At 37.3% G+C, this 144,179-nt stretch overlaps 1 protein-coding gene and 1 long non-coding RNA gene across 5 annotated transcripts; one reads left to right on the top strand and one right to left on the bottom strand.

Annotated features, from left to right (window-relative positions):
- Positions 1-26,011: 26,011 nt before the first annotated feature.
- Positions 26,012-138,863, top strand: CEP162 (centrosomal protein 162). Of its 4 annotated transcripts, XM_058734620.1 has the most exons (28): positions 26,012-26,273; positions 27,320-27,435; positions 39,217-39,331; positions 42,310-42,456; positions 42,787-42,970; positions 45,423-45,490; positions 52,235-52,350; positions 54,578-54,608; positions 61,124-61,237; positions 65,965-66,156; positions 66,750-66,831; positions 71,483-71,765; positions 72,645-72,906; positions 80,631-80,764; positions 81,022-81,249; positions 81,802-81,942; positions 83,707-83,819; positions 85,447-85,552; positions 90,250-90,376; positions 91,579-91,742; positions 92,731-92,835; positions 100,519-100,731; positions 104,298-104,748; positions 104,833-104,950; positions 108,805-108,946; positions 111,204-111,302; positions 120,087-120,221; positions 137,280-138,863. In XM_058734620.1, exons 2-28 carry the CDS (start codon positions 27,379-27,381, stop codon positions 137,487-137,489), a joined length of 4,137 nt encoding a protein of 1,378 aa, XP_058590603.1. In that variant the 5' UTR covers positions 26,012-26,273; positions 27,320-27,378; the 3' UTR covers positions 137,490-138,863. The 4 variants fall into 4 exon arrangements, with proteins under 4 accessions (XP_058590603.1, XP_058590602.1, XP_058590604.1 ...); XM_058734619.1 differs by having other exon boundaries at positions 104,298-104,950; XM_058734621.1 differs by lacking the exon at positions 92,731-92,835 and having other exon boundaries at positions 104,298-104,950.
- On the bottom strand, positions 94,010-120,087 carry LOC131514508 (uncharacterized). The gene is made up of 3 exons (XR_009263100.1): positions 119,789-120,087; positions 107,579-107,636; positions 94,010-94,095 (listed from the first exon to the last, which is right to left on the bottom strand). It is a non-coding gene; the product is annotated as an uncharacterized LOC131514508 (long non-coding RNA).
- Positions 138,864-144,179: the final 5,316 nt, after the last annotated feature.

The raw sequence follows: 144,179 nt of genomic DNA, 5'->3' as shown, positions 1-144,179 counted from the left end.
TTCCAGCTAAGAAATAGCTGAAGGGTTCTATGCCAGTGATAGACTTACTTTATGTATTATTTGCAGAATTTTTATGTTATGTTTTTCACATGAAAAAGAAGTAGACATCCCCATATTGACACACAAAACCTTCTGCATACAAAAAGAATGATAACATTATCTGTGAGGAAACATTTATTTATTTATTTATTTATTTATTTATTTATATTTGAGAGACAGAGAGAGAGCAGGGGAAAGGGGCAGAGGGAGAAAGAAAGGGAATACCAAGCAGGCTTCGCACACAGCGTGGCACCCAATGCAGGGCTGGATCTCACAACCAGGTTCAGAATCTGACACAAAATCAAGAGTCGGACAGTCAACCTACTGTGCTACCTGGGCAGCCAGAGGAAACATTTTTTAAAAAGAAATTATTTATATGTGTTTCTTATTGTTATGTTGTTGCTTTCGTCACCTTGGAATCTGACTGACAGAAAGAAAGGAATGTTAGCGGGATTTTCATGTATCTGTCTCCCACTTTGTGGGCTCTACGCCTTGTGCAGACTCTGGTGAATGCTACGGCCCTTTCTCCCACAATTAACAGACACAAAATTTTGCTTTCAGTTTCATCAGCTTATGGACCTACACACCCAGGGTCAAGAACTCTGGGTCAATCTATAAGATTTCTGGTCATGGTGGGCTCATGATCTCAACTGCAAGGGAGCCAGAGTCACATGACTTAGCTTATTTGCATTTGCCAGATTTAACTTGTAGATAACTACATTAATCTCCACCTTGTAAAAGAGGGAAAACTAGGCACTCAATCCATGAGCTGATTCCTCCTAAGAAAGACAGTTGGGAGCACAAACCTTAATGGTGCTCACAAATTTGGAAAATTATGTAAACTAGCAAGAGCCATATCAACTGTGTGCACATTTGTATTCACAAAAGAATATAAAGAATACCGCTAATGTATGTTTTATTATATTTTGTCATTTTAATCCTCCAAATTGATAGAAAGCCCCGTAATATAAAAATAATACTCCTACATGGGCAATTATTGAAATTGTATGTCTATATGACTTGAACATGAAGAGCCTGGGGTATGCAGGTTTTTCTCTTCAACCCACTGCCATAGGAACAGTGTGATGTTTTCCACGCTGGTCTCTGCTTATAGTCTCTTATCTTACAAGCAGCTGAGTCTAAAGAGATAGAGTCAGAACTAGAAAGAAGAATATTTCTGAGAGTATGGATTTTTACTTCCTGCCAAGCATTCTATTCTCATACACCCTTGTGACCCTATGGAAATGGGAACCATAAAAATATTTTCTGGCTTGGAGGTTAATCTATAGTTCACTTTCTCCAATGTGCTCCACCAAAGACCAGATGGGATACTAAAATGAGCTAGGTTCTGACTACAAAGCACCCTTGTAGCCTGAGGCAGGGGAAGGCATTACAAATATGTATGTTATGTGGAAGTCCCAGCGGGATTTCCACAAAGAGCCTGTCTGAAGGCGCATGTCCACTCTGGGAAGCAAACCACTCTGAAATTCCCAATTCATTCTGAGCACTGACCCTGCAGCATGGGTACGGAGGCCAATTGGAACCATGTGTATGGGCTACCGCTCTGGACAGACCGCAGTGCTCTTGCCACACTGACTTCAGAGTGTGGCCCCAGAGCCTTCCCAGTCACACAATCGTAGGCAAGCTCTCTAAAGGTGTTGACTTAGGCTTCCAGAAAAAGCGTAGCTCTTGTGACGGAGAAGCACAAGCTTTGGCATTGTTCAGTCCTGGGCTGAATTCTGGCTCTACCAGCTATAGAGTGTTATATTCTGGGGGAAGCAACTCAGTTGCTGAACTTCCTCTGTCCTCATGTGTATGCAAAAAGAATAATTATGCCCATCTTGCAGGATATTATAGATACTGAGTAAGAGAATAGAGTAGTATAGGCAAGCAAGCTAGAAACTGCTTAAGAGCTCTAAATTCTGTCTGCTTCAGTTTCTTCCTCTGCAAAGTGAAATAACAAAATACTTACCTAATCAGATTCTTGGTAAGGATTCAGGGAGTTAATATACTTAAAGGGCTTTAGCTAGAGTTTGACACATATTAAATGCCCAATAAATGCTCACTTTATTGGATAATGTACATAGAATACTTAGAAGTATGCTATGGTTAGGTGGGAGATCAAAAATGGCAATATTATTATCTTTTTATTTTTCTCCCTAAACATAGTATGAAGGGAAACTAATGTTTATTTCTCTTGTCCTACAGACAAATTCAGTATGTTAAGTGTCCTCAAAACCACCTCTTTTAAAATGCCTAAAACTTTGTATACCATATCCAGATTGTCTCTACCAAACTCAGTCTGTGTCAACTCCCCAAATTTTCTGAGAACATTAAGCATAGGCTAAATTAAATGTATTTGGTGAAAGCTAAAGAAAAATGCACAAGGAGAGAAGGTTGGCCCTGGATTAAAGATGTGTGACAGAAGAATTTGGTAACCTCTACCAAAAATACTATGGTACTTCTTGTAAATCTCAGGAAAAAAAAATTTTTTTCCAAAAAAAAAAAAATCCTTTTTCAAGTGGCCAAATGAAAGATTTGTATAGTACTTACTCAAAACAGCAATTTTCATTCTGCAGCCAGGATACTTTAAAGAGGAGAAAGACCAATTGTATGTACTGCCATGAAAATGATTCCAGGTGCAACGAGCCCTCAAGATTTATATAACTCAGCTCTTAATTTATTTCCTTTAATCCACACAATATTTCCCAGCTTCTCAATTGTCAGCCACATGTTTCTCAATAAAGACCATGGTGGCACCAAACTTCCAAGTTAGATGCTATGATTGTGTTTCCTGAGTGCCCAATATAAAATGTAGTTAGTGTTTTTAATAATCATTTCTCTTGCAGTATTTCCAGCAAAAGTCTGTGTGTAATGCCAAACCTTGGTTTTCTGCATGGAACCGGTCAGTCTGCGTGTAGTTTACTAGAAAGCCGGGTTTTCAAACTCTGGTGTTAATTTCAGTCAACATGTTTTAGACCGCAGTAAGGAGCAGGGCTAGAATTGATAAACAGCTATCTCATGGGTATGATGCATGAGGAGAAAGTAGCTAATTAGAATAGAAATCCATTGTAATCTCAAAATAGAGGCTTGCTTTGAAAAAAAATTGCAATATAGGCATATTATCCAATAAGCAATGAGCTCCTATTGTCTATCTAAGAAGGAAAAGCAATATAAATCTGTGTAGATAACACAAAAGGTCTATAATATAATAAGTTTCAGTGAACAGAAATTCAAACTCATTTAGCAAAAATTAATTTTTGAGAGAAATAAACTTTTACCTATCAGAAGTTCTATTTTTACATTTGCCCTGTTTGTCCTTGTTTACATGCAAGAACAATTTCTTGCAGCCAATTAAGTAGAGATGATTATGCAAACAGATAGAAAAATTACTGTTACATTTGTTTTACATTAGATTCATACAAAATAAACTATGTGAAATTGAAAGTTCAACCTTTCCTCTAAGGGGTCTAAATAAGAATTCATTAGATTGGGAAGGTAATTTTTGAAAGTTTTATGTGAACAACAACGACATAAATTCTTTCTTTTAATATTCAACATGAATTTGTAACATCCTTCCTTCCACTAACAAAACCTATTGTACACCATCAGTTACCATTGAAAATTCCATAAGAAGCCTTTGTTACCTTCTTTGTGGTATTTTAGAGCCTCTGGAAAGATAAGCAGTAGTCATTTCTCATCCTGTGACTTGTGATAATTGATGGAACGTTCAAATGAACAACTTTTCATACGCAATGTATACAGTGTTCATGTCAACATCAGGCAGGACAAACATGGCTTATGAACAGAGGTTAAATGACAGATAAATCATTTCATGAGTAACATACATAAAACTCTGGACTCTTCATGTCTATTAGTGCTTTGGTGCTGTCTTTATCTTCACTACAGCCAGCATCCTTCTTTTTCTTTTTAATATGATTTCCAGCGTTTTGATGTCATATGTTTTGTCTTATTCAACCATTTGGAGTACAGGTGTGCCACTGTGTTTTTGATGGAGTGTTGCTATTCCAGAAAGCCCCATCCAAAACACAACCCCACACATGTAATCCAAACCCGAAGATGAGTCAGCCATTGAGACTTTGCTCCAGTTCTTTTGAGAGAACTCCTCACATAGTTGGACAGAATGTAGAATTAGTAACACACACAATAGTTAGGGAATAATCCTGAGCTTTAAAAGACCTCAATATTCCTCTATGAATTTTCAAGGAAAAAAAAAATTTGTTTTTCAGTTCTGTGTCCATGCTACTAGAATTACAGTCAATGTTTTTAGACTGTAGAAGTCTTTCCTTAGCGAGAAAAACCCCATATGCATGCATTCCTTATACCACCTCAAAAATTCCTTATACCACCACAATACTGATTAAATGATTTTCCGAATCAGAATGAGGAACTTGAGCTCCACTTGCTGTACAAATATTTCCTAAAGTGCTGGCCATCAGTCTATTGATCCTGACCAAATTCTGATTTCTTTGAAAATGTTTCAGCTTCTTATCACATTAAGGAAATGAACATTTTCAAAAAGCTTGCAACAACAAAGAGAACAGCCTGGTCTTTAGGCTTAATCTGGGTATTATTTTCAAGACACATTTTGGAGAGAGTCTTTGAGTGTTCTGCCGGAGGCTGGTCTCTGCCAGTGTTTATTTCTTGTACTGATGCAGTTCAGAGGTGATTAGTGAAAAAGATGCTGAAAGAAAGGGAATAAACGAGAGGACAGGTGTCATATTCTTTGTGTTCTCTTTCAGAGCTTGCACAGACGATTCCATGGTGGCAAATTTGGCACTATGTGGGTGGCTGCATGACTTCAAATGCTCAGCTGCTCTGGCTCCCAGGGCACTGACAGACTGTCTCCTCCACTTTGGAACCCCCAGATGATGAGTCTCTGACCCTTTAAACAAAAAGCCAGAGCACCATATGGTGATTTTTTTAAAGTGCTATCTAAAGATACAAGGACTTTATGAACAGCGTTTGGACATCACTCCACTGCATGGTGTCGGTTCATTCTACTGTTTCTGTTGTTAGAAACCACCTTCCAGTCTTTATCCTATAATAGAAGTATTGCCAGAGACTAATAGAAGTTTAAAGTTGGAACTTATAAACCATCTAGCCTAAGCTTCTAGAGGATTAAAGAAAGAACATGTGGAAAACACTTTGCAAACTGAAAAATTCCCCCTAAATGTATTTTGTTTTGAAGATGGGAAAACAAAGGACTAGAAAGTTATGACTTACCTATTATTCCTAAGGCTGAGAGGTAACTGGATAATCAATTTTAACACTGTCATGCAAACTTTTAATACGAAGTTCATATAAAGTTTAAAATTAGGCCATGGGTCCCATGACTTCTTTTTTGAATGTATATTTTAAATGAGGAATTCAGGATTTTTTAGTGCAAATCTTATAAGCAATACACAAAACTTCAAACAAAGTAGTTGTCAACTGCAGCCAGAACTCTTCTGTATAGGTGAGCATACAATTTGGCCTAAGGAAAGTGCAAATCAGGGACCAATGTTATATGTTTCACAGGACAGACAGACACGCTTGGTCAAAGTGTTTTCTTTGGGTAAAAATAAGAGTATGATATAAAGAGTTGTATCATATTTTAATACCAGAAGTCTCCCAATGCCTTAGTGTAGGAGTACCTGCAATCCAAAAAGCAGAAAGGTATAGGCGGCCATCTAGAGGGGTCATCAGATCTCCGAGTCTGATGCCAAGGACGCCTAAACTAACAGAGCCACAGTGGGACTGAGAAGCAAGTTCGTACATGGCATCACATAGCGGGGGCACAAGAAAGAGACAGAACTGAGCTCAGACCAAACAGTTGATCTCAGGCCTGGTTCTGGATGCCATGGTGACAGGGAAACCAGGAGGATCTTTACCCATGTGCTTAGGGGCCATCAGTGGGGCTCTCAGGTTTGAAAGAATGGAGTTGAAGTAACGGTTTGTTTACTTCAGGATCCCCCATAGCATCCATTCTGAGGTCATACACAAAAGACCTGCGTGTCCACAGAGAACAGCTTCACAGAGACTTGGCTAAGAGGCAGAATCTGGTGGAATGATGGTCCCTGCTGGGATCTTGGCTGAGCCTACCGTCCTGTTTCCTCATCCTCTCATATAACCCGAATGCCTCCCAGCTCTCTGCACAGACTGTAGGATTCCCTGGCCCAAGCATGCTCCAGTTCCTCCACTAAAACCCCCTCCCACATTTGCCACGCTTCCTCGCAGCTGCCCACACGGTGGCAAAGAAGACTCAGGGTATTGCTGAAGAGAGAGGTTGAGACATTCAAAGAGGAAAAGGAAGGAAATGTAGCAGGGTTAACTTTACTCATGGCTAAGATTCAAATTAAATGCTTTGTTATAATCTGACCTTCCTTTAGCTTCTTCAGTTTTAACAGGGACGTCAGCAATAGGAGGAAATGGGCAAGAACTGGAGTGATTTTCAAGTTATCAAATGAATGTGACATGCAAGACAATCCCTCCATCTTAAACAGTGAGATTGAAGTACAGGGCACGTTCGTGATTTCCCAAGCCTGAAAGATGCCAGATGTCCACTATCTTGTATTTCAGTACTCAGCCCCTTTTATTTGTTTTCTTTCATGAAGTGGTGACGCTGGGGACGGGGACGCCTAACGTTGCTTATTCAGTAGCCCTGTCAAAGCTACTGATGACAACTGTCAGCACATCGACCCCCCATCCCACCCCTCTCTGGTCAGACTCTGCCTCCTGTTCTCCAGGCTAAAATCTGGCAGACCCAGGAATCCAGTGGTAGAACTGCGATAGACTTTATTTCTCAACTCCCCCTAAGGGAAGAACCTCTACCCACACTTACTCCCGGCATCCGCTTCCATTTTAGTAACTGAGCGAAAGGACCGCATTAAATTACTCCAATATCAAATTAGAAAACTTGAAACAAATATCCACTTTTATAACTAAAATATTGCCCGATTTACCTTCTAAGCTCATAAGAGGGATGAAAAATGGTTAACATAGAGCACAAACACTACCAGAGAGCGAATATCTCTCTCAGTGTGGTGCTTAGGATAAACATACATTCACATACTGTTTATTATACTTCAAAAATTAAAAAAAAAGTTTAGTGTGGGGAAAATTTTTCTAGCTGTATTTAGAGAGTGACCTGAGATGTGGGAAAGTTGTCTAGTGCTTATGTTATTTTTTTCACCCACTTTTGAATTCTTTGAGGCTACATTTCCCCTGAGTTGAGCAGAGATTGCCACCCACCTTGGCTCTTCCTGCCTCTGCCCTGACAGAACCTCTTTGTTGTTTTATCTAATCAGATTCAGAGGCCCTGCTATGGTTGGCTCGCTTGGATTTTTCAAGGAGGTTATATTTCTCATTTCCCAGGCTTCAGAAGAACTAAAAATAACTGGGTGAAAATCTGAAAGGCAAAACTGCTCTGTCTGCCAGCATTGTAAGGAGATAGGATCAGCCAGCCTTCACCAAAAGAGAGCATCTCTGTCCTGTGATGATTAAAGCAAACTTCTGTCTCATACCAGTTTGGTAGCTAGAGCCTCCGCTTGGTTTGATGTCTCTATTTAATAAATGTATTTTTCCTTATTTGCCACCTAAAAATATCCATCTGAACACCTATGCTTCCGTGACCATCTTAAAAGTAAAATTGCTTGGCCTTCACGTTGGTGCATGTAATATTTAAAAACAGAACACAACAAAACAAAACAACTAGGTGAGTAAATTTAAGGTGGCACCAGTAGAAGATGTTTTACCCGAATGGCCGCTCCCACCATTGGTATACTTGCAGCTACTTTCTGAAATTTAGTCTCATGCTAGTTTTTTTGCCGCTCAATGTAGAATTTCCTCCAGCAGCCCGAATAGTATAGGGCCCTAAGATTCATTATGAAGGATTTACTAATCAAGACAACTAGTCCTCTCTTTTCAAGAGGCTTTGCTGGCAGCAATATCCATCTCCATGTTTTCAAAAGCCGGATTATGCCCATGAAACATGGGTGAGGGAACATCTGTCATACATGAAAGATAAAATATATCTGGCGTTGCCTTTTCATGTTTTATTTTTTAGAGCCATAAAAAATTAAGAGACTAAGTCAGGGAAAAAGTTCAAAAAAAGGAGTTTGTACCATTAACTCTGCTAGGGCGTCAGAGGAGATATAGGATTTCAGTTCTGAACTTACAAATATGTGAAACTAGAGATTATGAAAATAAATATTTAGCCATATTCCTAGTTGTCTTTTTGTAGAGGTTAACAGTTTCATACTGAATTAAAAGCAAACAAACAGTGGTGAATTAAGAACTTTGTTCAAACTCCTCTCTTTGTCATGTTCGCAGTGATAACTCCTCCTTATAAAGCTAAGCAATAAAAAAAGATAAAGACTTTCTAAGATAACACTAAAAAATGACATTATTATTGGAAAGCATTTCCATGCGACACTGAAATTTTAATAAGTAATTCATCTTAGATATAACACATGAATATATATCACACATAAATGTAAATAACTGAGTTCAATCATCAGGTTTACCAGACAAATTGTTTCATATATCTGAGCCAAGTCCCAGTTAAGAAGTTCAAATAATAAAATTGATTTAAGTGTCAGACCGTCAGCCTATGGGAACAGGAAGGGTATCATTCCCAATGTCTTTTGTGTTTTTCCTACTGAATACAAAAATGGTGGGCAGAGATTCTGGGTTCTCTATGTGGTTTTTGCAAAAATTTTTTAAAATTCTGACCACTGTTAAGCCCTGCCAGGGCAAGGATCATCTCTACCTTATTCACAGCTCTTCTGCAGAGCCTATCAGTCACTGGTGCTCACAAAATATTTGTTGAATAAATGAACAAAAGAATGAATGTATGAACTACCTGGATGGAAATGGTCTCATTTCCAGTGATAGATTTTACATGAGAAATATAGGAAACATGCAAAACTTTTTGGAAGCGTAGATGATAACATTTTACTGTCCCTCTCTAAAACATTTTTCCAATCTAAAGCTTTGCAAACAAGGAAATAGAAATTTTAAGCCATTATCTGAAAAACTGAAGCCTTCTGTTACTAAATAGTTATTCCATGCAAGGCTTTGTTTAAGAGAAAGAAAGGATGAATGGATTAGCAAGGAGCAGGAAATCTCTTTGAGGAACTTTCTGTGTCTGATATAAAATGAGACGAAGAGAAGAACATATGGTGCAAAAAGGTCACAAACAAACTGACAAAATACTGTTTTACAAAATGAAAATGGTCAACATCTGCATGATTTTGCCTGTCCAATAGCCCTTGTGCTTATTTTCATTCCGAAATCTTGTTTTGCTGAAAATGCCTTTTTAAAGCATAAAAGTTCATTCCAAACCATGTTGTTCCAACAACCATGCCTGTTCCAAAAATTTGTTCAGAGTCAAAAGCCACAAATGCTTTGGTACAATATGTCTATAGGTCCACCCTTGCTCACAGATTGTTATTTGGGAATATCTTGAAAATATTTATGCAGTTCAAGTCAATTTGAAGTGGGATCTTGTACACACAAAGTTTAAAAAAAACCACTTGATCTCCATAATAAAGAGAAGATATAGTTCCTCATCCATATTAAATGATTTCACATAGTTGACATCTCTCTCACCTGTAAGTGCATAGCTCTCCTATAATACACATGTGCACACATGCAGGAAAGGTCAGTTTTGAATGAAAAGGACAAAACAGAACACAGTGGAAGCCCACTTCGAAAGGCATATACTAAGTACACCCATTTTAATTTTCTAGGTAAATAGATCAGACCCATTTTCATAATTATTTGCTAAGCACCTACCAGTGCCAAGTACATTACCAACACCATCTTGTGTCTTAACAACCCAGAGAGATAGGTATGGTGACAAAACCATCGTTCTTTCCAAAACTGTCCAATGATTTTTTAAGCTGTGTTCCATGTGTAGCAGGTCATTTTTGACTGGATATCAACGCATGTAGATACCCTCCACCTTTTCCCCGAACACATATGCATGCATATGCATATACACGCACAAGCACACCTTTACAAATATATCTGTTTGACTTCATTTATTCGCCTTTTTTTTTTTTAATCAGGGTGAGGTTCGGTAAAAGAAGGTATAGACGGAAGGGATGGTATGGTGTCTGTTCCCCTCTGGACTAGTAGACAGGATTTATTCAAAAGGCAATGAGTATAGGCAGATGGAAATGTTCAAATGTGCTTTGGACCATGGAAAAAGGCATATCAGAGTGTGGGAGAAAGGGCCCTTATATTCACCTGTGTGGGCACCCAACATTGTTCTGGCATCCAGGTTAGGGGGCTTTGAGAGTACCTGAGACTACGCTGGTGTGTTCATCAGGTCTTCATGGAGGCAGTGGCAGTGTGTACCTCCTCCACACGGTATTGCAAGCAGCTACCAGGGCAGCAGAAGAGAAACAAGGCAAATCCACCTTAAGCACAGGTGAGGACTGGCGGACACTTTGGAGGGAGGCTGTGAGTCTTCTGTTATAGCTCCACACATGCATACATACAGATGTATGTTACACCTGGAGCCTTTGGATTCTGAGGAGGTGTCCCAACGCCGTCTTGGGACTTCTGGCCTCTGTGCCTGTTTTGACCAGAGCCTCTTTATCTTCAAATGTTTTATAGATCGGGGTTCCATGGCATATGTCCTTTGAAAAAGTATTCTGCTGCTTTTAAAATGTAAACTACAAAATTAAACCATAATGTACCTCTAACTAAAACTAAGGTTGAACATCTTTCATAAGTTATGCAACAAAAAAGCTTGTCATGGATGAAAGAAGTTGTAAAGTAGCTTTGAGAGTAGTTGCCTTTGATAGTCTGAAGATATTTTCATTAGCCAGCTATTTAGCTATCTGTAACTCTCAAAGGTCCTTTAACTACTCTGAGCACGCAAAAGGTCATTCATACCTTTCCATCCCTCACTTTTCTGCTCCAGTTAAGTTCTGTATGTGCACCTGCCTACTGGGTAACTCCAAATATACCTTAAATTCAGTAATTCGACATAACCAAAATCTCTTTGTTTTACTTAGTCAATGGCCCTATCACCCTTCTATCCATCCATTCTCCCAAGCTAAAAGCCTTAAAGCCTCATCAACTTCTCCCTCTACCCCAAAGTATAAGTCACCCGAACACATACATTTAGCTTCTGGAAAATCTTGCAAATCCTCTTTCCCTCTCTTTTTATCATTGCACTTTTCTTTTAAAGCCTTCATTATCTCTTGCCTGACCATCACAATAGTTTTCTATCGGAACTCCTATCTCCATTCTTTTCTTTACCAATCACAACATCAACAACAGAATTATTTTTTAAATGCAAACATGATCATCTCATTCCCTTATTTTAAGCCTTTAATATGAAAAATATATTTAGCACAGCAGGAGATCCTTCACACTCTACCCTAACTTTCTCAACTCAAACATGAACACCATTGGCCTGAATAGGGTCATTAGTCGCAAGAATTATGGCTGATAAAAAAAATTATGACAGGATATATTGAGTAGCTCATAGAAACCTTGGGAAGATTAAAGAACCAGACTAGAAAAGGCAGGAAGAAAGAGAGACAAAGCAGAAAAACCACAGCCAAAAGCAGACTACAAAACCGAGGCAGCGGAGACTGTTACTACAGCCACCACAGGACAATGGTCCTGTGCTTTGTACCACTCTCTCTGGACACTGTCTCTGGACAGTGTGTGCGGCACTAGCCCCACAACCACGGCCCCTGGAAATGTCAACCCCGATGATGCTATTAACACCAGAAGGATTGTCCACTCGATGTGTTTTTCTGCTTCCCTTCCTTGCTCCATCTGAGTGGCAGAGCCTAAGTTAGATAGCCATTCCTTGCCAAGAAAGGGGGAAGTGGTAAGGACTGCAAAAACAAGAGTCCGAGTTTTGAGCTTCATAGGGAGAGCCCGGCCGTAAAAAGTGAAATTAGATGTTGGACAACAAAAATCAACAGAGGTACAATCTCTGCTTCAGCTACTCAGGATATGCAACATTTTCCAAAAGACACAGTGCTGTTCTCAATGTTTGAAAGATGGTTCCCTGTTTCTAATAAAGCAGCACGTATCTCCTTTATTAGAAAGGAGTTGGTGCTTCTGTAATTTGAGGTCACTATGCTTTATTGTAGCACTTCCCACAAGGTATTGTAATTATTTTACCACTTCACAAGTCAATGTCCCATGCCAACAGGGAGTTCCTCTTGGCAGGGACTATGTCTCCTATCTCTGTGCCTAGGCATTATGCTCAGGACAAATTATGTCCTCGGTAAAATTTGTTGAATAATTTTTGTGGCTTCCCTAGGAAGAATGTTTGGGGCCTACAGGTGACCCCTGAAAGACCCTGGTCTCCACTGTCAGTAGCAGAGGCACCATCTTCCTCTTGCCCAGTGACAGGAACTTAAAGTTTCTAGAACTTTCTTTACAAGACAATTGCAAGCTGGGAGGCACTCCTGACATGAACAATGGCCATCAGTCTCATAATCAACACCTCTCAACTCTGCTCTCGGTCCTAACGTTTATTATGGTGTAGACTTTGGTATACTGCTAAGGTGTTACATTTGTACTCAAGCTTATTGCAATTGTTTTATTGCCGTTTTAGTTATAAGCTGGATAATATAGCAATCGTGTGAAAAGTCTTCTATTATTTCATAGATGAAAGTTAAAGCAATTTCAAAAGTATTGAAATCCTGTTGGGTAGTACTCATTCACACTAAAATATATGTTGTCTTCTCTGTGCTATGAAGATAGTAAAAAGCCCATTGTCTCTACCTAGATTTCAGATTGCAAATGAGACAAAATTCTTCAAGCTCTTTAATGTCACGCAATATGTCAGCATAACAACATAAACTGATAATTTTCAGCATATCTTTATACGCTTATATTTATTTTTTAAATATATATTTTAAATGTATTTATTTTTTAATGTTTATTTATTTTGAGAGAGAGAGCGAGAGAGAGAGCGAGAAAGAGTGGGGGAGGGGCAGAGAGATACAGGGAATCCCAAGCAGGCTCAGAGCTGTCAGCCCATTGCAGGGCTCAAACCCACAAACCATGAGATCATGACCTGAGCCAAAATCAAGAGTTGGACACTTAACTGACTGAGCCACCCAGGCACCCTTATAGTTATTAAATTTCTAAAGACAATAAATGTCATGCTAAGCATTCAATTTTTTGATCCATAACATAATGGAAGATAGCGTTCTTCATACTGTTAGTATTAACTGTGAGGTAAAGTATTTGTGAACAATGTTCATTTGTTTCACAGATGAGATTTTTTACTTGGTATCCACTTAGAGGTTGGCACAAAAGCAACATGATTCTTCAATAAGCACCACTGTTAGTTATCAGCTGGCTACCTGTTGGAGGTACAGAGAACTATTGTCCCCCAGGTATTTAAGAGATAGTGGTCAAAAGACACGGTAATTATTCCTCCAACATGCACCACACTTGCTCAAAGGAAATCAAACTGAAATAGCTAATTGGAAAGAGAAATGATAGAATAGTTAAAATAAAAAATTTGTGTGAGGAATAAATATACATAAATTCCGGGAGAAATGTAATTATTCTTTTGTAAGAGTCATGATATATTGTTTGTAATATATCTAAACATATTTTTTTATTGTACAACTTAAAGCTTTCATCAGTGTGCCTGGGAAGGTTGGGCAGTCCAGCCGTCCTTTATTTTAATAAAATCTTTCAACTTGGCTTTTTAAAAGAACCTTTCTATTCCATTCAGTCTTGCTTGTATTCTGTCATATGTTCTGCCAGTTAAGGTGTGAGCAGTATTTTTATTAAAGTGTATCTTTGTCCTTGCCTTACTTCTGTCTCTAAATTGCCTTCTCATCTTCACCTTGGGCCCCTGCATTTTGTCCAGTACTCTAAGAAATCAAAGAATATGTGAGTTTCCAGCCTTACGAAGAAAATATCTAGATTCACTGTGACCTACATAAACGCACAACGATGGAAGGAAGAAGTTTTGTTACAAGTCTCAACCCGCATATCTACCATTTCTGTTTTAATATTCATTTATTTTATTATTAAGGCATTATTACTTTGGACCCCTTCCACATGAAATCTTAATTATACATGTACAACTTCCTTTATCTTCATGTAAGCTATAAATGACCTTAAACGTTTGATTATTCAGCATTATGTGGATTTTTTAAAATAGAAAACTCTCACATTAGGAACTGCCCGTGGAATGGGGATAAACATGGGAAGTGGAGGCCTGTCAACAATCGTTTTTCAGAAAATTACAGTATTTCCTTTTCTGATTATAAATGTACTTTTAAATAGATATTAAACAGAGAACTTTAGTTTTATCTCTGATAATTTATTTCTATTCCAAAAAATCCCAATCAGAAAGTTAAAAAATATAAATAAAAGTAGTGAATACTTGCATGTTTCATTTATTACTTTGAATTTTCCCTTTTTCAAACTTCAAAAAAAATTGCACTCCCCATGCCTATAATTAGAAAAATATAATAAGAGGGGCGCCTGGGTGGCGCAGTCGGTTAAGCGTCCGACTTCGGCTCAGGTCACGATCTCGCGGTCCGTGGGTTCGAGCCCCGCGTCGGGCTCTGGGCTGATGGCTTGGAGCCTGGAGCTTGTTTCCGATTCTGTGTCTCCCTCTCTCTCTGCCCCTCCCCCGTTCATGCTCTGTCTCTCTCTGTCCCAAAAATAAATAAAAAACGTTGAAAAAAAAATTAAAAAGAAGAAAAAAGAAAAATATAATAAGATATAAAGAAAATTAGTCAAATATGTGCCCCAGCCCAGATAACCTTCATGTATAGCTTATGCATTTTTTCTATTATATATATATATATATATATATATATATATATACACATATACACAAACACATTTAACAAAATTCAAATTACAAATTCTAAGTTTAATATTTAAAATTCTATCATATACTAAGGTTTCCATCTTTAAACCCAGAGAAGTTTTCAAAAATTAGAAAGAAATAGAAAAGAAAATAGCTTTTTGTTTATGAAGAGTTGTCAGAACTGCAAATGTAAAACAAACTCAGATTAGCAGTATATTCTGGATGTGTTATCCAGACCTTAAAAGACTATTGATCTGAGCCAAAATTACATGATTCTCTTCTAATGTTCAGATGTTACTTTCTAGGTAGCCTGTCCCTAACTAGTTTCCATTCCTGTTCCTGCCTACCCTGCCAGCACCCCTTCTCCACCAGTGTGATTCACAGGGCTGTGGGTCTGCTGCAGAGGGCTGGGAGTTCTTAGGCTTTCCAACTTAATCTCCGTGATGGTAGACATCTCTGGTCATTGGTCTGCCATGTTCCTAGATGTTTTGCTTCAGAGTATATTTGTGATGGTGACACTTCTAAGCTCTATAAAGTGTCTGCCTCTCATAGCGGAGACTGTCATGAGAGGCCTTCCCCTGAATCAGCCTATGGCTTTTTCTTAGATTTACACATAAAACTTATGTTTAAAAACCCATGGTTAATGTTAATAATGTTAATATGTGAATATGTGACTACATCTTTATTTCTTACAGTGTGTGTTACACATTTTAAAATAAAAAATTCAATTTCAGTTAAAATTAAATAAAATTTATCTCCTTTTAAAGAGTATCAAGAACTCAGAAACAACCTTGACATATGGAGGTCATAATGTCATGGATTCTATTCTACTTTTTAAGAAAAACAAAACATTAACACCTTTCTTCCTGGGGAGGAGGGACAGAACGGGGAGTACAGATCCTGCATCTTTACCTAGGTATTACAAGTAGCTTTCAGAGTAGGTGAACAGCTTAAATGTGTTTATTGTTGTAAGAGGAAGGAAATGAAACTGCTGGAGAAAGTTACTTTAAGTTACATTAACTTATGAGGAAAATGTGGCACAAATAGTAGAGCTTCCTGTGGCTTCTCAAGGACATTAGGGCAGGTAACTTATCCAGAAGGTCAGCACCAGTGGTCATAGCTGTTCTAACTCTGAGGGACTCTATTCTTGAGCACTAAGCAATTAATCAAGATCTTTCATTTGTTCTGAGCGCTTCAGAATTAAGACACAAAATGAAAGAATTTCCCAATTGATGCATTATTCGTTCAGATTAAAAGAAGCAATTTAGTCATCCATTCACTAGACCCTGGGAGGGTAGAGCACATACAGATTGGTGCTGAGCAGCTACTGAGCTGATAGAGGGGATTCTACAATTCCCACATCTCATTGTACTAACCCTAGACATGCGGCTACCATTGCTCTCATTGGGATTATAGAGAGTAATAACAGATCACCACATTTATATTGGAATTGTAATTACTCCTGCCTAGAAGTACTATATTTGCCTACACACAGGCCAAGGACAATCTCTCTACCTAATACTCAAGGATGGGCTAGAAGGTGGGGGGTGGGAGGGCACGGGTAGACCATTAGCCCCATCCATGTGACAGCCATAGAAAAGCTTTAAGCGATAACTTAAACCAGCAGATAATAAAATGGGACCAAGAAATAAAGCCAATAGTTTCGATGACTAGCTATGGAATCTATCTGTGCAAAATATTTGTATAATACAAAAATTAATAATGCAACACCCAACCTCAAGGAGTTTATGATATGCTAAGAGAAAGGAAAAAGAGGAAGAGTAGAAATTCAATAAATCAATTAAAATATAAAAACATAAGAAAAATATTTTCTATTTATGATACAAGCAAAAAAAGAACTCGATTCCAACTTGAAGTATCAGAATGTCACTGAAAGCTTGGCTGTAGGCATGAAATAAATCTTAATTGGATGTCCTTTTGCTCCTTATGCAATTTTCCCAAAGTCAAGTAGATCATTTAATAAGGCATTAGTGTTATAGAGCTATTTCTATTCTCATTGTCCTTGATTATTAAATGTGGAATAATGCAGGTGGTGGATTATTCCGAATTTTTCTTCCTTTGGCTTTTACCATGAGAACCAGTTCATTGCTCATTAAAACCTGCTGCAGAGGCCAAACAAGGGAAGGGATGGAGATGAAATTCATTTTGGAACTTGTTAGAAGCATTGGTGAAAGATTTGGTGGAATTGTAGAAACAGTTTCTTCATATTTTCTTTCTCTTTCAAAGAAACCTTGTTTTCCATCCATGAGATTTATATGGTGACTAGAAAACGGCACGTGCATTTTGACTTTCTGAATAAGGGAGTTCTTCAAAAAAGAACTTCAAGAAAAAAATCTCTCCCATTTCATATCAACTATTAATTTATATTTTTCCTTTTAACATTGATTACATAACCAAAAACAAACAAAAATAGAATACGATATTTCTCAACTAACAGAACACACCAGTATTTACACAAGTAGCAGAATGTATTTTCATGTTAAAATTGATGGACCTTAAATTTACTAATGAATCAAGCAAGTGTGAACAACAAAAAGTCTAAAAGTAATATTTGGAAAACCCAAAGAATGACTTTAGAATAGTTATTATTATCAAGAAAGGAGCATGGACTAAAATAATAAAATCTGTGAAGATTGCTGAAGCTGCAGCTTCTAATCAACCTCTCCCAACCACCACACATCATGGTCATTGTATGTAGAGAGTGATTTCACGTAGGAGTAGGCTGCACATGTAACAGTATGGAGGCTTCCAGAACTTGAAAGCCACTGGAAGATTAAAGAGTAAATCCAATAAGACACAACTGACTCTAAAAGGAGAACAGGGCACCTGGGTGTCTCAGTCAGTTAAGCATCTGACTCTTGATTTTGGCTCAGGTCATGATCTCTGGGTTCGGGAGATCAAGCCCCACGTCAAGCCCTGTGTCAGTCTCCACGCTCAGCATGGGATTCTCTCTCTCCCTCCCTCCCTGCCCCTCCCGTGCCCTCTCTTTCCTTCTCTCTTTCTAAATAAATAAATAAATAAATAAATAAATAAACATTAAAAAAAAGAGGAGAGAAGTGAGGGGAGGGACAACTGTACGGACATTAGTAAAGACTAAGGAGGTTTAGCTATTGACAAAAATAGCCCATGAAAAAGGATTCCTGTATTAGTCACAGAAATGTGTTCTTACTATTTAGAAAGACTTTTTGCTAGATGTCATGTGCCTGACATTCCAGGAGATGAACAAAAGATATCTTTTTATATGCTATATTGGAAAAACAGAACAATAATAATGGCTATGATAATAGGTAACAAATCATTGTTTACCATATATACACTATGACACCTCACAAATAATACAATAGCTAACATGTATTGAGCGTTATGATACATCAGTCACCATTCAAAATGTTTACATGTTGTAACTCATTTATTCCTCAAAACACTATGATGTAGATCATATTGTTGTACCTGGAATTTTGAAGGACGGTGTCACATTCAAATCTAAGTTTCTTGTACAAGTCAAATACAATATCTCTCAACCAGGTCCCCACACTGCAGGAGTTCCTTTTGCCCACTGGCATCTCCTTTGGCTGCCCAGACTCAGCTGTTGAGAGGCAGCACAGGTGACTGCAGGTGCTGGTGACATGGGACTCCCAATTTCAGTGGAAAGAATTTTGATTGTCCAATGTCAACTCATGTGCCACAGTATTTTTTATCCCCATTTTTTTTAATTGTGGTAAAATATACATAACATAAAATTTTAACACCTTAAATATTTTAAGTGTATAGTTTAGTAGTGTTAAGTTCATTCACACTGTTCATTCATCTCCAGAACTCTTTAAATCTTGCAACACCGAAACTCCATCCCCATTAAATAACCCAAGACCCACCATTTTACTTTCTTTCCCTATGAAAATGGCTACTCTAGATACTTCCTAAGGGGAAATCACACAATATTTGTCTTTTTATGACTCACTTATTTCATGTGCCACAGAATTTTTTGAAACATTTAACACTTTGCTAATGCAAAAATATTAATAATTATCGTATAAGGAGGTTTTATTATTATTATTACCAAAAAAGGGCAATGGCAACAGATGACTTGTGTGTTTTCATGACCCGAAAGCAAATTTTGAATTTCTAATTACTTACCCAGAGCAAGAAAAGTTTAGAACCAACACATACTACTAATGATTAAAAAAAGACATATCAACAGTAGATATTTAAAATAAATTTATTGTCAATAAGATATTTGAGATATTCTGCATTGCCAGTTTCTCAAAGTTTCTAACACTTCACTAAGTCATGTTATGAAGTATATGCCATGTTCATAAAAAATGTATTCCTAGACCTTTCTAAGTTTTAATGTTATTTATTAAATGTTATTTATGTGTTCTTTATATTATATATGTATTAATTATATAATATATAATATATAATATATAATATATTATATAACAATTATATTGTTAATTATTAAACAATGTTAATTATTAAATAAAATGTTATTTATTTTCTCTTTTTAATAAATTGAACACTTTTGTCAATTATAGGCCCCCCAAATCCAGTTGAAATTAAATATTACATATTTCCAAGACAAATAGTCATCAATACTTTCCACTTAAATTTTTATTCTTAAACTAAAAATTGAAAGGACCGAAGTCAAATAATAGCCTGATGTTCTTGTAACCCATCAGATAATTTTATTCTTCAAAATTATTTTTCTTCCTTTATAAACTACATTGGAATTAAAACAAAAACTTAATAAAACCATAGTATGAGATCATAATTAAATTTAAAAAACATGATCAGACTGCAATTTTTTCTTTTCTAAAACCCTTAAAGGAATGTTAGTTCAAATTTCAAACTAGTTTATTTTCAACAAAGTTCTAATTTTCTGTTCAACGTTGTCCTTTCATGACCTCTGATGGTGAAAGCATAAACTGACATTACAAATACCAACAGAAATAATGTCACAAAATCCATTTACCTTATTATTGAAGATCCTTTTCCTTTTCATATTTATTTACCTTGAGAATGTAATGGTATCAATTATTCGACAATATAGAAAGTGTTGGAGGGGCGCCTGGGTGGCGCAGTCGGTTAAGCGTCCGACTTCAGCCAGGTCACGATCTCGCGGTCCGTGAGTTCGAGCCCCGCGTCAGGCTCTGGGCTGATGGCTCGGAGCCTGGAGCCTGTTTCCGATTCTGTGTCTCCCTCTCTCTCTGCCCCTCCCCCGTTCATGCTCTGTCTCTCTCTGTCCCAAAAATAAATTAAAAATGTTGAAAAAAAAATTAAAAAAAAAAAAAAAAGAAAGTGTTGGACAATTTCATGCTACTTCAAAGCATAAAAAACCCTTCTTACAGTCTGTAAATGTCTGTGTGTGCACTTTATATAGCAGAATGAATATTTCAATGATACAGCAACTTATTACTGTGACTACTAGCTCTCAAATACAAATTGAATAAAGTTTGATAAGTTGAACTAATTAGGTTAATTTACAAAAACATCACTCTTCCTAAATCTCTGTACATATGAATAATGAAGCATAATTGTATATTAAGACCTGAATTATCTGGATGAATTTATTTCAACTTATTTAATAAGATTAATGTCTTAGCCTGAGTTCCTCCTAAAAAGGCTTTCCCACAGGTAATTTATCTGGGAATATGACTCCAGGGAGCAGGAATAACGAACAGGGGAGTAAAAACAAGGAAGAAGGAAAAGCTGGATTAGAGATGCATTATCAAAATGACTATGGCTATGGCCAATCTGTGCTGGACTCCATAGACTTTCTTAGAAACTTTAATGAAATCTATGAACTAAAACAAGAAAGATTTTTCTATGGGCTTCCATCCCCCATGGGTGGAGGTGGCCCCTTGAATTTTGACTACCTACTGCATAACCACTTATAGGTTGCTAATGTATGGCATTTCAATGGACATTCCACACTTCTATGTTAGTAAAGTTCCAGGGAAGGAAGCGAGAGGCTCATACCTTGGGCAGAGGTGAGGCTTTCTCAAGTTGCACCTGTAGGAAGCTGGTCAAAACCTATGAGAACTGGTTGTAGCAACAATGACTTCAGTAAAATGTAGGGCTGAGAGGATTTTAAGTGATGCACAAAGTGGCAACTGATGCAGTAAAACCTTTGCACTACTCAGATTCACCCTTTCTCACCATTAACTCCAACCTGTCACCAAGTCTCTTTCAACGTGCTAGCCAGCTACAATTTCTGCAAGTGGCTCTAGGGAATTAGCTACAGTCCCTACTGCCACAGCTGGTTCCAAAGCCTTGTTGATAATCATCATCTCTCTCCTCCACTGCTGATTTTAAATTTCTCTCACCTTTGGCCAGAAGCTTACTGATCTAGAGTTTCTTGCCCAGTAGAGTGACCCAGACCTTCTTATTTTAGGTTCGGTTTACTGTGCCCTTATCAGTACATAGCTGCTGTAACTGTCCATTCACCATTATCACCTATCACAAAAACATCAGGAGGTGCATCAGTCAAGTCCTTGGATATTTCCCCCTGCCTCCATTATATAACAGTGACACAGGCTATTTATGTTAATCAGGGCAAATTAATCCTGTAAATATATTGACATATTAATTCCCTTTTGCTTGATGACCCAGGAATGAGGAGCCCAACCATTGGAATGAGGAGTCCCAAATGACCAGGTAATAGTCAAGTTCTGTGGAACTGTTTTACTTTGTCCTCTGGTGAAAGTGTTCTCCTTTCTGGAAGCCAGAATCTCTAATTCAGAAGGGCCTAAGGTTTCAGGTACAGAAGAAGTAAACTTGAAAATGGGTCACTAGGAGTAATGGGGACAGGGACCAATTTTACTTCCATCCCTTGCTTCCTGAAGGGACATAGCACCACATGTTAGCTGTTGATACAGCACATATATCTCATCCTTTCTCCAGCCTGGAACTTTAGCTGAGCCTTCAACAGGTCATTCCACCATTGCATTAGTTCATCTGCTTCTAAGTGATGAGATATATGGTAATCCCAGGGGCTCCTGTGGTCATGCACCCATTGTTTCACCACCTTTGCCAAAAATTAATCCCTTGAACAAAAGCAACACTGCAGGGAATGCCATACCATTGAGTAAGGCATTCTGTAAGCCCTGAGTTGGGGCACTGATGAAGGCTTTTCTGGCAGAGAATGCAAATTCATGACCATAGTAGGTTTAAATTCCAGTAGGGGTGAATTGTTGCCATCTCTAGGGTGGAAGGGATCTAATGACGTTAATCTGATATTAAATGGCTGGCTGGTCATCCTTGAGGGATGAAATCATGGACTCAGTTTCAGTCTCTATTGCTGACAAGTTGGGCATTCAGAAAAACGGTAGTAGCTAGATCAGTATTGGTAGTGGGAGCCCATTCTGTCGTGCCCCTAAACAGCCTTCTTTCCAGACACGGTGTAATGTTTATTCATGGACCAGTTGTCCAAACAGTGAAGTCTCTAAAGATTAAGGGGGAGTGTAGCTCATATCCACAGGGCAAACTAACCTATTTGGCTTTTGCCTTCTATGTAGAGAATGCTCTCTGGTGGGCAGTAACATGAGACACAATGATCTGCATGTTATGTGCCCACTCCTCTCATAAATCTATCTGCAAGCTTCTTTACCTAGATTTCCTTGTCTCTGTTTTATTGATCTTGTTTTATCAAGGCCTCTGACCAAATGCCCAAGCCATTTGTCACTATCCAGTAGTCTATGTATACCCATACCTCAGGCCACTTCCACCTCCAAATAAAGTAACTGATGAAGTGTTCTGCTTGGGCTCTTCCTACTGGGAAGATTTCCCTTCACCATATTCTTTTAGGGATACCTATGAGTGTGGCAGTAGTGTGACAACAGTCTATTTATGGCTACCATCAATATGCCACCCTAACCTATATGTGAACAAGGCCAGAGTATTTTTCTCTGTCATCCATGGACACAGGTATTTCTAGCCATGATCAGATCCGCTGGGCCCAAGCTTCCAACAAGCTTGTAAAACTGCTTGCACATACAACAGAGCCTATTGTTCTGGGTAACATTCAAGTCCAATAAATGGATTGGTGCAATATTCTCCAGTACAATACATGCTGTCTCTAAAATCTAAATAAGCCTACCTAGCACTTCTGATATGTACCGATTTATTCTTTACCTTTATCTTTTTGGTACCAGCATGTCCCAAACAATAGATCAGCTAAAACTTCACCAAAAGGGCAGAACCATAAAGTTTTGTGAGGTTTATCTTCTACTCTCTGGTTTGAATGTGCCTAGGTAGGATAACTTAGAATAATTTCCACTTCCTGCTCACCAACTACAGTCAGTATTATGCCATCAATATAGTAAACCATAATGATATTCTGCAAAATGTCAAGACATATTTCCTACACATTACATTCTGATAGAGCACATAAGAATTAGTTTAGCCAATGGGGAAAACAGTGAATTGAACTGTTGGTCTCCTCAGGTGCATGCCAACTGCTTTCATGCTTTTTCTGAAGGGAATTTAAAAGACCATTTTTTCCAGATAGGTAGTGGCATACCAAGTGCCATGAATTCTCTTGATCTCTTCCAATTAAGCAACTATATCTGACATGGCCACTGTAATTGGTGCTCATACTTGATAAAGTTTACCGTAGTCCATTGTTATCCAAGATCCATCTGTTTTTCTGCAGAAGTTAAATAGATTGAAGAGCTTTATGCAGGGTTTACTACCCCTGTGTCCTTTAAATCTTTAAGTGGTAGTGCTAATCCCTGCCATTCTTCCTAGGAAGTAGTATTGTTTTGGACTTGTTCATGTGGATGGGGGTGGGGCATTTTCCGGGCTTCCATTTGGTTCTTCCTACCATAATGGCTTCACAGATCAGGGAACCAACACAAGGGTTCTTCCAGTTATAAAGTATACTTGGAGATTTTCTATATCCTAATTACTCATTTGGAGCCTGGGGATACAATCACAGGGAAGGCCACAGACCCATTGTACCCCTGTGAAACATACTTGGTCTAGAACTATAATTTTTATCTGGCCTCCCTATGCCCCTACTCTAACCGGAAGACCATAATGGCATTTTAGGCTCCCTGGCACCAGTGTCAGCTCACACCCCTTACCCAACAGTCCTTGAAACCAATTTTACAATAAATTTCATATTAAAAAAAAAAAACTAAAAAAAAAAAAAAGAAACCAATTTGACAATAAATTATATATTAAAAAAAGGGAAAAAAGAAAAGAAAAGCTTAAGAATCCTTCTTTCAAAATTTGTGTAAAAAGTGGATCATGCTGGGGCGCCTGGGTGGCTCAGTCGGTTAAGCGTCTGACTTTGGCTCAGGTCATTACCTCACAGTCCGTGAGTTAGAGCACTGTGTTGGGCTCTGTGCTGACAACTCAGAGCCTGGAGCCTGCTTTGGATTCTGTGTCTCCCTCTCTCTCTGCCCCTCCCCTGCTCACACTCTGTCTGTCTGTCTCTCTCTCACAAATAAACATTAACAAAAAAAAAATTTTTTTTAATGCATCATGACCTCTATCCATTCCAACCCTCTCCAAATACAGAGACAACTATGAATTAGTTAAGAGATTTCAGTTTTAAACTATGCTGGCTAGTTTTAATATCTAGAAATTACTATAAAGTTATGGAATCTAAAATTTGTCTAAGGCAGTAAGAAAAGGGATAGGGATAGAGGTATTCAACACAGCACTGTTTTAAAAAAGTGAACATTAAAAATAAAATAACTTCAGGTTTATACTTCAAAAAGTTGAGATGTCTCGGAGAACTGGATATAGTCAAACCTGTTGGGTGATTTTCTTGAGCTATATTCAATGGCTCCAGAGCAGGTGTTTCTTTGGATAGGCATGCTCTAAGGGCTCTGAGGCAAAGCAGTTGAAAGTATTTGCAAAAGGCCTTTGGAAAGATGATAGAATGGAAGCTGTGAAAACAAGTCTTGAATTCTGGTTAGGCATTATTACTTTGAGTAGGTCTTTTAACCTGTCTGCTTCAATTTTCTCCTCTATAAAATGAGGACAATAACTTCATAGTGACCTTGTGCATGTTTTTAAATGGATTCCTTCAGACTGAATACTGCCTCTTTTCACCAACCCTTGCTACCTTCTACTTACCCTCTGATGGTCTAGGTTTCATTTTAAACTTCATTTCTTCTAGAAAGCCTTGTCTAACCTCCCAGGGGGTGAGGAGACCTTTAACATCTTCTAACTGCACCCTATGTCTATCATTGCTGTTGTCATACAGAATTGCAATTGTCTGATCACTTGTCTATCAGCTCCATTAGACCAAAGACTCTATTAGGGCAGGGACTATGATCATTTGTTCATTTAGTACATATTAGAAATAAAAATATAAGCTATATTGAATTGACTTGGAGAGTATAACGTTTAAGTGAAGTAATGCTCGTGCATCTCCTATCAACCTACATGTTCAATAAATAGTAGCTTTAAAAAATCTCTATTATTATTCAAATCTTTATCTGAGGGCACAGCTCCTAGCATGTATACATTTGTATCACAATAAACACTTGCTGAATGAAAAGTTTAGACTGGTGATAATGACATCCTTAGCCTATGTCTGCCAGTGGCAATCCTCTCAACTGTTGTTGATTTTACTTTCATGATCCCAAACGGTCCTCTGAAATTCCAACTTGTGCGTGTACGTGTGTGTGTGTTTTAGAGCAAGAACTTGGGGGGGGGGGAGGTTAAAATCCAAGAAAGTAATTGTAAGATGCCACTATAGAGTGGGAATAAGGGAGGGGCAGAGGGACACCACAGAGAGGCTCGGAGACCAGTAGCAGGTTGGGGCGTGTATGTGTATTTTCAATTTCTTGCCCACTAGATGGTGGAACAGAGCCCCTAACCTGATAACAGTATGCTTTCTCACAGATCTGAGTTTCTCTTACAATGCCCACTCAGCGGTTTGCACATGGAAGAATCCAATAAATTGTTATTATGTTTTTCAAAACTTCCGCTTGGAAAACAGAGCCGAAACCACAAAGGCGGGAAGGTTAGAAAGAGTCGAGACTTGCGGAAATACAGGACTAGGGGAGCTAAACTACATTTCCCAGGAAGCCACGGGCTGGGCCTACAACACCCAGCATGCCAGTGTTCCGGCTCTCGTGACCTGCTCGTGCAGTCCACTTTCCCAAGGAGCGCAGCAAATCTGTGCATTCTCTGTTGGTGCGGCAACGACGGCTCTTACCTCCGGATTATCCTGAGCCGCAGCAATTCCTACTTTCGCTCGTAGAGCAAAAAAGACACTGACCACTATTCCGTGGAGCCCACAAGCCACGTGACCAGCTCCGGTCATGTGACTCCAGAGCCAGGCGGCAGAAGTGTGTTACCCTGGTAACTGTTGAGTCCCCGCAGACCTTCCGGGAAAGCGCGGAATTCAGAGACCGAGGTAGGTGAGGCGTAGACACTTGTTTCCCACTCGGTTGACTCTGACCGAGACTGTCTTCAGACCCCCTCCCCAGGGCTTTAGTTTCCCAGGTCACTCCCCTCCTCCGCCCACACTCTACTTCAAGTGCGTCTTTGTCTTCTCGCCACTCTGGAACCCGCGCTTCCTGGAGCAGGGCCCCACCGAACGGAGCCCGTTTGAGAGGATCCGCCTCCGACCGAGATCTTGGGGCTAAGACCTTAACCGCACACATCCTCAACTGATCAGAAATGCTACTGAGTCAGGGAGGTGTTATTCTGCAGATTGGGCAAAATATTGTCCAGGGTGTTCACACACAGAGCCCCCCTCCACCGCTTCTGGAAAATAATGAAGCTGCGGTTTGAGCAGCCTCAAGGAGGCCCCGAAACTGGGACAGATTTGAAAGTTGGTTGGGTTCATTAGAGGGACAGAGAGAGCTTTGCTCCACGAGTCACTATTGCATAGTTTTGTTGGCTTTCCCACGCTCCAAAAGAAACGTAATTTGTTCTAATTTGGATACTTCATTAACTTTATCTTAGGTAGATTTGAACCGTAATGAATTGCATTTTGTCTGTATCTGGAAACAGTCTGTCTTGCAAAACTATTACTAGGGGCTGATAACTACTGAATGACAAGGCAGCACGTACTGTCCTGTGCTTTGCAAAAAAGAAACGGTCTTTTGAATTTGCTCATTTATACTAAATTTTTGAAAGATTCCTTTAGAGGACCTGCTTTGTTTCAGGAATGTTATGTAACACACACACCATAGAGTTAGGAAATATTGTGGTCACCCTTTAACACTTGGATGTTAACAATGAAAATGTAATCTTGGACCCTGAATACAAAGCAAACTGTGAAAGCTGCTTTTCCAAAGCAGTTTTATTCATGAATTTGGAATCTTTTGTCCAGGTTATTGGTCAATAACTGTGCATATATGCTAAATCATAAAAGAAATGTCTGAGGTTTAAGTTTGGTTGTTCTTATGATGTGTTGTGAATTTCCTCAAAGAATATTTATCTCTTGTTATTTAGTGTTTCCAGTGTTGTAAATACTTTGGAATGTTTACTTTGGGAAGTGAAAATTATTGATTATGGCTCACTATTCCAAAGAAGAGCTGGATGAAGAGTTTGAAAAGTTCATGAAAGAGGTAAATTTATCATTTTAAAAGCTGTATTGTAAATTTGTGTCACAAGAAACTCATCCTTCAATTCTTTCTCCTCTACTATGCAGTTTGACCACCTTGAAAATAAAACAGCCAAGTTATTTTACCAGCAAAATGGGTTTATTTTTTAATGGCAGAGGAACTGCATTTCAGACCTTGCAGGCTATGGCAAAACTATAGGCAAGTCCTGAGATCAAAGGAGAAGAACTATTACCTTTATAGAGAAAACGAGGAGAAAGGGGAGGGGATGCTTTGAATGAAAGTCCATTGGAGGAAGAAAGTAGTCACTGTATTTTCTTGTTGGCTGATCTAATTGCTAGGCCTGGAGAAATTCATTATTCCCCCTGTTGGAAAATGCAAGGTACATTTCTTACTTTTGGGGTCTGAAATTGATGAGTCGATAGGGCATGAGAGCTCCCCCTTCTGGCCTCCTGACTTTTTAAAATGTAGTTTCCTTTATTTAGTTTCATATTTTTCCCTTTGGATCCAGATCTTTCCTCAAAAGCATCACTGGCCAAGAAATACATCACCTGTGCCTCTCCGTGCCAGGAAGGACCTTTTCTGGGTGTCATGTCCCACCAGAGAGAAAGTGTATGGCAGTTAGAACCCATTTAAGACCATATCTGAATAACAAGCTTAGGAAGGAAAACTCGCAGGCATTTCCCATCCAAAGTCTATATCTATATCTGTATCTTGTTGAGGTCATACATGTTGGAGATCATCTTGAAGTGTTGAGCTAGCATCACGTTATTGGGTACCTGGTTTCTACAAAAGTTTGACGACCAACACCTGCAAAACTTAAAAATTATTACATAAAATGTAACTAAAAGAAACATGACAATTCCAAATTGTGTACTGGTTCTGAACCATGACCCTAGGCCTGAAGGTAGCCAGCTAAATAAAAGATCTTTGAGAATCATGTGAAATTTGTTGTAGTTAATGTGCTTATTCCCTAATTTTGTGCAATTGAGTTTCTACTTTTCCAGAGTAGATTATCCATGTGCAGTAGGTGGTGTCTGTCACACAGACGCATCCTTACTCAGCAGGTAGGTAATGCGAACTCTGTGATTGTCTAAAACTACTTTAGCCAGTGAGTTGAATGATCATTGTTGGGCTGCTTCTGCTTTGGCTATAGAACTGACCAGATCTCCTATTTTAAGGAGAGATTTCTAATTGTGTCTTTTAGTACTTGCTCTACTGAAGGGAGAAAGGCTCTCTCTATGGAGGCAAACCTGGAGTTGTGTATGCCTCTTGGAAGTTCTCATTCAAGGTTGCCATGAAGGTTTAGTGAGGTGGACCAGTGGGAAGCTGCTAGTTATGAGCAAAAGCAGAACAGTGAGTATAGCAAGAGCACATTGTCCTTTTATCCTTCAGCTGTCAAGGCGATGAATTGCTCAAGCATCAGGGCCATTACCAAAACCTCCATGTATAGAAGAGTAGCCAGGAGCTGCACATGGGGCTCCCTCAGAAGAATTAGCATTTGTGGACCCATTTGTGGGTATAAAGGCATTAGCATTATTCAACCAAGACTCAATGTTATCACATACTAAAAGTCTTCCTAAATATATAGGTATGACAGCCAGCTTACAAATGGTCCTACTTTGGCTCTTTTACAATGTGTTTTATATATGTATTCAAGGGATTTCATTTCTCCTACTCAGGGTTGGGTTAAATTGAGGCAGGGAACAAGTATGTGTGGATTTAGTATTCTAACCTATAAAAGGGACCTGGGCAACACTTTAGGCATGAGTGGCAATTGGGATTCCAGTGAAATTGCTTTTAGGGTGAACTAAGGTATCCCTGTTCCTATGGACTCGATCGAGGTTTCTGGTGACAAATCCAACAACCAGTTATTGGAAAATGTGAGTAAGAGCAATATCTGTCCATGGAAGAGGGAAAAATAGAGTAAGAAGTAACAGCGAGAAAAGGTACAGCAAGCCTGCTTCAGTCATGTCGGGAAGGTCGTCTTTATCAGATGTCTGCTTTAATTCTTGGAAACTTTACTTGCAGGTCACCAATTGGTATGCAGGCCCAGCCTGGATTTAGTACTGTCTTTAGATGTGACATGTGAATCAGGAGTCTATTTCTTGAAAGTTGGTGGCACAAGAGTTGGTTAACGGTACCTGATAGGCCCCTCCAGTGAGGTTGAAGAGAGAACTTTTTGATGTGTCTTGCAGTAGACAAAATCTCTGGGTTGCGAGTCGTGGTGCTTAAGGCTTTGTCTCCCGGGAGTAAGCCATGAGGACAGTTTTACTAAAGCATGATTATTCTCAACAGAAGGAATCAGGCCTTTACAGTATTGGAGTATATCTCCTTTTATCAGCTGTGGATCAGATGAGGCAGGAGCCAGGTGCATCAGGTGCTCTATGACTGTCTTAAAGGGTCAGAGTTAATGAGTTACAAAGGGGATGGATCGCAGATTTAGAAAGACCCAATCACAGTGCTTTTGGCCAAGTTAGTTGAAGGGTTTCCACAAATTTTGCTAGTTGAGTCTTAATGGTGCTGTTAGTGCATTGCACTAGCCCAGAGGATTGAAGGTTGTGAGCATAGATAGTGCTCTAGAACCGGCCAAACAGCGCAGACCTATTGACAAACTTGACCAGTGAAGTAAATGCCTTGATAACTTTGAAGCTTGAGAAGGCCTCCTTAGGTAGGAATACTCTTTTCTAATAGGATTTTAGCTACAGAAGGGGCCATACCCTCTCTGCAAGGGAAAGCTTCAGTTCAGTGAGAAAACAAACCATGACCAGAACATTTATATTCATGGGAAAGGAGCTGAACTTCGAATGGCCTATTGGGCAACTTAAAATGCCAGTGGGTGGTGTGGATGGGTTTCCCAGAGTTGTGTTTTGGACAGGTAGAACAAGCAAAGTAGGCACTTTTGTGGGCTTGTTAATATTTCTGTACCAGAATTGATTCATAAAGCCTATCATCTTATCGGGAGAGCAATAATTAATGCTTGTACAATGGTTAGTAAAGAGATTTTAGAGTGTCTGGCAGGACTGGGTTATTATTTGGCTCAAGATAGAGTTCTCTCTTTTTATCAAACCAACAATTACTAGATTTCCAATACAGTTTTTCCCTCTCTGGGGCTAATTTTTGGATATATCTTGTCAGTTTTTCTAGATTATCATTTGAGGCAACATCTCTTAGGACCATGACAGAGGATTGCTTATTGGTTCCTTTAAGAGCAGCGTCTTTAATGGAAACATCAGCAAGGTAGTTTCCTTTGGCTTCCAGGGAGTCAAGTCTGGAATGCACAGGAGCCTTAATAGTAGCCAGGGCAGTTGGCAAAAATTTGACATCTAGTAAATTTAGGACATAAGAGCCATTTTTAATTTTATTCCCATTAGAAGTAAGGAAAGTTGGCTGTTTCTATAATATCCCAAAGTCATGGGCTGCCTGAAGGACATATGGTCAATTTAAATATTTTCAGTTTTACCCGTGGCTAAAGTACAAGTCTGAGTAAGAGCATATAATTCAGCCTGTTGGGTTGAAGTAGCCAAAGGTAAAGGTGCTGCCTTGATGATTTCAAAAGGTGTTGCAATTGCATACCCAGGGCAATACCATTTTCATTCTTTAAATAAGACCCATCAGTAAACCATGAAAAATCTGCATTGGTTAGGGTTATCTATTAATTGTCATGGATAGTCAAAAGGTAATCTGTCCACATCAAGTGGTGGTGAGAGGTTTTATCAGAAGGATAAAGAGAGTAGAATAGCAGGGTCAAGGTTATTACAGTGAGGAGGAGTTACTGAGGAGCAGCGAGGAGGATTTCATAGGAGGTGAGATAGCTGGCCAAAAGGTGTTGAGTGTGGTAAGGATTCAGAGGGGCTTTTGCATGGGGCACAAGGGTGGTTAAAGGGGTTCCCATGATTATTTCTTCAGTGGCCTTATCCAAAAGGGCAGGCTCTGAGGCAAGGGGGTTATCCCCGTGCCACAGTGTCCGGTTGTTGGCTATAATATCCCATGGGTTGATGACAGCTTCCGTATTTTGGGGTGAGTACTTCAAAGGTATTCCCTTCTCATATGCAAAAAGGAAAAGAGGAGCTGGTAATTAGGATGTCCAAGGGCAGAAGGCTTTATTAAGATTTTCTTTAAGGCCCCAAAGGCTATGTAATTCTGATCTTACCAAATAATAGATTCATATTTGTTGTTTTTAAGTAAGATATACAGGGGTTGGATCATAGGAGAAGTTTGGAGCCCAGTTTTTGACAGTAGTCACCTAGCTGGAGAAAACCACATAATTGGCTCTTAGTTTTAAGTTTCAGGATACCACAAAGCCTATCTCGATCTAAATGAACCCCTATTCCAAGATCAGGTGTCTTAAATATCAAACCTGAGTTTGAGCAAACTGCAGTTTTTCCTTGGAAACTTTATGTCCCTTTAAGGCTAAAAGTTTTAACAGCTACATTCTGTCCTCCTGTGAAGAGGCTTGGGAAAGGGAGCAGAGAGGCAACTCCTCTACATTTTGTAACAAGGTAGGTTCTCCAGAAAATTTTATATCATTTAGTCAGCTTTTAAGGTTTGCAAGAAGTAAGACTTTCTATAAAACCCCAGGGCATTACTATCTAAATGTATAGTCTTCCTTCCCAAGTTAAGGCAGAAAGATATTAATTTATCAACTGGAATACTAAAGAATGCACACAGAGATCAATTACAGCAAAAAATTTGCTTTCAGTAGGACTAGATGCTAGTAGCATATTGGGTTAGGAACAGCAAGGTGCTAAGGGATAATATTTATTGCTGGGACGTCCTGGACAAACCTCCACCCTCAGCCACTGGGTTTTCTTACAGGTAAAATAGGGGTGTTACAAGGACTAGTGCAGGTGATAATGAGTCCCGGGGCCTTATAATCTTCTATTTTGGGCTTGATGCCTTGAAGGGCTTCTTTCTTTATAGGGTATTGATTAATTTGGGGGAGATCTTTTGTGGGGTCTATTTGAGTCTTAGTACGAGGTGCTTTGAGGATTTTACCCATAAGAAGGGTGGTAACTGATCCAATTGGGACAATGGTTAGTGCCCTTAGAATTAGTTCCAATGCTGTCAGAAGTGAAGCAAGTAAAAGATGTTGAAATGTCACTTGATTCACCAACTTGGCAATCTTGGTTGCTTCTATCAAATTCTAGAATTGCTTACCCCTTTTTGGAAAAAGGAATTCCAGCAAGATACTTTTCTAAGAAATCTCAGCCCAGTAAGTGAATTGGATGGGAGAATTAAGGAAAAAAGGGTGGGTACCTCTTAAAGGACCTAAACCAGAGGGAATAGATTTATTAGAGGTAGGAACCTCACCTTTTGAACGGTTTTGTTCCTCTGAGGCACGGGCTGCTTTATAGTGGTGGGTTGAGCACCGGGAGTGTAGCTCCAGTGGCAGTGAGTACAGATAGAAATTCATTCCCAGTCTGGAGGGTTGTTTCTTTGAGCCAGTTGAGACAGAGAATTGGGACAAGCCCCTTTTGTTCCTCAGAGCCCAGTGTTTGGGGATTAGGAGAACATTGGAAAGATTGGTTAGAGGGCTGACAGCATCTGGAGCACTTGAGTTTGTAGCAGCCTTTTCTCCAGTGTCCTGGTTTTTTAAAATAATGGCAGGCATCAGGAGGGTTTTGTTTTTGTTTAGGGGCCTACATTTGTTGGAGATGAAAATTAAGGATTTTAGTGGTCTTTTAGTCGAATCATCTAGAATGCGGGTGAACTGCTAAATTAACCAAATCTAGGGCAGATGTAGTTTCCCATTCCATTCTGGTCATTTTAACTGGAAGGGAAAGATCCGATTTAGCCGGTTAATGAACATAGAATTAAAGGCTACCTGAGGGGACTCAACATCTACAGGAAGACCGAAGTTTTCATTAAAAATAACCTGAAGTCATTTGTAATAACAGGTTTATCGAATTTTTGTGCACAAGCCTGAATGATGTTCCAATTAACAAGTTTAGGAAAAGCTTTTGCAATTTTTCTGTGAAGACCTCTAGTGAGTGTCCTGCCAAAAGTCAGAGATCTGTTTTTCTAAATCTCTTTCAGGATTTTTCTATCAGGCCAGTTTCATCCAATGTTAGGCCTGGCCCTCACCAACAAGCGTGTGAACTAATTGATATAAATCTGAGAAACTAAGTTGATAAGTTTGAATATGTATGTTAAATTACTCAGCAAATCTCTGAGGATCCTCAGTAACTTTGGCAAAGTCTTCGACTCTAGCTTGTAGTTCAGCTTTAGTCCAGAGAACATAAGAAACTAGGAGTTTAGCAGTTGGATCCTCAGGGGGCTTAACTTTAAAGGAGGAGGTTCTGCTAGGTTCAGAGGAAGAGAGCAGGGAGAGATAAGGAGGAAAAGGGAAATCCAGAGAGAAGAGTAGAATGAGGAAGGGAAAGGGTATGGAGGGGCTGGGATGCTGCTGCAGGGAAGTAGGAAGATGGCCCCAGAGGAGTGGCCAGAGCACAGGATGACTGCTGTGTGTCTGGAGATGAAGAATCCAGGGAAGGGAAAGAGCACTCAAAAGCCCTTTTGAATTCTCTCAATTGTTTCGTAGCCTCAGTTAATTTAGAAATGGAATTTTGCAAAGGGGTAATTTTAGAGTCAATATGTATGGAAGTCTTTGGGTACTAATTAAAACAGGCATTCCATGCAGTTTGTTTAATTTTAGAGCTATGGTCTTCTAATTTGGTTTTGAGAAAATTAAGTTGGAGGAGATCAAAAGTTCCCCCATGACAGTCATTGAAGTTCTAAATTTAGTTAAGTTGGTCTATTTTGTTAGCATTGTGCATGCAGGAGGATCATAGTTTTTAAATATAAAGCCAGCCAGGATCCCAGGAGGAGGAGGGCTGTCCTGAGAGAGTTTAGAGGATTATGATCCCATTAGTCAATAACAGAAGTTCAGAAAAACATGAGTACTCACCAGATAGGACAAAGCCTTCATAAAAAAGAAAGAATAAAGCTTTTAAATAGATCCTAAATAAAGTCAGAGAACTCAAAATGCAAAGTGAGCAGAGCTTGGAACCAGGAGACACATACTCTCAGACTCCAGGGTCGGGGAGAAAAGAATGAGCTCATTTGGCTCAGTGGGTACAGGCACCTGTTTGCTCATCAGCCTCGTAGTTGTTGAGAGTCTTCTCTGGATCCCACTTCTGATCACCAAGTAATGTTGACCTCAAGGTTAAAACAGCCCGTTATTTTATCATTTATTTGGGAATGGCAAAGGAACTGCAATTTGGGACATGCAAATGATGGCAAACCTATAAGCAAGACCTGAGATCAAAGGAGAGGGACGTTATTTTCTAGAGAAAAGGAGGAAGTTGGGAGGGGCTGCTTTGAACGAAAGTCCACTGGCGGAAAACAGGAGTTGAGGATGGTGATGGCTTCTCATTGGCAGGGCTGTTGCTGGGCATGAAGAAAAACCTTCCTTCCTCCCACTGGGGTAGTAGAGTAGGCTTTGTTCTGTTAGAAAATGCAAGATACACTTCTTTGTTGGAGTCTGCAGTTGATGACAAATTGATGGAGTGTGAGAGCTCCCCCTGCTGACTTCCCCATTGTGTTCTAAATGAGGTGTCCTGCATTCAGCTTCACAAGTCTGTCACCGCACTCTGTCAACTCTTCCTCCAGAATATATCTGTCATCTTCCTCGTTCTCTCTCCTTTCATCTGCCATCATCCCAATCCATGGTGACATCTTCTCACCTGAGGTACTACAACAGTTCCTACGTACTGTCCCAGCATTCCTTCACCACATTGCAGCCAGTGCCGTCTTTTACATAAATCAGACTGTTCCTCCTCTTTGTAAAACACTTTATTGGCTTCCCATCACAAATGGAATAAAATCCAAACTCCTTCCCATGGTTTACAGAGCCCTGGATGATTTTGCTCATGTCCTCCTCACTCGCTTTATACCCCTCTTCTCCCTTATTCACTTATGCTACAGTGAATACAGAGCTTGTGCTCTGTCTCGCCCTGTCTCAAAAATAAATAAACGTTAAATTGTTTTTTATATAGAATTAAAAAAGAATTAACGTTTATTTATTGTTGAGAGAGAGAGAGCAAGAGACAGAGTGAGCAGAGAGGGGCAGAGAGAGACAGGGAGACACAGATTCTGAAGCAGGCTCCAGGCTCTGAGCTGTCAGCACAGAGCCTCATGTTGGGATTGAACTCATGAGCCATGACATCATCACAAGAGCTGAAGTTGGACGCTCAACCAACTGAGCCACCCAGGTGCCCCCAGGAGAGTTACATTTTAAATGATTATACTAACATTTTTGTTCATAAAGGGAGTTTGATATACGATGTAGTAGAAAACCTCAGTTTAACAGGAAAAATAATGCCTACCTTGTAGGATTGTTGTAAGGTTTAAAAACCGCATTTAAGAATTATCTGAATGTAATAGATACTCAGGGTAAGAATCTCACTTCTCATTTGGAAACTGATTTTTTATTTTCAAATATGGGCACATTTTGAAAATTAAGCTTATAGAAAGTGTTTTCACTGTAAAAGATAAAAGCAGTGTAGACCAGTTTTTTTTCCTTTTGCCCTTTATTTGCCATCCCTTCAACACTCTCCCTCCATATCTTCTCTCATATTCAATCTCAACCCATAAAAGCTTTTATCTCATGTTAGAGATTTGGGTCATTTTTTAATGTCTCATTTTTTAATAATAAAAACCATGATTTTAGAGTCATGGTAACTTCTTTAGTCATTTTGCTAAATTGTTGAGTAGATTGTTCAACGATATGGCTTACGTATCTTTATAAGGAGATTGGTAGGACCAGCTTTTTTTTTTTTCTTTTTACAGATTTATTGAGTTGTCATATACCATACAATTCACCCATTTAAAGTGTACAATTCAGTGGTTTTAGCCTATTCGCAGCTATGCAGCCATCACCACAATCACTTTTAGAACATTTTTATCCTCAAAAGAAACCCTGTACCTGTTAGCAATTACCCCTTCTCCAGCCTTGCGCACCACTATCTACTTTCTGTCTCTGAATATATGCTTATGTTAGACGTTTCGCAGAAATGGAATCATACAGTATGTGGTCTTTTGTGACTGGCTTTTTCCACTCAACATAATGTTTTAAAGGTTCATTCATGTTGTACATCTTTCAGTACTTCATTCGTTTTTATAGCTCAATGGCATTTCCATTTTTTGGGTTTATCCACATATCAGTTGATGAACATTTGAGTTCTTTCCACTTTTTGGCATTTATAAATAATATTGCTATGAACAATCATGTACAAGTTTTTGTGTGGGTGTGTGTTTTCATTACTGTTGTGTGTATACCTAATAGTGGAAATGGTGGGTCATATGGTAACTCTGTGTTGAACCTTTTGAGGAATGGCCAGACTATTTTCTAAACTAGCTGTGCCACTTTATGTTCCCACCAGCCATGTTTTAGTATATTAGGTTTCCAACTTCATATGCTCACCAGCACAGTTACTCTCTGGGGACTTGCTTTTGTGTATTGTTTTGTTTTTAATGGTAGTAACCTGAAAAGCATTGTGGAAGATTATCAAAAGTGAGAATACCTAGTATATATTAGACAGTAGGGTGAGCACTCTCCATTTCGTTTTCTGAGCTTTGTCACAAGCCTGCAAGTTCAGTGGTTTTCAACACATGAATAAACTGAAAAGAGAGGATAATTTTTTCTAAGCAACAGCTAGTATATTTTGAAGTTAAAATTTGAACTCAGATCTGTCTGGCTCCCAAAACCTCTACTCCTTCCATACTCTTAGGTGGCTATGGGGCTTAAGAGGAATAGACCAAGTCTGTGGCAGATTGTCAGAATTTGGTAAACAGCGAGATATGGGGAAGAGAGAGAATGGAACATTTCTAGGTGATGACCAAGTTTAGAGACCGAGTAGAAAGTGATAAAACTAAAATTCAGATAGACTCCTTTTCCTTCCCTTTTCCCACTTCCTGCCTGATTGTCAGGTTGTCAGGGAAGACCGTGAGTTCTTTTGGAACACTTTAAAGTTGACACTATTATAAGTCATTGAGATAGAATTGTTTGGCTGGCAGGTGGAAATTTGTGTGTTGTCATCTTGGAAGTAACCTGGCACTTACTAGAGTGAAAGGGCACTCTGGTGCCAGTTGGGGGATTACATAGTGTAATGGAAAGTGGACAGGTGTTATCAGACCTCCGTTTAAGTCCCAGGTGTGTAACACTTACTAACAGTAACAACTGGAGCAAGTTGCTTAATCTCTCTGAGCTTGTTTCCCCTTCTGTAAATCTTGATTGGATTGCTTAAACATTGAGATAACCTGGGGATAGGTCCTGATATAGAGCAGGTATGGAATAAATGTTGGTTTCTTCTCCAGGAAAGTTGTGTAGGATGAAGATAAAGGACCAAGAACAGAGTCCTGGGGAAGTCTTGTAAAGAAATGGGCAAAAGAGCCAAGACCTATTAAAATAGACAGGTGGGAGAGGTCACAGAGCTGAAGTATAACTTGGAGGAAGTGATGCTGTGAAATCAAAGGTAGAGACATTCGAGAGGAGTTGGTCACCGGTATCAAGTTCCATGATGTGATCAAGAAAGATGACTAGCAGTGGTCCTTTATTTGTGACATTTAGGAGGCCTTTGGAACTTGGAGGAGAGCTGTTTTGGATGGGAACCAGATTCTAAAGGGTTGAGCAGTGAACTCACGATGCTAGTATGTAAAGGAAAAGTGGTAAAGAGGAGGTAGGAATAAGGATCTTAATCTTGTTTGTTTTGTTTTGCTTTGCCTTTTTAAGAAAAGTGGAGTAGACTTGAATGTTCATTCTTTCATTCCACAGTTGTGCGAGGTGCTGTGCTAGGCCCTGGCAAGGCAGAGATGGGCAGGTTTATAACCAGAGGGAAGGAGGGAGTGGAGAGAGAGGAGGGGATGCAGAGACAGAGATAACATGAGATGACCAAGGAAGTAAGGACCTAGAAAGGCAGGAAGTGACCCCTCTGCAGGTTCTCCCAGGAGTAGAGGAAAGAATTTCTTTTCTGAAAGAGGAAAGCAGTGTCTAACAGGTGAGTGTGATGGTGGAGTGAGGGAAAGGAGGGTGGTTTTTGAGTGAAGGTCTTTATTTTCTCTGTGAAGAGAGAGGGCAGGTTACAGACCAGGTGGTGGAGGTGGTGGGTCGATTAGGGTTAGAGTAGGGGATTTAGGATTGTAGTAAAATTTGGACTTGAAGAGTAGAAAAGGACAATGAAAGTTGACTAAAGTTTATTAATCATTGTGACAAAATGTTGATTTCTCTGGTAAACACCTGAAACTCAGTTCTTCTGGTCTTAGAATTCTGTGTTCTTCTAGAGTGATGCCAGGTAATTTTGCTCAATCATTATTTATTCTTAGACCCTAGAGGATGTCTAGAAGGGGATTGTATCCTTCTCTTTTTCTTTCTGATCAAGTTTCTTGATAAGTTTTATTTATTTGTTGTTATCATTGATTTTTTCTGGTTAGTTTACTTGTTTAACTCTGGATATGAAATTGATGTTCAGAGTTGTATATTTATTTTTAAGTTATTTTAGCCACATATCTGAAAATAAGAATGTATACATTATTGCTGAGAAAATTGTTTATGTACAATGAAGAGAAACATTTTTAAGTAGTTTTTTTTTTTAAATTTTTTTTAATGTTTATTTTTGAGACAGAGAGAGACAGAGCATGAATGGGGGAGGGGCAGAGAGAGAGGGGGACACAGAATCGGAAGCAGGCTCCAGGCTCTGAGCCATCAGCCCAGAGCCTGATGGAAGAGAAACATTTTTAATGATGAATCTGGGATTCTTTAAAATCAGTGGCTTATATCCGATTTAGCTTTCAGATGATTCTTTTGAGAATTCAAACAAAACACCTAGACAACCTGAAAGAGAAGTGAAGAAGAAAGATGCATTGCCATGGTGGATAACTGAAGATGATTTTGAAGATGGTGGTAAATATTGCTGGGTTTTTTATTTCAAATTATTTGACCACAAGGGGTCAGTCAAGACTTTTAATTCTGGGATTTTGTTGTTGTACTATAGGTATTTAAAGAAAATAATACTAGTATTGTGACTTTTTAAAGTTTGAATTACATATGACTTCATTTTATTATGTATTACGCAGTTGAGAATCTATGATGATTCTGCATTATCAGGTTATATTGTTATATTGGGATAATTTATATTCACTCAAATTAAGATGATAAATAACACAGGCATATTTCTGTATTGTCATGTTTCATGGCAGATTGATTTGAGGTGATTTAATAAAATGTTCTGACAGTGTATTAATGTCTTTGCACTGGGTAGATTTTAAGAAATCTGTAGATTTTGGTACCACAGTCTGTTAATAACAATAGCAAGAAAGTAATTTATTGCCTTGGTAAAGAACTCATTGTTGATCCTGTCTGACATACATGTATAGCTTTCCCAGAACTAGTCCTAGTCACATCTTTACAAATGGAAAACTACTCTCTGGCACCTGTGCTTTGGTATACATGCTATATAGGAAACTACCATTATCCATAAGGAACCCCAGACCATGTCTATTAACCTATGTTCAAACTATTTGTGGATCTTTAAGCACCATTTTGCAAACTTACAGGATTTCTGTATCCCTGCAGGAAAATTTGCCCTGTAGCTTTTGTTTTTTCCCCCTGCAGTTAAGCCCAGATTCCTTAATGTGACAGCTAAGGCTCGGTATCATCTGACTAGGACCCTCCTTTCTAGCTTTCTGTGCTCCAGTTATACTTACTCCCTATCTCCTGGAAACATCATTGACTATGCTCTGTGCATTAGCTCATGCTTGCTCACCACAAGGCTGCCTTTGCTCTCATCCTTCTTGTCCGGTAAAGCTTGACATTACCTCCTTCCAATCCTTTCCTAACTCTTCTAGATCCCTTTTCAACATAATTATTTTCTCCTTCGTTTTGATTTCAAAACATAGCAACAGCACTTACACATTGTGTTGGTAGTTATAACCCATAGGGCTACTCCTGAGGTTGTGACCTTTGTGAAGGCAGGAAACACTTCTTTTTGTTTGTATCCCCTGACCCTCAACAGTAAGTAATAAATGTGTTTGATAAATGAATGTTAGAGTGAATTTGATAGTCATTTCTCTGTTCTTAAAATTGTAAATAAGGAATTGCCTTACTGAAAAATACAGTGCATTTTTTCAGAAGTCCCCCAACCATGTAACAATGCTAAAGTTTGCATGCAAAGAATTCTTTTTTAGAATTTTCCCCCCATTGGTGCTTGGAAAGGATATTTATTATATGATGAAGTACTATTGGAATTGTTTACGAAGATTTGAGACTTAATTAGCATTAAAGTCTCTTTTCTAGAAAGTAATGAATTAGAGATAGAATGTGCATACTCATCCTAAAGGAAAAGAATAGGTCCTGGACCAACACTGGAATGTAACCTGGCAAAGTTATTAATTTTTAAAAAAGAATTTATCAGTCAGAAGTGGATTTGATTAGTAAAAGATGCAAATAAGGATACTTAAGCAGACTTTGACAATATCCGTTTGAACACAGAGGAGAGGGTTTTTCTACCCAAGGACATAACCTGGTCCCTGGTTCAATCACAAACATTTATTGAGTTCATGGTATATCATGCATACCAGACACTAGTATACAGACAGGGTATGAGTCCTGCCATCAAGAGTGTAGAAGCATCACAGCGGGGAGGTAAACAGCCTCAGGAGGAGAGGAATGCATTACCAAATTTGGATAGGCATCCGTAAACATCAACATTGAGCTACTTCAACCTTAGAATTTTTCTTTCAACTGCCATAAAGATAAATGTTCTGCCTAGAGGATGAAACAGTCTAATCCTTCTACAGGTTATACTCTTCACTGTGAATGATCGAATGGATCTTGGTTTTGGTTATTAGTTTCTTGTAAGCTCAGTTAGTCTGGTCATATCCCTGAGTCCAGCTTCAGAGCCAGGGTGAGACTCCGCAGACACCACAACAGCACCCCAACCCGTGGCATGCGCTTTTTCATTGGAAGTGTCTATAGATATGTCTTTTGATACTCTGCAACTGTAGAAGTTATTATTTGATGTATAAAACCATTATTTACACAGAGCCATGAGAAATAGATGCTGAATCCTTTCCAAGAGGACGCTAATTAAGATACTGAAGGCAGAATTTGTGACTTATTAAGACTTCCTTCTAAGCAAAAGTGGTATTCTAATCTTAATATTTATACCACACAATGTAATTATTTAACTTTTCCATATTTCAGGGTTTTTTTTACAAATGTATGCTATTATGATAAATGTTGATATTGCATAACTTTTTCAGTGTTTTCTAATGTTTTTGGAATAAAGAGCAAAACCCTACTTTGGGCTATGAGTACCAGCCTGGTCTGTCTGACCCATCGATCCTGCTCTGGGCTTATTTCCACCTGGACTCACCTTCACAATCTAGATCCAACCTTACTGACCTTTTTGTGTCTTCCAGTGTGGCCTGCCCCTCCTGTTGCTGACCCTTTCTTTGTACCTTTCCTTCTTCCTACTCAGAATGGTCTCCCCTTTCTCGTTCACCTAGTTGTTTCTTACTCTTCCTTCACATAAGGCAGAAGATATCCTTACAGTGGCATGGTATACTGTATTAAATAGTTGTGCTTTCAAGTAATTTTTAAAGTTTTGTTTCATTATGTATAAACTTTTGAAATTATTTCATAAGATACACTGCAAATAAATAGTACTGTAATTTTTCTTTGAATTTTATGTTTGATGGATTTTTATTAAATGGTGTTGGATTTTTATCAAATGGACCAGATTTATTTTGTAGCTACTATCCACAATATTAGTATAACAGAAAAAAAAGTTAGTGTAACAATATCACTGGGTAATACATTGTGGTCAGAACAGTTTTGTGAACACAAATATCCAACTGTATCTTAAATCCCACCCCTAGGACAGCTTGGAACAAATGTAAGCTTTGTGAAAGCTAAGAAGACTTCTCAGCCTATTATGGAAATAGAAGAGGAGTGTCCTGAAAGGATTCAGTTTCTTCAGAGCAGTGGAACCTCTATCTTAAGTATTGACAGCTTAGAAACAAATGGTAAGAAATATGAGGGATACAAATTGACAGGTTAATTACTATGCTTATAGTTAAAATTTTTATAAAAATTAAATTGTATCTTCTAGCCTTCTTTACTGAAGTGTGTAGACATACTTAATACCTTCCTGGAAGGTTTAGAATTATATCTCGAGAGAAACCTTACAATGTTACATATTGATTATGAATATAAATCTGTATTTGGTGGGTAAGAGATAAAGTATTTTTTAAATTTTTAAAGTTTTATTAAGGACATCAATAAATGCACCATTAAAATTAATTTTGTCAAAATTCTGCATGTTAATAAAAATATATTCATTCTTTTCCATTTAGAGATCATAGTTTCTGAACTCAATCATAGTGTTCTTGGATTGGGATTGGACACACTAGAGGAACAAGAGGAAAAGGAGCAATTTTTTGCCAGGCTTGAGGAAGGCTTAACATCTTCCATTGATTATTCAAGATTAAATAAGGAATTGGATTCTAATGACTCCACACAATTTAAAGCTTTACATAGGTAATATATATACAATATCAACTATGATTAAATGATTTTTATGTTTTTCCATATTTTTGGAAGGCTGGTATATGCATGGACTTAAATGGATAAACATTATAACAGGTACATGTTAAATCTTATTTTATCTCTTTTTTCTCTGTTCATTTTTTTTGGTCATGGTTTCTCTTATATATGAATGGAATATGTTAATTTGTGTTTGAGAGCCCACTCAGCATCCAGCTATGTGAAATGTCATGCCTGAGATGCTACTGAGACTAATGGCACACTGCAAAAAGACCTTACTAGGAAAGTAATTTATTATTATTTTTTTAAGTTTATTTATTTTGAGAGAGAGAGAAAGAGAGCGCATGCACATAAGCAGGAGAGGGGCAGAGAGAGAGGGAGAGAGCGGATCCCAAGCAGGCTCCACAGTGTCAGTGTGGAGCCTGATACGGGACTTGAACTCACGAACTGTGGAATCATGACCTGAGCTGAGATCAAGAGTCGGATGCTTAACAGACTGAGTCACCCAGATGCCCCACAAAAGTAATTTATTAAGCAATTTTCCACAGATAAGGTAAATAAGAAAGTTCAGGTAGCTGTTATAAACTCAGAGAAAATAGGGACAGAAAAGAAAGGAGGAACCAGGGAGTAAAAGATAGGTTTTGTTTCTGTCCTACCTTTGTGTGTGGTTGGCCCTGATGATTATCAGGAAACTTCATTTATCCTGGAAATCCTGCTAGCTGACTGAGCTGGTCATCTGTAAATAGAGCCGACCTTTGACTTTTTAAAATTATAAATGAAAGTCATATCACATCTTCAAGGTTTTAAGAACACCAACTATAATTAAGACTGAGGAAAATCATAACCTTTGGTTATTGGAGTACCTGGTCTTATGATGCTTAGTTTCTCACAGACCAGGGGTAAAGCAGTATAGTGACTGTCACGAACTGTATAGAGTTTGAGATTTTTACCCTACTTATAAACTAACAAATTAGCTGGTCAGTTTTATGGATGCTGAGTATAGACATGGTTTCCTGGGTCAGAAGCAAAGGACTTTATTTCTCACAACAAAAGTCCAGTCTACATCTCACATTTATTTGCCTCAGTTCCCCCATGCTCCACATGGCCTGCAGAGGCAACATGGAGAGTCCATAATGGCTCTCTGCACGGATGGTGGGTTGCTTTACAGGAAAAGATCACTGAGACTGGGGAATCTATTGCTTTTATAGTAAGAGGAAACAAGCCTGCTCCTTTTCTGGGAGGAGATACTGCCTCATCTCTCAAGGTTGCTTGATGTACACACAATCCTGGGAAATGACCTACGAATGAGGGGTTTGTGCCTTCCTTTCTTGGTGTACCCCACAAGAACATGCAAGGACACTCAGGGCCCGTGCTGATTGCCTCTCCCAACAGTGACAACACAGATTAAGCATACACAGGATCATTGGCCACAGGTTTTTGCACCTTTGCAATATTTCTTTAGCTTGTTTTATTTCTTAACATTATTCCTAACTACTGATATTTCTGTTCTAGAATAGGCCAGTTAGTGTGCTAAATAGCATTGAGTACACAATAGTGTTTGCTGCTGTTATTATTATTACTACAGTTTTATAGCTTCTTGGATTTGTTGATCTCACTAAAGAGAGGGTTCATGGACTGAAAAAAGTAGAAGGGAGTCCTTGCTTTGAAAGAAGACAGTATATGAACTAAAAGTATACTCAATTTATTTAAAACTTGCTCAAGTTCCTTTGTCACCTTGCTGAGATTTTATAGGTTTAGGCCTCGTATTCAGCCTCCATTTCATGATTAAATTGCTTGTTAACATGTAAATGCTGAACCTGGCATTCTTTTCCGGCCTCTATGTAGACTTCACTGGTTCTCATAACTTATAGTCAGTTTCTTTTTTTTTTTCTTTTGTTAAATGTTCACTTATTTTTGAGAGAGAGAGAGACAGACAGAGTGTGAGTGGGAAAGGGACAGAGAGAGAGGGAGACACAGAATCCGAAGTAGGCTCCAGACTCTGAGCTGTCAGCATGGAGCCCAACACGGGGCTCAAACCCACAAACCGCGAGATCATGACCTGAGGCGAAGTCGGATGCTTAACCAACTGAGCCACCCAGGCACCCCCGTGGTCAGTTTCTAATCTTTAGTTTATAAAGGATATCTGAGCCCTGAGACATGTAAAGGCACACATTTATGTGTAAAATTGTGTGTATTCGTGTATAAAGTTAAAAAATATGGCATTTTTTCTCTTTGTGTTAATTGATAGCAACAGTCTTAGGCTTTGAGGATTCTTTCTTTTCAAAACATTTTCTTTATAGCTCCTAAATTTTTAGTTTTTGATAGAATAAGAGTACTTGAGAAGAAAATATATGTTAGGGATTTTTAAAAAATATACATGAAAGATTGCATGGGAACCTATTATTAACATGTAATACTAAATTAGGTAATTTTTTTTTTTTTTTAGTAGTCAAGCTAATATAGAACTAACTGAAGGTAAACATGAGAATGAATCGAAACATGAAGAACTAGCAGGTAATTTTATTGGTTTTAAAATTTACAATATTTGTAAAGGTAGTATAACTTTTAATAAAGACATTGATAGAAAAATAATTAAAAGGAAAATGGTATCTTGGAAAGAGCTTTCTTTGAATGGGTAGAGTGAACTGCCTATGTTACAATCAATCTGAGCTACTAAGAAATTGTTGAAAGTGCACTATTGCCTCATTTGTTGGGAGTGGGTGGTGGACCAATTAGGAAGATAGAAAAAGGACCATGGGAATCTGTGGAGCCAGGACGAGTATCTCTAAAGCGTTGGCTCTTCAGGTATTTCTTTTTGTCCTATGACTTTTAATGTGTCTTTGTGTTTGTTTTTATATTTAAAATGATTTTCTCATAGATTGTATATAGCTGGATTTTACTTTTCTTTCTAATAATCTGACAGTTTCTGACTTCTGATTGAAATGTTTCTACCCTTTATAAAAGTAAATTCATTGGTATGGTTGTTTATTGTTCTGCCATTTGTTTGTTTTGTTGCTTTTGTCCTGTAGCCTGTTGGGTTAAGTACTGATAGCATTCCATTTTATCCCTTGTTTTGGCTTGTTAGTTACACTTCTTTGCTGTATTTTTTTTTTTTTTTTTAGTTTTTCTTTTAAATTTTTTAAAGTATTATTAATTTATTTTGAGAGAGACAGCGTGAGCAGGGGAGGGGTAGAGAGAGAGGGAGACGGAATCTCAAGCAGGTTCCACGCTGTCAGCTCAGAGCCCCACACAGGGCTCAAACTCACGAAACCATGAGATCATGACCTGAGCCGAAACTGAGAGTCGGACATTCAACCGACTGAGCCACCTAGGTGCCCATTTTCTTCTTAGTTTTTCTATGATTCACAGTGTGCATCTTTATCTTATTAAAGAAAGTACATTCAAATAACATTATACCACTTTATGTGAGTCTTAAAAACAGTAAACTCCCTCCCAACCTTTTTGGTATTTTTGTCATATATTTTTCTTCTATATGTTAAAACTCCATGATGCATTATTATTATTATTATTATTATTATTATTATTACTTGTAACTGTCTCTTTAAAAAATTTTTCAGGAAGTTAAAAAATTTATATACATGTAAAAACATTTATCCACTTAGTTATCATTCCTAGTTTTTTGTATTCTTTTGCATAGATTTGAGGATTTTAAATTTCTTATTTGAAATGGATTTTTAAAAATTAATTTTTAAATTGAAGTATAATTGATATGTAAGATATTATTTTCAGGCATACAACATAATTATTTGATACATTGTGAAATGATCACCATAGCAAGTCTAGTTAATATCTATCACTAGCGCAAAACATTTTTTTTCTTGAGATAAGAACTTTTAAGATTGATTATCTTAGCAACTTTCAAATACAGTTGAACCTTGCACAACATAGGGGTTAGGGATGCTGACCCCCTGCACAGTCAGAAATCTGTGTGTAACTTTTGGCTCCCTAGAAACTTTACTGTTAGCTTCCTGTTGATGGGAAGCCTTAATGAGAACCACAACAGTTGATTAACATATATTTTGTATGCTATGTGTATTATATACTGTATTTTTAAAGTTCGCTGGAGGAAAGAAAATGTTATTAAGAAAGTTGTAAGGAGGGCGCCTGGGTGGCGCAGTCGGTTAAGCGTCCGACTTCAGCCAGGTCACGATCTCGCGGTCCGTGAGTTCGAGCCCCGCGTCAGGCTCTGGGCTGATGGCTCGGAGCCTGGAGCCTGTTTCCGATTCTGTGTCTCCCTCTCTCTCTGCCCCTCCCCCGTTCATGCTCTGTCTCTCTCTGTCCCAAAAATAAAAATAAAAAACGTTGAAAAAAAAAAAAAATTTAAAAAAAAAAAAAAAGAAAGTTGTAAGGAAGAGAAAATACATTTACAGTACTGTACTGTACTGGAAAAATATCCTCATGTAAGTGGAGCCAGTTGTAGTTCAAACCCATGTTCAAGAGTCAGCTGTGGTAACTACCTAGTATTTTGAGTTTCTATGTAGTAATTTTTTTCAGCATGAAGAACCTGGGTCTACTAGGAAAAACTTCTAGAGTTTTGTTTTCTTTGATCACTTTAGCAATTTCATTTTGTCTTATGGTATTAGTTCTCATGAGAAATCAATGATAATTCCTATTATGATTAATGTATATTGGGTCTTTTTTTTTTTTTTTCAAGATTTTCTCTTTAGCCTGGTTTTGAAGCAGTTTGATAATGTATCTTGGTGTGCTGTTCTTGTATTTATCCTCTTTCGAGGTGGTTGAGCATCATTGATCTATGGATTTATACTTTTTTTTTTTAATTTTTTTTTTAGTGTTTATTTTTGATGGAGAGAGAGAGACACAGCATGAGTGGGGGAGGGGCAGAGAGAGAGGGAGACACAGAATCCAAAGCAGACTCCGGGCTCTGAGCTGTCAGCACAGAGCCCAACGTGGGGCTTGAACTCACAGACCTCGAGATCATGACCTGAGCTGAAGTCGGACACTCAGCTGACTGAGCCACCCAGGCACCCTTATGGATTTATACTTTCTATCATAATTTAAAAAAAATGTTTTGTCCATGGGGTGCCTGGATGGCTCCATTGGTTATGCATCTGGCTCTTGATTTCAGCTCAGGTCATGATCCAGGGTTGTGGGATCAAGCCTCATGTCCAGCTCTGCACTAAACATAGAGCTTGCTTGAGAATCTCTCTCTCTCTGTCTGTCTCTGTCTCTCTGTCTCTGTCTCTCTGTCTCTGTCTCTCTCCCTCTCCCTCTCTCCCTCTCCCTCTCTCCCTCTCTCCCTCTCCCCCTCTCCCCCTCTCCCTCTCCCTCTCTCCCTCTCCCTCTCTCCCTCTCCCTCTCCCTCCCTCCTCCCCCACTTTGTCTCTCTCTCTCTCTCTCTAAAATAAAAAAATAAAACATTTTTTAAATTGTTTTGCCCATTAATTCTTCAAATATTATTTCTGTCATCCCCTGCCCTCTGACTTTAATTATAATTATGTGAAATGACTAAATTTTGCCCCACAGGTAACTAAGACTTTCATTTTTTTAAAGTTTTTTTCCTGTCTGTTCTTCAGTTTTTATTACTGTGTCTTCAGGTTCATTGATTTTTTTCTTCTTTCTTTTGATCTTTTGTTAATTCATTGAATCTTATATTTTTTTTCTTTCAGTCTAGAAGTTCAATCTAAAAGTTTTGGGTCTTTTTAAAAAAATTTCTTCAGTATCTTTTCTCATGTTCATTTTTTCAAGTTCTTAGCATTAAACATATTCTGCTGATCCCAATGTTTGTGCATTTGTAGGTCTCTTTCTATTGACTGCTGCTTCTCCTAGTTACGGTCACATTTTCCTCCTTGTAAGTCTTAGTGATTTTTTTTATTGGGTGTTGGATATTGCAGACTTTTACATTGTTGAGTGTCTGCATTTTGTTTTCTTCTTATAAAGAGTGTCGAGCTTTGTTCTGGCAGATAACTGATTTTGCTAGCTTGATCCTTTCAAGGCTTTTCTTGTGCTTTATTAGAGGAAGTCTAGAGTAGACTTCCACAGTACAGTTTGACACTAGGAGTAAGGCACAGCCTTTTTGAGGTTCCTACTGAATGACCCTATTAAACAATGAGGATTTTTTCTACTTCAGCTGGGTAGAGCTCCAGAGTCTCACTACCCCTTGTGAGCTCTGTGAATTTTCCAGCCTGTAGCTTTTCAGTTGCTCAAACTATACAAATATGACTTAGTATTTAGGAAAGACTAAGGAGACCTCATGCAGATCTTTAGAGCTCTGTTTCTACATAGGTATTTCCTCTGTTACTGCCCTACAACTTCCGATTGCCCAGCTTTTCTGCTCTTATCTCTGTCACCTTAGCACAGTGAGACTGTCCTGATCTTCCCCTCCCTGCTTAACATTCATGAATGTATGTACCTTCAAGTTCCATAGGGCTCACCTCACTTGTTTTTCTTTTTTTAGGAATCATATTTTTGTGCTGCCAGTTGTCCAATGTCTGTAAAGAGTTGTTTCATATATTTAGTCCAATTTACTCATTGTTTACAAAGTTCTTGAAATCCAGGATAGTAGAGGAGAAAGTCCTGTAGGTTGCATCGTATTCAAATTAAAATTTTCAGGGAAATTTTCCCACAAAGAATGAAAATGACTACAAAATCTATCATTCAGATCTTATACATTGACTGTTATTTACTTTATCTGAATTTTAAAAAACTTCTTCTATTTATGCAAGTAATATTTTCAAAGTTGCTAAGTTAGGGAATATAATAATAGAAATAGTACCTTGAATGTATAACATCTTTGTCTCAAAAAGGTTAGAACACTACAAATGAATATTCTCATTGTTTTCCAAACAATATGGAAGAGCCTGCATATTATTATCTCTGGGATTTCTCATGTGAAAACCACCTTCTCAATGTGGTTTTACTCTTTCGTTTTTATATAAACTTAATTTGCCTTAATGTTTCTGAAATCTCTGATACGCTGTTTTATTTCCACTTATTTTTCATCTGTTGTCATCTCTGTATCTACCAATGATTTTTCCTTAGTTTACTCATGACAAATTCCTGGAGAAGGGATTGGTTATTTATATGTTATAGTATTTGCCTGTAGATGATTCAGTTACAAAATGCAACTAACAAAATGTAATTTTGAAAAATGCACATTAGCACTTTTTCCAATCCAAAATAGTATTTGGCCTTATTAACTTTTGATTCAGATTAAATGCAACACTAGCTATAATAATGCTAACAAAGATAATTATTACTAAATGTAATAGCTAACACTTTTAAATAGGGCATATGATATACCAGCCACTCTTCTAAACACTTTAACTCTTAATCTTCTCAGCGACCATTTGAGATAAGTGCTATTAGCATCCTCACTTTACAGATGGGGAAAATGAGGCAAAGAGGATTTGTGACCTGCCAATGATTCTAGACTATAAGTAGTAGAACCAGGAATTAAAGCCAAGCCTTCTGGCTCCTAAGACTTTATTTTTAAGTAACCTCTATACACAATGTGGGGCTTGAATTTACAACCCGGAGATTAAGAGTTGCATGTTTTACCAGCTTGAGCCAGCCAGGTGCCCCTCCTGGTTATGCTCTTAAGTGCTATGGTATACTATCTAAACTGTTTCGCATACTGCCTCTTTGTAGTCAAACAAACACTATTTTCCTTCTGTTGATTTCAAGTAGTTCTCAAATCCCACATAGTTGTTTAAGTTCATTGTCATACCCTCCCATATTTTCTTTCCCATGTAGAATATTAGAATTTTAATCATGTTATACTGGTTCTAGAATCTAGAAGTATGTCTAATACAAAGTAATTTCTTGATAGCTGTTTTGTGAATTATGTCTACTGATATTTAGAAAATAACTGTTTTGCACATTTAATTATGTCTGCTAATATTTAGAAAATCTCAGTGTTCTTTCTTATATGGGAGAGAAACAAAGGTCAGCTTCTCAGCCTCAGAATATAGATAATTGAGTAGTTAACCAACTAAGCTAGTTTATTTACCTCATGTACTATACCCACTTTGTATTCTTATGAACTAATAAAACAGAGATGTTTACCTTCAGAAACATCTCTGTTTAACTTCTAAGCCCTCTCAAATTCATTTCCAGATTTTCATTATTAATTAAACTCAAGTTTTCCTCTCCATTCTAAAAGACAGCCATTCCAGAAGCAGACTGTCTAGTACCTCATACAGTCTTTCATTCATCAGGCCATCTTGTTTCTGAATGTTATCTAATTTTTGAAATATAGTTAAGGTCATGTTTATTTCTGGAATGATGGTTTCCACTCTGAAAAGGTCACAGATCTCAGTCATTCCTTTAAGGGCAATAAACAAGTTAAAAATTGGGGAAGTGGGGCACCTGGATGGCTCAGTCAGTTAAGCATCTGATTTCAGCCCAGGTCATGATCTCACAGTTTGTGGGTTTGAACCCCGTGTCAGGCTCTGTGCTGACAGCTCAGAGCCTGGAACCTGCTTCAGATTCTGTGTCTCCCTGTCTCTGCTCCTCCCCCACTCATATTCTTTCTTTCTCTCTCTCTCTCAAAAATAAATAAACGTTAAAAAAATTGTTTTTAATTGGTGAAGAAATCCTGGCCAGATAGTCCCTTCCACACCTTCTCCAGAAGTAGTCTAATGGCATCATGTTAAGATGGACACACCTTTCCCTTCTGGTGTAACATAACTGAGATATGATTTGGGACATTAGCTGAGAAGTGCCCAAGATTGGGAAATGTTAGGTCGTGTAGAGCCAGTATTTACCCAAGGGAAGGGCTAGAGATAGACCTTTCATAGGTACTGTTTCAGGCTTACATTGGAAATAACCTACACAGACAAAAAAAAAAAAAAAAAAAAATCAAAAAAATAAGCAAATTTAACAATTGTGTTTAACAACATCAAGGTTTCAAAAAAGCACTGCCTTTTATAAGTAGGGTATTTGAGACTTTGTCTTTAGTGTTAAAGTTTGTTTTAAAGATAAAAAAATTTTTGGACAGTTCTAGACATTTTTAGTCTGTTAATAATTTAAAAGATTAAAATTTAAAACTCTTATAACTATTTGAAAGTACAAGATGACAAAATAAACTTAAGTCTACGGATTGAATTCTGATTAAATCTTTGCAAAAAAAAAATGTTCTCTAAAGATATCTTTATGTAAATATTTCAGCAAATTATTCTTATGCAGTCTCCTTTCTTTGGAACTCAGCAGTCTTTTATTGGAATATGACTTTTTTAACAGTGTGATTCTTGTATCTTTTTAAATTATTTTCTTCAGAAAATTACAGTGATGATTTTGAAGACGAGGAGGATATTGATGCACCTTTGACCACTAAAGAAGAGACTAATTCCAAAGAAAATCCCAAATCTGAAAAAATACATGTACCCAAACAGGTGATACATCAATTATATATTTGACAGTTTTGAAATTTCTTTCATCACCTTAGCTGACTGTCACTATATGGAGAGCTCAAAATACAAAGTTCTTTATTGTCTTTCTCATTGTTGTAAAGCTATAGGTCTCTTAACACTCAGACATTTTCTTAATTCAGGATGTCAATTGTAATAAATTTGGCAATTGATTTTCTTTCTTTTTTTAAAACTTTTTAACATTATTTATTTTTGAGAGACAAAGAGAGACAAAACATGAGCAGGGGAGGGACAGAGAGAGAGAAGGAGACACAGAATTTGAAGCAGGCTCTAGGCTCTGAGCTGTCAGCACAGAGCCCGATGCAGGGCTTGAACCCACAAACTGCGAGATCATGACCTGAGCCAAAGTCAGATGCTCAACTGACTGAGCCACCCAGGTGCCCCTGGCAATTGATTTTCTAGAGGATCTCTTTTGGCAAGTAATTTCCTTAAGCTTTAAAAATTAAAATTTTAATTGAAATCTCAAATCTAATTTTTAAACAGGTATATTAAGCTACACTTTCTTTGGTAGATCTTGTCCTTATGAAATACAAAAAACATCCCTCCTCAGTATTTATGCTAGTAGTGACATTACTGTCTGAAACTTATTAGACTAAGATCATGAATTAATTCATTACTTCATTCATATTCAGTGTTGCTATACTTCAGATCTCTTCTTAGTTCTTAGCAAGATTGGCTAAGGGTATTACTACATAATGTCTGCCATATAGAACTCTCTGAAGCTACCTATATTAACAAGTAGGATAATTACTATTTGTTATGTTAGTCTTTTTTTTTTTTTTTTTAAACGTTTATTTATTTTTGACACAGAGACAGAGCATGAATGGGGGAGGGTCAAAGAGAGAGAGGGAGACACAGAATCTGAAACAGGCTCCAGTCAGGCTCTGAGCTGTCAGCATAGAGCCCGACATGGGCTCGAACTCACGAACCGCGAGTTCATGACCTGAGCCGAAGTTGGACGCCCAACCGACTGAGCCACCCAGGCGCCCCATTATGTTAGTCTTGATCTATATAGTCAGGTCTCTTTGGGGACTGCATGTTAGGATGCATTTAAACATGTGTGATGTTTTAAACATGTGTGAAACCATAGACTGTCTAAACAGAAGCAAGAAATACTTCCCAGGTATCAATAGATACTCTCATTTTAAATATACCTGGTGCTTTGTCACTAGTTGTCTCTATATCACTCAGTTTAGTGGGGAAAATAAGACCTTTAGAAATACATGAAGATTAATGTGATCTGCTGGCTTTCCTTAGAAGCTTACTAGCATTTATATTTGGAATATGGCAATTTAAATATTTTATGAAAAATAAGTCAGTAGAAGACACAGTGGTTTGATATATTAAGGAAATATAGGGGTGCCTGGGTGGCTCATTCAGTTGAGCATCCGACTCTTGGATTTGGCTCAGGTCGTGATCCCAGGGTTGTGGGATTGAACCCCACGTCAGGCTCCATGCTGAGGGTGGAGCAGGCTTGAGATTCCCTCTCTCTGTCTGCCCCCTCCCCTGCTCAGGCATGCACTCTCTCTCTCTTTTAAAAAAAAAAAAAAAGAGAAAAAGAAAAGAAAATATAGGCCTGCATAAAAATGTGTCAGTGTAGAAGGAATTAAAGCTCTGTTATTATGGAATAATCAATCCTACATGTTGCCTATCCAAGTGGAGAACGTAGGTGACACTAATTATAAAACTTATTCTAACGGAACTTATAATTTTGATAAATTTCAATTATCTTGCCATTTGGTGGCCCTGCCTCTTTGAAAATTTTGTCTCTCAAAATGTAACTGAAACAGACTACAAACTATAGTTGATCATTAATTTTGAAAAGAAGAGAAAAGTGATTGATGATGTTATAGCAAGAATCTTATATAAAGTATCCATGTTATCTTGGAGTTCAAAAAATAGAATTTCTAAGCAAGGTGAATGAGCAGATGGCATCAAGATTCTTTAAACAAGGCTTATAAAGGCCTAAATTAATTGGTAATTGCTACAGTCCTGAAGTTCTTTCATAGCTATGTTCTCTAGTCTTGTAAAATTATTAGTGAATGGGAGTAATAAAAGAAATCTGGAAGATACATTTCTTTCTCATGATGGAGTAAAACACTGGTTTTCAAATTTTGCTACTATTTGCATTGTGGTCATTTTATATAATTTTGGTTTCAAATAATATGATTATTTTCTTCTTTTAATTAAGGAAGAAGAGAAAACTGGCATGCTGGCTAACGGTAAATATTACATATTCACATATTTAGATAGCAAAAATTGGTCTATTCAGAATAGTATCAAAATAATTCTGCACAAATTGCTATCTGTCTTTTGTTTTTAAATATCTTTAATGAATTAAAGTCCAATTTTCTCAATGATAGGTCCCTTATGCTTGTCTTGAATCCTTCCTGTTATATGTAAGAATATATTATTTTTCTAAACACTAGGAGCAGATGGCATTATGGGTAAATTCTACCAAATATTCAAAGATGAATTCATATCAATTCTTCTTAGAATCTTCCAAAAAAAATGGAAGAGGGAATTCTTCCAAACTCATTCTATGAGGCTAGCATTACCCTGATAACTAAAACCAGACAAAGACACCTCAAAAAAAGAAAACCACAAGAAAGCAATCCCATTTACAATACCATGAAAAAGAATAAAATATTTGGGAATAAACTAACCAAGAAGGTGAAAGAGGTGTACACTTAAAACTATAAAACATTGATGAAAGAAATTAAAGAACACACAAATAAATGAAAAGATACTCTGTGTTCATTGATTAGAAGAATTAATGTTAAAATGTCTGTATTACCTAAAGTGATCTGCAGATCCAATGCAATCCATATCAAATTCAAATGGCATTTTTCACAGAAATAGGAAAAATAATCCTAAAATTTACATGGAACCAAAAAAGACCCCAAATAGCCAAAGCAATCTTGAGAAAAAAGAATAAAGCTGGAGGTATCACACTTCCTGATTTCAAATACATTACAAAGCTACAATAATCAAAATAGTATGGTATTAGCATAAAAAAACCACATAGATCAATGGAATAGTAATCAAAATAGTATGGTATTGACATTTTAGAAAGACTCATAGATCAACGGAAAGTCCAGAAATAAATACATGCATATATGGTCAATTAGTTAGTGGTACAAAGAATACACAGTGAGAAAAGGAATAGTTCTTCAGTAAATAGTGTTTGGAAAGCTGGATAGCCACATGCAAAAGATAAAACTTGACCCTGTCTTACCCCATACACAAAATTGAACTCAATGGATTGAACACTTGAACATAAGACCTAAAACTGTAAAACCCATAGAAGAAAACATGGGATAAGCTCTTTGATACTGGTCTTGGCAACAGTTTTTTAGATTTCATACCAAAAGCAGAAATAAATGAGGTTGATTGCATCAAACTAAAAAGCTTCTGCACAGCAAGGGAAACCATGAACAATATGAAAAAGCATTCTGTGGAATGGGAGAAAGTATTTGCAAACTACATATCCAATACAGGGTTAATATTCAAAACATACAAGGAACTCATACAAATTAATAGCCAAAAAATGGCCAACAGGCACATAAAAAGATGCTTAACTTCACTAATTATCAGGGAAATGCCATTAAAAACCACAGTGAGGGACAACTGGGTGGCTCAGTTGGTTAAGTGTCTGACTTCAGCTCAAGTCATGATCTCATGGTTCGTAAGTTCAAGCCCTGCGTTGGGCTCTGTGCTGACAACTCAGAGTCTGGGGTCTGCTTTGGATTCTGTGTCTGCTTCTCTCTCTGGCCTCCCCTGCTCGCTCTCTGTCTCTCTCTCTCAAAAATAAATGAACATTAAAAAAATTAAAAGAAAAAAACACAGATATTACATCATGCTTGTCAGGATGACAGTTTTCAAAATGATTAGAGATAACAAATGCTGACTAGGATGTGGAGAAAAGGGAACTCTTGTTTGCTGTTGGTGAGAATGTAAACTGGTATAACCACTACAGGAAACAGTATGAAGACTCCTCAGAAAATTAAAAATAGAACTATTACGTGATCCAAAGTCCCACTTCTGGATATATATCCAAATAAAACAAAATTATTATCTCAAAGAGATATCTATAGTCCCCTGTTCTTTGCAGCATTATTTATAATAGCCAAGTATGGAAACAAGCTAAATGTCTGTCAGTGGATGAATGAAAATGTGACACATATATACTAATGAAATGTTGAGTCCTAAAGGAAATTCTGTTATTTGCAACAATATGTATCACTTGGCTATATTAAATAGCAAGACAAAGGTGAATATTGCATGGTATCACTTACAGATAGAGTTTAAAAATAAAAGATGAACCCAGAAACAGTAGAATGAGGTTGCTAGGAGCTGAGGGGTGGGGAAAATGAGGAGAGATTAATAAAGTATAAACTTTCAGTTACAAGATTAAAAAAAAAAGTCTGAGAAAAAAAAAGTCTGAGAATCTATATAACATAAGTACAATTGTGTTTGTTATATAATTAAAATTTGCTAAGAGAGTAGAACTTAGCTGTTCTCACCAAAAAGGTGATGCATGCCTTAATTAACTCAGTTGTAAGAATCCCTTCACAATTTACATAAATCATCACATTTTCCACATTAAATATATTACAGCTTTGTTTTTCAGTTATACCTCAATAAAGCCAAAGAGGGGAATAAAAAGATGGTTAATTAACAATAGAAAGTGTAATTTACAGAGTCTCAACCAGTGGTTATGTTGGTATATGTTTAACAGCTATATTCTGGAAGAAAAGACAAAAGCCTGTTTTGGACAGCCTGCTTGTGTTTATGGTGTGAACACTTACATCATAGATGATTTTAAGACATCAATAGGAATATGCAAATCAGTCAATATGTTAAAACACATTAACAAAATGAAAGAAAACACATTGCTCCACCCATGTCATTGCAAATGATAAGAGAGTATTATGCTAAGCGAGATAAGTCCGAGAAGGACAGATACCGCATGATTTCACTCCTATGTGGAATTTAAGAAACAAATGAACAAAGGGGGGGGGGGGGGGCGGGCGGGGAAGAGAGAGGGAGGTAAACCAAGAAACAGACCCTTAACTATAGAGAACAAACTGATGGTTACCAGTTTGTTGGGGGGATGGGTTAAATAGCTGATAGGGATTAAGGAATGCATTTGTTTGATGAGTTGTATGGAAGCATTGAACTTCAACATTCACTGTATTGTACAACTGAAACTAATATTATGTTGTATGTTAACTAACTGGAATTTAAATAAAAACTAAAACAATAAAAACCCTGGAGCATCTTACACACAAAAAAATCCATTTGACAGAGTTCAACATCCATTCATGATTAAAACTCTTAACAAAATAGAAATTACACAATAAAGGCCATGTGTGAAAACTCTGTAGCTAACATTTTAATCAAAGGTGAAAAACTGAAAACTTTCTCTTTAAGGTTCAGTATAAGGCGAAGATTCCTCCTCTTCACACTTCTGTTCAGCATTATACTAGAAGTTCTAGTCACGGCAGACAAGAAAAAGAAATAAAAGGCATCCAAATCAGAAAGGAAGAAGTAAAATTGTATTTATTTGCAGATGGCATGATCACATACATAGGAAACCCTAAAGACAACTGGCAGAATTAATGAATTAAGTTTCCAGATTAAAAAAAATCAACATACAAAACTTAATGTTGTTTTTATAAACAAAAAACAGAATAAAAAACTTAGGAATAAATTTAATCAAAGAAGTGAAAGATTTTTACAGTGAAAATTAGAAAACATGAAGAAGACATAGATAAATGGAAAGACATCCTGTGCTCATGGATTGGGAGAATTAATACTATTAAAATGTCCTGACTGCCTAAAGTGATATACAAGTCTACGAGGTAATCCCTATCAAAATCCCAATAGCGTTCCCTATAGAAATAGAAAACAATTTTAAAATTCATAGGGAACCACGAAAGACTCCAAATAGTCAAAGCAAGCTTGAGAAAGAGCAATGCTTAGAGGCATCATCCTCCCTGATTTCAAAATATATTACAAAACCATGGTAATCAGAACAGTATGTTATTGGCAGAAAAGCAGACCTATAAAACCATTGCAACAGAATAGAGCCTAGAAATAAATACACACATCTGTAGTCAACTGATCTATGACTGACCTACAAGAAGAAGGCCAAGAATGTACAATGAAGAAAGGATAGTCTCTTTAATACAGGCATACCTCATTTTATTGCTCTTTGCTTTATTGTGCTTCACAGATACTATGCAGCGTGGCAACACTGCGTCAAGCAAGCCAATATATCAGTGCCATATTTCCAACAGCATTTGCTCACTTCGTGTTTCTGTGTCAAATTTTTGTAATTTTTGGAGTTTTTCAAACTTTTTCATTATTATATTTGTTATAGCAATCTGTAACTAGTGATCTTTGATGTTACTTTTGTAATTGTTTTGGGGCACCATGAACCATGCCCATGTAATATGGCAAACTTAATCTATAGATGTTGTGTTCTGATTGCTCCACTGACTGACTGGCTCTTACCCCATCTCTCTACCTCTCTTCAGCATTCCCTATTACCTGAGACCAACAATATTGAATTTAGGCCAGTTAAGAATCCTATAGTGGTTCTAAATGTTTTAAGTAAAAGGAAGAATCAGATGTCTCTCCCTTTATTTTTTAAAAATTGTTTTAAGTTTTATTTTGAAAGACACCAAGACAGCACAAGTGGGGGAGGGGCGGAGAGAGAAGAGACAGAATCCCAAGCAGGCTCCGTGCTGCCAGCACGAAGCCTGATGTGGGGCCCGAACTCACAAAACCATGAGGCCATGACCTGAGCCAAAACCAAGAGTCAGATGCTTAACTGCATGAGCCACCCCGGCACCCCACACGTCTCTCACTTTAAATCTGAGGCTAGAAATGATTAAGCTCAACGAGGAAGGCATGTCAAAAATCGAGATAGGCCATGATACACTTGATCATCCAAGAGTTCTGATAGAGGTATGAGATTCATGTTATTCCCATGCCCGTGTTTCATAACACAACATCCATTCTACAGCCCATGTATCAAAGAGTAATTTTGATGTTTAAGTCTTACTTAAAAATTACATTTCATAAAACTATAGTTGGGCTACTTAGTGATTCCTCTGACGGATCTGGGCAAAGTAAATTGAAACCTTCTGGAAAGGATTCACCATTCCGGATGTCATTAAGAACATTAAGGATTCATGACTTAGAGGAAGAATGTTCCCAACATATAACAGGAGTTTGGAAGAAGTTGATTCCAACCCTTGTGGATGACTTGGAGTGGTTCACAATTTCAGTGGAGGAAGTTAAGTGCAAATGTGGCGGAAGCAGCAAGAAAATAAGAATTAGAAGTGGAGCCTGAATGTGTGACTGAATTGTTGAAACCTTAGGGTCAAACTTGAAGGGATGAGGAAAAGTAGATTCTTGAGATAGAATCTCATCCTGCTGAAGATGCTGTGAAGTTTGTTGAAATGACGGCACAGGATCTAGAATATTACATAAGCCTCATTGATAAAGGGGCAGCAGGGTTTGAGAAGATCAACTCCAATTTTGAAAGTTCTGTGGGTAAAGAAGTTCTCTATGCTACAGAGAAATCATTCGTGAAAGGAAGAGTCAATGTGTCAAACTTCACTGTCAAACTTCACTGTCGTCTTGCTTTAAGGAAGTACCACAGCCACCCCCACCTTTAGCAACCACTCCTGATCGATCAGCAGCCATCAAGACTGAAAGACCCTCCACCAGCAAAAAGATTACAACTTGCTAAAAGCTCAGAGCTTTACCAACCTTTCTAAAACAATAAAGGCTCAGAGCCTGGAGCCTGCTTCAGATTCTGTGTCTCCCTCTCTGTCTCTGCCCCTGCCCCGCTCATGCTTGCTCGCTCGCTCTCTCTCTCAAAAATAAAACATTAAAAAAAAACTTTATATGTGGAATCTAAAAATGTTACACTTGTAGAAATGAGAGTAGAATGATGGTTACCAGGAGCTAGGGGAGGGGGATATGGGAAGATGTTAGTTAAGGAGTACAAAGTTTCAGTTATACAAGAGAAGTAAGTTTTGGAAATCTAATGTACAACAGCATGATTATACTTAATACTTGAAATTTGATAAGAGGGGGAATCTGAATTGTTGTCACCATATGCACACACAAAAGGTAACTATATAAGGTAATGGATATATTAATTAACTTGATTGTGGTCATTATTTCACAGTGTATACATATGTCAAAACATCAAATTTACACATTAAATATATACAATTTTTTGAGTTTATTTATTTTGAGAGGGAGCGAGCCCACACAAATGAGAGTGGGAAAGAGAGAGAATCTCTGTCAGCACAGAGCCCATCACGGGGCTTGAACTCAGGAGCCATGAGATCATGCCCTGAGCCATAGTCGGATGCTTAACCAACTGAAGCCACTCAGGCGCCCCAAATATATACAATTTTTAACTGTCAACTATATCTAAATAAAGTTGGGTGGGGAGAATACCTTTTTGTTATTTTTCACGGGCCCTTTGCATCCCACACATAAATGTACATTAGATTTGTATATAAGTATAGTTATGTGTGTTAATGTGATCATACTTATTACAGATATATGATTATATACTCTTTACATGTAAATATCTTTGTTTTTATACAGCTTGCATATGATTAAAATACTAAATTGAAGGAACTGTACAATTGCTCTAATTTTTATTTTTTTTATTTTTTTTATTTTTTTTTTATTGTTCTAGTGGTACTGCTTGATTCCTTAGACTCTGTTGCAGAGGTCAACCTTGATGAACAGGACAGAGCAACTAAGCCAAAGTCCCTGCCAGAAATGACTGATAATGAAATGACAGGAACAGGTAAAAGTGAAAAACTGTTCTCTAAATACATAGGAGTTTATGACTAAATGACTTTATTTCTAGATAAGGAAATATAATATATAATAATATATGTAATAGCTATATCAACAATAAAAATTTAAATCCCACATTTTTTACCATATTTAACAACTTAAGTAATCTGAATTTGATAATGGTGACACTTAATGCTACCAGGCCAAGTAAAGTCTGTTTTTAATAAAAAATAAATGTATGAAAGCTGTTGATACAAAGTGTAATACTATAGGTAATATTAAATAATTTTCTCTGCCCCCTAGAGTATTCTGTTAAATTTGGAACATGTAGGAGAAATGAGATTTTGGTCTTACTTCGCTTTTCATTTTTTCCTCTGTGCAGGAAAAAGTTAAATCACATTCCAAAATTCTAATGTACATTGAACCATGCCTTTTCAAACTTGTAAAGCGGTGGAATCCTTACCTGCAAATGAAATCTCATGTAGTATTCTCTGTGTAGATAAAAATGGTGTTTTATCAGTATAAATCTAAATGTTTACATTTATAATGTTTATTTATAAAGTTAGTGAGAACAGTAATGGTATTTTGAGTTTTTTAAAATCATAAGTTTCAGATATTTGTTGTATTCTTTTTTTTAAGTTTATTTATTTTGAGAGAGAGAGAAAGCGTGAGTGGGAGAGGGGGAGAGAGAGAATCGCAAACAGACACTGCACTGTCTGCACAGAGCCCATCACAGGGCTCAAACTCATGAGTGGTGACATCATGACCTGAGCCGAAATCAAGAATCAGACGCTCAACTGGCTGAGCCACCTATGCACCTCAGATATTTGTTATATTCTTTTTTTGTTGTAGTTCTTGTATTATCATCAGACTTCTGATATGTTTGTATGTTTTATGTTTGTTGTATAATGTAAAAAAAAATCTTGGTTTACTGCATAAATGTTGCAAATGAGAACTTTTTAATCATCTTGCTTTGAAAGTCTCAGTTGACCAGTATGGTCAATTAAACCAATCCAGATACTTGGAACAAAAGAGCAATAGAAATGATAAATGCCTAGTGAACTCTAAACATCTGCTTGCATTTTATTTTTACTTTATTTTATTTTTTATTTCTTCTTTTTTATTGGAGTATAATATACCCATAGAAAAGTTCATGTATCATAATAGTGCCACCTGATGAATTTTCATAGCATGAATACACCCATGTAACCAGTAACCAGATCAAAAAACAGAGGGCAAAGTCCACTCAAGGTCTTATTTGTAGTTACTGCCGTTCCAAAAGTCACCACTATCTTGTTTCATCCACTTCCATTTAAAAATATAAATATGAGGGGCGCCTGGGTGGCGCAGTCGGTTAAGCGTCCGACTTCAGCCAGGTCACGATCTCGCGGTCCGTGAGTTCGAGCCCCGCGTCAGGCTCTGGGCTGATGGCTCGGAGCCTGGAGCCTGTTTCCGATTCTGTGTCTCCGTCTCTCTCTGCCCCTCCCCCGTTCATGCTCTGTCTCTCTCTGTCCCAAAAATAAATAAAAAACGTTGAAAAAAAAAAAAATTAAAAAATATATATAAATATGAAAGTAAAAAAATTACAACAAAATCATGTTACTCATTTGCTTGTTATTACCCAGTTGAATATTCACCATAATGAAATCATGTGCTGAGCACATGTTCTTCAGTCTTACTGTTTAAGTAGATGTCACATATGTGTTATGATAGTCAACCTTACATGCAGTTTTCAGTAAGTCGATATGAATTCTTTAACTCTTACATTTTTAAAAAAATATTTCTTTTTGAGAGAGAAAGAGGGAGTGAGGGAGGGGCAGAAGGAGGGAGAGGACAGAGGATCTGAAGCAGGCTCTGTGCTGACAAGAGACCCCTATGTGGGGCTCAAACTCATGAACCTTGAGATCACGACCTCAGGCAAAGTCGGACACTTAACCATCTGAGCCACCCAGGTGCCCCCGGCATGAATTCTTTTAAAAAGACCAATATAGAATTAAAGCTTTTCTAATCAGTGATACGTTATAGGAAATTCATATATATACAGAATGGTCAGAGGAACTGCATTCTAAGATGTACATGAAAACAAAGCAGGAGGCCAAAGTTATCACTCTGATGATTTTCAAAATATTCCATAAATGGCACATTGGAATGTACAGATTAATTTCTATTTTTATGTGTTAAAGAACAATTTAAAATGAAATTTCAATCAAACATCTGTAGAATCCATGATTTTCTCTGAGAAACTATGATTTTGTAAAACATGGTATGAAAACCACTGCTGTAGGTTATAAACAATTTTTTTTTAAGGTATTGCTGAATGTAAAAACTCTAGTAAGATGATTCAAGCAGTTTTATAAAGGTGTAGTTTTCTGGTCTTATTTCTTAAATGTTCTTGACTCAGAAATAATTTGTTATTACTGGAGGATATACGATCTTATTGTCATATAGCCTTAGATTTGTATTTCCAGCCTTGCCAGTTATCAGCTGTGTGACACTGGACAATTAATGCTTCTAAGCCTGTTTCCTCTTCTTTAAAATGAGACCTTGTTGGTCAACTGAGGGAATGTGTAGTGCCTAATATATTGTTAAGATTCAACAAGCAGTAGCAACTATATGTTTCTCATCACTGTTATTTATATCAACCCTCTATTAATGGTAGAAATCATAATAAAAAACCTGAAGGCATACAGTATAAATACTTATTAGTTGTGGGGTATTGAGTTTACCTACTATTTCAAAAATACACTTGAAAATCTTCAGATCAGCATCTGAACTTGTGTTAAGAACTGAAAAATGAGGGGCGCCTGGGTGGCTCAGTCGGTTAGGCGTCCGACTTCGGCTCAGGTCATGATCTCGCGGTCCGTGAGTTCGAGCCCTGTGTCGGGCTCTGTGCTGACAGCTCAGAGCCTGGAGCCTGTTTCAGATTCTGTGTCTCCCTCTCTCTGACCCTCCCCCATTCATGCTCTGTCTCTCTCTGTCTCAAAAATAAATAAAACGTTAAAAAAAAAATTAAAAAAAAAAACTGAAAAATGAGAAGGTTGTTTTGTTTTTTACCACTTTCTTCTAGAATTAAGAAACCTCAGTTTAGTTGATACATTCTCAAAGACCATCTTTTTAAAAAGGTATTACTTTTGAAATTCTTTGTGCTTTATTGTTTTAGAAAGGTTGGTAACTGTGAAAATGGGGGCCAGATCCAGCTTTTTGCTTATTTTCATTTGTCTCATGGGCAGGTACCCTTTTGTGCGATGACTGCATGACAGGAGCAGTCCCAGGATGACAGTATTACTTCACGACTAGATCCTTGTCTCTGCATCAGAGGATTTGACATTTGTCAACTTCCTAAAGTAGAAAAATTAGGGAGCTTTTAACTTGTAATAATATATAAAATAACTACATAAAGTCCTTTCTTTGTAAGTTAAAAAGCAGAGAAGTCAGCCCTTTGCTGATGAAGCTACATCTATTTTATTTTTAAGCACTATTTGATGAATCATGAGTATAAGCAGAAGAGAAGACTACTCACCCTTTTTCTCTTCTTTTTCCCCACTCTTCTATGACTCTTTTACCTTTTCTCTAATTTTGAAAATTACAGCATTGGTAGTAAAAGGTACAAAATGAGTAAGAAAAATACTTATAAAATTTTAGATCATTATTGTCATATTGTCTTAAAATTCTTTTCTCCAGAATTTATTTATCAATTGGTAGGAGGAGGAGAAGGTTAATAGGGAAGGAAGAGTGAACGATGACATCAGGTTTTCTATTTTGGATGACTGGGTGAATAGTGATACCATTCCCAAAATACTGATAGTAGAACAAGTTTTGTTGGGGAATACAATTAATTCAGTTGGGAATATGCTAGATTTGATTTACTTATAGAACAGTGTAAATATCTGTTAGAAGGTTTAATATTCAAAAAAGAGGTAAGGACAAAAGACATAGATTTGGGTGTCACCAGCATATGGGTAATAGTTGAGCTAAGGGTCTTGATAAAATTAGCCAGCTAAAAAAAAAAATAAGTGAGAGGTTTAAAAAAGAGGGCTAAAGATGGAACCCTAAGATGAACCATTTACCAGAAAGCACAAAGAGGTAGCCATCAGAGTGCTGGGAAGCACAGGAAGAAGAGGCTATACAAAAGAAGCAGTTCCCAGGAAAGCACAGTGTCTGACGTCTCACAGGGTTGGAGAAATTGAAGATGGCTAGATGTGACTATTAGAAAATTACTTTTGATTATAACAGCTTTAGCAGGATATTGGAACACATACTGGATTGCAGAGTTGGAGGAGTGAATTTCAGTTAAAGAAATGCAGACTATAGGATACTTGGTGGCACTGGGAAGCAGAGAGAGAGTGCAAAAGTGAGAGAGAATGGTAATGGTAAGGGAAAGACAGAATTCTTGAATGATTTTGTCAGTTAGGAAATTTAGGGATAGTTGTATCCAATGTAATGGGGTTGATTAAGGGTAGTAGGAAGAGAAGGCAGTAACCAGTGGAATCAGAGTTCACAGTTACCATGTCAGGACACATCTTACCTTGCTAAAGAGTTATTGAGCGTTACGTTTTCATACTGGTAGGCTATAGCTACGTATTACCAATGTTTGTATTTAACTCTTGTGTTTATAATGTTGCTGTTGTCCTACAACCTTGTTCACCATTCCTAACACACTAACGGATGCTATTAGTGGTTTATGTTTCTCACGTATTTGTGTGATTATACTGGAGATTACATTTATTTCAACAGGTGTTTCTTATGGACAAAGCAATAGTGACATTGAAGCTCTACATCAGGCTTATTGTCAGGTAGCCCAGTCTTTGGGAGATACAGATGAACAAAGAATTGAGAGCAATGCATTGGAAAATACCAAGAGCTCAGTGAAAGATTATCCTCAAGAAAATGAAGAGTCCTCTAAAAACATCTCTACTACAGAATCTGGTAAAAGTTAATTTGAGACCTTCTCTGAAGCGTTTCTCTTGTGGTATAATTTAAATAGTTTGCTATAGTGATTGTTTCTCAATCTCTGAATTTAATTTAAAAGTTTTGCTCAAATGAAATTTGGGAATTAGTAGTTTAACTACAAAGTTAGAGCTGAACACAAGATAAAATTTCACTTCCTCTTTCAGTATGCCTTGACCAAATCAGAAAATCACCTGAGTGTTTGCACATTTTTTATGCTTTTCCTTATGCATATACTAAAGTAATTTTTTAAATAGAGAATAATATTTGGGGATCAACTAAATAATATATTTAACAAATGTGTGTGCATGTACGGACATACCCATACGCATATATTTGATATTGATGTAGATGGATACGTCAAATATATAGATATATATATTTCAAATATAAAAATCAAAGGAAATTTTCTTGGTACGAGTAAGTTTATAGTGGGAAACTGGGTTTACTGTATATATCATTTTGTTAGTTCTGTTGGTCAGAAAAAAATGTAATCTTAGTGGGATTAGACATTAAATTAAGCAATTCACATAATTTCGGGGGTTGCTACTTTAACTTTTTTTCCCTCTTAGATCTGCCCACGGTAGAGGAGTTGATGAAACCTATCAGAATAGATTCTTTTGGTGTCAGTGGTTTTGATTTACAACCTGTCAGGTATGAGATTTTTTGAAATGGATTATACAGATTGTTTATTTGCTTATTTTGCTACTGGAAACTTTTAGAATCATTTGTTCTGCATGCTCATTCCTAGTGAATGATTTAACGAGTAGCTTATATGAGTCTGCCTTTGAGTCACTGCTCTCCTTATTAGTAGTTCTTACTCAGTTTATCAGAATTCTTCTAGTGCTAAAATTAAAAAATGCTTTAAAAATAGATGCCACTAAAAAAACGTTTGCTGCCATCAAGTATTCTGAAGGCTTTTTTACTGAAAACTAAAATCCTTTCAGCTTTAAATAGCTCAGGGCAGTTGATTTGAATTTTATTCTGTATGAGTCATAGATTTGCTTATTTATAAACCAGTTAGCTTTGTACTTAGTCACAGACCAGCCATCGTTTTTCAGGGTAAGATTTTTGGTCACAGGAGCAGTGGGCTTCAGGAAAATGCACCAGCGCCAGTACATCTTAATGGAAGCTTGTGGGACCTTCCTGTCATTCTCCAGCACAGAGTAGCACGTTACAGTAACCTTGCATTTGTGTCACATCTATTAGAGTGTCACATCCATCATTTCATGTGATCCTCATAACAAATAGGTCAGGCATCTTTATTTGCATCATTCAGGTGTTGGAACTGAGGTAAATCAGTTTAGTAGTGGAGCTCTCACAAGAACCAGGTCATGAAGATGATGGTGGTGGCAGTGGTGGTGATAATAATGATAACAGCTGACGTTTTCATCACACGCTCACTGTGTGTGCAAAGTTCTTTACATCTTTGCATTTTAGATTTCTTTTAATCTTACAGCAACTCTATGAGTTATATTTTATTATCCCCATTGCATAGATAAGGAAACTGAGGCTTAAAGAAGTTAAATTGCCCAAGATCGTATGGTTATGTAGGGGTGCCTGGGTGGCTTTGTTGGTTAAGTGTCCGACTCTTGATTTCAGCTCAGGTCATGATCTTCTGGTTTGCGAGAAGTTGGGCTCTGCACTGAGAGCATGAAGCCTGTTTGGGATTCTCTCTCTCCCTCTGTCTCTGCCCCTCACTCAATCACATGCGTGCGCGCTCTCTCTCTCTCTCTCTCTCTCTCTCTCTTTCTCTGCCTCTCTCTTTCAAAATAAATAAACTTTAAAGAAAAACAAAGATCATGTGGTTATAACCAGGAAACACAAGAAATATTTGTGTGTTTTAACAACTTACATTGTCAGATCTCTGATCTCCATGAAATATTTCTGTGAAAAGCCTGTCATCCATTCCTGTATTTATTTGTTCATTTGTGTTTTCAGCAGGCACAGTTTGAGCCCTTCCTTGTACTACATCCTCACCATGTAAATCCACTTGTAGTGATTTCTCATCCTGTTTCTGCGTTTGTGCTAGTTGAAAGTGACACAATGAAGCTTACACTAAAACCCATCTACTTGAACGCTTAGTATTCTCCCACTGATCTGCAGCACTAGATAGTATTTTTTAAAGGGCAGACTATTCTCCCTTACTGCTGTTTGGGACTGTGTTGGTGTTAATGAAGAGATTGTTTTTACACATCTTGTGTGTTTGCTGGCATAGGTGGAATCATTTTACTACTGTAAATTCTAAATATAATTTTTTTCGTGTTTGTTTAAAAGCTAAAAACAAGTATACTTACGTTAAAGCCATAACAATAATTACCAAAATGTCAGTGGTATAAACTAGTACACATATCTGAAACCTCTTTAGTAAACTGTAAATAATCTCAGCTGATATAGCAAATAAGTCCTTAAAATTTTAGTAGCTAAACATCATCAAAAACGTATTTTTTGCTCGTGTCATAATCCCATGTGTGTCAGTGGGGTTGGAGTAGGACTCTACTCCACATAGTCATTTAGGGACCCAGGCTACTTTGTCATTAACACATGGTTTTAAGGTTGTCATGGCCTCATTCAACCAGTTGATAAAGAAAAAAGATAATTTAGCACAATTCTTTTTAGCTGCCTCAACAGAGAAATATTACATCACTTCATATTCTACTGGTAAGAACCAGCACATCTAGCAAATTGGGTCCAAGAGGGCTGGGAAATATGATCTGCTTGTGTGCTCAGAAGGATCAGTAAATGAGTTTAATAGGCATCTAATTAGTCTCTACCAGAATCTGCCCTTTTAATAGCCAAATATCCATTTTACTCACCTTCATACAAAGACCCACTATCCCCTCCCCAAAGCAAATAGCCCAAAGTCTCATACAGGACCCTGTCCATCTAAAAGGCCAGGATTTTCAGGTGGAGCGTAGTCTTCTCCATCAGGTTTGAATGTAGCTCTTCAGTGTCTACTAATCTGTGAATTAAAAGCACAAGTTCTGTACTTGATCCAATATATGATGGTGAAACTGCAACAAATACTCCCATTCAGAAGGGAAATATATGAGGAAAATACAGCAATCAGTAATGCAACCTTGAAGTCCACTGGAAACGCCTTGTAAGGATATTTACACCCTTGGCCACAACTGAAGTCGGTTTTGCAGGGAGGCTGTGCCCATCTTGGAGGATGCATTCCTTTTTTAGTCCACCTCCTACCACCAGGTGGTTTTAGGTCTCCCAAACAAATCTCTGGCTTTTTTTTTTTTTTTTTTTTTAATGTATGGTTGTAGTTTCTTTATTATTATAGTTTGTTCAAAAAGTTTAGTAGGTGGTGAGGGGTGGGGCGCCTGGGTGGCTCAGTCGGTTAAGTGTCTGACTTTAGCTCAGGTCATGATCTCACAGTTTGAGTTAGAGCCCCGAATCGGGCTCTGTGCTGACAGCTCAGAGCCTGGAGCCTACTTCACATTCTGCCTCCCTCTCTGTACCCCTTCCCTGCTCACGCGCTCTCTCTCTCTCTCTCTCTCTCTCTCAAAAATAAACATTAAAAAAAAGTCTTAAAAAATAAATTTAGTAGAGCTTCTGATCTATTTGGTTCCAGTCAGTCCCTTGTGCCAGTAACTACACTTAATTTTCTAGACAGAGGCTTTAAATCTGCTTTAAGTCTTTGCTTTTTTTGCCCCCCTTTTTTTCCTGTCAATTCAGTCGCAGCTGTTGGATATTATTGGGAACAATAACCTTAAGTGAAGATAACCCCTTTAATATGATCTTTGTCAAAGGACTGAGTAACTGTTTTCAACTGAGAAATCTCATGAAATCCTTCATTTTTCAATGCCAAATCTTACTCTTTTGAGTCTATGCTCTTTACAAAGTGAATCTATGAGGCCCTTAATTTCTTGACTCTCTCTGTTCCCTTTTATTTTTTCTTACAAACTGGCCCTTTTTAAATCTGAGCTCATGTCTTTCTTGTAATATCTAGTCAAACGTAGCCAACAGTAGCTAGCGCTTAGAAATTCTCCTGATATTTTTCTTAGTATCCCAGACTCAGTAGCTATGTGATCTGCCTTATAAACTATTGTAGGTAACAGTTTGGCAAATGTTTTGTCAATGTAAAACATGGGTTGCCACTTCTCCAGCTTTTAGCATAAGTTTCCTTGCCACCCCAAACCCAGCCACTAAGCCAATGACACATATCTTAGGTTCTTGTCACCATAGCGCTCACGTTCTAAAGGCAAGAACTAGTAAGCGGCCCCAGCTAGATGCAGGATGGCAAGGAAACATAATTTAGTTAGTATGCAGGAAGAACAGGAAACAGTTTTGATAACTTCTAGCCAGATTCTGCTACCATGAAGAAGGAAAGAACTATTATATTTTCTGATGATTCCAACTACTTTAGAAAGTTCTCACAATTACTGAGAAACCAATCTATCTCATATGAAAATAGTAGCCTCTTACACTTTATTTTATAAATGACATTATCTTATAAATTATAAAATTAAATGACCTAATAGACCATGATTATGTAGTTTGAAAATAACAATATCCGTATTTTTGGAGCCCCTATAATATACTGATATTTAGCCACATTTAGAAAATGTCCTTAAGGGATATTTTCTCTATTTTAAAAATTGAATGGTCTGAAATGTTGCATTGTATTTAATTATTTTAAACCACAGAAATGATTTTTCTCTAAATACTAGTGATTTTCATGTTTTACTTAAAAATTTTTCCTATACTGTGATGAAATTTATGCTTTTTAATATTTATATTCTATTTCTCACTGACATAAATTATGGTTACTTCTTTAGTTTCTTGTAAAAATGTGTAAAATCTTTTTCCTGCCTCAAATGCATGTTGACTTTATAAGGTATTATGGATAAATGATATATTACACAAAGGTCACTTAGAGATTCATTTTTTATTTTTTCTTACACTAAAACCATCTCAGTCTTGCTTTGTTTGGCTTTCCTTTGAAGTAGGCCTCAGAGTTATCCATGTAATTCTTTATATTATACTGCATTAAAATTACATTATCTGAAATTTAAAACAGTTATATGACACTATGTGAGCATACTCTGTCAGCCAGAATTACAAATAATGTATTTAACATTCAGGACATAATTTGAATAGTTATAAATATCAAATGTATTTAATATTAGTATAAATAACATTATACATATTAAAATATAAATCTTATATTTTGTGTGTGTATATATGTGATATATATATAGTGTGTGTGTGTGTGTGTGTGTGTGTGTGTGTGTGTGTATAAAACTGGTATTTGAGGAGTCACCTAAGGTTCATTCTCTGTTTTGTTTTATAGCTATAAGAAACTGGCTGATAGTAAAGAAACTGAATGTGTTAGCCCTATACCCCTTAAGAGGAACCCAAATATTATATCTCAAGAACCACAAAATGTAAACCAACTTTTTGACAAAAATGAAGAGAATGTGGTTTTACAAAAGACAACAAATAAAGACAGAGAAAATAGCTGTCTAGGAGTAAATGCTACGGAAGAACATATAGATAAAATGTACCTTGATATTTTGAGGAAAAAAATATCTGTTGGTCCTCCATTATTGCCTCCGGGTGACAAAGTAAATAAAGTAAGTGTTTATAATCTAAGTTGATTAGACATACTGAGAAATGAAGTTATGTAAATACTATTGATAAGTAGGTACTTCTTAAGCTGGTGGGTCTGATTACATACTAATCTCCACATAGATCCTGGATATTTGTGAGCAGTATTTATTACAACATCCTATAATCCCCAAATTGTAAAATACCACTGTCTAGCATTCGCTTTCTTTTGGAAGCCATTATTTACATTCTTCCTTTGTTTTTAGTAAGCATAGTGTAGAATTTGAGTAGCATAAGAAAATAAAGTTTATTCATCATTCTAATGCTTTTTATTTAATCTATCCAGTAGTGTGTATTTTGCAAAAGTAGATAAGTTGTCATTTACAAAAATGCTATCAGCAGCTGTTGAGAAAGTTATATTTTACCGTTCCATTTTCTTCTGTTCTTGATCTATTCTGATTTATAGTTTCTTTGATCTTGGTATTGTAGTTTTATGGTTTTGAGTTATATGTTTACCATAAACCATCTGAAGTTTTTTGTGGGATAAGACAGGGTATTAATAAATTTTTATCTTGAGAATTCTAGGAAAAAAAGATAAAATTTTATGTTATTTCAAAATATATTCCTCTCTGCTTTCCTCCATCTTAATTCTAGTAATTACACGTCTTGCTTTCTGGGAAGCTTATTTTGTTTTATTCTTTTGCTTTGTTTTACTCCTGACTTTGAAGATGTGCTTCAAAATATTAAAATTCTGATGAGTTAGACTTTGAGAATTCTAATGTGTAGTGGTTTGTCTTCTACAAACTATTATCTAGTAATCACTATGGTTTGCCATCTGTTAAATCTCCATTCACAGCTGTAGTTGAAGTTAATTTATATCCTAAAGAGTTTCTACTTGTGTGCAGACTTTTAGATCTCAACTCAGTTCTGGCGAAGAAGGGGCTGTAACTGGTAAACATGAACCACACAAGAAGGCCAGAAGTGCACCTCCTGTACTTAAAAGAAAACCCCAGAGTGGATTATATGCATCAGTTAGGAGCTCAGGCTATGGCAAACCCAGTTCACCATTCAAGTCTTTTTCTACTCTTGAAAAGAAAACTTCAAAGGACATTATGAAAAGTAAAACTGTGAGATCCATTCCTACTTCAAATCAAGCTAGGAAAAAAGGTAATCATATGCTCTTTTCATATTATAGTTCTGTGCATATAGTGTATTATTTTATGTTCCTTGTTCTCTACGTTCCCTATTTATTTCTCTCCTTCTGTGAACTTTTCTTCTTATAAAAAAATTAATATTCAGATAGTATATTCCATTCTGAAAGATTCATTAGATTTTGGCTTTCCAGAATGACACTTGTGAAGTATGGGAAATGAATAGACGATAGGAGAATCAAACTTAACCTCATCTGGTTGACTTTGGAATATCCGTTGTTTACCAGAGAAGACCTACAAATTCAGAATGCAAATGGCAAGCTACAAATGAAGGTTGATATAGAGATTATTTGGATATTAGTTTCATATAGGTTGAGATAGGCAGGATGTTTTATATATCACATAATGCGTATTTTTATATATTGCAGTGCCTCTGTTAGTTATTTCCTAATGCAGTTCATTTACATTGACAGTAGGAAAGGGTAATTTTCAATTTAGAAGCCTATGCAGCTATTAAAAGAAACAGAAATGTTCATATCAAACCAACATTTCTGCTGCCTTTAAACTCCAGTGAGGGGAGCACCTGGGTAGCTCAGTCGATTGAGCGTCTGACTTTGGCCCAGGCCATGATCTCACAGCTAGTGAGTTCGAGCCCCCACATCAGGCTCTGTGCTGACAGCTCAGAGCCTGGAGCCTGCTTTGGATTCTGTGTCTCCCTCTCTCTCTGCCCCAACCCACTCGCATTCTGTCTCTCTCAAAAATAAATAAACATTAAAAAAATAAATTAAAAAAAAACTCCAGTGAGGAAGGGGGAGCAATGGAGCCAGAAGCATTTCATCCTTTCCTTTATGATTAAATTTAATAGGTGACCAGTTGCATCATTGTTATGGTGATAGTTGTCATGAGGAGAATTGTCCTCATTGGAAAATTCATTTCTAGCTTAAAATGTCTTTCCTTGCTTTTCCCTAAGACTGTTAATTCCAGGACCACTTTGACTGTATTCTAAATTCTTAAGGCATTAAATAGACTCTCTCCTGCCTTTGTGTGTCTGTATTTGCTGCAGCAGCCTGTGCATCTCAGATGGAAAAGAAGGCCTGGGCTGATTTATGTGAGAGTAAAGGAGAAAACAGCAGCAGGAAGTAGTTATTCTGGACAGACAGGAATATGATTCTGTAGGATTAATGCAAGCATCCTTTCCTCCTGTTCTTAACCTGTGGACCTCCAGTTCCTTTCCCTACAAGGTCTTTTGTATTCTCTTATTTTCCTGTGGAACACCAACTTGTGATGTTGTCATCTACTTGTCACTAATTAACCATTCATTGGATCTAGTGCTTAATATTAAAAAAATAAACACTTGGGACATTTTTCAAATTTTAGTATGATCAAGAGAAGAATGAAAATTTTTCATTGATGTTTAGGAGTATTCATGCTAATTTTGTTTTTAGTATTATTTATTCTATTATATTTATTTTAGATAAATTAATCCCCCACATTTTTGAAGTTTATTTTATCCAGATTAATTCATTTAACAAATGTTTTTGGAGCACCTACTTTGGCCCAGGCACTATTAGGCCCTTGGGCTACCTCAGTGAGGGGCTACCTCACTTCCCCTCCCCCATCTTTGTAGAACTTTCATCTGATAAGGAGAGACATTTAACAGTAAGCATAATAAATAAGTAAATGATGTTACATGCTAAGGAAAAGTAAAAAGTAGAGGAAGTGTCAGTGGTGGAGTGCAGCAGGTCGCAGTTTTAAATAGGATAGAGTAGGCCTCATTGAGAAGGAGCCACTGAACAAAGACTTGTAGGAGGTAAGAGTATTGGCCATGTGGATACCTGGGGAATCATATTCCAGAAAGGTGAAATAACCATGCAGAAGTCTTAAAGTAGAAAAGAATATCTGGCATGTTTAAGGAATACATAGAAGCTTGTATCATGAGGGCAGAGTGAGTAAAGAGGGTAGTAGGAGATGAGATCAGAGAATCAAAAGTGCTGGAATGTATCAGTTTTTCTAGGGCATTTTAAAGACTTAGATTTTACGCTGAGTAAATAGGTGAGCCGCTGAAAAGCTTTGACATGGGAGTAACCTCATCTGACCTCTTTAGACAGATTTCTCTGGCAGTTGTGTTAAAGATCATATACATATAAATACATTCACATAGCATACGGGGCATGGGAAAGAAGCCCAGAAACCAGTGAGATGGTGATTTTAGGAATCTAGGCTAGAAGTGATGGGGCTCAAACCAGAGTGGTGGCAGTGAAGGTAATGAGAAGTGGTTGAATAAGGATATATTTAGAAGGTAGAACCAAAGGGCCACCTGGGTGGGTTAGTCGGTTAAGCGTCCGACTTCAGCTCAGGTCATGATCTCATGGCTCATGGGTTCGAGCCCCACATCGAGCTCTGTGCTGACAGCTCAGAGCCTGGAGTCTGCTTCAGATTCTGTGTCTCCCTCTCTCTCTGCTCCTCCTCCGCTCATGTTCTGTCTCTCAAAAATAAATAAACATTAAAAAAAAATAAAAAGAAGATAGAACCAAAAATCTAAAAGATTGGTTTGGGGTTGTGAAAGAGGATTTCTGAATGATGCCAAAATTTTTGGCTTGAGTAGCTGGAAAAATAGAGTCACTGTCCAGCTGGGATGGAGAAGGCTTTGGTAGAGTAGATTTGGGGGTGGAAAGAAGATCAAGAGTATAGTTGATGAGGTGATAATTTTGAAATGATCGTTCTATATGCAAGTGGAGACAACAAGGAGCCAATTAGATTGAAAAGTCTAGACTGTAAGAGGGAGGTGTGGACAGCAGATATGACTTGGGAGTTATTATTAAAACTAATATAGGTAGTTTTTAAAACATGAGACTGACAAAGATTATCAAGAGAGTGAGCATAGCTAGAGAAAAAAGCAAACCAAGGCCTAAGGAGTAACCTATAAAGAGAATAGAGTGAGATTGGAGGAAACCTGAATATGTGGGATCCTGAAAGCTAACTGAAGAAAGGAGAATTTATTTCTCTGTCAGTTGCTGCTGAGAGATAAAGGAAAGTAGAAACTGGGCACCGACCCTTGGGTTTAGCAAGGAGGAGGTCATCAGTAAACTGGACAGTTTCCATGGATATGTGGCTGTAAAATGCAAGTTGAATGAGAATAGGAGGGATTAGGAGAAATGGAACTGGATACTTAATTTATAGACCACCCTGGAGCACAGCGTGTAGCTGGCATGGGAGGTGGAGTCAAGAAAAGCTTTTTGTTTTGCTTTTTTTTTTAAGTGGCTGAAATAATAGTATGTCTAATAGTATGTTTATGCTTTTTGGAAAGATTGAGTAATTTATGGTAGAGGGGAAGAATTGCTACAATAATGTCCTTGAGTAGAGGAGCTATAAGCAAATCTGTTCATTGAAAGGGTTGGCTCTAGATAGAGGCATGGACAGTTTATCTGTGGAAACAGATGGGAAGAGAGAAATGTAGGTACAGATACTGGTGGGTAGGTAGAAATGGTGAAAGAATGTGGATGATTTCTTCTGATTGCTTCCATTTTCTCTAAGAAATAAAACATAATATCATTAGCTGGCATTGAGGATGGGGTAGGAGTGTTGGAGGAGAGAAGAGAAGATGGGAAATAGCCATCCTGAAGGACTAGAGTGCCAGCAGCAGAGTTCTCTTGTAGTTAGTGATTATGCATTTAAGTTGAATCAGGCAGCATGTTTGTGTGGGTGAGTGTGCGTGTCCACATTGTGCTGCATGACTACAGGTGTTGGATAGTTGTATAGTTGGATTTATCAAGAAGAGTGGTTTCTGCCAAATGAGTGCAGTGTATGGAGAGAGGAGTAAGAAGGGAGCTTAATGGTGTATGTGGAATTCAGGGTGAGTAAGGAAGGAAGAAAGGAAATCGAGGGGTGTAGTACAGTATGAAACAGGTAGGATCAACTGACTGTGAGTCCTTGAGTAGAGGAGCTGTCATGGAATCTAGTAATTGGTCAAGGGATTGTTGGAATCCAGGTACCAGAGGGCATGAAGTGGAAGATAGGAGTCATAGAGAGTAAATGCCTAAGACTGAGATCAGGAGTGATTATGTTATTGGTAATAGAAAAGGTCTAGACTGTACCAATGGAAGTAAGTAGCTGAGGTGGAGAAGTGGAGTATAATGACCCAAAAGCCAGGGTTTGAAAGGATCACCTATGAGTGTATTGAAATTACTAAGAATGGGGGTGCCTGGGTGGCTCAGTCGGTTGAGCGTCCGACTTCGGCTCAGGTCATGATCTCACGGTTTGTGAGTTTGAGCCCCGTGTCGGGCTTTGTGCCGACAGCTCGGAGTCTGAAGCCTGCTGAGGATTCTGTGTCTCCCTCTCTCTCTGCGTATCCCTTACTAGGACTCTGTCTCTCTCTAAAATATAAAAATAAAAAAAATAAAAAGTTTAGGGGCGCCTGGGTGGCGCAGTCAGTTAAGCGTCCGACTTCAGCCAGGTCACGATCTCACGGTCCGTGAGTTCGAGCCCCGCGTCAGGCTCTGGGCTGATGGCTCGGAGCCTGGAGCCTGTTTCCGATTCTGTGTCTCCCTCTCTCTCTGCCCCTCCCCCGTTCATGCTCTGTCTCTCTCTGTCCCAAAAATAAATAAAAAATGTTGAAAAAAAAAATTTAATAAAAAAAATAAATAAATAAAAAGTTTAAAAAAAATTAAAAAAAATTACTAAGAATGAAGACAGAAGTAATGTCACAGTTGATGGAAAAGAAACGAGGGGCATGCTTTAGAGGTTGATAGATGAAGACAACAATATTTTTATGAGTATTTTTTCCTGTTTTAAAATTTTATAGTCTTTGTGACTATCAAAATAGAAGTAAAACACTAAAATTTATATTAGAGTACAATGATAAACCATGACTGTCCATTTTTAAACTGTTTTTCATTAGACCATTAAGTATAATATCTTTTTTATCTCTTTTTCTTCTAAAATTCCCTCAGAGAAATTTTACTTTTATTCAGAAGAATTTTAATCCTTTTGGATGGTTGTTACTTGTCACAGGTTGGGCTTTCCAACAAGCAGACTCCGAGATAGATATTAGTGTACAGAAAGTACAGAAAGTTCATTTTCTAAATGAGCTTAGAATCAATATTGGTTAAGATGAAAAATAAGCCAGCTGCTGGGGCTTACTCAGAGTTTCTCTTTTTCATGTAAAATGAAGTCGGGGATAGGCAGTTCAGAGCTAGTGCCACTGTGCAAGGAACAGATCCCTCTTCTTTCCTGCTGCAGAATCCTTTATATGTGACTTTTGTCTTCATTGTCATAAGATGGCTACTCAGCCTCCATGCCCTGTCAGGAGGAAAGGTGAAAGGTAAAAGGTTCATGCCAGTTAAATCAACTTCTTAATCAGGAAAATAGTGTCTTTTCTGAAAGCCCCAGGTAAGGAACTTTTGGTTTCATCTTATTAGCCTGAATTTTGATCTTGTGGTCACCCCCAGTTACCTGGAGTCCAGGGAGATGAGTATTTTCAACTGGCTACATTGCTGCCTAGGGCAAAATTAATAAGGAGTCTCAAATTAATAGGGAGGAAGAGGAGATTGGCAATTAGCAGTGCCTGCTATGTGGTTTTCCTTTTTATTTTAAATTAATTTTCTTTGGCTGTTAATCTATCTTTTTATTTTTAGACTAATAAGTTTCTTGTTACAAAAGGAATAGTTGCTCATTTTTTAAATTCAAAAATACATAAAAGTAAAGCAATTGCTTAGCAAGAAACAACTAGTGTCATACTGGGTTAGCATCATTTCATGCTTCTCATGTGTATGTCCTCATACAGATAGAAGGAAGCGTAGATGGGTAGATGGAAGGAGAGAGGCAGACATAGCTAAATGGACAAAACATTTTATAAGAACAGGATCACTCTTTATAAGTTCTTTTTAAATAAAATATTAAATTTAGTTTTTCTTAAATCTGTAAGAAGAAAATGAAACTTCATCCTAGGAAATCGATCTCAAAAGATCCCTTTAAGAAAATAAATTTTGAAAACTACTCAAATGTTGCCAAAATCATGCTGTTTTTAACTACATTTTCAATTTTATGCATTATCAGTTTCCTCTTCTATGAAATATAAGATAGTAAAACTCTTACATCTCCCACTCACGTGCCTTTTACTCATTTTTGTTGATTTCATTTTTACTTGTCCAAAATGTATTTAGTCTCTCCTGCAACCCCTCAGCTTTTGAATTTAGATCTTGGTTCTGGTTATTAAAGAGATGGAATGCTTTTCACAGGTCCCATAGCCATAGCTTCTTCATTCTGGAATTATGATGATTGGTTTCTTATTTGACTAAATTTTCTTAATCCATTGTTTTTTTCAAGAAAGGTTCAAAAAAGTCCAAATTCTGCAGCGTTTTCACATTTGAATTTTATATCCAGGCAGATTTTCTCTCATATGTGAAGATAAAAGATACTGTCTGTGTACCATTACTGAAAATAATTACTTAGAGAAATCATAATTAAGAACTCAGGAAGAGAGAATTCTGGTATAAAAGCACTGGCTGACTACAACTTGACTAAACCACCTGCCACTCTTAGCTGCCACTTCCTAGGGAGAATGACAGTCCTAGCAGATCACTCCCCATTCATTGGCCACGTTAATGGACCTCCAGTGACCTGGAAAGATGAATGCCAGCTTTCACAATGACTCAGTTTCTTTGGGAACACTTCAGGAAATTTCTCCAAAAAAACCTTTTACATCAGATAGTCCAGTTAAATATGACTAGTGTTCTGTAAGGAAAACCTCTGCATGCCTGGAAAAAAGATGAGAAATAAATCTTTGGGTGAGGTGCTATTGGTGACTTGTTTCTTCTTTTGACTCTTCTATATTTTCCAAATCTTCAATAACCATGTATTTTGCTTTTAATGAAAATGTAAACTTTACACTTAAAAAGTTAGCACCGTGAAGAAGTTATATTTAAAAATATAAATTTCAAATTCTTCATTTACCTCTAAGGCAGATAAATAAATGTTTACTGACTCTTGAGCTCAGAATCGGTAGTATTTGAATATGGGCCTCAAGATCTCTTCCAGGTATTTGTCATAAATGGGTTTTTTTTTATTATTATTAATTGAATAACTTATTGGCCTTAGAATTATTCATACTGTTTGGGGATTTATGAAGTACCTTAAAATAGCTGAAAATTTGACTAGAATATACATTTATCACATTTTTTTCTAATTTAATATATATTATCAGGGTTTTATAGCAGTATAATTTTATTTTTTAATCAAATTTAGACTAGCTGTTATAAAGTTGCCATGCAATTTATATTATTCCATTGATCCTACATCTTGATACACACTATTTATGAAAAGTGTGCTTTGAGAGCACACTTAATCTGAACTAAAATGCTTTATAACGTTATCAGCTGCTCTTTGATTCGTCATTTAGATATTATTGTTGTGAATATTTAAAAGAATAGTTTATTTAAAATTAGTAAGGCCTGAAATTATCCCTGTCCACATTCTTCTCACATTTTTTAGCTCCATTTATCATTTGACATGAATCTTGGGTCAGTTAACCTTCTCTGTCAAATTGAGTGAAATGTTGATTATGGGCATCCGTGAGCACGTAGTGAAACAGCTGTGTTCTAGTGTTATACCTCAGCCTATTTTGAGATCCTCATTTATGTTAGCGTTCCCATTGTATTAGTATTTGTTGTTACATAATTGCTGAATAAACATTCAACTTTGTTTGCATTTGTGGTGCTTTTGTCTATTGTTTACAATATTCAGAAATCTTATCTGAAACAAAAGTCATCAAGCCTGCAGCTCTGGGTAAACCAGCTCCCAAAATTGAAAACTGCCTGGCCACCCCTAAGAAGTCTGAAGATTCTACAGAAACCGATTACTGTGTTCAGTTTCAGAATGTAGGTATTGAATTTCAAAATCACATTCATAATTTTTTTCTGTTCTATAATATTAAAACTCAAGTATAAGTAATATGTGAAATTTCTTTTGCATCAAGTGTGATGTTCTAATCTTGCTGAACATTTATTGATTTCCTTGTATAGTAGAACATTGTTAACCATGTCATTTTTATTCATTGTGGGTTTTTTTCCCAACCACCTATGTTCAAATCTACTATGTAAATATACTATAATGAAGTGATGCTTCTCCTTAAAAGGATTCTTCAGGATACTGTGGTGGGAACAAGGAGACAGAGTTACTTATGTTTAAAAGAGTTCAGGAAGCAGAGGAAAAATGGAGGGGTGCACAAGCCCTAATTGAGCAAATTAAAGTTACATTCTCAGAAAAAGAGAGAGAGCTGGAAAATAAGATGGAAGAACTAAGGAGACAACAGGAAAAGGAGCTCTTCAGACTAAATCAAGATAATTATATTCTTCAAGCCAAGGTACTAGACACATTGTCCTATTTCTCCTTTCATTGATTAAAAAAAAAAAAAACAAAAAAAAAACCAAAACTTTTACTCCCTGCAAAATGCATTGTCATCCTTTGTTCCTGTGGCTGTTTGACTTGCTGTATTTGCTGTGTAAAATATGAACAGGGTTCCGAAGACTGCCTCCTCACAGCAGAACCTAAATCAAACCCAATGGGGAAAAAAAATCAAAATTTAAATTGGCCCATTTTGATAATTTTCTTCTGTTAGCAGTCCTTTCTGAGAACAAATCCCTTAGTTCACTCTGATCTTCAAAGAAGATGGTTTCAGAAAGAACTGCTATGGAAGGGCCTAGATTCAGAGAATGACACTGAGGCATTCCTGAGTTACTTTCATCACCAGAACCATCAGCATAAAACATCACTGTAATGATTTAACTGTAGTTAGTGTTATTCCATTGTGGTTATGGGACGGTTTTATATATATGCACCTTGAGTTTTCTGTTATTCTTCCTTATTTCTCATTTCATCATTTCCTTACTTAAATAAAACGTCTGTTTTCTCAAAGTTGAGTAGCTTTGAAGAAACAAACAAAAAGCAAAGATGGTTACATTTTGGAGAAACAGCTGATCCTGTCACTGAAGAAAAATTGAAGCAAATTCAAAAAGAAATACAAGAACAAGAGACACTTCTTCAAGGATATCAACAAGTATGGTGATTCTTCAGCACTTTGTGAATTTGTTCTTGAGATCCTTTAATTGTAAAAATAAGGCATATTAAAAAATGTGCTCCTGTAGCAGGTAATAGGAATTCTGGCAAATATGAGGGAATAGTAATTTGACTAGTCTGAACATTTTTAATGGGTATAATTAAAGTGGTTAAGAGCATGGGTTCTGGATTCAAAGAATCCTGTGTTAGTCTTTGCCCCACCACCTGCTATGCTGCCTTGGGCAAATCACTTCACCTCTCTAAGCCGGTTTCCTCATCCTTGAAATGAGATGGTAATAATAATAGCTGCCTCATACGATGGTTGTGAAATTAAAATAAGAAAGTGTAAACCGACCTGTTAGTACCTGGCACATAGGTACTAACCAGTTAGTGAATGTCACCTGTTACTATTTTTAATAGCCATATTCCTTAGAAACTGGCCTGTGTTTCTTTAGTTTTGTGTAATGCTTTTCACTGGATTGTATTGACTAGTTTTGGTATTCTATTCAAAAATACAAATCTGAAATTAATTGCCAGTGTGCCAAGAATGAAAAAATTTGAATTAAATGAGAGAAAATCTGTGTGTCCTACAGAGGGCAGATACTTGCCATATGTGATGGAATCTTGGTGATGTTGACTAAGCCAGTCAGCCAGGACAGGTTTAGTGATCTCCAGCATAAAACTTCATCTTAGTTTCCTCCTTTTCCCCTTACTTTCTTCCCCTTCTCTTTCTCTTTCATTACCTTTTTCTCTTTTGACCTTTAAGCATCAAGCCTGGCAATAACAAGCATTGTCATCAGAGGACATCCAGAGAAAGCATTGTCACAACTTTTCCTATAAATGAATACTGGTTTCAGAGGACACACTGCCCTAGAGTTAGAACCTTCCAAATCCTTCGCCTGCCATTCTGATCTTGCTGTGTACAGCACACGTTTTTAAGGAGGATTTCACAGACCCAGAAGGATGCCAACTACCTTCTCCCACAAAGATAACACAAAACTTGTGTATCTATGTACATTAAATTGCAGGTATTCAGGCACAGACCATCTACCAGGCACCAGGCCAGACATGGTGAGAGAGTCCGTGGTTTTTATTAGATCCTCAAAGGTCATTGGTTTTCATAGGATTCTTAATTTTAAAAAGGGTTAATAAGCCACAGCACCTAAGCACAGATGGGTACTTTCTCCTTCTGATCTCACTGTTTGAGTCACTCTTTAGTCCAAGGCTGGTGGAGAACTGGGCCTAGTCTCTGCTCAGCCTTGTCCTTATACTTTTGGAAACACCTGGTGTCTAACTTCCTGCTCACAGAAAGTTCCAAAAACAAGCATGGAAGCCTGTCATAGCTAACTATATCCAATTACTTCACTGCAGGGAGCCAGGTTAGAAACAGAAAAAGGGGATGCAAACAGTCCCAGTGGGCCTTTCTGACCCTGTTCCTCACAGTTGGGATGTAGTTATTCCTACAGCCACTCCCCCACTTCTGTGAAATACAGTGCCTTACACTGACTTTAGGATCTCTTGCTTTGAGAGTTTTTGCACCTTTTTTTTCCTTTTTTTCAAGTAAGCATTTTGGAAAGAATTGTTTTCAGATTAACAGGTTTCTTCTGAGATAAAGAGTTTAATAAAAGATTTTGCTTACTCAAAAACTGAAAAAATTTAAAAGACTTTAAGAATGCTTAAAGGATGTATCTGTTGTGAGCATATATATTTGCTATGTAAGTGCTGATGACTTTTAACTAAAATGTAATTTTCTGTTTATGAAAAGGAAAATGAACGATTATATAGTCGAGTGAAAGATCTGCAAGAACAAAATAAGAAAAATGAGGAGCGAATGTTCAAGGAAAACCAGAGTTTATTCAGCGAGTTAGCTTCCTTAAAGTGAGTCTTTTCTGAATTCTTAAAATCAAATATACTTAGGCTATCTCTAAGCATTTTATTGTTATATTAATAATACATTTTATTTTTACTTAGAACTGAAAAAAATTTTACATTGATTTATAGTTCATAACTTTTATAGGTTTAATATTCAATGTATTTTTCCAAAGTACAAAGTTTAGTATTTTCAGCATACTCATATTTGAGTTTTATATCAATTTTAGGAAATTGAGTATATAGTATTCATCTTGATCAGTCATTAAGCCTGAGGTGCTTAACCATCTCCTAAAGAACCATGTGATAAATAATACAAAAAATATGATACAGTGTCACTTAATGCTTTAGGTTAGGTCCTATAGAAGTAGAGCCTGAGGTAGGGATCCTTATGGAGGTGATTTCCTGGAGGATAACTGTCAGGAGAAGGGGAACAAGAGAAGCAAGATGGGAGGATGAGGGGAGGGAAGGTAAGTAAGAATGTGGTCTTAGCCAGAGACCGGCTTCATTCTCTTCTCCCCAGAAAGCTCAGGAGAACAGATTGTACCACAGAGTTGGCCCCACTTGAGGCAAGAGGAGCAGGCTTTCATACCCCCAAATTAGTCGTCACTGGAGGAGGTATGCTCCGGGAAGGGGGTAGGGGATATCCTCCAGGCCAGCGGGCAGAGGCTGCTATTGAGAAGGAGAACTAGTGAGTTATTAACCAACATTCAGCATGGCAGGCTGATGGAGCACCAGCACCTACTAAGAATCATATTTCAGACTATAAGATCTTTTGGATATTACTACATTCAGCTTTAACATATTAAGTGAAAAAGCTAAACTCACAAACATGGGCAAATTAGGGTACTGTCTTCTTTTAGGAAACGACTAATGGTTTTGTGTCACTTCATATAAACACCTAATTACTCAGAAAGGACTGCTATTAGAAGAAACTTCTTAGGCCATGAATGTATGACCCGAAGCCAGGTGTGATAAAATGCACAGTTCTGATACATGAAAGCATTATATCTGATTTCTTTCCAAATGCTTCAGTAAAAGTATTTTAAAATGCCACTTCTTCTACTGCCTGGCTTTTAAAAGAGATCTATTCCCCGATCCCAAATTGAAATTTTAAAGGAATTTTCACAATGAAATACATGGCGTCTTCACTGCATTAGGATTATATGATCTTATATAGATTCCTAAATTCCTTGTATAATATTTCTGGAAAAACAAAAATTTATTCTAACTTTAGATAATAGACTGTTTGGTTTTGTCAGTCTCCATGTGTATGATTTGTGTTTCTTAGAAAGGAGTCTAGAATGATGTGGCAAGGAGGGCACATTACCAGAGGAAAAATGCAGCACATCTTTCTGGGACATAGGGTTTTTTCCTCTGAGAATTAGGAGAAAATATTTTTTATTTTATAAATAAAGCAAGGTGTTGGGGTTTCAATTCTTTTAAATTAAACAGACATCTCAAAGTATATTAGCATTTTAATACTTTAAACTTTAGAGTAAATAAACTTTTTCTCTTCAGTGGCTCAGATAGTCCCAATGTCCATCAGGTTTTTTTAAATTTTAAGAACTGTATATTTTTCATTGAAAGGAATACTTTGTTAAAAAATTTTTTTTTTATTTTCAAACTAAATCAGAGAACAGATGCACAAAAGTCGTTTCCTATCTGAAATAGTTGAAGATTCAGAACCCACCAAAACCCAGAATTTTACAGATCTGTTAGCAGAGCTACGGATGGCACAGGTAAATTTCATAAGGATTTTACCTACTAGATTATTATAAAAATTTCCATATGTTAAAAAAGTCTGTTTTTTAAATTTATGAATAGATAAAATTTATTTATAAATTTCATGCCATTTAAAAATTAAGGCATACCTAAAATTAGCATTTATTATACATGTGACCCTCATATAGAAAAAATGACACAACTGGTTTTAGATAGCATCCTCTTTATAACCCAGCTTCTCATCTAGCATTCATCACATGGAGCCGTATTGGAGGCATAACCTTACTTAGGGCATGTACACTTTATTTCAAACAAACAAATTCCTTACTGGAAATGTACAGCTAAAATAGGAAAATAATTTAAAGATGATTATTCACCTTAAAATGTTAGTTGGCTTTTTACCCTTCTTCAATGGACTGTGCATTTATGGAAGGCTGAGACTATCTACAAATGTTTGCATCTCATGTACCTAATGCGGATGCAAAATGAAACAGCTGCTTTGTAACGTTTTTTCTTATTTTTATTTAATTGTATTATAAAGGATATAGCTTACAATTTTCTTTTTTTAGGTTTTATTTTATTTATTTTTTATATATAATTTATTTTCAAGTTAGCTAATATACAGTGTATACGGTGTACTCATGGCTTCGGGATTAGATTCCTGTAATTCATCACTTACATATAACACCCAGCGTTCATCCCAACAAGTGCTCTCTTCAATGCCCATCACCCATTTTCCCTGCATCTTACCCCCCCCACCCCCAAACTCCCTTCTACCCTCAGTTTGTTGTCTATATTTAAGAGTCTCTTATGGTTTGCCTCCCTCTCTGTTTGTAACTATATATTTTTTTTCTTTCCATTACCCCATGGTCTTCTGTTAAGTTTCTCAACTTCCACTTATGAGTAAAAACCTATGATACCTGTCTTTCTCTGATTGACTTATTTCGTGTAGCATAATACCCTCCAGTTCCATCCACGTTGTAGCAAATGGCAAGATTTCATTCTTTTTTATTGCCAAAGTAGTATTTCATTGTGTGTGTGTGTGTATATATACACACACCACAGCTTCTTTATCCATTCATTTGGGCTCTTTCTATAATTTGGCTATTGTTGATAGTACTGCTATAAACATTGGGGTACAGTGTGCCCCTATGAATCAGCACTCCTGTATCCTTTGGATGAATTTCTAGTAGTGCTATTTCTGGGTCATAGGGTAATTCTATTTTTAATTTTTTGAGGAACCTCCACACTGTTTTCCAGAGTGGCTGCACCAGTTTGCATTCCCACCAGCAGTGCAAAATAGTTCCCCTTTCTCTGCATCCTCGTCAACATCTGTTGTTTCCTGAGTTGTTAATTTTAGCCACTCTGACCGGTGTGAGGTGGTATCTCAGTGTAGTTTTGATTTGTATTTCCCTGATGATGAGCAGTGTTGAGCATCTTTTCATGTGTCTGTTAGCCATATGGTGGCTTACAATTTTCTAAAGTAGTATTTATTAATGGGAGACGTTTGGGAATTTTGGTCAGGTTAATTCTGTTTTAAGCAGAACAATTCCATGTGTTGCATGATTTTTGTCATCCCTGTCCCCAGAAAATACATACTCGTAGCACCCACCAGTGATTATAAGAATCAAAAGCACTGCCACATTTCCAAACTTGTACCCTGTGGAAGGGCAGTTAATTCTCCCCACTCCCTCCCATTGAGAACTGTATTATGAAACTAAATCTATATGAATGATTATGTGAATTAGAAAAATTCCAATTATGTACCACTTTTTAACAAGAAACTATATAAAGTTTTGTTATATAGAAATCTACACATACCCTAGGTTAATAACTGATGTTTAACAGGTTTTTGAAGTATATAAAATGCAGCTGCAAATATGAATCCATTAGGGTACTTTCTTCAGGCACATGTATGCATGTATAGCATGATTAGATAGGTAGATAGTTAGAAGAAGGAATGAATGGTTGGACTCCCCCTAACTCCCTTGTCAGTAGGCCTCAAAAATTAGCAAGTTAAAAGAGAAATTATTATTGCTGTGTTTTATGAAGGCTTGGAAAAATGTGGTAAGGTTTCGAGCGTAACATTAGCTTTATTTAAACTGTTATTAGCAACTTTTTAAAAGTGCTGTTTTGAAAATATTTTTCTGAAGATAGGAAACTAAAACTGCCACTAAAAACTTCAGAAAATGCTGGATAAAATATAATAAACATCTTATAAATGCATAATGGAACAGCTCTCAAGAAAGTAAGAATTCTCTAGGGGCCAGAAATGAGAAGGGATACAAACTGGTCAGTAAGCTGCTAGACCAGTAGTTCAGTAGCCATGGGCTTGAGCTTTAACAGCAAAGTAGAGACAGGACACTCAGATTTCAAAGAGCCATATCCTTCAGTATAACAGTGGACTAGGAAAAAAATCCACCCACCTTCACAAGGGGCTAAGATGTCAAGAAGCTTTTCTTGTAAGAAGTTTCTGTCTTAACTTGATTGGTCAATATAATGTCATCCGTCTGCCTTCATTTGTGTTATAGTATTTGAATTGACACTACCTGCAAGGGTTAGTAATGCTCACAAAACCAAACCATATAATGTGGTCTTGAGTCAGTGAGAACCTCCAGTGTGTCTAGAAGAAACAAATGCAGAAAGCTCTTAGAAGTATACAACCTTAATTGTATACTGTTGAATGTAAGGCATATTTAGCATTCAGTCAACCTTTTTTATGTACCAAGCATTTTTTTTAATGTATTTTTTCATGCAAAAATGAGTAAAATCTCTGCTTTCAAGTAAACATATGTCAGGTGGTAGTGATGAGTTCTGTGACAAGAAAATAAAGCAACATACTCGGGGGTTAGGATGAAAGTTTTTGTTTTAGAAAAAGTAATCAGGAAAGATCCTCCTGGGGTTTCATTTGGGCAGAAATCCTGATGAAGTAAAAGAGTGAGCCACCTGGCTATCTGGGAGCAAAGCACTAAAGGCAGAGGAAACAGTAAGTGCAAACACCTTGGAGTGAGAGTGTGCTGGTTATGTTCAAATAACAGCTAGAAGTCTCTGATGCTGGACTGGAGTGGGAAGAGGAAGATTTATAGTAGATAGGCTCAGAGGCATGGGCAAGGCTGGGTTACATGACACTGAACATCATGGTAAGGACTTTGGATTTATCCTGAGAGGAATGGGAGCCACCAGAGAATTTCAGACAGAGGAGAAAAACTCACCATCTCTTTAAAACAATTCCTCCCTTGAATAGAGAGTTCATGAAAGTATCCACACATATGTGGTCAATCCAAGACAGAGGAGGCAAGAATGTATAATAGAGAAAGGATAATCTGTTCAATAAATGGTATTGGGAAAACTGGACAGATACATACCAAAGAATGAAAGTGGACTACTGTCTTATACCATATATAAAAATAAATTCAAAATGGAGTAAAGACTTGAATATAGGACCTGAGACCATAAAAGTCCCGAAAGAAACCATAGACAGTAAGCTCTTGGACATTGATCTTAGCTTTTTTTTCAAACCAGTTGCCTCAGGCAAAGCCAACAAAATCTAAAACAAATGGGATTATATCAAACTAAAAAGCACAGTGAAGGAAGCCATAAACAAAATGAAAAGGCAGTCTACAGAATGGAAGAAGATACTTGTAAGTGATATATCTGAGGAGATATTAATATTCAAAATATATGAAGGATTTATACAAATTAATATCAAAAACACAAATAACATGATTAATAACAGCCAGAGGACTTGAGTAGACATTTTTCCAAAGGTATAGAAATGACCAGCAGACACATGAAAGTATGCTGAACATCTCTAATCATCAGGGAAATGCAAGTCAAAACCACAATGAGATATTACCTCACACCTGTCAGGTTCACTATTGTCAAAAAGACAAAAAATAACAAGTGTTGGTGAGGTTGTGGAGAAAAGGGAACCCTCATATACTGTTGGTGGGAATGTAAATTGGTGCAGCCAATATAGAAAACAAAATGAAGGATTCTCAAAAAATCAAAAATAGAACTGTATGATCCAGTAATTCCACTTCTGGGTATTAATCCAAAGAAGACAGAAACATCAATCTGAAGAGATAATCACCCCTATGTTCCTTCCAGCATAAAATACCCAAGATATGGAAGCAATGTAAGCATCCAGTGATAGATAAACACACTGGACATTACTTAGCCATAAAAAAGGATGAGATCTTGTCATTTGTGACAGCATGGGTGGATCTAGAGGGTATTGTGCTAAGTGAAATAAGAAGAAAACAAATACCATATGATTTCATTTATATGTGACATAAACGAGACTCATAGGTACAGGGAACAAACTGTTGGTTACCAGAAGCAGTGGTGGGGAGATTGGAGGGCAGGTGAAATAGGTAAAGGGGATTAAGAGGTATAAACTACTAGTTATAAAATAAGACACGTGGATATAATATACAGCATAGGGGATATAGCCAATAATATTGTAATAATTTTGTGTGATGACACATCATAACTTATGACAGATCCTTGACTTATTGTGGGGATTATTTCATAATGTATACAAATAACAAATCACCATGATGCACACCTGAAACTAATAGGATATTTATTGTATATATGTATTTATAAAAAATATGTATGAGTATTTATGATAGGTGGGGTGAAAGAGAGCCTATGCCATAACTTTTTGCGTCCAGAAATAATTTGCTTTTGTAATTCTATGAATTTACAGAAAGAAAAAAACTGTTTATTGGAAGACATCAAAAGACTGAAGCAAGACAAACAAGCCCTTGAAGTAGACTTGGAAAAAATGAAGAAAGAGAGAGACCAAGCCAAAGATCAGATTGCTTATGCCACAGGTAAAACACTAAGCTTAAACAGTTTACCTTTATACTCGTAACTGTTCTAATCTTGAATTTAAGTAATAGCAGTTGCTATTACTACTCAAGGAATAAAAATCCTACTTCTTGAAGTATATTGTAGTTTTAGAAACTTTAAAAAAAAGTTATTAATAGGTGGGTTAGTTGCTTTTGGCAGGACTAATTGCAGGATCAGAGAATATCAAGGATTGTTTTGAATTTGTGGCATATTATGTCTATTCATTTTCATGTCTGTGACCTTCCTGAGGGTATGGTCTGCCTTTTTATCCCTGGGTCTGAAACAAAGGCTCTTAAGTATTTGCCAAATGAACAAATAACACTACACCTATGTTTATAGAAAACACAAGGATAAATGTGACATTCCCCATCAGGGAAAACACGGGAAAATAAGAATGCAGAAAAGTTTAATATTGAAAAAAATACAAATAACATGAGACATGGTACTAAATAGGGATTTCAGGGAAGAGTAGCATTTGAGCCAGGTCCTGACAGATTGAAAGACTCAGAAGTGAAGGAATGAAGGGAGGTTGCTGGAGTGTGCTTGCTTCATGAGCATATATCGAGTGCACCTGTGGATTGGAGTTTAGGATGACAGAACACAGGACTAGAAAAGTAGATCGGAAGAGTCCTTGTAAGATCTCTCCACTGTGATACCATGATCTTCACTGTGAGATATACACCACCTGTTTGTTAGAAAATTATATTTAGTCTCCTCATATGTAAAATAGAATAATAATAATACCCATCATATGTTTGTTGTGTTAAATGAAATCCTGTATGGTAAGCACTCTCTAATGTTTCCCATTGCAATTTATTAATATAGTTATAGGGATGCTTCATGTTTATTATCTCTTGGATCCAACATTTATTGTCCCATGGAAATGACTTTGCTTTTATTATGAAAGTCAGTGGGAAAATAATTGATTTATCAAAAAAAAATTATACACAGCCAACTTTGCTATGAATTTGAGGAGTTGGACTATGAACACAGTGTTCATCTCTCTTTATTAACAGATTAAACTGGATACTGCCTTGCAAAGACTAATTTTTTTTTGCCTATTATTTTTTCATAATGCTTTCATTAGATTGGCATTGGTTTCTATGTAATTTAATTTATTTCCATATTTTGGGAAATTATAATCAAGTTCAGGAGTTCATCTTATAGGAGTTTCATCCTATAGGTGAAAAATTATATGAAATAAAAATTCTAGAAGAAACACATAAACAAGAAATCAGTCGCCTGCAAAAAAGATTACAATGGTATGCTGAAAATCAGGAACTTCTGGATAAAGATGCATTTCGGCTTAAAGAAGCAAATGAAGAAATTGAGAAGCTCAAACTTGCGGTAATAAGATCATTTGAGAATGTATTTCTGTAGATGTACCCTATTCAACAATTAGTTCTTCTTAGCCTTGTAAGTGTGATTAAATCAGTACTATAAACTCTACCAATTAAAATAGATGGTTTGGGTTTGCTCATAGATGTGTAGTCTGTTTTAGAATAGACTGAGAATAAATCCAAGCTCCTTATCACAACCTGTCAGGTCCCTGTATGGTCTGAACCCTGCCTGCCTGTCTCTCCAGCCTCATCTGTATCACACTCCACAAGTCACTGTCCTGCAGCCACATCAAAACTCTCTCTGATTCTTGAACATGCCAAGCTTGTTCCACCGGTTGCCTTCATCTCGATTACTCTGGCCTACGTTCTTCCATGTCTCACTCCTCATTCAAGTCTCAGCTCCAAATTCTCCTTAGAAAGACCTTTCCTGATCTTGTAATCTAATGGAGCTACCAATCCTGCCCTCTTCTGACCCTTTCACTCTATTTTCTTCTTTTTTTTAAGTGTTTGTTTATTTTGAGAGAGAGAGAAAGAGAGAGAGCATGCACATGCAGGCATGTGCACAAATGGGAAGAAGAGAGAGGGAGGGAGAGAGAGAATCCCAAGCAGGCTTCACACTACCAGCACAGAGCCCATCGCAGGGCTCAGTCTCATGAACCTGAGATTATGACCTGAGCAGAAATCAAGAGTTGGATGCTTAACCGACTGAGTCACCCAGGCGCCCCTGTTTTATTTTCTTCATAGCATGTGTCACTCTCTGAAGTTATTTTATTTACTTGTTGATTTACTTTATTAGCTTATCATGTGTCTCCTCCATCAGAGTGCAAGCCCTGTTAAAGCGGGGACCTGGCTTATCTTGTTTGCCCTCTGTGTCTCCAGCACAGCACCCTATCTGGGAATTAATAAATGAATGAATGACCTACCATTATGCTTCTTTCCTGGTGTTTCTCTGGTATGTTTTAAATATGCTTAACAGGTTTTTTACTTATTGACAGGTTGAGAAACTGAAAGCTGAATCTGGAAATCCATGTATTCAGCAGAAGATACGTTTAAAAGAGAAAGCAGCTGATGCCAAAAAAATTCAAGACCTAGAGCGACAAGTATGTGTTCAGGGTAAATTTTCATTAGGGCATGTTTTATACAGAGAATTTTTGTTTTCTGCTATTTCAGTAGTTCCTACAAAACATAGTCAACCTGAAAATTCTTACTTTTATTCATTTATTTTAATATAGAACTGCCCTCTAAATATTCTTTATATATAATATTTAAAGTGACAGCCATAAAAGTAGTAAACATCATTTTGTACAACTTGTGGCTTTATACATGAAGAATTTTTAGGCTGCTGTGCCTCATTTGATGGTAGACCTATGGATGAAAGGTTATTTTCATTCCAGCTCTATTAGACATCTAGAAAGAAGGAAGCAGCATTTTAAAACTCTGGGTATAGAATTAGGATTCCTTCTCCTCATAAAAGTTTGGTGAGAGAGGAGTACAGGAAAGGAGACTTTTAAATTGGGAACATGTTAGAAGTGCTTGAGAAGTGTTGCAAACACCCTGGAAATAAATGGAACATTTAGCCTTCCAAAAAGCTCCGTCATTTTGAGTTCTTGCTCACCGTCAAGCTTAGAAGTATTCATTTTATGGTCAGTGTAGCTGGGAGACCTTTTCAAAAATTATGTAGTAATGCTTATTAGGATAAAGATTTTTTTCATTAAAGTAGTCATATGTGGGGTGGAATATTAACTTTTTCCTTTTGTTTTTAAAACTCTGTAATTTAGCATTTGTATTCATAACTCAATTATTAAAACGAAAGAAGGATTTCCAGCCCTGTGCATAAGGGAGCATAATTCTATAGTCAAGTCATGACACTTAAATATACAGTTACTGTTCCATCACAAACCCAAAACTGTGAGGTCATCACTGGGCTCAATATTACCCCAGAGTTCTGAGAGAAGGAAAACTAAAAAATTAGCTTTTTGTTCCTTTTACAGGACCTGTTCTTATAGTAAAAGGTATGGTCGGTAACTTGGCTTAGTAGCCAGGAGAGGAATAGGACGGAGGTATTTTAAAGAGTTAGAAGTATTCTGAAATAACTATAGTACAGGATTGCTTGCCTATTTTTCAGTGCTTTTGATTTAGATTAGCTAATGTAGACGAAGCCATCCAGAATTGTGAGAGAGAAAAGACCAAAGCAACTACTTCCCTATTTGATGACTTTAAGAGAAATAATTTAGAAAGTTATTTTATTTACTTGTTGATTTACTTTATTAGTTTCTCTCCTCCATTGGAGTACAAGTGCTGTTAAAGCAGGGATCTGGCTTATCTTGTTTGCCTTCTGTATCTCCAGTGCAGCGTCATATCTGGGAATTAATAAATGAATGCAGAACTAAATGTAACAGAGTGAAAACAAATGAAGCATGCTTAAAAGCAAAATTAAGACTTGAAATGGTAAATCATATTGACTAGAAATATAGCCCTGAATACAAATTATCTTCCTCTTTTATTAATGTTTTCATTAAGGGGTGCCTGGGTGGCTCAGTTGGTTAAGTACAAACTTCGGCTCAGGTCATGATCTCATGGTTTGAGTTCGAGCCCCATGTCAGGCTCTGTTCTGACAGCTCAGACCCTGGAGCCTGCTTCAGATCCTGTGTCTCCCTCTCTTTCTGCCCGTCCCCCACTCACACTCTCGCTCTCTCTCAAAAATAAAAAAATAGGGGCGCCTGGGTGGCTCAGTCAGTTGAGCGACCGACTTCAGCTCAGGTCATGATCTCGCGGCCTGTGACTTTGAGCCCCGTGTCGGGCTCTGTGCTGACAGCTCAGAGCCTGGAACCTGCTTTGGATTCTGTGTCCCCCTCTCTCTCTGCCCCTCCCCTGCTCATGCTCTGTCTCTCTCTCTCTCTCTGTCTCTCTCTCTCAACAATAAATAAACATTAAAAAATTAAAAAAATAAATAAAAATTAAAAAATGCTTTTGTTAAAAAATGTATTGGCTTACCATTTTAGACTATATCTTTCTAAAATATTGTTTATTAATAATATTTTATATAGTTTACTGTGTGTACATTTCAGATCTTACTCTGTTCCCATGAACATTTCCATCCTAATGATTTTAAACCTTACTATATATTTATTGTTTTAATGTTTATTTATTTTTGAGAGAGAGAAGAAGAGAGAGTGGGGAGGGGCAGAAAGGAAGGAAGAGAGAATCCCAAGCAGGCTCTATGCCGTCAGCACAGAGCCTAACAAGGGGCTCAAACTCACAAACTGTGAGATCATGACCTGAGGCAAAGTCAGAGGCTTAACCGACTGAGCCACCCAGGCGCCCCTAAACCTTAATATATATTTTAAAGCAAAGGTATATCACAGTGTATTCAGAATCATTTTGGAGCCATATTCTGAAATAGGTTAATTCTAGAATAAAAGATCTCATTTTCTAAATAGTTCATAATTAAAAATGGGGCCAATTAATTAGATGCCTGTTATAATGAAAATTTCAGATTATGTGCAATTTTTAATTCATACTTTTATTTAATGGAATATTCCATAGTTTAATTTCCAATGAGAATTTTTGAAAAAGCAGTTACTTTTGTGTATGACAGCCACACTGGTATCAGTGACCAGCATTTACTCATATCAATGACCGAAGAAAAATATTAAAAAGCAAAATTAAAGAAAATTAAAGTAAAATCTAATTTTCCCCCAAAATTTGTAATAAGCACTTCAAGATATCAAAATTATGTTGAAATATTTCTTAAAATTTTAAGTGAATGCATTAATTATAAATATGTTAAAACATTCTTTTTTTTTTTCTTTTATTTTTACATTCAAGTTAGCATATAGTGCAATAATGATTTCAGGAGTAGAATCCAGTGATTCATCACCTACATATAACACCAAGTGCTCATCCCAACTGTCTTCCTTAACTGTTGCCCATTTAGCCCATCCACCCACCCACAACCTCTCCAACAACCCTCAGTTTTTTCTCTGTATTTAAAAGTCTCTTAAAAACATTCATTTTTTAAAAATCTAGCTCTTCTCTTTTCAATATACATTTTGTATATGTGTATGTATGTATCTTTGTATGCTTAGATCTACTTCAAATAACTAGATCTTTAATACCAGAGAAAGCAAAACTTTGAAAATGTCACAACTGAAGTTATCGATATTTGTATCTGGATATATTTCAATTTATGGTGCATATATGAAAGTGCAAGCAGTCTTCATGACTGGAAATATTTACTATAAATGTTGTAAATGAACAATATTCAATGCCTAACATGAACAATATTCAAGTTATATATAGGATTTTAAGTACCAGCAATGCATCTTGCCTTAGGGGGTGTAGTTTTTGAGACCAGATCGTAATAAAAGCCAACATTATCAAGCCCTCGCTGTATACTGGGTGTTCTGCTAAGCACTTTACCAAGATAAATGTCATTTTATCCTCACTTAAGTGTGCCAATGCCATGAAATTGGTATTGTCATTCCCATTTTACCAGTGAGGCAAAAGAAATGTAGATTGAGGAGTAGACACAGGTCATAAAGCTGGTGGCACAATCTGAACTCCAAACAAGCTCTAACCAGTGCACTAGACTGCCTCTCAGGTTTTATCTTATTTTATTGTATGCTCAGAGGTAGAAAACTATTCAATAAAGAATTTACTATTTTAATATATGTTTTTCAAACACATCTAAACTGTAATTTGACAAAAACAGATATAAACATATGTACATATATAATATCAAGCTCTAATTTCTGTAGACCCTGGTACAGTTCTTTCTCACAAAAAGACCATAAAATATGTTACTGCTTATTAGACTAAATGAAAAGTAGTGTTTTGTGAAGACTTCATTAAATATCATCTAACTCTCCTTGCTTTCTAATTGAAAGAAGTAACTGTAATTTTAAAAATAGATTAAACTTGGGGCGCCTTGGTGCCTCAGTCGGTTAGACGTCTGACTTTGGCTCAGGTCATGATCTCAGAGTTTGTGAGTTTGAGCCCCGTGTCGGGCTCTGTGCTGACAGCTCAGAGCCTGGAGCCTGCTTCAGATTCTGTGTCTCTCTCTCTCTCTCTCTGCCCTCCCCTGCTCATGCTCTGTCTCTCTATCTCTCCGTCTCTCTCTCAAAAAATAAACAATACCAACACAACAGAAATAAAAGCAATAATAAGAGAATATTATGAGCAATTATATGCCAACAAAATGGGTAATCTGGAAGAAATGGACAAATTCCTAGAAACATATACACTACCAAAACTGAAACAGGAAGAAATAGAAAATTTGAACAGACCCATAACCAGGAAGGAAATTGAATTAGTAATCAAAAATCTGCCAAAAAACAAGAGTCCATGGCCAGAGGGCTTTCCAGGCGAATTCTACCAAACATGTAAGGAAGAGTTAACACCTATTCTCTTGAAACTGTTCCAAAAAATAGAAATGGAAGGAAAACTTCCAAACTCTTTTTATGAAGCCAGCATTACCTTGATTCCAAAACCAGACAGAGACCACACTAGAAAGGAGAACTATAGACCAGTTTCCCTGATGAACATGGATGCAAAAATCCTCAACAAGATATTAGCCAACCGGATCCAAAAATACATTTAAAAAATTATTCATCACGACCAAGTGGGATTTATACCTGGGATGCAGGGCTGGTTCAATATCTGCAAAACAATTAATGTGATTCATCACATCAATAAAAGAAAGGACAAGAACCATATGATCCTCTCAGTTGATGCAGAGAAAGCATTTGACAAAATACAGCATCCTTTCTTGATAAAAACCCCCAAGAAAGTAGGGATAAAAGGAGCATACTTCGAGATCATAAAAGCCATATATGAATGACCCAATGCTAATATCATCCTCAATGGGGAAAAATTGAGAGCTTTCCCCCTAAGGTCAGGAGCAAGACAGGGATGTCCGCCCTCACCACTGTTATTCAACATAGTATTGGAAGTCTTAGCCTCTGCAATCAGACAACACAAAGAAATAAAAGGCATCCAGATCGGCCAGGAGGAGGTCAAACTTTCACTCTTTGCAGATGACATGATACTGTATATGGAAAACCCAAAAGATTCCATCAAAAGACTGCTAGAATTGATTCATGAATTCAGCAAAGTTGCAGGATATAAAATCAATGCACAGAAATTGGTTGCATTCCTACACACCAACAATGAAGCGACAGAAAGAGAAATCAAGGAATCGATCCCATTTACAGTTGCACAAAAAACTGTAAAATTCAGGGGCGCCTGGGTGGCGTAGTCGGTTAAGCGTCCGACTTCAGCCAGGTCATGATCTCGCGGTCCGTGAGTTCGAGCCCCGCATCAGGCTCTGGGCTGATGGCTCGGAGCCTGGAGCCTGTTTCCGATTCTGTGTCTCCCTCTCTCTCTGCCCCTCCCCCGTTCATGCTCTGTCTCTCTCTGTCCCAAAAATAAATAAAAAACGTTGAAAAAAAAATTAAAAAAAAAAAAAAACTGTAAAATTCCTAGGAATAAATCTAACCAAAGAGGTGAAAAATCTACACACTGAAAACTGTAGAAAGCTTATGAGAGAAATTGAAGAAGACACAAAAATTGGAAAAAGATTCCAGGCTCTTGGATAGGAAGAACAAATATTGCTAAAATGTCAATACTACCCAAAGCAATCTACATATTCAGTGCAATCCCTATCAAAGTAACACCAGCATTCTTCACAGAGCTAGAACAAACAATTCTAAAATTTGTATGGAACCAGAAAAGACCCTGAATAGCCAAAGCGATCTTGAAAAAGAAAACCAAAGCAGGAGGCATCATAATCCCAGACTTCAAGCTATACTACAAAGCTGTAATCATCAAGACAGTATGGTACTGGCACAAGAACAGACACTCAGATCAATGGAACAGAATAGAGAACCCAGAAACAGACCCACAAACGTATGGCCAACTAATCTTTGACAAAGCAGGAGAGACTATCCAATGGAATAAAGACAGTCTCTTCAGCAAGTAGTGCTGGGAAAACTGGACAGCGACATGCAGAAGAATGAACCTGGACCACTTTCTTACACCATGCACAAAAATAAACTCAAAATGGATGAAAGACCTCAATGTAAGACAGGAAGCCATCAAAATCCTCAAGGAGAAAGCAGGCAAAAACCTCTTTGATCTTGGCCACAGCAACTTCTTACTCAACACGTCTCCGGATGCAAGTGAAACAAAAGCAAAAATGAACTATTGGGACCTCATCAAAATAAAAAGCTTCTGCACAGCGAAGTTAACAATCAGCAAAACTAAAAGGCAACCAACAGAATGGGAGAAGATATTTGCAAATGACATAGCAGATAAAGGGGTAGTATCCACAATCTGTAAAGAACTTACCAAACTCAACACCCAAAAAACAAATAATCCAGTGAAGAAATGGGCAAAAGACATGAATTGACACTTCTCCAAAGAAGACTTCCAGATGGCCAACTGACACATGAAAAAATGCTCAACATCACTCATCATCAGGGAAATACAAATCAAAATCACAGTGAGATAACACCTCACACCTGTCAGAATGGCCAACATTAACAACTCAGGCAACAACAGATGTTGGCGAGGATGCAGAGAAAGGAGAACCCTTTTACTCTGCTGGTGGGAATGCAAGCTGGTGCATCCACTCTGGAAAACAGTATGGAGGTTCCTCAAAAAACTAAAAATAGAACTACCCTACGACCCAGCAATTACACTACTAGGCATTTATCCACGGGATACAGGTGTGCTGTTTCGAAGGGACACATGCACCCCCATGTTTATAGCAGCACTGTCAACAATAACCAAAGTATGGAAAGAGCCCAAATGTCCATCGATGGATGAATGGATAAAGAAGATGTGGTATATATAGATACAATGAAGTATTACTTGGCAATCAAAAAGAATGAAATCTTGCCATTTGCAACGATGTGGATGGAACTGGAGGGTATTATGCTAAGTGAAATTAGTCAGGGAAAGACAAAAATCGTATGACTTCACTCATATGAGGACTTTAAGAGACAAAGCAGATGAACATAAGGGAAGGGAAACAAAAATAATATAAAAACGGAGGGGAACAAAACAAAAGAGACTCATAAATATGGAGAACAAACTGAGGGTTACTGGAGGGGTTGTGGGAGTGGGGATGGGCTAAATGGGTAAGGGGCACTAAGGAATCTACTCCTGAAATCATTGTTGCACTATATGCTAACTAATTCGGATGTAAAGTTTAAAAAATAAAAAAAAATAAACATTTAAAAACTTAAAAAAAAAAACTTCAGTTGGAGGGGGACATTTGTAGGAGAGTTGGGGTAGGGTGGAGATTGTTGCACATAGGGGCAGGTGCTTAGGAAGCTGTGTGTTTATTGTACAAATTCTGTACATTCATATGCAGATGTCATTTTTCAATCAATAGGTAGTATAAATACAATCATCAAAGGGAGTCTGTGGGAAAAAGGGAAGGGAAAAAGCTTTCTCTTCAGAAATATTGGGTATCACTAGTACAGTAGAAAGTCCCAAGATCTGTTTCGGATAAATGTAAGAGGATTTCTGTAAATTAACCAGTAACCAGTACTAAATTAGACATTAAACTACAGGGTTTTAAAATCAGATAATCTAGGGATGTAAAATTTGAAATTAATCTGTGTTTCTGTGCATATGATTCAGTCTTGTGATATGATATAAACATCTCTTTGAAATCTAGACATGACTGATAGAGCATAATCTAAATTTATACATGAAACTGCTTAATTTTAATATATTTGTGATCTTACATATATGCAAAAATATTTTAATAGGTTAAGGAAATGGAAGGAATTCTAAAGAGAAGATATCCCAATTCTTTACCTGCTTTAATACTGGCTGCATCAGCAGCTGGTGATACAGTGGATAGAAATACAGTGGACTTTATGGAGAAAAGGATAAAAAAACTAGAGGCTGATTTGGAGGGCAAAGATGAAGAAGCAAAGAAAAGCCTTCGTACCATGGAACAACAGTTCCAGAAGATGAAGGTGGGTGCCATCTAGCCATGGACATGGGGCTCAGATCTCAAGGTTTCAGTATTGTGGGAGCTGGGCACTTCTTAGGTCTCATTTTAACAAATAATTTTAAACATCCTTCCCTGTAAAACCTTTACCATGCATGTCAGTAGATGCAAAAGAAATCTAGACCCATCCTATCTTTTTTGCTCTTCTTTATCTACTTTTCTTTTTATTTCAAGCATAGAAAATCAAGCACAGTGTTCCTCTCAGTGATGCTAGAATTAGTGGTAATTAAGTTATGAAAAGGCAAAGTAAAACATGTCTGGTGTATATTCAGCATAAAATGTTTTTTTAGTTACCATGGGTGAAAATACTTTTTTGAGGGATGCCTGGGTGGTTCAGTAGGTTAAGCAGCCCTCTCTTGATTTTGGCTCAAGTCATGATCTCAAGGTTCATGAGATCAAGCCCCATGTTGGGATCTTGCACTGTGGTGTGGAGCCTGCTTGGGATTCTCTCCCTCTCTCTCTCCCTCCCCCTCCCCCCTCTCTCTGCCTCTCCTATCCCTGTTTGTGCATGTGCTCTCTCTCTCTCTCAAATAAACATTAAAAAAAAAAAAAAGAAAAGAAAATACTTTCTTGAAATTTCCCTAGACAAGGGGGAGGAAATGAGACAGAAGAGTATCTTTGGAGTAGAGCAGGGAGCAGGGCAATGTTGGTTGAAAATGTCTTACTTTCTGAGTTTTTTAATCCTTTGTGAGAAATGAATCAGAAAATACAAGTAGTAGGATGACCAAGTATGAAAGAAGATATGATATTTAATTTACTTTTAAAAATTTGTTTAGCACACAGTTTCTGCAGTAATTCTTGCTAGATGCTTTCACGAACATTTTAGTTCATCCTGCATCATCTTTCCAATCACCAGTGAGAAACAGATATTGCTACTCTGCTTCACAGATGAGGGAACGGATGTTCACAATTTAACTTCTTGCCTGAGGTGCTATTGCTGGTGAGTGACAGAGGCCTCAAATCCACAGGCCACAGATTTCTATCTTGAGAGAAGCAACAGATGATAGAATATTAGATTCCAGAAACAGTAAAAGGTTGAAAACCTGGAAGTACATTGGCCTGCTAGTTAACTTAAGGTCATGTCAAGGAAGTTGGCTTTACTTTATTTCATACTCTTTCAAATCTCTCAGCCCCCTACCTGGTTTTCTTTGTTCTCCTGTCCTAAATTCCAAGGCGTACTTCTCTTTTAACTACCCTCTTTTCAACCATACTTACCTCCCTTACCTTCTGCTCCAGCTCACCCATCTCTTCCTCTGCCTCTCCTCTCACACAGATCTGTGTTTGTGAGGAGGTGGCATAGTTGAGAGAGGAGAGCTGTCACGGGTGTCTAGGTGTCTGATCCTGGGAATTTGCTCGATGCTACTTGGCAGTCCTCTTGCTGTGGCTGATCAGTTTCTTCCATTCCCCTAAACACTCACCACAGACCTCCTTCCATCAGGTTCATGTGACCCCCACACCACCTTTAGCAGACTGCCTCCTATCCATAGGAGACTGTGGCATGATGGAAAACACACAGGCTTTCTAGGGTCAGACCAACATCCAGTCCCCAGACCGGACTTTGCGCTAGTTACTTTACCCTCTGAGCCTCTGTCTCCTCATATGTAAGAGGAGTTGTTATCTACAACTGACTTATTGCCAAGTATGCCACTTTTTCTCCTGAATTTTTTTCAATTCCTCTGTTCCTTTTCATCACCATGTTACTCGGCTGCCATCATTAAGAAACAATGACCTGGATAACTATTGTAATCTCCTGACTAGTTTACACATACCCACATCACTCCATCCTCTAATCAGCTCTTGCTGCTAAAGCCAAAATTATATTTTCATATCTGTGTCTTATACACACACACACACACACACACACACACACACACCCCTACCTTTATTTATATCCCTCAATAACTTCCTGTTCCTCTTAGGTTAAATAAATGGCTTATAAATCCATGTATAGCCACACCCCTCTTGCTGTCCAGTGTGTTCTCACACTCTGCTTTCTCATCCAGTCATATGTGTTTCTCCTACTTGCCATGTTTCCTGCAGCCACAGAAGTTTGTACACTTACCTCTGACTGGTATGCTCTGCCCACTTCTTTCAGTTTAGATAGATGTTCCTGCCCTTTAGCTCTTAATCCAAGCATTGCTACCCCAGTGAAACCTTTGTGGACTCCCTGGTAGACAAATTATCTTATAGGCACTTTCCATGCACTTCTCCATTTTGTCTACCATGTTCACAGCTGTTTCGATTGGATCATGAGTTATCTCTCTCCCCATCTAGCTTCTGGACTTCGTGATGGCTGGAACTGTTCTGCTTTTACTCACCATTGTGTTCCATCATTCAAGACACAGAGTAGATGTTAAAATATTTTAATTAGTTAGTCCTTAATTCATAGGATATTGGGAGGATTGAGTGGCAAAATATATGTAAACAGCCCTACTGCCTTATGTGGAGTATAGCAAACATTCAATAAATGATTATAGTAATTACAGCTACTATTAACATTCCAGTGACCACATAGAGGCTAGAATTCCAACCCTCTACCTGATTTTTATATATCTAAATCTCTTCACCCTGATTTTTCTCTTTTTGTGCTTCCTTAGCCCATCCCATTCCTGTCTCTGCTCACTCTTTATCACTTCTTCCTTTCATTCTGGTTCCCAATACACACCAAGCATTAGATTGCCTTTGCAGGTGTTCTTCCTACTTCCGTAATGTCCCTGCTTCCACTTATCCCCAAATTTACATTCCTCTCTCAAGCCCAAACCTAAATGTGCTCCCTCTATTCACTCTTCCCCCTTCTCTCAGGCACACAGGGGGAGCCTCGTCCTCTTTGCACCATATTCATAGGCCCATTATCACAGTTATCATAGGACACTGAAATTTTCCATCGCTCTCCTGACCAGGCTATAAACTGTTTGAAGGCATGAGCTGGACTTCTTTATCTCTAGAATCTGGTACAGTGCCTGGCACACAGCGGTAGCTCAATAAATATTCATTGAATGAATGAACACTGTTGTGCCCCCTCTGCAGAGTAACCTACTTAGGCTATTTTGTTTATAATAATAAAGCTGCAGTGTGACAAATCCAAGCTGACTTACACCCTATGAGATTCCTAAATTGATACTAGCAAGTTGAAAACGGGCTATCTCTTAAAGATTTCAGCGCCCCCAATATCTTTCCCTGTTTATCCTCAGAGTATAGTTTGTCAGTTTGCATAGTGAAAGGTACACAATAATAGGTTTGATTGTGATACTTAAAATAAATTTTGGGGTGTAGAGGAATGTGTTATATAATGTTTATAAAGCAACACGCTAATTATGAAATTATACAACATATTGAGAACATATAACGTTATGCTCTTTAAAGATTAAGACTTCAGCCCATTGGACTGATTCAGGGAACAGAGCTAGAAGCATCAGAACATGTAATGAATGCCTGAATGAAGGAATAGGTAGGACCTAGTAGAATGCTGGGCTTTGGGAACAAGTGACATGCTTAGCAGTGGTTTGACGTTACATGGATTCCTTTCTGCAGATCCAGTATGAACAGAGACTAGAGGAGCAGGAGCAGCTACTTGCCTGCAAATTGAAGGAAGCACCCCAGAACCAGCCTGACAGCTCCTCCAGGGTTGAAGCACTAGAGAAGGAGCTCGACGACATCAAGGAAGCCCATCAAATCACTGTAAGAAACCTTGAAGCTGAAATAGACATTCTTAAACATCAGAATGCTGAATTGGAACTCAAGAAAAACGATAAAGATGGTAACGATTTCCAGTCTATAGAATTCCAGGTAGAACAGGCTCATGCTAAAGCTAAACTGGTGCGACTCAACGAGGAGCTGGCTGCGAAGGGGAGAGAAATACAAGACCTTTCAAAAACTGTGGAGAGGCTCCAGAAGGAGAGAAGGATGATGCTGTCTAATCAGAACTCTAAGGGTAGAGAGGAAGTGACTGCAAAAAGGGGGAAGAAAGATGGTTTGCATTCAGGTAAAGGAAGTGCTAACGCATTCCCTGGAACCCTGGATGGCAAGCGTTACCAACCACACACTTTTACTGATTCCCATGTTTCAGAGGTTTTACAAGAAAACTGCAAATTGAAAAATGAACTGGAGAGATTAATTGTGGAGAGGAATGAGCTGAAGATGAAATCTGAAGCAGCAGTGACCCAATTTGAAAATTCCATGAAAAGGTAAAATGTGAATTTGTAAATATATGGGGATATAAAAAGATAAAAATGCCAAAATTATAAGATAGATTTCCTCTAGATTATCAATTTTACCCTCAACTGAATTCATCACCAAATTTTATGAAGTTGTATTGCATTGCTAAGCATAGATCTCTTTCAGAGTAGGATCCTCTACCTGTTGAAGGCCAGATCCTGATAAGCCTGAATCTCTGTGTCAGCCCAAACCATGTGCTTGGGCTGACTGATCTTGTCTTTCTGCAGTTTTCCAGATGGTGTTAATAAGCTGACCCACTGGGCCTTCTTATAAATGAATGTCATCATTTATGACTGCCATGGGCAGACTGCAGAAAACTGCTATTATAAAACTAGCTGACATTCTAAGAGGAAAGATCCTCTTTTCCAAAATAACTCTTAAAGTTAATCTAGTGATCACATCCATTCATGCCTTAAAGAACTTTTGTGCTCATTCCTTCTCAGAATCACCAGGTACTGTCTACTGTCTTTCCTCTGAGCCTTCTAACATGCTCAGATCTTTTTGTCCATCATCAAACCAAGTGTCTACTCATCTTTCTGTCAGGAACACTTTTCCACAAGTAGCGTCTTATTTGCAACTCACTTCCTCCTAACCGGGACTCTTATCCTCAGCACTCTTTTAAATGTGATCTCTCAGTAGTGCTCTTTCCTGGTCCAGTGGTGTTTTCTCCATTTTCATTCTCCTTGACATTGTTCTTTCTTGAAATGGCTTCCTCCCATAACCTCCATGACTCACACTAGGGAGTGTGACTAGTGCGCCTCTCCTGTACCTTTAACCGACCCCTGACTCTTCTTTCTCCTTCCACAAAAACCAGACTTCTACCAGGGTTTATTTTCAACTTTCTGTTTATTCTCTGTTCTTTATCCATTGCTAAATTCATGTATTCTTATGGCTTCTATGAACCACAAACCCGATTTACTTTTCAAGGCTGTTTTCTTCCCTGAGCTCAGATGTTAAATCTACTGGGGTTTTTTGGATTATTCCTCTTGGACTCAGTAGTATCTCAAATTTTATTCCTTTTTTTACCTATAAACTAGCTCCCCTCACAGCTTCCCCATCTCCATCTAGCACCATATTTTTTCAGTTGTCAAGTCCGGCTTTTACCTCCTTTATTTCTTGGGCTCACAGTTTATGGGGGTGCTTCCTTATAAATAGGTCTCCTTTCACTTTCTACCTTACTGTAGTGCAGCCTTACTTGCTTTACTACAGCATCCCACCCTAATCTCCCTGATTTTTGTTTCTGTCTCCCCTAATCATTTTGCTTAAAAACCATTAATATTCTTAAATATCCCTGTATTTGAGTTACTCTGCCCTCCACTGAATCCCAGCTTCCTGAAGTATCATGACTAACTTACTCCATGTGGCTTCTCAAGTGCCATCACCATTACAAGACTTCTGTGTGGGCCTTAGTTGCTGAAGGTCTTTACTACATTTTGCTCGTTCATGTTTCAAGTGCTACCTCTTCCACAAAATATCTCCTAGAGCCTCTCAGGAAATTTCCTGCTCTCACTTCCAACTCCTCCATAACTTATATACCGTGTGCCAGTATTGAATATCAAGAAAGCACTAATCAGACAGTGCCTGGTAACTCCTTGAGAACTGATGTAAGATTATACTTCTTTGCAACATGGTAAAGGAGCAGAGTGAGCATAGCAAGCACCGGACAAATGCTTATTGAATGATGGGCAGCTGTGTCTGAATGCTTCCATATTGAAACCTTGTGTTTTTAGTTCTCAATGTGATAATAAAAATAAAGCTATTAGGAAAGAATTGCATTCTTTCCTAGAAAAAATTGAAATTTATCCTATAAATTTTCCTATATATAATTTATAATTTTTTAGTATTGCTTAATCTGTTTTTCAGGCAGCTCTGGGCCTGATAAGTAAAGAATATAACCTTTCCTAATCCCAGATTTAGGCCAGTGGGGTATTTTGTTTGTTTATTTGTTTTTTTTTTTTTTTTTTTACTTTAGTTCAGTTGTGTCATAAGTGCTTTAGATTTTTATGCTTTTCCATACTGTTTCCATGAATAAATGTTCATATAGTCAAATGAGCAACTGATAAATTTGTTTATAGCAACAGTGAGTCACTAAATATCTGCTTTGAATAAATTCCTATCATTTTTGGGGGTGTGTGGGTAGCTCAGTCAGTTGAGCATTTGACTTCAGCTCAGGTCATGATCTCACAGTTTGTGGGTTCGAGCCCCACATTGGGCTCTGTGCTGAACACTTGCTCAGAGCCTGGAGCCTGCTTCAGATTCTGTGCCTTGTTCTATCTCTCTCCCCCTCCCCCACTCACGTTCTGTCTCACTCTGTCTCTCAAAAATCAATAAATGTAAAATTAAAAAAAAATTTTTTTTAAATCCTATCATTTTTTAATAACTTTTCCAATAAGAAAGAAAATGTTTATCTGTAAGAAATGTATTGTCTTTATCAGAACTTTACCATTTATTAAACATACCATTTATTAATTAAACTGCCTTTTAATGCATAAATTTTATCACACAAATCAGTAGTCTCTCACATTTAATAATCCAGACTAATCAGGTGCAAATTACACTGGGTCCTAAAGAATTACTGTAAACATTATTTTGTTTACCTGACATGGCAGCTAGCCCTGGAGTCATATGTGTGGAGCACACACTGGTGAACATTGCCTAGAGAAAAAGAAATTGGAAATTCTAAAAGGAACTGTGACTACCCAGATTAAGAATCTGGGCAAAAAATCTGAGTTTATCTTAAAGATAAAATGTTTGTGGTGCCTGGGTGGCTCAGTCAGTTAAGTGGCTGACTTCAGGTCAGGTCATGCTTGCACAGTTTGTGAGTTCAAGCCTCACATCAGGCTCTGTGCTGATAGCTCAGAGCCTGGAGCCTGCTTCAGATTCTCTCTCTCTCTCTCTCTCTCTCTCCCTCCCCCCCTCCCTCCCTCTCAAAAATAAACAAACATTGGGGCGCCTGGGTAGCTCAGTCAGTTAAGTGTCCAGTTTCAGCTCAGGTCGTGATCTCACGGTTCGTGAGTTCAAGCCCCGCGTCAGGCTCTGGGCTGACAGCTCAGAGCCTGGAGCCCACTTCAGATTCTGTGCCTCCCTCTGTCTGCCCCTCCGCTGCTTGCACTCTGTCTGTCACATTGTCTCAAAAATAAATAAACATTAAAAATAAATAAACAAACATTTAAAAATAATAATAGGGGCGCCTGGGTGGCTCTGTCGGTTGAGCTTCTGACTTTGGCTCAGGTCATGATCTCGCAGTCCGTGAATTCAAGTCCCGCATCAGGCTCTGTGCTGACATCTCAGAGCCTGGAGCCTGCTTCAGATTCTGTCTCCTCTCTCTGCCCCTCCCCCACTTGTGCACTCTGTCTCTCAAAAATAAATAAATGTAAAAAAAAATTTTTTTTAATAAAAAAGTAAACAAAAGAAGATAAAATATTAGGCCCTTGCTTTAAATCCAGACAGAACATTTAGAACCTTCCATTCGCTCAGAAAGTACAGCCCCAGGCTAGGGAGCCAGTGGAAGGCCCAGATTTTGAGGTCTAACACTGTGCTGGGCTTGAACCCCAGCTCTGCAACTTCCTAATCTGAACTCCAGAGACATCACTCTTTCCAAAACTCAACTCTGCCCTTATAAAATTCAGTAAATAATAGTGAGCTCATGGTGTGGTTGTAAGAACTCACAAGCAATAATATATAAAGCACCTGACAAAGTGCAGTAAGTCATGGTGTTCTTTCCCTATGCCTCTTTAATTTCCAAGCTTCCTGCACTATTTTTATGCTAACTCTGAATTGAAGAGCTGTTTTTATGTGTGATTTTGTTTGATTTGCTCTACAGGGTCAAGGAAGATACTGCAGCACACATTGCATCTCTCAAAGCATCTCATCAGAGGGAAGTAGAGAAACTCCTTTGCCAAAATGCAGTAGAAAATTCTTCTTCCAAAGTAGCTGAACTAAATCGTAAAATAGCAACTCAAGAGGTAGACAACTTTAACAATCTTTCCTTGGCTTTAAAATTATTTTTTTCAGGACTGTTAACAGAACATTTAACTTCACTTTTTAGTAGAAATGAGAAAATATTGACTTGATTTTTTTTAGTAGGAGAGGATGCCGTTACCATTTAACTATTCTACTTTAAAACTATTCTCTCTAAATAAGTGGTTTCACAGTTTTGTCCCTGTATTTCTCAAATAGTTCTTCTCCTAAGTCATTTGTAACAAATGGTAGAAGTATGGTCAATCACATTTTGTGGTTGAGAACTGAGTACTTGAACTTGAATGTTGAATCATTTCCCTCTACCCAAGTCCCAGCTGACAAGTAATTATCCTAGTCATTCTCTTGCCCATTTATCTTTCATTCATTAAACAAATAATGATTCGGGGTCTATAGACAATGGAGCACTAGGGATAAAATAATGAACAGAGATATGCACACAGCTTGTAGCCATTATGAAACAGTCTTCTTAGAATTATGACAGAATATGCTGAAAGCTTATCCACATGTCTTTAAAAAAGTGTATCTTCCTTTTTGGTTAGTGTGTATATCTTCAAGGAATATCTATGATTATCTACTGTGATGGTAGCAAGTTGAAAAAAACAGCATTAAAATAGAATTTGTATCTGCAACTTACTTTCAAATGGTGTATCCCAGGAAAAGAAAGAAAAATAAGGCAAATATGGCAAAAATGTTAGCAGTTGGTAAATCAAATTAAAGAATATAGGTCTACTGTGTTCTTTTCTCTAGGTTTTAATTTTTAAAAACAAGCTGAGGGAGAAAGACTTCAAGAAAAAGTTATCTTACCATTATTTCTCCCTTTAATAATCATTTAATAGTATCTTGATTAAAAACAAATTGCTCAACTAAGAAGTTTAAGTATGGACTGGGTATTAGATATTATGAGATTATTGTAAATTTTTTAGGAATAAAAATGTTGTTGGGTGGCTTAGCCAGTTAAGCATCCAACTCTTGATTTGGGCTCAGGTCATGATCTCATGGGGTCGAGCCCCAAATTGAGTTCTGCACTGAGTGTGGGATTCATTCTCTCCTTTTCTCTCTGCCTCTCCTACTCATGGATGTGCGTGGACACACACACACACACACACACTTTCTCTCTCAAAATAAATAAACATTAAAGAAAATGCTGTTGTGGTTTTGTGAGATGTCCTTGTAAGAAGATGCATGTTGAAGCATTTGGGGTATTTTAGTGTGAAATGAGGTCTGTAATTTAAATTCAAACAAAGAATTTTGACTCTTTTAATATTTCAATGAGAAAGTGCTTTTTATTTTTTTTTTAACATTTATTTATTTTTGAGAGAGAGAGAGAGGGAGCGAGCATGAGTGGGGGAGGGGCAGAAAGAGGGAGAGACACAGAATCCGAAGCAGGCTCCAGGCTCTGAGCTGTCAGCACAGAACCCATGAACAGCGACATCATGACCTGAGCCCAAGTCGGACGCTTAGCCGACTGAGCCACCCAATCTTTGTACAGCAGTTGCAGATAACTTTTCTGGCTTTTTTCCCCATAGGAGTAGGGTGTCAGTGGGCAGTATAAACATTATATCAAGTTATTATATATTATGTAGTTGGGAGAGGTGGGAAAAGTAGTGTCATTATGCCATAGTGCCTGCCCTAAGTGTTACTTTCCCAGAGTTCTAAATGTAATATTGTAAATTATAAGTTAAATGGAAGTCAGCATAGTCTGATGGTAAAAACAGTAAAAGTATTAGAGGTAATAGATGCATATTTTCCTAAGTTTTAAGATCCTTGATGAAAGTATCTATTTCAGGTTGCCAAAAAAATATAAGCATGATATTTATTTCATGCTTATTAATAGGCTTGTGCTATTATTCTACTTAATCACAAAGTAATAAAGACAGTATTGGCTATCTTCAAAATGCTTAGACTTTACAGAGGTTTATTTTAAAAGGTATTTTTCAGGCCTTCAGAAGAAAAGTATTAGAGATAAAGAAGCCAAGTAGTTACACAGCAATTATTTGTCATACATGTGATACTTTCCATTAAATCTTGAAAGAAAATAATGAATGTATTCAATCAGCTTAATTTATTCAATGAACTTGATTCCTGTGACATTTTATTTTTGTTAGAATTTGGTAATTTAAAAATATTAGGATTTTTTTTTTTTTTGCTACAAAAACACGTCATTAGTTGGTTTTCTGATATTTTTCAAATAATGTTTGAGAAGAGTTGTATTAACTCAGTACTTCTAACATAATTTCATAGGTACTTCTAAAACATTTCCAAAATCAAGTTAACGAACTGCAGGGTAAACAGGAGTCTCTGGTAGTTTCTCAAGTTCGAGAAGAAATCTTACAGAAAGAGGTAAGAAGTAACAAAAATATTGTACTAAAAAGCTGTTTCTTAGCCATTTCAATCATATTCTTATTTTTGTATTAATTTTTGTTAACTTAAATGTATAAATGGAAATAACCTGAAAGTATCACATCAAAAAAGTAATAACTTGTTTATGGTAAGTCTGCTTTGCCCAGGTGAAACTCTTCAATGGGTAAATAAGTTTCTTATATATTTGTATTTGATTTTGAGATTTTTCTGGGCAGTGGGGAAATAGGGAGAGGGGCATTTGGTTCTTTTGATTGTTTTAGGAGGAAAAAATGGATGGTTACGGTCATTTTTGTATTAAGTACTTGATACTGTTAAGAAATAACTAAAGTAGTCATTACAGTGATGCTGGATCCCCAGTAACAATATTATAGGAGATAGATCTTTCTGGAAACTCACCGTTTTTATTACTCTAAGATCCCTTTGATTCTAGAAAGTGTAAAACACCAGACAACTGTGCATTCCATTCTTTGAAGTGTATCCACCACATTTTATTATTCAAGAATTTATTAAACCATACAGGAAAAACATAATTGCATTATGAAAAGATTAATATAAAAATACTCCACAGTTACATAACTGTCAATTTAAAAAATCTTGTTTCAGTAATTGAAAGGCTGTGGTTCAACATGTGCATTCTTTTCAGTGTTTAAGATGTACATAAACTTTGTTGTATAAGCAATAAGTTAACAGAACTTCACAGACCTAAGGTAAAATTTTGGGGAAAAGCAATAAAAGGAAGTATGTTCTAATGTTTGCAAGATAAAGATTAAGGTCACTTTTCGTTAAGTTACAGTGTGTTCTTAGTTTAAGAATAGCTAAAATAGTTTGGAAATAAAAAAGCTGCAATACATGATTTTCAAGCCTATTTACTAGAAAACTAAAACACTCCATCTTTTGAATGAAATGACAATCTGCCTTTCAATAAACAGTATATCTATAATAGTTATGTTAACAGGGCTTATTTATTCCCACTACTGATAACCTCCTGAGGGTCCTCAAAGGGATTTTCTCTTAGGCTGATGGGAACAGCTCATTTTCCCAGCCCTACATTAGCTCCCAGATTGTTCAGGCTGCCATTTCCACTGGCTTCGAAACCCTCTGGGCAGCAAAGTAGGCAGTCATTGAGTTCATCTATTGTGTTTCCCTTCTCTCATGAATCACCATCCTGCAGTGCTGTTAAGCTGATGTTTGAAAACAGTTTCGTATGTCCTCAGTTGTTCTGGTTGTTTAAGAAAGGAGGGTAAACCCCTGTCTCTTTGTGACCACAGAGAAACTACAATATACATCTTTTAACACTAGCAAATTCTGTTTTATTTGGTTACTGCTTGTTGTAATGCATCTCTGCCTTTCTACCTCTATCTACCTTTCCATTTATTTGTATCTACTTCCATTATCAATGTCTTGTAGATTTAAGTGTAGAAATCTTTCACCTTCTTGTTTAAATTCACTAAGTATTATCCTGTTTTTTGATGCTTTTTGAATGGTAGCATTTTCTTTTTTAGGTAGTTCATTACTAATGTACAGAAACAGTACTGATCTTTGTTAATTTTGTATCCTGCAACTTTACTGAATTCACTGATTAGATCTAACAGTTTTTTGGTGGAGTCTTTAGAATTTTTTATATATAAAATCATGTCACCTGCAAATAGAGACTATTTTAATTCTTTCCTATCCTGATGCCCTTTATTTTTCTTGCCTGATTGCTCTGGCTAGGGCCTTTTGTACTATAATGAATAGGAGTAGTGAGAGTGAGCACCCTTGTATTGTTTGTGAACTTAGAAAAAAAGCTTTCAAGCTTTAGCCATTGAATATGATATTAGCTGTGGATTTATCATATACTGTATTATTGTATTGAGGTAAATTCCTTCTATACCTAATTTTAATAGCTTTTATCATGAACAGATGTTAAATTTTATCAAATGTTTTTTTCTGCATCTATTGAGATGGTAATATTATTTGTTTCTTCATTCTATTATTACCTTGTAATGTATTACCTTGATTTTTGTATGTTGAACCATCTTGCGTCCCAGAGATAAATTTCACTTGATCATGGTGAATATTTTTAATGCACTGTTGAATTCGAATTGCTAGTATTGTATTTAGAAGTTTTTCATTTATGTTCATCAGAAATAGTGGTCTGTAGTTGTCTGATAGTGTCTTTGGCTGGTTTGTAAAATGAATTTGGAAGTGTTCCCTCTCTTCTGTGTTTTGGAAAAGTTTGAAGAGGATTAGCATTAATTCTTTAAATGTTTGGTAAAATTCACTTATGAAGCCATCTGGTCCTGGACTGTTCTTTTTTGGGAGATTTTTTATTATGGATTCAGTCCCCTTAATAGTAATTGACTGTTCAGATTTGGGGGTTTTTTTCCTGATTCAGTCTTGTTATGTTGTATGTGTCTAAGAATTTTTCCATTTCTTCTAGGTTGTCCAGTTTGTTGGCATATAGTTCATAGTAGCCTTTTGTGATCTTTTGTATTTCCGTGGTATCTGTTGTAATGTCTCCTTTATCATTTATAATTTCATTGATTTGAGTCCTCATTTTTCCTTGGTTAATCTAGCCAAAGATTTGTCAATGGACAAATGTCAATGTCAATGTCTGTCCTTTCAAAGAACGAATTCTTAGTTTTGTTCATCTTTTCTATTATTTTCCTGTTCTTGGTTTTGTTCATTTCTGCTCTGATCCTTCTCTCTTCTACCTATGGGCTCAGCTTATCATTCTTTTTCTGGTTCCTTAAGTGTAAACTTAAATTGTTTATTTGAGGCCTTCTTGTTTTTTAGTGTGTGAATTGCTGTGAATTTCCATCTTTGAGTTGCTTTTGCTACATCCCATTAATTTTGGTTTCTTGTGTGTTTCCATTTTTGCTTGTCTCAAGACACATTATTTCCCCTTTAATTTCTTCTTTGACCCATTGGTTGTTAAGGAGAGTCATGTTTAATTTCCATGTATTCATGAGTTTTCCAGTTTTCCTTATCACTACTTATCACGCCATTGTGGTCAGAGAATATAGTTGGTATGATTTCAGTCTTCTTGCATTTGTTAGATTTATTTTGTGGCCTATCATACAGTCTATCCTTGAAAATATTCCATGTGCACTTGAGAAGAATGTTTATTCTGCTGTTGCCAGATTCAGTGTTGTGTATGTGTCTATTATATCCATTTGGTCTATAGTGTTGTTCAAATTTGCTATTATTCACTGCCTGGATGATTAATGTGTTGTTGAGAGTTGGGTATGAAGTCCCCAACTGTTATTGTATTGCTGTTTATTTCTTCTTCTGGCTCTGTTACTTGGCTCTCTGAAGTTGAGTGCAAACGCAATTACTATGTCATCTTCTTGGATTGATATTGACCTCTTCATCATTTATGTAATGACCTTTTTTTTTTTGTCTCTTTTTACCCTTTTAAAATCTATTTTGTTTGATATAAGTATAGCTACCCCTGCTTTCTTCTGAATACAATTTGCTTGGAATCTTTTTTCCATCTTTTTTCCATCTTTTTACTGTCAGTCTGTGTGTGCCTTTAAGACTAAGGTGAGTCTCTTTCAGGTAATATATCATTAGATCTTACTCATCCATTCAGCCATTCTGTCTGTTGATTGGATAATTTAATCCATTTACATTTAAAGCAGTTATTGATAGGTAATGACTTATCACCATTTTGTTGATTATTTTCTGGCTGTTTTGTAGGTCCGTTTTTCATTGTTTCATATCCTGGTATCTTTTTTGTGTTTTGATGTCTTTTGGTATCAGTATGCTTTAACTTCTCTTATTTTGTGTAAATACTATAGGTTTTTCCCTGATGGTTACCATGAGGCTTATATAAAATATCTTCAAATTATAATACCTTATTTTAAATTGATAACTTCAATTAAATTCCTAAACTTTACACTTTTATCCTTTCCCTCACATTTTAGGTTATTTATGTTACAGTTTACCTGTATTTTATATCCTGTAATTTATAGCAGATTATTATAGTTATGGTTATTTTTATCCCTTTTGTCTTTTAACTTTTAAACTACAGTTGTATGTGGATTACGCACCACTGTTATCATGTTATACAATCTAACTTTGATTATATATTTACCATTACCAGTGAGTTTTACACTAACTTCTTATGTTTTTACAATGTTAATTTTCTTTTATTTATACTTAAAGAGCTCCTGTTAGCACTTTTTGTAAGACAGGTCTAGTGGTGAAGAACTCGCTCAGCTTTTTCAAAAAAGTCAGTTTTAGCCATTATTGCTTTAAATATACTCTGTCCTTTTCTCTTTCTCTTGTTGTGGAATTACCATAATGCAGATACTACTTGTTTTGATTGTGTCCCATATGTCTCATAGGCTTTTTCATTCTTTTTGCTCTTTTGACTGTATAATTTTAAATGACTTGTCTTTTATTTTTTATTTATTTTTTTTTTTAATTTTTTTTTTTCAACGTTTTTTATTTATTTTTGGGACAGAGAGAGACAGAGCATGAACGGGGGAGGGGCAGAGAGAGAGGGAGACACAGAACCGGAAGCAGGCTCCAGGCTCCGAGCCATCAGCCCAGAGCCTGACGCGGGGCTCGAACTCACGGACCGCGAGATCGTGACCTGGCTGAAGTTGGACGCTTAACCGACTGCGCCACCCAGGCGCCCCAAATGACTTGTCTTTTAGATCACTGGCTTTCTTCTGTATGGTCAAGTCCCTATTGAATTCTTCTATACAGTCATTGTATTCTTCAGCTCTGGTATTTCTGTTTTGGGGTATTTTTTTTATGGTTTTTATTTCTTTGTTGAACTTCTTGTTTTGTTCATGCATTGTTTTCCTAATTTTGTTTGTCTGTATGTTCTTGTAGTTGTGTAAACTTTTTAAAGAGGATTATTCTGAATTCTTTGATCATAGAGTTCACAGATCTCTATTTCTTTAGGGTTAGTTTATTGGAGCTTTCTTTTCTTTGGTGGTGTCAGATTTTCAGATCCTTGTTTCCTTTGGTTGGTGTCTGTATTTAAGTAGTCTCCTCTTCCAGACTTTACAGATTCACTTTGGCATAAACAGTGTTCAACAGTCAGTGCACTTTGGGTTTCTGGATGTGTCTGGTGGTGATGTCCTTGGACAGGGGTGGCTTGCTGTCAGGGTTTGTTTTTTGGTCAAGGCTACTGCCCAGGTAGCTACTGCCCAAGACCTCACTCTCTGAGGTCAAGAGTGGGGAGGTGTCACTAGTTGAATATAGTTGGATAGAAATTTTGGCTTGGTTCCCTGCCTAATAAGTCTTTAGGAAGGACTTCATGGTTGCCCAGATTCTCTCATAAGGTTTTTATTAGACTCTTGGGGACTGGATATATACTCAGCAATAGATGGGGCTATGAATTAGCTTCTCTGCCCTGGTGGAATGACAGGATAGGCCCCAGTGCCTGTGTAGTTCATTGTCTGGGCACACAAATCAGGCAAGATTGTGTACTGAATTCTCTGGCTGACAGGGCCACATGCTCTGTTGATGGACAGAAAGCATAGCCTGTGGCTCTCCCCAAGTGGCACTGTATGCAGGGCTCTCAGGGGATGCTCTGCAGCTTCCCATATGCTCTGGTTAAGTTCTTTGGTTGAGCAGCCAGAAAGCTGTATTCAGCAATGGGCAAACTTCAAATGAGTTTCCTGGCCCAGGAGCTATGTAAGAAACTGCTCTAATGCCAGTAAAGCTTTTTGACTGTAGTCTTGACTCAAGCCAACCAATGCCCCAGGTTCCCTGGCCAGATAGGCCATTGGCTTTGCAGACTATCAACTCTGACTGCTGGACTCTATTCTAGTATTGCTGGGCTACCCAGCTTTTCAGGTGTTCTACTCAGGCTTTCTGGTCAAGCAGCACTGTGATCTTCACTCAGCGGTGTGAAGTGTGGCTTAGCTTCCCTGCCTGAGTGGATGGAGCCCCAGCTTGAGGGCTGGCAAATCTTTCTGTTTGAGGACCTGAGTCAGGCAGACCTGCACCCCACCAAATTCCACAGTCAGACTATACCACCGACTTGGATCTATAGGTGAGCAAAGCTGCTGGTTGGGATTACTACTTGGGCACTGCAAGTATGAATTCAGTCTGCCAAGATCTAACTGCCAGTTGTTACAAGCCCTTCCCCACATCTCCATCACAATCAGATTCCTAGTGATTAGTCCCCATGGGATAAAGACATGTGGGGGCTCTCAAGAAGTGACCCACAATACTGGGGGAGTTGGATGTCCAACCCAGGCTGTCTTTTCCCATGGAGAAATGGTAGTCTCAGGGGAGACCTCTCCATATTGTGCTGCCTGGGCCTGAAGGAGGGGCAATGCAGCCAGCATGTAGCCACTCTACTTACCCTTATGATGTAGTCTGTCTTGGTCTCTGTGATGCAGGGGGATGCTTCAGCCTCACCCTCATATTATATCATTCTCTCAGTTGCATCTAGTCCATGAATAATTGTTAGTTCTTATGAGGGGGGACAGCATCAGGAACTACCTATGTCACCACCTTGATGACGTCACTCTTCCTTTATTAACACTTTTTTTTATATTACTTTATAATAGTCAAAATCATAATGATAGTTATTTATTATTTAGTATGTGCTAAGCACTGTGGTAAGTGCTCTGTGTAGTTTTCACCATAACCCAAAAGGGTAGGTACTATTATTCCCATTTTATAGATGAAGATTGATGCTAAGAAAAATGAAATAATTTGCTTCAGGTTACCAAGCAATGTGTAAAAAGTATCAGCATCGGAACCCAAGACTTCTTACTCCAGGTCCCAGGCTCTTAATTACTATTTTACTAATGCTGTATTTCTGGACATCAGGTATTTGCCAATTTTTTTTTCCATAGTATTCAAGAAGCAGGAATAATTTTTGATCATTCATCTCATGTATCCAGTTACTTCCATAGGATAAATTCACTAAAATACAAGGATTTTAAAATACATACATTCACTTTAATTATACTTTTAAAGATGCTTTTAAGTAGGCACTGATGAAGGGAAATTTTTCCTACTTTTTGTCTAAATATAAATTTCTAAATTTATGTAATTTATAAACTAATGTTTAATCATTGGTGAATTAATTAATTCATGAATAATTATTAAACACCTGTGCTCTGGCATGCTTTATATACTAGGAATACTGAGAACAAGATAGACAAATCTTTGGTCTTACAGAGCTTACATTTTATTTGGGGAATCAGAAAATAAATGTAAAACTTGATAAAATTAACTGAGACAATATGTGTAAAGTACTTAGCATAGCACCTCGCACATGATAATGTCATGACTCTACTACTTACCCTTTAAGACTTTATTCAAAGACAGCTACCTCAGGTTAAGAGTCCTGCAACCTAGCTCTGGTTCCAGTTAGGTATTCCCCACTCATCACCTCATTGCTACTTGGTCATCTCTCCATAACAACATACTATATTAGAATTCTCATTCACTTGACTGCTGCTTTCACTAGAGCAGAACATCCCAGCTGGTGTACCAGGAATGGATTCCCTATGGATCATAAAATAGCAATTACTGGAAATGTTGTCTCATTATAAACCCAAAGTCACTTTTCAGTCATTAAGTTTACAGAAGCTGAAGTGATATTTGACCATTACGTGTATGACAATGCCTCTTACAAATTTCTTAGTTCAGCAATCACTGGTTTTGTGTTATAATTTTTAGTAATCATTGTTTTGACATAGAAGATTTTATGCCCAGCACTCATCACTGCAGCATGTTCTCTAGGGTCTCTCTCCCTAACCTTTCTGCAAATCATCCCAATTAAAGTCTGCATATTTCTGTGGTCACTGATGATATCCCATGGATATCCCACATATTAATATTTAGACTTATGTAGGCTTATAGTTTCACATTTGAAACTAGAAAAAGAGTGGCAGTTTTGGGAGGGGTTGGGTTTTTTTGTAGTGTTATTAGGTACTGGGTGTTTCCATGGAAAATTTGGTTGAATTTGTTAATTTTAGCCATTTTTACTTGTTAATTATTTTGCCTTTTGATACTAACAGGAAATAATTATGAGTATATGGTATAAAGAAAATGCAGTTGTTTCACCAAGCCCAATATAAAGATATCTCAGGTCCCCTCTATTTTACTGACTGGCACCATGAAAATATCACCATTTTCTCTGCAGACCATGGCATAAAAAAGGAGGTACCACACAAGACTGTAACCTCCATGACTAGGTCATCTCTGTATCCTCAAGACCTAAGACAACAGCTAGAACAGAAAGAGTTCAGTATATTCTCTCTTTTATAAACATAAATGTATTTGTGGAATGAATTATTATAAAGTGATAAGAGCCAGAAGAGGATTACAGATAGAATTATAGAAAGTTGACAAAAGGAGGATTCATATTTACTGAACTCTGTGTGTGTTGGAAGCTATACTGGGTAGGGTGCTTTAAATGTTTGATTAATCCTAGAAGTAATCAACCTTTTTAAATATTTTGTAGCAAAGCTGAATATACCACAGACAGTACCCACCTTCATTTTTAATGCTATAATCAGCCTGGCATACGTGAGAGGAAGTGATCCAGTCATCTGGAATCATCTGGATTGTGAGGTCACTTCAGAGCTAAGAGGAGCCTTTTCTTCTGTAGATAGAATAACTAATAGCTTGCATTCCCTAACAACTCAAGATATCTTTCTTATTAGCAAGAAGCCTCTTCCCTAGAGAAATTTTATACAAAGAAAATGTGGTGAACATTCTTAAGACTACCTGGTAAAAATAAATGATTTTTCTTGTTACCAGTTTTTCATTTACTTCATACCTCAATTTTAGATTACAAAACTCCTAGAAGAATTAAGAGAAGCCAGAGAAAACCATACACCAGAGATGAAACATTTCATGGTCTTAGAAAAGAAAATTAAGCAGATGGAAATGAGACATGAGCAAAGAGAGCAGGAACTTCAACAGGTAAAGTAGTAAATCATATTTACATATTTGTATAGCTCTTCACTTTTAAGTACCTCCAGTTTGCTATAGTTTTGCCATCCCTAGCAGCATTTCCTGAAGTGTTTCATTGTACATTGATCTTATTAAGAATAAATACAGGGGCGCCTGGGTGGCTCAGTCAGTTAAGCGGCCGACTTCGGCTCAGGTCATGATCTCGCGGTCTGTGAGTTCGAGCCCCGCGTCGGGCTCTGTGCTGACAGCTCAGAGCCTGGAGCCTGTTTCGGATTCTGTGTCTCCCTCTCTCTGACCCTCCCCCGTTCATGCTCTGTCTCTGTCTCAAAAATAAATAAACGTTAAAAAAAAAATTAAAAAAAAAAAAAAAAGAATAAATACAGTGTTTAAGAGCACATAAGACGTTAAATTTCAAATACCTGAAGATTGGTTTGCCAACTTATATCATGTTCTTAAAATGTTAGGCATTTTACCCTGGGAATTGGTCTTTGGAAGCCGTATTCCATATTCCAGCCATTTCATGTTTGTAAGAAATGTTTGTAAGAAATAGCTATATTAAAAGGTAATTGTTTAAAATATTATATGTCTAGCACTAGTGATATCACAATTAGTACACTTAATGACAGATAAATAGAAATTAAAAATGGCAGAAGTAAGGGCATGATGTTTTTAGGCATTAGCCTTTCTGCCAATATTTATACCTTTGCTTGAAGAGTCTGTTGGTCGGCTTGAGCTGTTACAACAAAATACCATAAACTGGGTTACTTAAAAAACAAATTAATTTTCTCACAGTTCTGGAGGCCAGAAGTCTAAGATTAAATTTCCAGCTGATTCATTTTGGTTGAATATGCTCTTCCTGGCTTGCAGAGGGCCTTTCCTCAGTGTGTGCTTTGGGGTGAGGGAAGGAGACTAGAGAGAGAAAGAGAGCTATCTGGTATCTTTTCTGATAAGGACACTAATCTACTCTGAACAGGACCCCACCCTTATGATTTCATTTAACCTTAATTAGTTCCTTACTCCAAAAATAGCCATACTGTGGGTTAGGGCTTCAAAATATGAAAAGGGAGTAGGGGGACACAGAAGAAAATTCAGTCTAAAACAGTATAAATATATATATTCTTTGAAAAAAAAACAAAAAGATATGCAATGGTTTATGATTGACCTAAGTTCCAGAGAAACCCTAGCTCTATTTAATCATATCAAAGTTTTAGGTCTTCATCATTATAGGAACTATGAAATGTAAAATAGAGGACAAAAAGATTAGTGTAATTCATTTCTCATTTTTACGTAAGGTGACTGAATGGATTAGAAAAAAAAAAAAAGACTTCTGAATGCTGCCTACAAGAATGCTGCCTCACTTCAGACCTAAAGATACATTATAGATTGAATGTAGAGATAGAAAAAGATATTCCATGCAAATGGAAATTTTTTAAAAAGGTAGCAACACATATCAGTCGTGAGACAAAGAAGGACATTATGTAATGATTAAGGGATCAATCCAATAAGAGGATATAACAATTGTAAATATTTATGTAACTAACATAGAAGCACCTAAACATACAAATCAAATATTAACATCCATCAAAGGGGAAATAGTAATACCATATTAGTAGGGGACTTAAAACACCCCCACTTACATTAATGGATAGATCATCTGGACAGAAAATCAATTTTAAAAAATACCAGTAGCTTTGAATAACACGTCAGACCAGACGTACTTAACAGATATTGGATGTAATGGGCTGTGAATAGCAGCAGCATATACATTCTTTTCAAGTGTGCATGGACTGATCTTTAGGATAGATCACATTAGACCACAGAATAAGTTTTAGACTATTAAGAAGATTGAAATCAAGCATCTTCTCCAACCACAATGGTATGAAAGTACAAATCAATTACAAAAATAAAAGAAACAGAATACAAATACATGGAGGCTAATCAAGATGCCCCTAAATAACCAATAGGTCAATAAAGAAATCATAGCAGAAATTTAAAAATACCTTGAGACAAATGAAAATGGAAACAATATTCCAAAATCTTTTGGACATAGCAAAACCAGTTCTATGAGGGAATTTTTTTTTTTTATAGCTACACAGGCCTACCTCAAGAAACAAAAATCTCAAATAATCTAACATTACGCATAAAGGAACTAAAAAGAACAAAGCTCAAAGGTAGAAGGAAAGAAGGAAATAATAAAGTTCATGACAAAAATAAATGAAATAGAGACAAAAAAAATAAGGAAGATTAGTGAACTAAGAGCTGGTTCTTTAAAAGATAAAACCGATAAGCCTTTAGCTAGACTCCTCAAGGAAATGAAAAGACTTCAATAAATAACAATAAAGAAATGAAAAAGGGAGAGTTAAAATCAGCAACACAGAAATACAAAGGATTATAAAAGACTACTATGAAAGGTTATATGCCAACAAATTGGACAACCTAGAAGAAATGTATTTTTATAAATACAAAATCTCCCAAGACTGAATCAGGAAGAAATAGAAAATCTGAATAAATTAATTACTAGTAACAAAATTGAATTGGTGGGACACCTGGATGGCTCAATTGGTTTTAGGTCTGACTCTTGGTTTCTGCTCAGGTCATGATCCCAGGATCGTGGGAGCAAGCCCTATGTGGGGCTCCCTGCTGAGCATGGAGCCTGCTTAAGATTGTGTCTGTCTCTCTCCCCGAATTGTGTTCTCTCTAAAAATGAAATTAAAAAAAAAATTGAATTGATAATCCAAAAATTCCCAACAAAGAAAAGTCTGGGACCAGATGGCTTTAAATGTTTGGAAGAATTCACCTGTAAAGAAGAATTAATACCAATCCTTCTCAAACTATCCCTGCCCCCCCACCCCAAAAAAAAATGAAGAGGAAGGAATGTTTTCAAATTCATTCTACAAGCCCAATATTACCCTACCAACAACAAAGACACTACAAAAAAAAAGAAGAACATTACAGAAAGAAGAAAATTCCCTGATGAACGTAGATGCAAAAAATCCTTAACAAAGTATTAGCAATCTAAATTCAAAAATACATTAAAAGGATAATTCACCACAGTATGGTGGGATTTATAGGATACAAGGACGGTTGAGTTCTTCAAATCAACATGACATACCATATTAGCAAAATGAAAGTTAAAAATCATATGATTTCAATAGATGCAAAAAAGCATTTGCCGAAGTTCAGCATACATTCATGATAAAAAATTCTCAATACGCTGAGTATAGATGAAACCTCAGAAAGGCCATATATGACAAACCCACAGCTGACATGATACTCCACAGTGAAAAACTGAAAAGTTAGCTTTTTCACTAACATCAGGAACAAGGATGTCCACTCTTTGTTATACTCCAAGCTAGTACCAGAAGTCATAGCCACAACAACCAGATAAGAAATAAAAAGCATGCAAATTGAAAAGGATGAAGTACAACTGTCACTATTTACAGATAACATTGATAATGTATATAGAAAACCCTAAAGATTCCACCAAAAATCTATTAGAATAAATGAATTCAGTAAAGTTGCAGGATGCAAAATTAGTGTACAGAAATGCAACAGATGTCTGTACATTAACAACTAGCAAGAAGAAATTAAGAAGACCATCACTTTATAACTACATCAAAAAGAACATACATAAAAATGAATTTAACCTAAGAGTTGAAAGACCTGTACTCTTAATACTGTAATACATAGATGAAAGAACTTGAAGATAACACAATAAATGGAAAGATACACATGGATTGGAGGCGTATTGTTGAAATGTTCATAATACCTAAAGCAATCTGCAGATTTGGTGCAGTCCCTATCAAACACCAGTGGATTTTTCATGAAACTAGAACATATATTCCTAAAGTTGATATGGAATCACAAAAGAACCCAAATACACAAAGCAGTCTTGAGAAAGAACAAAGCTGGAGGTATCACACTCCCAGTTTTTCAAATGTATTACAAAACTATAGTAATGAAAACAGTATAGTCCTGACATGAAAACAGACACACAGATCAATAGAATGGAATAGAAAACTCAGAAATAAACCCATGCTTATATGGTCAATTAATCTATGACAAAGGAGGCAAGAATATACAATGAAGATAAGATCATCTCTTTAATAATGATAATGGTGCTGGTAAAACTGGACAGCTGCATGCAAAAAAAAGATGACCACTATCTTACACTATATACAAAACAAAAGGAAACAAACAAACAACACCTCAAAATGGATTAAAGACCTAAATGTAAGACCTGAAACCATAGATCTACTTTAAAAAACAGTAAACTCTTGGACATTAGTCTTGGCAATGTTTTGGGGGTTTTTTTGTTTTTTGTTTTTGAATAGGCCTCCTTAGAAAACAAAAGCAAAAATAAACAATTGGACTACATCCAATTGCACATGGGGTGCCTGAGTGGCTCAGTTGGCTAAGCATCCGACTTCCATTCAGGTCACAATCTCATGGCTCCTGAGTTCGAGCCCCGCATCAGTCTCTCTGCTGTCAGCACAGAGCCCACTTTGGATCCTCTGTCTCCCTCTCTCTTTAACCCTCCCCCACTAGTCAAAAATAGACACTTAAAAATAATTTTTAAAAAATTAAAAGCTTTTGCACAGCAAGGAAACCCAACAAAATGAAAACATACTGAAGGAGGTATGTGAAGAAGTCAAACTATTAGGAGGTATTTGCAAATGATATATCCAGTAAGGGGTTAATATCCACAACAAATGAAGAACTCCTAACTCAACACCAGAAAAAAAAAATCTAATTTAAAAATGGGCAGTGGAGGGGAAGGGCCAAGATGGCAGAACAGCATGGAAGTTTTTTTTGTGTGTCTCTTGTTCCTGAAATGGAGCCAGATCAACACTAAACCATCTTGTACACCTAGAAAACTAATTTGAGGATTAACACAACAATCTGCATGACCTGAACCGCAGAACTTGGCAGGTACATGGCATGGAGAGGTGAACTGGGGGAGAGAGAAGCTGCGAGGGGGGCTGTTTTTGCTTGTGGAGAGAGGAAGTGGGTAAGGGGAATGGGAAAAGCAACCCCACACTCCCCTGCCCACCCTCTGCTGAAAGCAGCTGGAGAGAAAGTGGAAGAGTGGAAACAGCCACAAGGGACTGAACAAAAAAGGGAAAAAGGAGAAAGGAAACAGTTTAAATTCCATTAAGACTCTATAAACAGGGGGAGCACAAGAGAGTCTGAAACTCCACAGCTCAATACCACGCAGTGCTCTGGTGGGAAGAGCAAATCCTGAGGAACAGTGAGCAAGGTCCAAGGGGTTCAAGGTCCACACAGGAAGTGGCGGTTCCCCTACTGGGAGGATATTTGGTAGAGACTGTGCAGCCTCCACACAGACAGAGGTCCCAGGGGACCCTGGAAAACAACCACATTCGCTGGTGTTGGAACAAGGACATTAAAGGTGAAGCCTGGTACCAGATGTGTGTTGTGATTTTCCATAATACCTGAAACACTGCTGCTACACGATCGTGTGAACTTTTTTGGCAGCAGGCTGGCACCCAGCCACAGTCTCTAGGCAGCACCACGATCTCATGAACGTTTTCTAGGGGCAGACCGGCACCCAGTCATTGCTCAGGGAGACCCTCCCACAGAGAGGCTGAATGGGTCCAGCCACAGTCCCTCAGAAGTGAGGGGTTGGGAAAAAGCCACATCTGAGATAAAACTCAGGAGGGAGGTGCCATCTGGCAGCCTCACGGCTTGGCCAAAGACAGTGTAGAAGAGGGAAATGGATAGAAGCCAGAGACAAAGGAGGGGTGCTTGATTGCTGCATGGGGAGAACACAGAGTTCTGATACTAAAGAGTAGGTAGCTGGGGGATGCCATTTTCACCCCTCCCACACAAGGGCATACATACCTACATGCATCACAACAATCAACCCCAGTAAGCCAAGCAGTGCCATCTAGTGGAGAATGGAGCTGTTACATTAAGCCCTGCCCAACCGGGCCAACCATGCTCTTGAGGAACACCACAAGTCTCTCTGCCAGCTTATAGACTATAAAGTGCTTCATAGTTTGACTTCTGGGGCAAACCAGATGTAATTTCAATCCTATTTCATTTTGTTCACTGTTCCATCTATTCAATTTTTTTTCCTTTTTCTGTATTCAAGAATGAGAAAAAATTTTTATTTTCCACTTTTCTTAAAAAGATTTTTCTTCAATTTTTTTTCTATTTTTTTACTTTTTTGTAAATTTTTTATTTTTTTGAAAATTTTTTAAATTCTATTTTACTTTCATCATTTCATTCTATTTTGTATTCTTTTTCAAATTTTCAAATGTTTTCCTTTTTTCTTTTATTTTTTTTCTTATCTTTCCCTTTTTTCTCTACTCTATCAAGCTTTTTTCAACAACCAGACCAAAACACACCTAGTATCTAGCATCCTTTATTTGATTTCTTTTGTGTTGTTTTTAATTTTTAATTTTTTTTATTTCGTTAATTCCTTTTGTTCCTTCAAAATGACAAAATGAAGGAATTAACCCCAAAAGAAAGAACAGGAAGAAATGACAGTCAGGGACTTAACACAGATACAAGTAAGATTCTGAACCAGAACTTAGAATCATGATTCTAAGAATACTAGCTGGGGTTGAAAATAGAATCCTTTTCTGTGGAGACAAAAGAAGTAAAAGATAGTGAGGATGAAATCAGAACTGCTATAACTGAGCTGCAATCTCGGATGGATGGCATGGCAGCAAGGATGGATGAGGTAGAGCAGCAATATAGAGGACAAAACTTATGGAGAATAATGAAGCAGAAAAAAAGAGACTAAGGCAAAATAGCACAATATAAGCATTAGAGAACTCAATGACTCATTAAAATGGGATAACATCAATCATAGGGATCCCAGAAGATGAAAAGAGAGGAAAAGGGGTAGAAAGTTTATGTGAGCAAATCATAGTAGAAAACTTTCCTAACCTGGGGAAAGACACAGACATCAAAATCCAGGAAGCACAAAGAACTCCCATTAGCTTCAACAAAAAATGACCATCAACAAGGCATATCATGGTCAAATTCACAAAATACTCAGGCAAGGAAGGAATCATGAAAGCAGCAAGGGACAGTAAGTCTTTAACCTACAAAGGAAGACATCAGATTTGCAGCATACCTATCCATAGAAACTTGGCTGGCCAGAAAGGATGGCAAGAGATATTCAACGTGCTGAATCAGAAAAATATGCAGCCAAGAATTCTTTATCCAGCAAGGCTGTCATTCAAAATAGGAGAGATAAAAACTTTCCCAGACAAACAAAAATTAAAGGAATTTGTGACCACTAAACCAGCCCTGCAAGAAATTTTAAGGAGGACTCTGAGGGGAGAAAAGATAAAAAATAAAACAAAAAGACCAAAAGCAACAAAGGTTGGGAAGGACCAGACATCACCACCAAAAACTCCAACTCTACAGGCAACATAATGGCAATAAATTCATATCTTTCTGTACTCACTCTAAACGTTAATGGTCTAAATGCTCCTAATCAAAAGACATGGGGTAATAGAATGTATAAAAAAAATATATCCATCTATATGCTGTTTACAAGAGACCCATTTTAGACCTAAAGACACCTTCAGATTGAAAGTAAGGGGATGGAGAACCACCTATCATGCTAATGGTCGCCAAAAGAAAGCCAGGATAGCCATACTTGCATCAGACAACCTATATTTTAAAATAAAGACTGTAACAAGAGGCGAAGAAGGGCATTATATCATAATTGAGTCTATCCACCAAAAACATCTAACAGTTGTAAACATTTAAGCCCCCAGCATGGAAGTACCCAAATATATAAATCAGTTATTCACAGACATAAAGAAACTCATAGGTAATAGTACCATAATAGTAGGGCACTTCAACACCCCACTTACTGCAATGGACAGATCATCTAATCAAGAAATCAACAAGGAAACAATGGCTTTGAATGACACACTGGACCAGATGGACTTAACAGATATATTCAGAACATTTCATCCTAAAGCAGAGTACACATTCTTCCTGAGTGCACATGGAACATTCTCCACAATAGATCACATACTGGGACACAAATCAGCCCTCAACAAGTATAAAAAGATCGAGATCATACCATGCATATTTTCTGACCACAACGCTATGAAACTTGAAATCAGCCACAAGAAAAAATTTGGAAAGATAACAAATACTTGGAGACTAAAGACCATCCTACTAAAGAATGAATGGGCTAACCAAAAATTAAAGAGGAAATTGAAAAGTACCTGGAAGCCAATAAAAATGATAACACCACAGCCCAAAACCTCTGGGATGCAGCAAAAGCCGTCATAAAAGGGAAGTATATAGCAATCCAGGCCTTCCTAAGGAAGAAAGGTCTCAGATACACAACCTAAGCTTACATCATAAAAAGCTGGAAAAAGAACAGCAAATAAAACCCAAAACCAGCAGAAGACAGGAAATAATAAAGATTAGAGCAGAAATCAATGCTATCGAATCCAAAAACACAGAACAGATTAATGAAACCAGAAGCAGGTTCTTTGAAAGAATTATCAAAATTGATAAATTCCTAGCCAGTTTGATCAAAAAGAAAAAGGAAAGGATCCAAATACATAAAATCAAGAATGAAAGAGAATAGATCACAACCAACACAGCAGAAATACAAACAATAGAATAATCTGAGCAATTATACGCCAATAAAATGGGCAATCTGGAAGAAATGGACAAATTCCTAGAAATACCTAGTTATCAAAAATCTCCCAAAGAGTCCAGGGCCGGATGGCTTTCCAAAGGAATTCTACCAAACATTTAAAGAAGAGTTGACACCTATTCTTTTGAAGCTGTTCCAAAAAATAGAAATGGAAGGAAAACATCCAAACTCATTCTGTGAAGCCAGCATTACCTTGATTCCAAAACCAGACAAAGACCCCACTAAAAAGGAGAATTACAGACCAGTTTCCCTGATGAACATAGATGCAAAAATCCTCAACAAGATACTAGCCAACTGGATCCAACAATACATTAAAAGAATTATTCCATATGATCAAGTGACATTTATACCTGGGATGCAGGGCTGGTTCGATATCTGTAAAACAATCAATGTGACACATTACGTCAATAAAAGAAAGGACAAGAACCACATGATCCTCTCAATAGATACAGAGAAAGCATTTGACAAAATACAACATCCTTTCTTGATGAAAGCCCTCAAGAAAGAAGGGATAGAAGGATCATATCTTGGGGCACCTGGGTGGCTCAGTCAGTTGGGCCCCCAACTTTGGCTCAGGTCATGATCTCACTGTCTGTGGGTTCAAGCTTCGTGTTGGGCTCTGTGCTGTCAGGTTAGAGCCTGGAGCCTGGTTCAAATTCTGTGTCTCCCTCTCTCTCTGCCCCTCACCTGCCCATGCTCTCTCTTTCTCTCAAAAATAAATAAAGATTAAAAAAAATAAATAAAAAGGATCATACCTTAGCATCATAAAAGCCATATATGAAAGACCCACCACTAATATCATCCTGAATGGGGAAAAACTGAGAGCTTTCTCCCTAAGGTCAGGAACATGACAGGGATGTCCACTCTCACCACTGTTATTCAACATAGTATTGGAAGTCTTAGCCCCAGCAGTCAGACAACACAAAGAAATAAAAGGCATCAAAATTGGCCGGGAGGAAGTCAAACTTTCACTCTTTGCAGATGACATGATACTCTATATGGAAAACCCAAAAGATTTCACCAAAAAACTGCTAGAACTGATCCATGAATTCAGCAAAGTCGCAGGATATAAAATTAATGCACAGAAATCAGTCACATTCCCATACACCAACAATGAAACAACAGAAAGAGAAATCAAGGAATCAATCCCATTTGCAGTTGTACCAAAAACCATAAAATACCTAGGAATAAATCTAACTAAAGAGATGAAAAAATCTACACACTGAAAACTACAGAAAGCTTATGAAAGAAATTGAAGAAGACACACACACAAAAAAATGGGAAAAATATTCCATGCTCATTGATTGGAAGAACAAATATTGTTAAAATGTCAATACCACCCAAAGCAATCTACATATTCAGTGCAATCCCAATCTGAATAACAACAGCATTCTTCACAGAGCTAGAACAGTCCTAAAATTTGTATGGAACCAAAGCAATCTTGAAAAAGAAAACCAAAGCTGGAGGCATCACATTCCTGGACTTCAGTATGTATTACAAAGCTGTAATTATCAAGACAGTATGCTACTGGCACAAAAACAGACACTCAGATCAGATCTGGGAACAGAGAACCCAGAAATGGATCCACAAATATATGGCCAACTAATCTTTGGCAAAGCAGGAAAGAATATCCAATGGAATAAAGACAGTCTCTTCAAATGGTGCTGGGAAAACTGGACAGTGACATGCAGAAAAATGAACCTGGACCACTTTCTTATACCATACACAAAAATAAACTCAAAATGGATGAAAGACCTCAATATAAGACAGGAAGCCATCAAAATCCTAGAGGAGAAAACAGGGAGCAACCTCTTTGACCTCAGCGCATCAACTTATTTGACATGTCTCCAGAGGCAAGGGAAACAAAAGCAAATATGAACCATTGGGACCTCATCAAGATAAAAAGCTTCTGCACAGTAAAGGAAACAATCAGCAAAAGTAAAAGGCAACTGACAGAATAGAAGATATTTGCAAACGACCTATCAGATAAAGAGGTAGTGTCCAAAATCTATAGAGAACTTATCAAACTCAACACCCAAAAAACAATCCAGTGAAGAAATGGGCAAAAGACATGAATTGACACTTCTCCAGAGAAGACTTCCAGATGGCCAACCGACATATGAAAAAATGCTCAACATCACTCATCATCAGGGAAATAAAAATCAAAACCACAATGAGATACCACCTCACACCTGTCAGAATGGCTAACATTAACAACTCAGGCAACAACAGATGTTGGCGAGGATGTGGAGAAAGAGGATCTCTTTTGCACTGCTGGTAGAAATGCAAACTGATGCAGCCATTCTGGAAAACAGTATGGAGGTTCCTCAAAAAATTAAAAATAGAACTACCCTAAGACCCAGCAATTGCACTACTAGGTATTTGTCCAAGGGATGCAGGTGTGCTGTTTCACAAACTATAGAAATGATCCCTGAAAGTATAGTCTTTCAGGTGTGCTGTTTCAAAGGGGCACAGGCACCCCAATGTTTATAGCAGCACTGTTGACAATAGCCAAAGTATGGAAAGAGCCCAAATGTCCATCAACAGATGAATGGATAAAGAAGATGTGGTATATGTATATACACAATGGAGTATTACTCAGCAATCAAAAAGAATGAATTCTTGACATTTGCAACTACATGGATGGAACTGGAGGGTATTAAGCTAAGCGAAATTAGTCAATAGAGAAAGACAAATATCATATGACTTCACTCATAGGACTTTAAGATACAAAACAGATGAGTATAAGTACAAAAGGAAGCAAAAATAATAAAAATCAGGGAGAGGGACAAAACATAAGAGACTCTTAAATGCAGAGAACAAACAGCATTGCTGGAGGGTTGTCAAAGGGGGGATGATCTAAATGGGTAAGGGGATTAAGGAATCTACTCCTGAAATCATTGTTGCACTATATGCTAACTAACTTGGATGTAAATTAAAAAATTAATTAATTTAAAAAATAAAATAAATAAAAATGGGCAGTGGACCTGAATATTCTTATAAAGACATACAGGTGACCAACAAACACATGAAAAGATGTTCAATATCACTAATTGTCAAGGAAATATTTTCAGAATGGAAACACAATATACCAAAACTTAGGGGAGGCAGGAAAAATAACTGATACAAGTTCATAGCAATAAATGCATATATGAAGAACCAAAAAAGATTTCATATAGACAACTTTAAACCTCACAGAACTAGAGAGAGAAGAATAAATGAAGCCCAAAGTTGACAGAAGGAAGTAACAAAGATCAGAGCAGAAATAAATGAAATAAAGACTAAAAATAAGAGTTGGTTCTTTTAAAGATAAAATTAACAGACCTTTAGGTAGACTAACCAAGAAAAGAGAGAGAAAACTAAAATAAATGATCTCAAAATGAAAGAGGAGACATTACAACTGATACCACAGAAATACAAAGGATCATAAGAGACTGGCATGAATAATTGTACAGCAACAAATTAGACAACCAAAAGACATGGATAAATTCCTAGGAACAAAACTTAACAAGAAGACATCATGAAGAAATAGAAAACTTGAAAAGACTGATTATTATTAAGGAGATTGAATTGATAATCAAAAACCTCTCAACAAACAACATCCAGGACCAGAGGGCTTCCCTGGTGAATTCTAAAAACATTTAAATAATTGGTACCAATTCTTTTGAAACATTTGCAAACAAAAAGGAGGGAACTCTTCCAAACTTATTTTGCAGGGCCAGCATCACTCCAGTGCCAAAACCTTGCAAGGATGACACAAGGCAACACTGGCCAATATCCCTCATGAACATAGATGTAAAAATCATCAACAAAATATTATCAAGTCAATATCAGCAATACATCCTAAGAGGGTCATACACCATTAAGTTGGATTTATTCCAGAAATGCAGAAATTGTTCCTCATCCACAAATCAGTGTGATACACCTCATTAACAAAATGAAGAGTAAAAAGCTTAAGATGATCTCAGTAGATGTAGAAAAAGCATTTGACAAAGTTCAATATCTTTTCCTGATAGAAACTCAACAAATGGTATAGAGGGAAGGTACTTCGACATAATGAAATCCATATATTAAAAACCCATAGCTATCCTCATAATCCATGGTGAAAAGCTGAAAGCTTTTCCTTTAAGATCATGAACAAGATAAGGATGCCCACTCACACCACATTTATTCAAAATAGTATTGGAAATCTTAACAAGAGCAATTAGTCAAGAAATAAAATGCCTCTGGGGCACCTGGGTGGCTCAGTTGGGTGAATGTCCGTCTGACTTCAGCTCAGGTCATGATCTCGCGGTCTGAGTTCGAGCCCCACGTCGGACTCTGTGCTGACAGCTCAGAGCCTAGAGCCTGCTTCGGATTCTGTGTCTTCCCCTCTCTCTCTGCCCCTCCCCTGCTCATGCTCTGTCTCTCTCTCTGTCAAAAATAAATATTAAAAAGAAATTAAAAAAAAAAGAAATAAAATGCCACCAAATTAGAAAGGAAGTACAACTACCACTCTTTGCAGATAACATGACATAATATATAAGAAACCCTAAAGACTTTACCAAAAACTATTAGAAATAAAAAATTCAGTAAAGTTGCAGAATACAAAATAATATACAGAAATCTGTTGCATTCCTATACACTAATAAAAACCATCAAAAAAATTTTTTAAGTTAATTTTAAAAAATTTAAATGCCATGCTTATAGATATAGAGAATAGATAGGTGGTTTCCAGGGGTAGAGGATGGGAGGTAGGAAAAATGGGTGCCAGGAGAAAAAGGTACAAACTTCCAGCTAAAATAAGTTATATGGATGTAATAGGCAGTGTGGTGACTATAGTTAATATAATAAACTGTATATGTTAAAGCTATTAAAGAGCAAATCTTAACAGTTCTCCTTACTAGAAAAACAAATTTTGTAACTATGTATGACAATGGATATTAACTAGTATTATGTGGTGATCTTTCTGCAGTATTCACAAATATCAATCATATGTCACACATGTGAACCTAATGTTACATGTTTATTATACCAATACAATAAACATAAAAAACTAAGTTCATCACCTCTAGACCCACCTTAAAATAAATGCTAAATGGAATTTGTCAGGTGGAAATAAAATGAAGCTAATTAACATATTTAAAATGTATGATTATTAGGTATAAAACTCACTGGAAATGGTAAATAGTCCAAAGTCAGATTCACTAAGATTGTAGTGGCAATTCATAATTCATTTACAACTCTAGTTTAAAAGTTAAAAAACAGGTGTGCCTGGGTGGCTCAGTTGGTTAAGCATCCGACTTTGGCTCAGGTCATGATCTCACTGCTCATGAGTTCGAGCCCTGCATCAGGCTCTGTGCTGACAGCTCAGAGCCTGGAGCCTGCTTCAGATACTGTGTCTCCCCCTGTTTCTGCCCCTCCCATGCTCATTCTCTTTCTCTCTCTGTCTCTCGATAATAAATGTGTTTTTTAAAAAGCTAAAAAACATTAAAAATAACCATAACTATACTAATTTGTTATTGGATACAAAATATAAAAAATGTTCATTTTAACATCAATAACCTGAAGTTGAGGGGAGGGGTAGAGTAAAAGTGTAAAGTTATCTACTTAAACTAGGTTGTTATATCATATTTTATGTAAGCTTCGTGGTAACCACAAAAGAAAAACCCGTACCAATTACAGAAAAGATTATGATAAAGGAGTCAAAGAATACTACTACAAAAAGTTATCACATCACAAAAGACAACTGCAAGAGATAAGCAAGGAACATAGGATCTACAAAACAGTCAAAAAATAAAATGGCAATTGTAAATCTTTATCAGTAATTCCTTTAAATGTAAATTGATTAAATTCTCCATTCAAACCACATAATTCCCAAGTGGATGAAATACAGATCCAACAATATGCCCCTACATGAGACTTTAGCTTTAAGACAAACATCATAGGCTGAGGGAAGGGATAGAAAAATGTATTTCAATCAAATGGTAACCAGTAGAAATCAGGAGTAGCTATAATTATGTCAGACAAAATAGATTTTATGCTAAAAATCTGCAAAAGAGACAAAGGTAATTTCATAATGATAAAAGGGTCCATCCATCAATTAAATATATCAATTGTAAATATTTATGCATCCAACATCACAGCACCTATGTATAGAGAAATAAACAGCAATACAATGATAGAATGGATCTTATCAATGGATAGATCTATCCAAACAATCAGTAAGGATTTAAACAGTGGGATTTAAACAGTGCTATAGACAAAATGGACCTAACAAACATACACAGTACATTCCTTCCAACAGCAGCAAAATAACCATTCTTCTCAAGCACACAAGGAAAATCTTCTAGTATAGATAATATGGTAGGCCACAAAAGCCTTAGCAATTTTAAGATTGAAATCATAGCAAGCATGCTTTCTGAACACAATGTTAGTAAACTAGAAGTCAACAGGAGGAAGAAAACTGGAAAATTCATAAACACATAAAAATTCAACATCACCTCCTCATTAACAATGGATCAAAGAAGAAATTAAAAGTAAAATAAAAAGTATCTTGAGGCAAATGAAAATGGAAACACAACATACCGAAACATATGGGTAGCAGCAAAAGCAGTTCTAAGAGAGAATGTAATAGTGATAAATGCATACATCAAGAAAAAGATCTCAAACAACTTAACTTACCAGCTCAAAGAACTAGAAAAAGAACAAAATAATCCCAAAGTTAGCAGAAGGTTAGAAATAAAGATTAGAGCAAAAATAAATGAAATGGAGTATAGGAAGACAATAGAAAATATTAACAAAACTCTAGGAGTTGGTTCTTTGAAGAGATAAAATTGACGAACCTTCAGCTAGGCCAACCAAGAAATAAGAGAGGACTTAAAATTATAAATAGAAGAGGAAACATTACAACTGATACCATAGAAATGCAGAGGATCATAGGAGATTACCATATACAACTATATGCCAACAAACAGTACAACTTAGAAGAAATCAGTAAATTGCTAGAAACATACACCCTACCAAGTCTGAATCATTAAGAAACAGAAAATCTGAACAGACCAGTTACTAATAAGACGACAGAATCCAGAATCGGCAATCAAAAATCTCCCAACAAAGAGAAACCGAAGGCCAGGTGACTTCACAGTTGTATTCTACCATACTTTTTTTTTTTTTTTAATTTAAATTCAAGTCAGTTAACACAGTGTAGTATTGGTTTCAGGAGTAGAACCCAGTGATTCATCACTTCCATATAACACCCAGCACTCATCTCAACAAGTGCCCTCATTAATGCCCATCACCCATTTAGCCCATTCCCCCACCTTCCTCCCCTCCAGCAACCCTCAGTTTATTCTGTGTATCTCTATTTTTATCTTATTTTTCCTTTCTTTCCCCCATGTTCATCTGTTGCTTCTTTTTCTTTTTTTTAATTTTTTTTTTTTTTTAACATTTATTTACTATTGAGAGACAGAGAGAGAGAGCATGAGCAGGGGTAGGGAAGAGAGAAAGGGAGACACAGAATGTGAAACAGGTTCCAGGCTCCTAGCTGACAGCACAGAGCCCAACGTGGGGCTCGAACTCACAAACTGCGAGACCATGACCTGAGCCGAAGTCAGACACTTAACTGACTGAGCCACCCAGGCGCCCCTTGTTGTTTCTTAAATTCCATATGAGTGAAATCATATGATATTTGTGTTTCCATGACTGACTTATTTTGCTTAGCATAATACACTCTAGTTCCATCCACATTGTTGCAAATGGCAAGAGCAGGGACACTGAGGCCAAACTGCTTGGGTATAAACCCTGACTCTGCCTCCAATCGGTTGTGTGTGAATCTTGAGCAAATTATTTTTTGCTTATCTGTGCCTCTATTTCCCTACCTGGTAAATGGGGGTAAATATATAAAATTCACCTCCTACTATGTTTTGCAGGGTTAAATGAGTTAACATATGTAAAATGTTCTATGTAAAACCAAGCCTGGCACATGATAGATGCTACATACATGTACTTTTATCATTTTTACTGCTGTAATGTATATTAATGACGTGTGTTGTATATTAGAACCGTTTTGATTGTGTCTCAAGTGCTAATCTTGAGGAACTACATTGGTGGGGGGGGTGTTTGGATTCATACCAACGTATTAGAAATTTCTGATGCTTTGAATGCCACATTTTTTTTAAAGCTTTGAGTTAAAAAAACAAAACTCAAGCTCCCTAACTCCTCCCTATCAGAATGAGAATTCCTGGTTCTTACCCTCTTCTTCCACAAGCTTATTGATGGACACAGGCTCCCTCTCCTTCTCCCTCCCCTCTACTATAGTCAGCATTGTCGCACTTGAGCTTTCTTGGAATGTTAAATCTTCACCCCCACGATGAACTGTAACAGTAATAATAGATTTTTATTTTTGTTTATTTTGTTTGCAGATAATACAGCAAACACACCAAGTAGTAGAAACTGAGCAAAGCAAAGAAATTGAGAAATGGAAAAGACTTGCACAGTTGAAGAATCGTGAGTTGGACAAGTTCCGCACAGAATTAGACTCAATATTAGATGTTCTTCGAGAACTGCACCGGCAGGGGGTGGTTGTGCCGGTTGCTTTTGCAGAGGAAGTGAATGCATCGGAGTATTACTAGCAACTGGGATTTTCTGTGACCTCATGGAAAGGCCTGATGATGGATGATGAATGGGATTGTGCCACTGTCAGAAAAAGGCTTTTGAAAACTAATGTTCCAGTATGTTGCCAGAAAGCAAATAGTACAAGAGCAACATTTCAAAATAAACTGCCCTAAACCAGTGGAAAAAAAAAAAAGAGAAAGAGAAAAAAAAAACCATTATGCTGTATTTTACTGAAAATCATTAACCAGTCACATTTTAAGTAACTTCTGGACAAGTCCCTTTATGTCAGAGGATTAGAGCTAGGGAGATGAATTGTAAAAGGTCTAACTTAAATTCTAGATATGAAAAGAAAAAAACTGCTCATACTCCGCCATTTTTGACTAAGTGTGTATTAATCCTTGGTACCAGAAAAACAGCTCCTGTTTCTCATGGAAACATGGAGAAGAATGTGAGCACAGTGGTTTGAACAGTCACATCCACAGCCACCTGAGTGGCAGAGCTTCCACAGTATTTGACAAGAATTATAACTTTGTACAGGCAGAAAAACTCACTTGTGTTCTCCCAGATTTCCACTTCTACCTCCGGGTGCCTCGTTTTCGCATCTGATATAAAAGGTGCAAAACGTATTTAACATTTTAAGAGGGGAATTTGATTTATTGTTTTAATCTTTTACGCTCCATGTCTTAAATGCTAGTCCTTTTTTGTAAGTCTAAGATTATAAACAGAATATAACATCTTTACTTTCTCTATTTAAAAAGTAATATATGTTCATTAGAAAAAAGTAAAAACATGCACATAAGTAGTTGGATTGTTATTTTTTACAATGCCCTTTTCCAAAAGCAGATAATATATGGAATACTGGTGTGTTAAAGCTGTAGCCACCTTATTTTCAAGTGTTTGGGCCCTGTGCTGTCCTATAGAAGTATAATATGAGCCACATGTAATTTTCAGTGTTCTTATAGCAACATTTAAAAAGATAAAAAGAAATGAAATTAATTTGGGTAATTTATATAATCAATCTAAATATCAGTATAAAAATTGAGTTTTTACATTTTTCCCCATACTTTGTCTCCAAAATCTGGTATATTTTACATCTCAGCACAACTCAGTTTGGACTAGCCACATCCCAAGTGCTCAATTACCATATGCCAGTAAGTGCAATTCTGAAATAATAATTAAAGTGTGAAATACTATGTAAAAGACGGGTAAAACAGATCTTGGTGAAATTATGAGTAGCAAATATGAAATGTGGAAATTAAATATAAGGAATGCAAGTAAAGTCTTAATGTTCAACATTTCTTATGTCCTTAAGATGGTAGAAAAAGCATTATTTAAAGGTAGCTATTTTTTATGTGAAAGAATATTAAGTTATAAACTATTTTGGTTATTAATTGAGTGTATTTTTGTGTTTTTTTTATCTGTAAACCTATTAATTTATAGCTACACTCATCCCTCCCTCTGTCCTTTTGACTATCCATCAGCCATTCATTCCAAGCACAAACATGGTTAATTCTGAAACACAAGGAAGGGCAAACATCAAATAGATTATTACTTACAGAGAAAAGTACATACTGTGTTGATGAGGATTCTTTATTCTTTTGGAATAAGCTGTGCATATGGCAGGTGTTCAATTCTGTTTATAGATTAAAGATCCCTAAGTACTATCAGAACTATTAGTTATACCTAAAATCCTCAGGAACCATACTCCATTCCTTAGTCATTGCCCTAAGGGTCTAGGATGAGAACACAGAAGATAGAGAACACTTAGGCTATCCTGAATAGGAAGACTTTTATGAAGAATTAATCTCCAGAAATTATCAGTCCCCTGCTACCAATTACATCCCTCTCACAAGGTCACAAGTTACCTGCATCCACAGGGCAGGAACCTCACCAGGATATATGGCTTGCTGCTGACACCACTGCTTTTGTGCAGAGGGATTTCTGATTCAATTACTTTTAGCCCATAGCATTCTAGAACTAGTATCAACGCATCACCCTTGGGAAATCTAGGCTTTAGTATTAGGGTCCCATTCCCTGTTACAAAAATCCTGAATTTGTGACTAAATGCCAAGAAGGCGAAAACAAGTATTTCTCTTTCCCACCCATACTGCTAAAAGCTCTGATTAAGTCAGATCCACAGGCACATTATGTATGGAGGTAATCCTATTCAGAGTAAGACGCTTTATAGTTACCTAGCTCTTCACGCTATCCTGCTTTGAAGAGCTCTTTAGCAATAGGTAGTGAGAGGAGTGGATTTGAAAGTTTTCCAAATCTCCCAAGTTACTATAATTCTATTTTGGTATTTGAACCCATGAATTAGAGCCTTCCCTTGTAGTTTCTGTAGAAAAGTCAAAAATGGAAAGCACATATATTCTCTTTTAGCACCTGTCCAGCCCTAATTAGCCTATTTACTACTCCCTTCTAGTCTAAACCATAGCAGATCCATTTGTCTCCAGGTTTGCTGAAAGCTTCAGTCACAACCACCTAAACATACAAAAAGGAGTTGTGGGAGAGGAAGATGGCGGCATAGGAGGACACTGGGCTCACTGCGTCCTTCTGACCACTTAGATTCCACCCACATCTGCCTAAATAACCCAGAAAACTGCCAGAAGACTAGAATGGACTCTCTGGAGCCAAGTGTAGATGAGAGGCCCATGGAAGAGGGTAGGAAGGGCAGAGAGGCAGTGCATGCTACCCAGACTGGCGGGAGGGAGCTGGGGTGGTGGAGGGGCAGCCAGCCCACCCGGCAAGGCAGAGCCCCCGAGTCTGGCTTGAAAAAGCAGAGGGGCCGGACGGAGTGTGTTCTGACAGCCAGCAGGACTTAACATCTGGAATGTTATAACTCAACAGCTCTGCTCAGAGAGTGGGAGAGTTGTTGAGCCCTGGAGGACAGAGCTCAGTTTGGAGGGGAACAAAGGTGCTGGGAAGCGCCGTCTCCCTCGCCCATCCCCCAACCAAAATTTCAAAGGGAATCAGTTCCCCTCACGGAACTTGCTTGCACCATGCAAACACCCAACGTTGTGCTTCTGTGGATCCATCCCCCCGAGGGGTCGGCCTCCCTCCCAGTGCCGCAGGGCCCCTCCCGAAGCAGACCACCACCGAAGGTAAAGCGAGCTGAGCCTGCCCCTCCCGCCCCTGTGCACCTTGCGGATCCACCTCGGCTAATATGCCAGATCCCATCGAAGCAGTACCCCAAGACTGGCAGTGTGCAAATAGCCCAGACAGGGGCCACACCACTCCACAGTGAGGCCTGCCCCTGGGAGAGGGGAAGATAAGGTACACACCAGTCTGTGGCCCCAGTGCTGGGCTGGGGGCAGACATCAGGTCTGACTGCGGCCCCGCCCACCAACGCAAGTTACTCCAGACAGCACAGAGGAAGAGCCCTGCAGTTCTGCGCCACCCCAGGGACTATCAAAAATGACAAAACGGAAGAATTCCCCTCAAAAGAAACTCCAGGAAGTAGCGACAGCTAACGAACTGATCAAAAACAACTTAAGCAATGTAACAGAAAATGAATTTAAAATAATAGTCATAAAATTAATCACTGGGCTTGAAAAAAGTACAGAGGACAGCAGAGAATCTATTACTACAGAGATCAAGGGACTAAGAAACAGGAGGAGCTAAAAATGCTATAAATGAGGTGCAAAATAAAATGGAGGCGACCACAGCTTGGATTGAAGAGGCAGAGGAGAAAATAGGTGAATTAGAAGATAAAATTATGGAAAAAGTGGAAGCTGAGAAAAAGAGATAAAAAAATCCAGGAGTATGAGGGGAGAATTAGAGAACTGACACAATTAAATGTAATAACATATGCATAATTGGGATTCCAGAGGAGGGAGAGGGAAAGGTGCTGAAGATGTACTTGAAGAAATCATAGCTGAGAACTTCCCGGATCTGGGGAAGGAAAAACGCATTGAAATCCAAGACGCACAGAGAAAGAACTCCCTTCAGACATAACTTGAATAGATCTTCTGCACGACATATCATAGTCAAACTGGCAACATACAACGATAAAGAGAAAATTCTGAAAGCAGCTAGGGATAAACATGCTCTAACATATAAAGGGAGACAGATAAGACTAGTGACGGATTTATCTACTGAAACTTGGCAAGCCAGAAAGGAATGGCAGGAAATCTTCAATGTGATGAACAGAAGAAGTATGCAGCCGAGAATCCTTTATCCAGCAAGTCTGTCATTTAGGAGAGATAAATGTCTTCCCAAACAAAAAAACTGAAGGAATCTGTCACCACTAAACCAGCCCTACAAGAGATCCTAAGGGGGATCCTGTGAGACAAGGTACCAGAGACATCACTACAAGCATGAAACCTACAGACATCACAATGACTCTAAACCCGTATCTTTCTATAATAACACTGAATGTAAATGGACTAAATGCTCCAACCAAAAGACATAGGGTATCAGAATGGATAAAAAAAACAAGACCCATCTATTTGCTGTCTACAAGAGACTCATTTTAGACCTGAGGACACCTTCAGATTGAAAGTGAGGGGATGGAGAACCATCTATCATGCTACTGGAAATCAAAAGAAAGCTGGAGTAGCCATACTTATATCAGACAAACTAGACTTCAAAGGTTGTAACAATAGATGAAGAAAGGCATTATATAATAATTAGAGGGTCTATCCATCAGAAAGAGCTAACAATTATAAATGTCTATGTGCCGAATACAGGAGCCCCCAAATATATAAAACAATCACAAACATAAGCAACCTTATTGATAAGAATGTGGTAATTGCAGGGGACTTTAACACCTCACTTACAGAAATGGATAGATCATCTAGAAACATGGTCAATAAAGAAACAAGGGCCCTGAATGATACATTGGATCAGATGGACTTGACAGATCTATTTAGAACTCTGCATCCCAAAGCAACAGAATATACTTTATTCTCGAGTGCACATGGAACATTCTCCAAGATAGATCACATACTGGGTCACAAAACAACCCTTCATAAGTATACAAGAATTGAGATCACACCATGGATACTTTCAGACCACAATGCTATGAAGCTTGAAATCAACCACAGGAAAAAGTCTGGAAAACCTCCAAAAGCATGGAGGTTAAAGAACACCCTACTAAAGAATGAATGGGTCAACCAGGCAATTAGAGAAGAAATTAAGAAAAAATGGAAACAAACGAAAATGAAAATGCAACAATCCAAATGCTTTGGGATACAGCGAAGGCAGTCCTGAGAGGAAAATACATTGCAGTCCAGGCCTATCTCAAGAAACAAGAAAAATCCCAAATACAAAATCTAACAGCACACCTAAAGGAAATAGAAGCAGAACAGGAGAGACACCCCAAACCCAGCAGAAGAATAGAAATAATAAAGATCAGAGCAGAAATAAACAATATAGAATCTAGAAAAACTGTAGAGCAGATCAACGAAACCAAGAGTTGGTTTTTTGAAAAAATAAACAAAACTGATAAATCTCTAGCCAGGCTTCTCAAAAAGAAAAGGGAGATGACCAAAATAGATAAAATCATGAATGAAAATGGAATTATTACAACCAATCCCTCAGAAATACAAGCAATTATCAGGGAATACTATGAAAAATTATATGCCAACAAACTGGACAACCTGGAAGAAATGGACAAATTCCTAAACACCCACACACTCCCAAAACTCAAACAGGAAGAAATAGAAACCTTGAATAGACCTATAACCAGTGAAGAAATTGAATCAGATATCAAAAATCTCCCAAAAAATAAGAGTTCAGGACCAGATGGCTTCCCAGGGGAATTCTACCAGACATTTAAAGTAGATATAATACCTATCCTTCTCAAGCTATTCCAAAAAATAGAAAGGGAAGGAAAACTTCCAGACTCATTCTATGAAGCCTACATTACTTTGATTCCTAAACCAGACAGAGACCCAGTAAAAAAAGAGAACCAATATCCCTGATGAATATGGATGCAAACATTCTCAATAAGATACTAGCAAATTGAATTCAACAGTGTATAAAAAGAATTATTCGCCATGATCAAGTGGGATTCATTCCTGGGCTGCAGGGCTGGTTCAACATTAACAAATCAATCAATGTGATACATCACATTAATAAAAGAAAAGAACCATATGATCCTGTCAATCAATGCAGAAAAAGCATTTGACAAAATTCAGCATTCTTTCTTAATAAAAACCCTCGAGAAAGTTAGGATAGAAGGAACATACTTAAACATCATAAAAGCCATTTATGAAAAGCCCACAGCAAATATCGTCCTCAATGGGGAAAAACTGAGTGCTTTCTCCCTGAGATCAGGAACACGACAGGGATGTCCACTCTCACCGCTGTTGTTTAACATAGTGGTGGAAGTTCCAGCATCAGTAATCAGACAACAAAAGGAAATCAAAGGCATCAAAATTGTCAAAGATGAAGTCAAGCTTTCACTTTTTGCAGATGACATGATATTATACATGGAAAATCCAATAGACTCCACCAAAAGTCTGCTAGAACTGATACATGAATTCAGCAAAGTTGCAGGCTACAAAATCAATGTACAGAAATCAGTTGCATTCTTATACACTAATAATGAAGCAACAGAAAGACAAATAAAGAAACTGATCCCATTCACAATTGCACCAAGAAGCATAAAATACCTAGGAAGAAACCTAACCAAAGATGTAAAAGATCTGTATGCTGAAAACTATAGAAAGCTTATGAAGGAAATTTAAGAAGATAAAAAG

The sequence above is a fragment of the Neofelis nebulosa genome, chromosome 6 (genome assembly GCF_028018385.1).
Source record: "Neofelis nebulosa isolate mNeoNeb1 chromosome 6, mNeoNeb1.pri, whole genome shotgun sequence".
NCBI classification, from domain to species: domain Eukaryota; kingdom Metazoa; phylum Chordata; class Mammalia; order Carnivora; family Felidae; genus Neofelis; species Neofelis nebulosa.
This window is presented reverse-complemented; position numbering and strand designations above follow the sequence as displayed.

What these genes read in the sequence shown, in the direction of transcription:
- CEP162 (XM_058734619.1), top strand. Translation starts at nt 27,379, where the DNA reads ATGGCTCACTATTCCAAAGAAGAGCTGGATGAAGAGTTTGAAAAGTTC. An exon ending in TTTGATTTACAACCTGTCAG is followed by an intron (nt 66,832 to 71,482) that starts GTATGAGATTTT and finishes TTTGTTTTATAG; the next exon opens with CTATAAGAAACTGGCTGATA. An exon ending in TTTGAAAATTCCATGAAAAG is followed by an intron (nt 104,951 to 108,804) that starts GTAAAATGTGAA and finishes TTTGCTCTACAG; the next exon opens with GGTCAAGGAAGATACTGCAG.